Below are 139,292 nucleotides of genomic sequence, written 5' to 3' on the forward strand. Positions count from 1 at the left end.
CTGTGTTGCATATTTTGTGACTTGCATAGGACCTGCACTCGGTTCAAGTGTATGGCGGAATGGGTCATCCCTCCGAAAAGGTAGTATGGATTCAAGACGATCCCCAAATGGGTACCCAGTAAGTTCAGGCTGGCGAAGATATCCTCTGGGATTCCTTAGTGACTGAGTCCTTTTTAAGCCAAACTGATTGCCAAGGTAACTACTTGTATTGTCTTGTGGCATGGGTACAAGGGCATTTTCAACAACAAGAGGCTGAGATTGAGCAAACAAGATACGAAACTCCTCATCAAATGCGGCAACTAGTTCTCCAAGGAACAAATGGGCGATGCAGCGGTGAATCTTCTCAAAAGACCACATAAAGCTGGAGAAAGAGAGAGAAAAATATTTTCAGTGTCATCCGTGCCATATACAAGTAAGCATGCATTAAAGTTGAATTCTTATCTGCCACTGAATTCACCTATAGTTTCCACTGATCACTGCTCTGCAGTCTGTCAGAAGAAAACGGTCCATCACTTGACCTTTAAATGATTTTCCTGTGCGGCAGAAATAAGTAATGCCTGCCACTGTCCGTACCCGCATCATCTGTAACCAGTGAAATCACGATTAAGCCTACATTTCCTTAAAATTTAAACTTATTTGTTTGAGGTAAATTGAACTTACATGGATCATATCCAGATTAACTTTACAGCTTGCCACCATGTTAACAAAATGATAAGCATTTTGTTCATCCAGCAGAATATAGACAGGCACGTGACGTGCTGCAGCATCCAAAAGGTCAGAGAATATATCAATATCTGTGAATATATCCATTACAACTGCGATCACCTGTGAGAAATAAACATGAAATTAAACAATAAGAAAAAAAGTTGTGCATCACTGTTACAATTAAAACTACTCATTACTAGTCATTATGTACTTTAATTATACACTTGCTTTGTTGCACTTGTTTTAATATACAATAATACTGCTTCTAATACAAATCAAGTTTCTAAGAGAGAGATTTTTTTAAAGGACTAACTGATGGTAATTATACTGACATAAAATGAGTAGTATTTGGCTGTTCATAGTCTTAATTTAAGTGTACATTAAAAATCATATCTTAAGTAAAATATTTTTACCTTTCATATTCTTGATTCCAGCCCGATATAATTTACAGATTTGAAAACACTTACCTGATGAGCATTTTTGATAAGTCGTCGCGCCTGATCTTTAATGCTGGGCCGCTCAGGGTCAGCAGGGTTTACCAACATTGTGACCTCTGTGGGCCCCACAAAACTATGTTGCTGCAGAGGCCAGCCAAGGTCCAGTCCTGGTGCATCCAAATCAGAATGCAGTGGCCAGTAGGTGTCAGAAGACCCATCCTCATCTGTTTCTCGATATGGCAGTTCTGGTACATTTCCAGCACTCTGTGGTGATTGCACAGTGCTTTTAATATGTTCAATCTCTGATCTTGATAAAAAGTCAACTACATTAGCACTTTGTAAAAAATTGTAATAGCCTTCAACATCCTCCTCCACCAGGGCATCAATAGCCATGCGATACTCTTCTCGGTAATGTGGACGCAAGTAGTTGGGATCAAGGGGGTTGTCGCCCAGTGAAGAACTTTGTGAGCGACGGGCCATGGTGGAGAAAACTCTGAAAAACAAAATATTTCAATAAATGAGCATATTAAATCATCTAAACAGCATATGTAACATACAATTTAGGGTAACACTTTATTTAAAAGTCTGCCAATGACTTAAGGAACAATAAAACTTTAACTATGACTTTTCTCTCAATAATCTACCAATTTGCTGCCTTTTAGTAGTTCTTAAGTTTAGACATTGGGGGGGGTGTATAATATTGTCATACAAAATATGTGCTTTATAACTACTAGTAAACAGCCAATATTGGTCCCTAAACTGAAGTGTTACCAAATTTAGCTATCACGTTTTCCCCATTATTTTTTACCAATAATAATTGTTCCAGAAAGTGTTTAAATTTCAGTATAAGCATGTTGTAGAGCAAGCTATTTTATGCAAGAAGAAGAAAAAACAGCCTTTTAATACCAGGATACAATAACAAATTTAAAATAACTATTGACAAAGTTAAATGGACTACTTTTATCTTTTACAGTACAAAAGAAGTACAAGGAAGGACAAATTCTGCATCCCAATTTGCATATGTTGCATAACACAGATGTTAAATCACCAGTCATTCAACAAGTGTAATATGAAATATCATTATGGCCCCCCAAAAAACGAACTACTGCATGCTAGTATAGAGCGACCTGCTGAAAAACTAGCTGCTGGACTCACTGTGTACATATGAAATTCCTAGCTATTCTGTGATCTTCCAGACAATGACCTCTAAGCAAGGTTAGGCCCCAGTATGAAGGTTTTTGTAGGCTCACTAGGCTGTGGGCTCTTGTGTACATTTGTTTGTATTTTAGACATCACCATGGAAACAGTGTCAGCTTGTTGGCGAATGACTCATTGTGGGCAAGAGGGGAAGCGAAAAGACATCAACCGAAAGGGAAAAACTCAAGAAACATGTGACTGAGTAGAAGAAGGGAGTGTTTTGTTGATGCACTTGAGAAAGAGATTCACTGAGTTAAATATGCACGATAAAATCAGACTTTGAGCAGGCCATAAATTACTTGCTGTGGCTGATTCATAACATGTCTATTACATAATGAAAACTCCTACATGCACAAGAGATTCTTAAACTTTAACATTACAGAAATGTGTACGTTTGTGCATATATATATATATATATATATATATATATATATATATATATATATATATATATATATATATATATATTTGCACTGACTCAAGCCTAGGCTAGATTATTATCAGTTTTCTCATCTAATTTGAAACCTGCACTGTCAGCATGTTTCTATGAGAGTTGACACCCAGACCAGTATATCATGTTGGAGTGGATTCAACCAAGATTACCAGACAATGCACTGCTTCTCCGTTAATGCATCCATTTATTAAGACTCAATTCTGTTTAAGCATTTATTCTTTATTAAAAACTATTACTACAATGAATGACCAATAATTTTAATTCAAGCTTATTTGTATTGATATTGCAAATGGATGGAAAAAATGTGAAAAAACAAGAGACATATAAAATTACAGTAAGCCAGAGCAGAGAAACTTTATACCTGCGGGTCTACACTGCAAGGGCCAATAGTTATACAAATTAATTTTACTTTTAAAATAGATGTGTTTTCATACACGTCTCCACAGACATCAATTATGTACATAACATTCTTTTTAAATTGAAGAACAAGAACATTACAAGAAATTACCTATGCAGAAAATGCTTTACATTCCTGAGATAACCTTAACAATAGGCAGTGAGACTGACATAAAGCAGGTAGTCAGTGTTATGGTAGCTTACTTTTTTTTATGTCTTAATGGTTTTCAGCAAAAAAGATTTGCATAGCCAGATATAGTTTAAAATGAACCTTTAAGTCTTTGATGAATATTTGGCCCAGTGTAAATTTCTATTACATTTACAGCTGCAATCATTTTTATGTGATATTCACAAGCAGAATACAGGATAATTAAGAAAGAGTGAATTTACATAAAAGTCTTAATGACTTAATGTTTTATGTCATGTTGGTTATTTGCTGACAATTTATTGGTACTGGACGACTTTGTTGGCCTATATATTTAACATTTTCTCAATTTTTACATTAAGATTAACATTGCCATCGCCTACTATCATCACTAATATTAATATTTTGAAAATGCAAGAATGCTGTTAAATGTAATCTTTGCAAATTTTAGTCTATCCATTTGTCAGAGTGGATATAATAATGTTGTTATGCCTGAATTAAATTTTAATTTTAGCTTTTAAAATGACTGATAGTATCAGACAAAATTGAGTAGAATTTATATTACTTTTTTTCAGTTATTGGCCATAAAATGACAATAACTGCAGGTTTATTGGTATCAGACATAGTATCGGTGCTGCCTTCATCCTGACACGCTGTATAACTCTGCAACATCGCATTTTTAGCAATTCATATCCAATGCTATTGTTACGCTTATTTTTATTTCGCGCCTACACTAAAAACCATCCCAGATTTAACCAAACTCCCATTTATGCAACTGATCAATTACTAACAACACCCTCTTAGTAATTTCCAAGAGCTTCGTGTTTCAACAAGTGCAAAATTAAACTGTCTTATCAACGACTCGAGCTCAACAATATGTAGGAAATTATGAAATATGTCAGAACGCACATGTCCGTTCATGGTGTGCTTCACCTGGGCCTCACCCACAAAAAGAATCAGTGCAAGTACATAGATTTACGCAGATAGATCATTTAATATTTAGAGTTGTGCAATGTTTTAAGACCATGGAGGCACTGTGAGGAGAGGACATCCTGAACCAATCCCTAACCAAAGTCCTACTTGATAACAAAGGAACAATTCTCTGCACCCAAGACATTGAACCATCACATTTCAAAGATCAACAGTAGACTTAAACTCTAATAAAATACGTGTAATTCATAGATTTAAGCAAGTTTATGAAAAAAAAACTCAAACAGCTGTCAAAGCTTCACTCCATCTTCAAAACTATTGTTCAGACAAGTTACATAATTCTCAACTGCTTTCATGTTTACTTCAAAAGTTTCTCAAAAGGGGTGATATAGTGTTTAGGGTGTACTCGGTGCCCGATCTCTATCAGATTAAAGTGCAAACAACGTTTAAGGATAAAAACAGCTTTCAGCTCAGTTTCTTCTGCGCTGTCAACGCTTCACGCTGCGTGACTCGTCTTTTTGAAAGCTGAGACTACCGGGTTGTTCTTACCTTTACGTTTGGAGTTACTTGCAGTCACCGGTAGAAACTTTTTTTCCGTTCCGAAAAAGTCGGCTATTTTCACCCCCGTTCAGCGAAAGCGTCCGCGGTACATTCCTGGTGTCGGTGAAAACCCCACCCAAAGCTATTCAGCTCGAAGGCGAAAAGCAGCCCTGGCGAAACCTGTTCGCGCTCGGCCGAGTCCTGCCCGCCGAACGTCTCAGCCCCGTTAAGATAACACGGCAGTCGGTTCGCGACGAACAACTCTACCCTTTGAAATTCAGTTGTGAAACTCCTCCCAATCATCGCCGGCGTCACCGCTCACCTACAGGAGACGGCTGCCGCAAAACCGACAACTATTAAGCCGAACACAATACGAATAAAGCCGAATAGGGCTTTTACGGCAGGCTTTGTTGCAGTTGGTCTATTTGCATAACCGGCAAAACACGAACAAATGTTCTCGGTAGAGTTCCACGAGCGCACTTCATATCCCAGCTCACCCTGCTCTTCCTCTTTCCACAGCAGACAGACAGATGGTGGATTGTTACTCATAGGACAAAGGCGCGCCCAGGTCATGATCACACCGCTCAGTTTTTTTGTATGTCTGGTGGTACAGATGGTATAGAAGATCAATTATTCATTAATAGTTCATGATTTAGAGTAACGTGTCTCTGAAGGTCACATCAAGTTTGTTGTGCACGTGCGTAAACAACTTTACTATTGTGTTGGTTTTATCCAAGGGTTTTCCTAACAACAAATTCAAACAACAAAGTCATTGCCCACCCTATATATATTATATTATGGTTTTTGCAGATAAGAGAAACAAACAATAACAGACAGACAAACCCTTCATAACAAACACAATATGTAAAATGAAACACAAAAACAAGACAAAAAAAGGAGAATGGCGGTGTACAAGACCAGCATATCCTACCAAAAATAAATTACAATAATCACATAAATTGAAAAAAATGAAAACATCATTGGTCTTTGTAGTTCAAAAGAAAAGTAAACGCTGGTTCCCACATTTTATCAAAGTTTTCAGCATTCCCAGAGATAGAATAGAATTTTTTTTGTTTGTTTTGTTTTGGGGTTTTGTTTATTTCAGGATGAGAAGTCATTAGCATTTTATTTTATTAGTTTTACTTATACTGGAGACTTGCATACACTGTAGGTCTTAAAGTGCTACTCCTCTCCAAAGTGAAGATTTTGCCTTTAATCGCTTGCATGTTGTTCTAAAATTGTAAAAGGTTCGTTCTCGAAACTCGATTTAAGATTTTCTGGATGAAAACCAGGAGGCTTGTGACTGTCTCATTGACTGCCAAGTAAACACCACTGTCAAGGCCCTGAAAGAAAGACATCATCAAAATAGTCCGTCTTCCATCAGTGATTCAACTCCAATGTTACGAAGCAAAGAGAATACTGTTTGTATCCAAAAAAAATAAAAATAATGACCTTATTCCACAATTCATCTCCTGTGTGTCTCTCCGTGTGACCGTGGTGCCATTTTGCTGGACACAAACTGTACTTTCTTCTTTGTCATCTGTGCCACATGGATACGCTGTTTTCATTCAAATTAAAGTGTAAATGCGTGCAGAAAATGTATCCTTGTGTTGCAGCTGACACCGAAGAGCATACGCGGTTGGTTGTAAAGTTATTCTTTTTATAACTATTTTTATTATTTTTTATAGCTTTACTACACTGAGATTGAACCACTGATGGTAGATGTAATATTTTGACGACGTCTTACTTTTCTGGGCTTTGACGGAGTTCATTATTTGGCATTCAATGGGACAGTCACAAACCTCCTGTCTCAGTGAATTATTCGAAATCATATCAAAGCTATGGGCTAGGAATCATCTTTTCAGAATGTAAAGGTCACCCGTTTTCCTTGATGGATATATTTCATCAAAATGTCTTTTAGTTACGAATTTATTTTAAAATGAGACCTAAGTACAATTTATTATTCAAGCTGTCAAGACATCCCCAGAGCAATGCACTACATTGGTTATTGGTCGCTTCATTGCAATTTGTAAAAGTGAGAGCACAATACGTATACATGGTAGTATGTTGAGGGGTGGAGTAAGAGGATTCTGTCCCACCCTAGAAACGGAAAGACTTAAAAGACATCCTCATTTTGGCCGACTTTCACCTTTACTGGCGCGGGGATGTTTTCTTTCGGTTCTGTTTTCTTCGATGATTTTTTTTGCTGTTTATTTGTGTGAGGAGAACGATTTCATGTCCCCTTCTTCAGGTTCATGATCGTGAGATTGCTTCTGAACACTGTTAAGCGTGTCTGTATCTGACTGAAGTCGGGTAAGGGAGGGTGTGAGAAAGGGAGCGGCCCTCGAAGAATGTGCCAGCGCACCTGAGAGACATTCACCACGCCTAGGACACGCTCATTCCTCATATGCACATACACACCACCAGCGTACTTACTTTTTCTTCTGTCTACATAACCCTCACCACATTCACTTGAGGTCACACAAATCCCATTGCAAAAAAACTATTACTTGTTGTACCGCAAATATGGCGTATGCAAATTTCCAAGCCATCCGTTGAGCTAGTTCAGCTGTTGAAACACTTTATTCCAGCTGTTTGTCCATTTAACTATCTTCCTGGAGAGAGTGCCACTGATAGGGTATGTTATCAAATTACATAAAAACTTGTTTTTGTTTACACAAGGTGTAAAATCTTCCCCCATCTTGTTACACTTGTAGTGTTGGTCAAAAATGACCGGCCTACGTAAATTGCTTGTAAATCTCTCATAATATGCTACTAAATATTGGATTCAGTCTCTTTATCGATTGTTTTCTGTGAGTTGACACAGGATTTGTATTTCTTTTTAGAACGGATTGATTGTAAGACTGATCTTAGATTAATCAATAAAATACAATAAAATAAAATAGGGTGACCGTTGCCAAAATTATCCACAAATAATGTATTTTTTTCACTCACAAACTCGGGAGATCAGATCAATGAGGCCTATGACCAGTCATTTCCAAAAAAACAAAACCTGTGTTTACTGACAGAAAGATTAAATACACTCTTCTATACCTGTTAAAATACACTCTACACTGCTTAAAAGGTTTACAGCGATGCCATAGAACAACCATTTCTTTCTTACGTTTTTTTTATAATCTGAAGAACCACAAAGAAACTTTTGTGAACGAAAAAGCTTCTTTAGATGTTAAAGGTTCTTTTATGGATACAAAGGTTCTTCTACAGCTATGTGAAGCAACTTTATTTTTAAGAGTGCAGCATATTTTTGTTTGACCAAAATTGGATAACAGCTAAAAAAGCTAAAAATCTAAAATACAGACTTTCCGCATGATTGCGGCTTTAGAGCTGAAAGGCATTTTAGTATTAGGACATACAAAAGATCCACCTCCCAGCTAAAGGATTTTTTATGAGTAGCCAATGTTGAAAGACTGTTTGGCATCATTTTCTTTCTTTTTTTTTTTACAAACTCTGTCTTGTTTTTATAACCTCAGCAAGTTTTAGCATGCCAGCACAATCTGCATCCATCCATTTGTGAAGAGGGATCTTTAAAACGGTGCTCTGTTTTTCGAAACAAGGTGTCCTTTTGCTGCCTGGCAGAGTCCCACCCACAATTCCCCTCTCCTGCTGTAATATCACACCTGTGTATCATGTGACACAAGGCAGCTCTCTGTTGCTCTTAAACACACACAGATGCACATAAACAAACTTTCATTATTCAGAGTAGTTATGCATAATCAAAACTGAGGCTTTCACTGTTGTTGTTGTTGTTGTTGTACTCACATGTGCATTTGTAATCGCAGCCACATTTAATTATTTGGTAGGCTACATAAATAGTCAATCGCATGCATCACAGTGACATGCCGTCCGTTTAAAAGAATAAGTATGTTATGCTATTTTAATCATTGTTTTGAGTGTGTGGCACATTGCTGTTACATTACCGATAAGCTCAGGTGAGGTATGATGTGAGGTTGAAACCCGTAAAGTAGCATATTTTCACATTAAATGTCAAGTCCCTGAAGCTACAGAGCCAATTACAGTTGAACGCCTCAGCTCCTACAGTAATGATGTACACCTTGGGCTGTGTCGTGTTGAATGGTACTTTATTACCTCATCCAGCAGCCCATGTCCACCACCCAACCCAAACACAGAGACAAACAAATCAGCCCAACCCATCTGCTCTGCTATCTTCAAATGCTGTATGTGCAAATGATTCAGAAATTGTTGGACAACAAATTCAAGAGCACTAATGGTTATTACTGGACACTTGCATGTTTAAGTACAGGATAATTATATTCAAGATACATGCGATCTGATTTCACTATATCAGCCAAATGCTTTAAATACCTTTCGGTTATTTAAGCAGTAAATAAATGACTTGGTGACTAAAGAATGAAACTAATTCATGTCAGTCTAGCCAGTAGAGATTTTATGGGAATACTCTTGAAAGATCGTGCCGCTTAGTGAAAGGAAGGATAATATTTTTTGCTATTAGTCAACGCAGATTGATAAGACTAGTTTAACAGTCAAACGGATTAACAGTTAAAATGGTTTTAGAGAGACAAAATATTAATTGAAATGAACCGTTCTAGCCCTGATCGAATTGAAATTGCAAATGAATTATTTCAGTTTAGTCATGGTACAATCAAAGACTTGCCCAACCACCATCACAGCGATCTCATAAAAATATATTCTGCATAATTTAGCATGATACATCACATTAAAATCATCAAATGTTAGTATATGCCATGTTCTGACTTCTCACACTTTTGTGTTCTAAAATTGTTTCATTAAATATTGTCATTACATGAATTCGTTTTTCGTGCAATTTAAAAAATGGTTATGAATCGGCAGCATTTGATTTTCCAACTGATTTCATTTGGTTGGTCTATCAGAATTTCAGAACCTTGTTTATTTTTATTCATTTTCAATTCCAATCTTTTCAACATCATTTTAGTTAATTTCACCTTGTAAATAAGTTTGTGACCATCATTAAAAGCTCACCTGTATTTTTATATAAGAGCAGAAGTGATACTAGCTGGATTCATTTAAATTAAGAAATATTCTCTGGCAAGGTTTTAGTTATGAACATTATTCCAGCCTTTAATAACATTCTCAAAATATTAGCAAAACATTCATAGATTTATTATGGACCAAATATTTTTAAGCACTATATTTCTTGGAAATTAGTTTTAAAGCATGTATAGAACATTTAGAACAAAGTATTGTTTCCGTAATGTTTCAATTATAAAATACACGTTTACACTAACATTCATTCTCATAAACAAACAAGCAAAAAAACTTTTCCTGGTTCTTAAAAGTGTAAAATGCAAGCTGACGGGTTGAAATCACACGGCGACAGCCCTAGGCTCTGTAAACCAAAGAAGGTGTATGATACCTTGAGAAAGCTATCCAATAGCATTCCCATTCGTCTCAGTGGCAGGCACTCTGCTGACCCAGGATATCCTGCAAGTACCTGATTTGCAGTTTACCATCTTTACTCATGCCTCAATTCCAGAAGCAGTTTTCTTAATACCATGGTGAGTAGATGAATGCACAATTTTCACTAATTAACTCTGTCACCAGGAAAAACCTGCTTTCCCATAGCCATTGTTATAGTAAGATTCACTGCTCAAATACAATACCCAGCCCTGCCACCGGACATGCTTTTAATCTCCTGCTTTGTTCCTTTTACGGACATATGTAAATATCCTGCTGCAACAGTTGATTCAGACATGAGCTTTATGGTCAATGCAAAATATGCGTTAGATCTATACTAGAACAAAGCATGTTTCCTCCCTTGCTGGTCTGAGGTCATGGTGACAGTTTGGGCTTTAAGGGGTGAAACGGTTCAGTTCACTTGAGAAACTTGTGCTGTTGAGTTAAGAGCTGTATTGATGTCAGTGATACAGATCCCTGCTTTGACCTCCGACCTTGATGATGCTGTATCAGTTCTTCAAAGTGTGCAGATACCAATGGGCTTAAAATCCCTTGAAGCAAGAAAACGGTGACCGTCTCTTGGCCCCTATCCCCCCTTGCCCCAGCTCACCCAGATGTTTCCTGAGGACATGCAGCATTTTGTAAGTTTCCTGTTTGTACTTCCAGGATATGTCTATTTAGCTTTAGCTTGAAAGAACTAAATGGCCATACTGTATTTGGGCACACCAACTCATTCTTTTAATTCAAGTTTTAGAAAAAAAGTAAAGTCTTTCCAAAAGTCACCCTTCGCCTAGATTACACACTCTTGGCATTCTCTCAATCAGTTCATGAAAGCACCGTTTTTTTTTTGTTTTTTTTTTGCTGTCTGTTCCAGCTTATTCCTATAATATAATATTAATGTTGTTTTTTTGTTTGTTTTTTATTATACATAGCGTTTATATTTGTCTACAAAACTAATTTCACGAAACCTGAAGTCCAAACCTTTACTCTATTACTGTATGTACATGAACTTGCAATTTACCCTCTGGTATTTACATTAAACAGAAACAGATGGAGGAAAACAGGCCACACAGTCAGTGCTTCCGTTTGAACAGATGAGACTGTTTAGAGCTAGAGCTAAATTCCAGCAAGAAAGAAAGACAGCGCCCTCTGGTGTGGTGAAATGACACCTACATTTTGTACATTTTAAGATAAACATTTTTTTTTTATGATTTATTTACTCAAAAATAACTAAAACACTGCAGTTAGCAGCTATGAATGCTATGAATTCTATCTGAAAAACATATTAATTGAATTTTAGGCATTACATTACAGGTTGATTTTTTTCTCTCTATATTATATTCGAAGTTAAAATCGGAAGTGACGTTTCCGGGAACGTTTGTCAGCCATGTTTGTGAGTGGCTATTTTATTGCTTCATAAAATAAATAGCATTATCAGAGCTCTTTTGTGAGTCAAACTCCATTAGTAAGTTATTATAGTCATCATTTCGTTTCAGGTTTCAGTTCTGTTTTGTGCTCCAAAACTAAACTTTCGAAAATGACAACTCGAGTGCGGGGCGGAAACGCGCTGCTTCACCGCCTGGCTGGTCTGGTTCCGTGTGAAGGTGTGATTGCGCGAGATTAATGACCTAGATCGACGTGAAAACAGGTCCTGCTGCTGGAAGGGTCTGATGTTATTTTGCGCTGCAGAAATCTGACTGACACTGAGCAGGTGAGAGACGGCGTTTTTACGCCGAGCGCAGCATATCGACAAATACGTGTCGCGCGGTGATGTTCGCGAGCTATTTCATATCCAGTGGTAACCAAGACTAAACAGCTGTTAGCAACCTGTCAGTGAGTTCACCGCTGGCAATAGCAGAAAACTGCAAATACGCGGGAGCTTCAACCAGTCGTGCATGAAAACGAGCAAAATAAACAGTGTCGACGAGATGTGACATTCTGGGGGGGTTTGTAAAGGCTGTGCGCGATGCGAGCGTTTCTAACTTGCAGGTGAAATTGAATATGTGAAATTTCGCTTGGATTTAGGGCTGGCGTGCGAGTTTGGGTAGGATTCAAACAGTGAAGACGTTTAACGCAATCCTTTAAATGATTAACTGTTTGTCGACGTATTAAATCGCTCAGTTAAATGGCATTGCTAAGTCGGCATGGAAAAATAACCCTCGAAGGGTTTACCGCTAATGAATCCGTTTACCCAGCGCGTTGTACTGTATTTATGTTGGCGCAAAGACGGCCCGCGATGACAGTTTGCCAGCCCGGATCTTTACACCTGCTCGCTTCCTTGTCTTGTTCACGCAGCCGTTTCTGTCTTAAACGCGACTCGGCGCCTTTAACCGTCCTGTAACGTTTCCGTTCACTTCACGGTCGCCGTCTGTCCGTCATAACGTCAACGCCGGTGTGTTCTGGTAACTCCCTTGGCGTTACTTTGCGATGAATAAACCGCAGAAATAAAGCACGTGGGAAAAAATTCTGATGTGTTAAAGAAAAACAAAAAAAATGCTGCTTGACAGCTTTGGTCACCTTTCGCTTTCATTGAACGTGAGATAATGACTTGAAAACGTGTCACTCTGTCAACCTGCCTTTGTGTTTCGTTTGAGATTAGATGTCATACAGGTTTAAAACAATATGCCGGTGATTAAATGACAAAAATAATTTTTGAGTCATGATCTGTAACTATTAATGCCCATGCGTTCTCGTAATACCAGCCTTTATTTGCTTGTCATTTCGAGACGTTCTCATCTGAATGGTGTAGTTTGATGTAGTATGTCTTAAACAAAGTCTTTCAGAGAGGTGATCTTTCTTTCGTGCGTCTTTTTCTTACCTCTCAAACGCAGTTTCACTTCCTTATGCTGACATTCCTGACTTTGAATTTAAGTGAAGAATTATACAAAGTTGCAAAAGCCTCTAAATGATGGCAGAAATTTTCTTCTAAAATTAGCATTTATTATTTAGTGTTTATTTTTATTTTTATCCAAATTGTTTTAAATTGTAGTTTTTCTGTAAATGTGGCATTGCCATATATATATATATATATATATATATATATATATATATATATATATATATATATATATATATATATATATATATATATATATATATATAAATAATTATTTATTTATATTATTGTTATTATTTTATTTTTTTTCAGTATTGTGTCTCGCTGGGATGTCAGCCATTCAAAAATATTTATGCAAAAGTTTGAATTACATTTTAAGCAGATAGCAGGCTATTGATTTTGTTAACACAGCAGAGATAAGATTTACAGACTCGAATTTATTTAATGTGAATTGTTTGTAACAGAAATCCCTGTATTTACCCAGTGCTCTGGTGCCATGCGGCTGTGGCTTCAGGAGGTGTTTGTGTGGATGACTCTTCATCTGTTTGCTCACATTTCACGTCATCTGCCTCCCTGCATCGCCGGGCTTTCTGTGACATTTTTAAGAAAAGGTATGACAAACATTCTTTATAAGCAACTATTGTTTTTTGTTTGGCATGGGTCAGATAAATGTACGATTGTAACTCTGGTGTCTTTTCCACCCAAGGTTCTCTTGCTTAGTTGGAAGATGCCCAATGCAGAGCCAAGGATGCACTGGTGGAAATGGCCTGTCCAGTTTACCTCACTGTACCTGGGCTGTCTGTGTTTTCTCTGCTCAGTCTCTGGTAAGCCTTTTAAAATCTTAAAATTAAAAAGCATTAGTCAGCATCATTAATCCTCTTGTTGGATGTTGGACAAATAGTCGACTGTTGGGATCATTGTTAGTGTGTAGGCTATTTGTGACTTAGATGAGTAGCGGCCGTGAGTGATGGCACTGATTTGGAGGGAAGCATAATGGACACTGTGTTTCTTTTCACAAAAGGGGGAAATCGCACAACAGGCCCATAGTCCCCCCTCCCACCCCACCCCCAAAAAACAGCACGGATGGGGCTGTGTCTTGCAGTTCAAGTTTCATTTGCTAGCCCATAATAATCAACCCTCTGTTGTCATGGTTACAGTCTTTATAGACAAAACAGCGTCTATGAAGGGATTGGGGAAGGGGGTGTATGTCTAACTGGACTCTGACTTCCTGGAACTTGTCAGTGCAGAAAAGTGTAGTGTGTTAGTGACCTGTATGATAAACAGCCTTGTCTTGTGGGTGGCATGGGCAGGCATTACTTCCCATAGTATCAGGGCTTGATGCAAGAGGTTTTTGAGCTCCACAGTTGAGCTCGTGGTGGAAATCTGTCCGTTTATTAGCCATTTGTGTTATTATTTCCAATATTGTTTGTTATTTTAATCATTATCTGTTTACAATGAATATATATTTTGTTGTGTATGCTTAATTCCTCTGTTTTTTTTTAACATGTAGATTATCTTAGATCATCTAATGCTCAGTTGTATTTCTTATAACACAAAAAATATGTGACCCACAAAATCAGTCCAAGTATTGATATATTTATGGTCGGAAATTTAAACACAGTCTTTTTTTTAGTATTTTATTGATTCATGGAATAATTGAAAAATCTATAAATTTGACCCATACAGTGTATTACTACAAATAATGGCTATTGCTACAAATATATCCGTGCTACTCAATTGGTTTTGTGGTCCATGGTCACATACATATTTTTTTTTAATATCTTCTTTGACACTTATTGGTTATTGGGCATAAAATAGAAATAATTCTTAACACACAATCTAAAACCTTTACACTGCTGGCGTTTTGTCACGTTTAGAAATTGTTTCTTCTCGTACTTTGTTTTTGCCACGTATGTCCCTCCCTCAGGGTTTTCGGCCAGCATGTGCACAGTAACGGGTGGTGTACTGGGTATCCACTGGAGCAGCATCATTGGTCTGGGCTGGCAGCCACTGGCAGTGGATGGGGGAGGGCCTCGGTGCTGGGAATCCTGCTGTTTGAAGCCCTCCTGCGGTGCTGTGTGGAGTCTTGGTGGAAGTTGTGTATTGCTGGCCTGTACTCGAAAAGAGGGCTGCACCATTACATCACTTCCTCAGCCGGATAGAAAATCACTGGGGCTTCTGCAGCAGCTGAACAAGGGCATGCGCAGGAAAACTCGAAATGCTGAAGATATCAGAGTAATCAGGGAAACGGAGCATGTAAGCTTGTTTAAAGTTTTACTACAGTAAACTATTTTACTGTTTAATTATTTTTATTTAATGATTAATATTAACCCTTTAATTTATTCTAATGAAAGCAAATACTGTAATAACAAATTATTAATGTGCATTTTTTTTATACATGTATAATGTATGACTTTAAAAAATGTTTAAATTTATTTCATCAATCAACATTTTAATATCACTGCCCTAAGTCATAATTTTGCACAATACCTTCTGATTTGCAGCATGTCGCTGTGAACTAACTGGTATTTTCATCCTCCACAGGAAATAGATCAGGGATCGTCTGTGAAACCCACAGCACCACTGACCACATCCAATGGTGAGACCACACTCCAGTCCAGCAGTGGCAGTGCAGAACAGGTAGCTCTCTCAGCGTCTGAGCATAATTCAACCCTGGAAGCAGACACTGTGGATCGTTCAGCACTGAACAACAGTAATCAGTCACAGCAGTCCACGTCTGACACCCATTCAGTGGCTCCGCCCACTACACCGGCTGGTACAGCATACTTATAATTGTGTTATTGTGCTGCATGCATTTACAGCCTGTTTTGCCAGTTTTGCGAATCAAATTAAAAAGATGCAATGTTTATTTTACAAAGCAAGCTTATCTGTGATGCATTAAAACGTTGTGTAACGTTTTGTGGAACAGTGCGAGAGCTGGTCGTGTCTGCTGGCAAAAATGTGGAGGTCACTTTACCGCGCAATGAGGTGGCGCTGAATGCTTTCGTGTTGCCGGCGTCCCCTTTAGGTAACACTCTGCATTAGCCATTTCGGTTAGTTCCTCTTCCTTCAGCATTGTGTTAATTTCTCTGGTAATACCTTTAGGGGTTAACTATGACTTTGATTGGCGTTTGAAGACTCATCCAAAAGACTACAGTGGAGAAATGGAGGGAAAGCACAGCAAGATGCTTAAGCTCAGTAAGGTACAGAAAAAAATGGAGCTCTCTTTCTTTTATTGTCTGAAAGGCTTTAATATGCTAGACTTTCCTAAGGTTCTGAACAACGTTTTCCTTAGCTGACAGTGGGCCTGTATGAGTTTGAAGTGGTGGTGGATGGTGACGGAGCTCACGGAGAGGGATACGTCAATGTTACTGTCAATCCAGGTAACTGTAGTATTGATGCACCTGCTAATTGTAACGGATTCAGTTTTCAGAGCTGCTCTCTGTTTGGACGGCCCGTATATATGTCACATAAAATATGTATGAGTCCCGTGTTTCTTGCTTTCTATAGAGCCGCGGGTTAATAAGCCACCTGTTGCAGTGGTTTCTCCAAAGTACCAGGAAATTTCCCTGCCTACAAGCTCCACTGTGATTGACGGCAGTCGTGCGTATCAGATTTTTATCAAATTAAATCAGTCTTAATATGCTATCCTTACAATAGCATAAGAATAGCATTTTACATAGGAAATTATATATAATATGTGTGTGTGTGTGTATAAAAAAATTTAATAAGATTAATTTTATTATTTTTAAACGGTAAACAGACAAATTTTGTGAAATATTATTACAATAAATAGTTTTATTTAAAACAAAATTAAATGTAAATTATTCATGGCAAAGCTGAATTTTTTTTTAGCAGCCATTACTCATGATTGCATCATGAGCATACATTTTAGCAGCGTTTACATGATGCAGATTTCAAGATTTATTTTTTTTTAAATAGTTCAAAAGTACAATATTTATTTTATTGTTCCATTTGATCAATTTCATGCATCCTTGCTTTAATTGACACCTTAAAACTGTTATTTCAATGCAAATTAGAGGTCAGGTTTAACCTAGCCTAGTAAAAAATTAGGATTATTGAGGACAGTTTATTAAGTGCAACATATATATGTATGTATGTAAATGTCTTGTTTCTCAGAGAGTACTGATGATGACAAAGTGGTGTCGTGGCATTGGGAAGAAGTGAAGGGCCCACTCAGAGAGGAAAAAGCCTCGGGTGATACTGCTATTCTCACTCTCACCAACCTGGTCCCTGGTAACTACACCATTAGGTATGTTTATCCAGCTTTTCATTCACATTATCGTTTTGTTTGTAATCTCTTCTATGGGCCTCTCTGGACATATTTTACTGAAGTCTTCAGACCTCGAGAAGTAATCAGAGAGCTACTGTAAAACCTGGCAAACCAGTCTATCTGTGGACAAACTATTTAAAAAAACCGCTCAAAAATAAATAACACAACCCACAAGAGTGTTTGTAAAGTTTTGTCATGCTGTCCTCCAACAGTCTTACGGTGACTGACTCGGATGGAGCTCAGAATTCAACCCAAGCCATGTTGTTAGTCAACAAGGCCACAGACTACCGGCCTACAGCTAATGCTGGTCCCAACCAAGTGATCACTCTACCACGCAACTATATCACACTGTATGGCAACCAAAGCACTGATGACCATGAGAATCTGTCCTACGAATGGTCCCTCAGCCCTGAAAGCAAGGGCAAGGTGGTGGAGATGCAGGTATTCGAGAAACTTAATACTATTTTAAATGCCATTTATGTTTATTATGTTTGCCAACCAGTGGATTAGCGAGCACACCTTTGTTTTGTTCTGCCTAGGGTGTGAGGACGCCCATTCTGCAGCTGTCTGCCATGCAGGAGGGTGACTACACCTTTCAGCTGACCGTCACTGACTCGTCTGGCCAGCAAGACACGGCTCAGGTCACTGTCATCGTCCAGCCAGGTATCTTTTTAAAAAATTATCACTCTGATTTACATCTATTGTTTTGAAGATGCTATTTGTGCTTGAGCACACCGTATGTAAAATCCCTCCAGAAAACAACAAGCCACCTGTAGCTGATGCTGGTCCAAACAAGGAGCTGACGTTGCCTGTCGATCGTACAACACTAGATGGCAGCAAAAGCAGCGATGACCAAAAAATTGCCACGTACCACTGGACAAAGACCAAGTCAGTTACACGCGTACACTCTCCCTGCACGTATTCTTATTGTGTATATTTAGTGGCCAAGCACCGAAATTCACTTCCTATTATTGTTCTTTTTCGTCCACTCTTGATTCTGTGGCAGACGATGCTGCTAAAAAGGTTTTTGATAGACCCATCTATTCTCAAAAACTGCATATTTGAAAATCGAAAAAGGAAAAAAGCACACCAAATCATAATTGGTGCATTCACACCAAACTTGTTATAAAACCCATGCCACTGGGGCTACTTGGACAGTTTCTGTGCAGCGCCACCTAGTGGTCTGGAGAAATTGTTATATTTGCTAACTTCTAAATGTTAAATTTAATGTCTAAATCTCTTCTTCAAGTCAAACCATAACCAGTTTTCCCATATCAACCATTTTGGTTTTCCGATGTTATGCTATATTTTAAGAGTGCATTGGCATATCAATAAAAAAAACTCAGTATGTCTCTACGGCATCATGCCCTCTGATAGTCAAATGGCTTTTCCAAAAATGTTAATAACTCTTCAGTATATTAGTCTATTGTAATAAAAATTTGTCTCAGTATATTCTTTTGGGTAACATTCGTGAATGATGCATGATTTAAATTGTTAAATTGACAGTGTCAGAAAATCAGCATTATCATTGTACAGTGTGTTTGCCGCTATGACCCATGTTCAATAAAAATTAAACATGAAAAATTAAACTTTACCAGTAGTGCATACTGATGACTTTTTATTCTTCTAAAGAAACGTGCGTTGTAGCATACAAGTCATCATATAGGTGTCATCATAGAATCTACAGCGTTTCGTACCGAAGTATATTAGATTTGTGTCTCATAGTGTGCTCTGCAATGATCTTATAGGATTGCTAAAAATCATGGCGCTGACCTGTGCTCAATAGAAGGCGTAATGTAATTACTTTAACTGTAGACTCATGGTTTTATTGTTTGATGGTGTTACAGTGGCCCAGACGGGGTGAAAATTGATAATGCAGACAATGCAGTTGCTGTGGTGACCGGTTTGCAGGAGGGCGAGTACACTTTCACATTGACAGTGACCGATGAAAGGATGCTGGAGAATTCTGACACAGTCTCTGTCATTGTCAGAGAAGGTGTGTGTCCTTAATTAAATCCAGGAAGGTTTTATATGGGTGTCGGTAGGCTTTGTTAGAAGATTTGTTCATGCGGTTTGTGTGGGCGATTCTACCATCAACCTGCTCTGTGTCTGTCTGTAATAATAGAAATCTTTTTTTTTTTTCTTAATCAGAGGATGATCAGCCACCAGTTGCCAAAGTGCTGTCCAGTCCTCCGATCACTCTTCCCATCCGTACAGCGTTTCTGGATGGTTCTCGATCATCAGATGATAAGGGCAGCATCAGCTACCTCTGGACCCGTGAAGAAAGCAGCCCAGCTGCAGGGGTTAGTACTGTTCAGTGAAATTTATATTAGCTGTGCTCCATACATGCAAATGGCAGTCATGGCTCTGTTGAATACTGTTTGTTCTCTACTGTGTGGTAGTGACAAAACAAGTGAGACCAGTTCATTTGGTGTAGTTTCTGTGAGTTTGTTTCTTAAAGGAACCTTCACCTGAATGAGGAGTCATATATTAGGACCACAGTGATCGGGACCTCTCTTTTTTATTTCATTTCTCTTCCAGGATGTCCTGAATAACTCTGACCACCAGGCAGTGCTTTTTCTTGGTAATCTGGTAGAAGGGAAATACACTTTCACTCTGACTGTGACTGACAGTAAGGGAAAGACCAGTTCTGATAGAGGCACTGTAGAAGTTCGACCAGGTTAGTATGCTTGTAAAGGATAATTATATAAAATAAATGTTTTACGTTTGCGTTAACATTTTTCAATATGCTGCTAAGCCTGCGATATACAAAGTACTGGTACTTTACAGTGTTGCTTTAAATGCCTTTAAACTTTGCTTTTAGTTCATGAAGCTCTGTTTACTCATGTATTGCTGTTTGTTTTTTTATTATTATTTAAATTTTATTATTTATAGTCAAGTTCAGTCAAAAAAAAAAAAAAAAAAAGATTATTCAATCAGCAATTCAAGAACCGGTCAGAATAATGATTCATTCTACTGATTCGATTAAAAGAAGTGACCGCTCATGAGTCAAACTTAACTATTAGATACTTGACGAATATGAATATTTACTTAATTGTTTATTTAAGAAAAAAAAGTAAACTATGTGTCATTGTTTTAATGTAGTAATATATTAAAATAAAAAAGTATGATGAGTAGGTTAGAGTATGATGAGATCAGTTTTGGCTGTGCTATTACATTTTGGTAATTCACTGGCATGGCTATCAGCTGCTGAACTCTGCTACTGTGACTAGCCTTTTTATGCTAAAGGAGGCGATAATAAATGAATGAAATGTATATTAAAATGTATTTCTCTCTCATTGTTCCTCAGATGTTTACGAGCGAGACTTGGTGGAGCTGATCCTGGAAGTTGCTGTGGCTCAGGTGTCTCGCAGACAGAAGGATATGCTCATCAGACAGGTTGGCGTCCTGCTGGGTGTCCTGGACAGTGACATCACTGTGCGAGAGATTAGCGCCTTCAATGAGCATAGGTCAGTACAGCTTAACACACGTTCAGGCTTCATAAACAGTGCTAAACTTAATTCCCACTTCCACAAATCTGATTAAATTGTTTCACAGCACTAAATAGAAAATCCAGAATAATTTCTCATTTTACAATACTGATACACTGGTTCATATAAATAAATGGAACATTACTTTTAAAATAAACACGGTTTTGTTTTGGTTTTTTACATATTTTACATATGTGGCATGATATTGCTTACTTCTACAGCACTCGCTTGGTATTTCTGGTATCTGGAGGTCCTGGGCGTCCTCCATTGGCCGGCCATAGTGTTGCTATGGAACTGCGCAACAAATTTAGGAAGCAAAAAAATGAATTCCTTATCTTTAGGGCCCGGCGAGTGGACACAGTTAGTGAGTATTCATGAAATGCTTCATTAAGTCATGTTTGTAATGTAGCAGTGCCCAGCGCTGGTGTTATGTTGACTATCTGATCTTTCCCCAGTCTGCCAGCTGAACTGCTCCAGTCACGGAGAATGCGATTCCTTCACCAGACGTTGTGTGTGTCACCCGTTCTGGATGGAGAATTTATTCAACACCTATTTTTGGGATTCTGAGAGCAACTGTGGTGAGGATACACTAAACAAAATATTGTGGAGGGAACCAGCTTTAAGTTGGTTCACGCGAGGTTTGATGGTCTGTTTTTGCTGCTGTGTGTTTCTTTCAGAATGGAGTGTATTATATGTGACGATAGCATCGTTTATGATCGTGGTTGCTATTGCAACTGTAATATGGGGTATCGTTTGCTGCTGTCGAAGGTAAGGGTTGGATTGATTTGTATATTTGCTTATTTATCCGTTTTAGGGTTTTTTTAATTCAAGGCTTATTGGTTATTAAATCTGTGCGCGATGTTTTGAGCAGACGGAAAAGCAAAGTAAGAAGAAAGAGTCGCTACAAAATGCTGGAGGGGGATGATCAGGAGTCTCTGGAATTACAGTTACCAAGACCGGGTAAGAAAAAATTATTTATTTGAAGATAATTGTTTTCATTTTAGGGTTGTCAGTTGATGAACAGAGTTTTATTTAGTTACAATAAATCTGATTAATTTAAAAGGAATCAACACTTAATGATACAATAAAACAACGTACAATAAAAAGTGATGGTAAAGACTTAAGTTATTTTTTATTGCATTAATATTTTACAGTATGACTGCACTGTTGATCAAATAAATGCAGTCTTGATAAGAAACTTTTTACTGGCTTCAAACCTTTGAACAGCTGTATTAAAAAAATAGAATAATAATAAATAAAAATATAAATTTAGATGTCAAAATATTCAGTATATTTGAATCATTCTTGATAACTGGTATCAAGATATATTGTGTATTATTATATTACTGTATATAGGATACATTCTAAACTGCAAAGAAACTTCCTGCTATCCCTGTCTTGTTCCTCCAGGTCGCTTAAAGCCGGTTCCTGCTCCCACGTCTTCTGCACTCATGCACTCCGATTCTGATCTGGAAAGTGATGATGGTCAGGCAGGAATCCCCTGGTCTGACCGAGAGCGTGGAAAACTCCTGCCACCCCAAAACGGATCTCTGCGTAACGGCCAAGGTCCTCATAAACCTAAAAAACAAAGAGAGGAGCTGCTTTAGCACACAAACCAAACCAAACCTCTCGTATCGCACCAACGCACTGTTCACCCCTCATCCACTACACGTGTCATGACTTTAATTCAGGAGGGACTTGCTGGATGTCACGAATGATGACCTCTGCACCCGCAGCCCTGGGCTGAATCACAGCCCAGTCTGAGCCAAAATGAAAATGCATTTAAACCTGAATGGTGGAAAGAGACAAAACTGTAGAGCCATGCACCTCAAAAAGACAATGAGAATGTACCTGCTGTACTGCAGAGAAAGACGAGCGATATATATGTGCCAGAGGAACCTGAAATAGGTTGGGCGTTTCAAAGTAGCTCTCTGAGAAACTTTTCCCCACCAGAATGTCACATCTCACCGCAGAAAACTGAGCCTCCCTCACTGTCCCCTTTCTATGAAGCTTCCTGATATGACAGGCAGCCTGTCACATCCAAACACTGCCTGGCATGTCTATTAATTTGTATATTTTTACTCGTGGTAATAATGCAGAGAGTGAGTCCTACGGCACCCAATAATGCCATGTTGTATGACTGCATGAGAAGGCAAGATTTTGCTTCCCTCGTAAATTTTTATGGTTTGCATGTATTAAATTGAGACGCGCGCGTGTGCTACTCTGCATTCTTGCGTGGCTGAATGTCAAAGGTGGTTTTTTGGCCCCTTTGCCACTTTAAACACCAGCAAAAGTGACGTGTGCAGCATAAATAGCCATGTTTGTCTGGGGTATCATACACTGGAAAATGCATTGGATGTTGCACTGGGGCCAGTTGCTTACCCCCCCCCCTCTGGTTTTGTGAAAGAATATGACAGGAAGGGGTCTGGCTGGCTTACTCAAACTGGAATTGGCCACTAGTCAATAAGTTGTGTTTTTGTTACACTTTGTTTGGTTTGCATTAGTACTGCATTTTATTCTGTTTTTTGGTTGATGGTTCACCAGAAACCATCACTCAGTTTTAAAGTAATTTCAGCTCAGCCATTTGAGTAGAGACGCTTCAGTTAGTGTTCCCTGATGGTTTATTATGAAAGAGCTGAATGTTATCGTGTGTTTGTTGTGTGTGTGTGTGTGTGTTTTCCCCCACATGTCTTGCACATTTTGAATGCATGGGGAAAAAATGAAGGGATATTTTTTTTTTTTTTTTTTTAAACCATGCTTTTTTGTTTGCTGTTTTTAGTGAAGAATTACCCGTTTCATCCCTTGTTCTAATAACTAGAGTGAATAAAAGAAAATATATTTACAGCTGTCTTTTTTGTTGCGCACAATTTCTGCTCTGCTCTCTAATTTTCACAGAAGCCTCTCATGATTGTACACAATTTTTGTAAACCTTACCTTAAAGGGCAAGCGTTTAGGAAAGCAAGAACCGAACCACATGTTTACTGCTTTAAATGGAGCTTGAACTCATCTGAGACCAAATTAGATTAAATCTGTGTATGTTTTTAATTACTGTGATCTAAGCGGAGGAGCACACTAAAAAGGAAACAAAAAATGCAGTTGTTTACTGACCACATTTTTATTTCGATTTCTTTCATTGTTCATAGTTTAACAAAATGAGAAAAAGAGGTTACACTTTATATTGGCATTTTTTTATTGTAATATACAATGTCTGTAATTTGCATTTTAGTAAATGTAACATGCATCATAAGGGCACCATAAAATAAAGTCATTAAAAGTGCATTAAAATTTAGAAAATTAGTCTTAAAATGCCTTGTCTTAAACCACACTGACCAACCATTGAAAACTGTCCGTTTATTAGTAGCCAGTGAAAGCAAGCACTGTTTGAGCAGATCAAAATTGTGGCATTCACACTTCCTGTTTGGCCAACAACCATCTGTACTGATTCCCAGATATTTCTTACCCTTCAAAACTGGAAGTGAACAATAAGTAAAACTATCAAAATGAGCACTTTCACTATTATTACAGAATTATGTCACATTTCTATCATGGTAGACTAGGTAAATTTATTCTATGAATACTGCATCTCTACACTGATTTAACTATTATTAACTGTTATTAATAATAACACACATATATTCGTCCTCAGTCTCGGGTCTTCCTGTTCCTGCTTCTCTCTTATTCATCACTCTATCACACACTCGTCTCGTTCTCTCTCTCCTTTGTCCTTATAAGGAAGTGGAGCAGTTGGTGGAGTTTGGGCGGAAACGGCGCGCGGTGACAGCTGGGAACTTCAACGCGCTCATACAGGAAGACAACGCAGACGGGGAGCCCGTAATACACCCATTCAGCATCAAAGACGAAAGCCAGGACCACTGTAACATTTCTCAGACGGTGACGGTAAGGAGAAAAGACCGAATGCATTGTTAGATATCTGTGTTAAGCGACTTTCCGGCAAAATCTTTTCTAGACACAACGCGCCGCTGCGCAAATCATGACAACTGAACATCCCTCGCGCATAATATCGCCAAAAGCGACGAATCCTCACAGTGGCATCAGGTCTTATGAATAAAACGCGTTGTATCGTACGATTGCATATATGCAGAATTCATAACAGCAGCGTAACGCGTCGGTGGGAAAAGTTCCTGATCTTGCAGAGCTCAGCGCCCAGTGATGTGAAGTCTGACTCGATTATTCGAATCGGTTCTTTCGAGCAGTTGGTTTCAAAGAGCCGATTCGAAAATTCTGTGAATCATTTACGTCATCGCGTGTTTTAATAAAATGTTTTTTGCGTTTTTTTTTTTTTTTTCGTAAAGAATTCTGTTTCGCTTGCGTGTTCTCGTGCAGTCAGGTCCTGAACGCGTTTCCAGTACGTTTATTATTTGTAGATTTTGTCTTGTGAGTCGGCTCGAGTGATTCACTGAAAAGATCCGACTCGAAAGAATACTGAAAATCGCAAATGAAGGAAGTAGGGCGTGCAGGAAATCGGAACGATTGCTGCATTGTTTGCGTCTTCAAATTATTTTCTATGAACGGTCGCTCTGTATTGTCTGACTGAACGCGCGACAGTGTTGTCCCGGCTGGCCTAATTATTCAGTCAAATCACATCACATCAAATCTCTTGGCTTGCTTCTTGCCTCGTATCCTATTGCAATCCTATTAATGGCTTGATTGCTCGTCAAGAAAGCCAGTAGGCTATCGGTAGTGTCGAGTATGTATGCATGTATGTTTAATGAATATGGCCCATCTCACCCTGCGCTATGCCGAGAATGGATGTGATATGGCCTAGTTTTATTAGTCCTGAAGCGCAAATGACCTGTTTTTATGTCCAGAAGCGCGGCTCGCACCCTCATGCTTGACTATTTAGTGTTAGGTCTGAATGTACTGTAGTTCTTATCTTGTTATGGTTATCTTTAGGGTGTTACCTGCAGAATTTAGAGCAGGTGTTAATGCAGTGCTACTATATTGAAGCACAGAAGCTTTAAGCCGGGTTTGAACACCCACTAACGCGCTAAATAAGGATGAAATGCAGGACATCAGATGACTAGACAGTTTAGGTTCTTCATAAATTATGTCCTCCAGCATGAAAAAAATAAAGTGCAAAGAAGGTCGCACGTAATAGAAGCCACTTCTTTAAACGCATATTTTGTTTCTGTTTTGGTTTTATTTACATGATTCAGAAGTGGATTTAATAATTTGTTTGCTTAAATCTGATTTTGAGAATCTTGCTTGGTTGTTCTGTATTAGTTTTGACTAGACGCTTCAACATTTAGTCGCCAAATTGGCTGGTAAAGGTTCGTTTTAAACTGAGCAGTTCGTCTCGTTGATTCTCCTACATCTGTTGTTGGCCGTTTCTTCAGTAGTTGTTGCCTCCCTGAACTTGTTTACCTGAGGCAAGGCAATTTGACTGCTCTAATTTGAATGTAAATATTTTCTTATAAAGTGAAAAAGAAATTTGAATCTAGTTTGACTCCAGTCTGCTTGTTGTCTTTTGTCACAATTTCTACTTTTATTATATTGTAAGTTAAAATCTGGTGCTCTGTTTGCTCGTGTGTTTTTGTTTCAAGGTGAATGCGCGTCTGTGTTTTGTTTTTTTTCTGTTTTTTATATTCCTGTGTGATCAGATGTTTTGCTCATTCCAGTTGCCTGAACATTTGGAAACAACAGCCACAGCTTGTTGCCACAGTGTTGTTCACTTCCTTTTGCGTTTTCTCAATACGAGTGCAGTTTAATATATCCGACATCTGCACTGTTAATAGTTTTCTACTGTCGATTATAATGCAGTCTTGGGAAATTTGTGGTTCCTGACGGAGTCACAAATAAGTGGGATTTTTCCCTCAGGATTTGGTGCAAGCTCTCATTAAAGGCGGGTGATTACGTGCTCGTATGGATACCTGTACATTTCCCAGAACAGCCATTCAGGTGAAAGGAGGAGTGAGTCAGTGAGCCAGATTCGTGTATCAGGTTTCTGTTACGTAATGCTACCCGTTTAGTGTGTGTGTGTGTGTGTGTGTGTGCATGTGAAGGGGCAGTAAAGATGGACTTGCCCTTTTGATAATCGCCCCGGCCAACAATATCTACTTCCTCTTTGTATTTTTGGAGCATTCTCTCTCTCTCACACATTTTTTTCTTCCTGTTGCATTTTTGTGGGACAGCATGTTATGGCACGTCCCGCATTCTCTTCAGGCTCTGCACATTGCGCATAAATGTTTTGCATCTGTTGACTTTTTAATGCACGCTTCCACTGTTGCTCTTTTCATTAATTTCGCCATCAATAATAAGTCAAATCAGCGGAAGTCAGAAAACAATAACACCCTTTAAAAGTGCTATAAAATAAAAATGCACCCCGTCTATTGTTTTTCTCATTACATAAGCTAGAGTTGGCCAATTATTTGGTTTGCTTAGAGAGAGAGACAGAGAGGAAAAAACCCTTACTAACAGTCTGTCCACAAGTTCACAGTCACATCTGATTACAGTGATTTCTGTACAACCTTGTTTCTGTAATCATTGAGCTATCCCACTTTTTCTCATCAATCAGGCATGGCAGAGCTGGCGGGTCTAGTGCAGCGTCTGGAGGTGGCTGTGGGCCGTCTGGAGGCCATGTCCACTTCTGGGGGTGGAGGAGGCCCTGCTGCTGCATCTGGAGGTATTGAGACAAAACTGCAAACCAGATATATCTGACAACAATTAGCAGTGCTAGCGCAATCGTAGTTAGGAATTTGAAAAGCTAAGCTTTGCTGCGTAAACTGTCTAGCCGTAAAATTATGCAGTTTGTTGAAGATGCCTGTACTATTACTTTAATAATATTACATTGACGCGCAAGACATGAATATCATAATTATGTGTGGGCTTACTTTTGGCTACGGCCTGTAAATTACTATCTTCTTAGAACTCCTGTTTAAGGTCATGGTGAAACGCTGCTATCGGGCTATTCTTGCAGTCTGGTTAGGAGATGGCTTAATCCTGCTCTTGTTTCTGTTTTCTTCAGCGGTTTCGGTGTATGTTGAAGCCTATGACAACTTCCTCTCTGGCCCTGTGGCTCAGTACACTGCCCTCAGTCAGAAGATAGGAGGAGACGTCCAGAAGCATGTGCGTAACGCAGCGCTGACATTATAGTTCCTGAACACTGTCACGCATTGATAAAGTCTCCACTCCATGTGTCTTATCCTTTGTTTTTTTTCGTCTCGCAGGCTGAGCTGATGAAGCAGGCCTTTTCCTCTCAAAGACAGCTTCTGGTCACTGCCTCTAACTCGCAGAAACCTGCTGACGTAAGTGCACCATCTAATATTGACTCGGTACTGCAGTATCATTTCAAAATAAACGCTTTCCAAAGTGTCTTAAGCTCAGCGAGGCTACATTTTGTTAATTAATAATGTTATTTTGTTTGACAAAAATACATTAAAAACAGTAGTGTGAAAAATAACTACAATTTAAAATTATTTTTGTTTTTATATATTAAAGAAAAAAGTGATGGCGAAACTGAATCTTCATCAGTCATTGTTACAGTCTTCAGTGTCACACTACAGAAATCATTATAATACGCTGATTTGCTACTCTTACATTTCTTATCAATGTTGAAAACAGTTGTACTACCTAATATTTTAGTGGAGACGGTGACATGTTCCATATTTGAATAGAAAGTAAAAAATAGTATTATAAAGTTAATGTCTTTTGATCAAATTAATGCATCGTTGCATACGTATTTGTTTAAATAAAAAAAAGGACATTTTTTGAAAGGTAGTGTATCTTTAACTCCAATGTCATTGAATATTTTTGTAACATTTTGTCATCTCCTTTTTCTGTTCCTCTTTCTCATGTTCTCTATTGTATAAGCAGTCTGTCCTGACTTCTCTGCTGGCCCCCATGTCTAAAGTGATTCAGGAGGTGCAGGCGTTCCGGGAGAAGAACCGCTCCTCGCCTCTCTTCAACCACCTCTCTGCTGTCAGCGAGAGCGTTCCCGCCCTAGGCTGGGTGGCCATGGTAAGGAGGAGGGTGGAGACTTTGACTGTCAGAGTGTTGCAGTTTTTGTAGTTGAGTGTTTCTAAGACTAAACCAATTATGGGTAAAGTACTTTTAACCCGGTGGTTTTCAGATCGCTTCGAAAGCCACTGCTTGAACTAATCGATCTCCTCGTTCTCAAGTGTGAGAAGTAGTTAAAGTCCTATAGTTAAATAATATCTGGGTTAAACTGACATGTTGTTGTTTTTTTTTATGAATTTATACGTGGGATTGAAGTCTCAGACTACAGTACAAAAATGTTATGATGTAAAATAATATCTATGTGCTCTGTTTCTAGGTCACAGATTGAGCTTATGATGAGAAATAGCTATGTATTTAACATTATTAATAAAATTATTAACCTCGGGCTGAATGGATGGACGGACGGTGATTTTAAATCACCAGTCCTTATGATAATTGAAGCAACAATGTTTTTTTTGTTTTTTTTCCCATTAGGCCAACAACTTTGTGTAAATGTTCCTAAAACCTCATCAGATTTCTTAACCCCACAGCATATGAACAAGAAACTAAAGTCATAATCAGTGCATATTTGGATTGTTTATTCATTTCTTTCAGTAAACATGTGACCTTGGACAACTAGTCATGAGGATCAGTTGTTTTGTTTCGACATGAGATTTATGCTATATTTATTACATAATCTAAAAGCTGAATAAATAAGCTTTCCACTGATGTATGGATTGTTAGGACATTATGTGGCAAAGATTCAACTATCTGAAATCACCTTTTAAATTTGTCAAAATTTAAGTTCTTAGCAATGCATACTAATCAAAATTAGGTTTGTATATATTTAAGGTAGGAAATGTAAAAAATATTTTTATGGAACATGATCTTTACTCAACATCCTAATGGAATAAAAGAACTATCAATAATTTTGACCACTACAATGTAACTTTGGCTATTGTTACTAATATACCTGTGCTACTAAAGACTGGTTTTGTGGTGCAAGGTTATACGTTATCTTTTTCTTTGTAAATTAGGCACCAAAGCCAGGCCCCTATGTGAAGGAGATGCAGGATGCTGCCATGTTTTACACAAACCGTGTGCTCAAGGACTACAAGGAAAAGTACGTGTCTGTCTGCGCTGTAAAGCAGCTTGTCTATGTGGCAGCAAAATGGCATATCAGTCATTTTCCCATCTGCCTTATTGTCTTATTTCTAGAGATAAGATGCATGTGGATTGGGTCAATGCCTATGTGTCCATTTGGACCGAGCTGCAGGCCTACATCAAGCAGCACCACACGACTGGGCTGAGCTGGAGCAAGTCTGTAAGTCACATTCTTGTGTTTGGTTTGTCCCACATGCTTCTGATTTTCCCAAATATTTAAGAATTTTGGTTTCACAGGGTCCAGTTGCTTCAGCCTCTGGAGGTGCCCCGAGAGGAGGAGCACCTGCCCCACCTCCTCCAGGTCCTCCTCCACCCCCCATGGACTTTGGCAAATCATCAGGTGGAGATGCTGGAGACACCAATCGCAATGCTCTCTTTGCCTCCATCAACAAGGGAGCTGATATTACTAAAGGTATTAAATGCATCCGTAACTGGATGCAGTATTAAAAATGGACGTGATTTGTAAAAAAAAGTATTCAAAATGTTACACCCTTATTGCTTTTCAACTGATTGAAGGTTCATTGCTAAAACGTTAAACAGTCCTTTTGACTAATTGGAAATGATGCAGAGTATTCAACTGATGCAATGTTACAGGAGCTTCGGTTGTGTGTGTTTACATTTTTAAAGGTCATTGCAGCCTTCATGATTAAATAAAGGGAGCACTTATTTCCTAAATGATCTTGTGGCCTTGACTTGTGCATCTCCATTAGACCGTGTCCCATTTGAAATAAATGTATCGTTGTTGTTAAATAACCATTTTAACTGATATTTTAGCTTATTTGTGATACTATTATTGATTATTTATTTTTTGAATATTGAACCTGTTTTTTTTTTTTTTTTTTAAGTTTACTTAATTTGTAGTTTTTTTTGGTAGTCTTTGTCATCTCTACCCATACAAACGCAGCAAAAAAAGGAACAAAGTCAACATAAAATGTATAAGTGATCAATAGAAACACAGTCAAATGTCTCTTGTTTGCCCATCTTATCAGCTGTTGTTTGATGCAGAAGTTTGGACTAAAAGGGAGAAAAATAGAAAAAAATTACAAAAAAAAAAAAAAGAAATAACCGTAATTAGAATAGTATTATTAATAGTAATAGGTTAATAATAAAAAAGAATAATAAATACTAATGGGTGTATGCCCCTTTGTGTTTCCTGGCACATGAAATTATTCAAGACTTGCTTTTAATAGTCTTTTTTTTTTTTTCTCTCTTTTAAGGACTAAAGCATGTGTCTGATGACCAGAAGACACACAAGAATCCTGCGCTCAAAACTCAAACCGGTCCTTTGCCTTCCGGGCCCAAACCCTTCACTGCTCGGCCCACAGCAACAGCCAGCCCGGCCCGTACTCTGCCCCCAGTTCTGGAGCTAGACGGCAAGAAATGGAAAGTGGTGAGTGAGTCAGTGTGCCTCTTATAGTCTGTGTATGCAGCTGAAAATATTTTTGGAAATGCCATTCTAAAAAGTATTTTCCATCTTTATCTTGCCTGTGTTTACTTTAAACATGCCAGTAGAAAAGATACTAAGCAAAGATTTGCTGTTTTAGTATTGAAATAAATACAGATGGGAATTTTTGTGAAGACATGACACCGTTTAGCCAGTTTACTTAATCTCTCTTGGGCTTTTTCCCCTACAGGAAAATCAGGAAGGCGCCCAAGGGCTTGTGATCAGTGACACAGAACTGAAGCAGGTGGTTTATGCCTTCAAGTGCAACAACAGCACTTTACAGGTGAAGGGGAAGATCAACTCCATTACTTTAGGTATGTATGCACTACCATCCTCCAGTCTTCTTCACTGTGATTTTTTTTTTTATATGCAAAGTTTAGATGTAAGTTTTTGTCTTTTCAGATAACTGTAAGAAATTGGGTTTGGTCTTTGATGATGTTGTGGGCATTATTGAGGTGATCAACTGCAAAGATGTTAAGGTCCAGGTGTGTATATGTTTTGTACTTCCATAGATACTTTAAATGTATTTATTATAGAATAAATTCTATGTAAATGCACTTAAAATGTTTTTGTATTCGTTAAGTAAACATTGTGACTGCATATGTGTGTTTAAAAAAACATTCTGCTTCTGAATTTTAAAATCATAACGTATAAAATTTAAAAAGTTTTTTTTTTTTTTTTTTTTTTTTTTCTTTAAACGGTGGAATCACACTGTTTTCTTAAAAATGAAAGTCCTTTTTATTTAATGATCTTAAACTCCCAGATATCTTGATATTTCCCATTTTTCTTTCTTATTACTTTGTTCATCTGTGTCTTGTGAGTCATTGTTCTTCTGTTGATTTCCAGGTTATGGGCAAGGTGCCAACCATCTCTATCAACAAGACAGATGGCTGCCATGTGTACCTGAGCAAGGACTCCCTGTCATGTGAAATCATCAGCGCTAAGAGCTCCGAGATGAACGTGCTGGTGCCCAATAAGGACGGAGAATATGTAAGTAATGGAGCTGATTCGTCTACGATTATACAGATTATAAGAATAGGACTAATTGCTTTTCTATTTCTGTTTTATTCCAGACTGAGATCCCAGTCCCAGAACAATTCAAAACCGTATGGGACGGTAGCAAGCTGGTCACCACAGCAACCGAAATTGCCGGATAAGGGATCATCCTGCGCTGGACCACCCCCATTGCAGTGTCCTTCCTGACTGACCAACGAGCTTAAACTACAAAGTAGAATGGAACGCCAACCAGGTCCACTCTCCTATCAGCCAATCACAGCGGCAATCATATCTTCCTTCAGCTAATGACATGACTGCTTGCTCACCACAAGCACTTGCTCAGTCAGCGGCAGGGCTCCATTCTCTTCTATTCCATTGGTTTGAAACGTTAGCACTTGAAATCGGTTGCCAACAGTTGAGGTGTTTTCATATGTTTTGTTTATGTTGTTATCTTGCAGCCATACTAAGCAAAATAATATGTGAATGGCCAACACAAGGAAGTCATTTTAATCAGATTTTGTATTTTTGGTGTCAGTTAGAATCAGTTTTTTTTTTTTTTTTTTCTCCATTTGCATTTTCTGGTCAGGGGGCAGGTGGTGGTGAGGGGTGGGGGTTCATTACGTTTTCTGTTTGACATATGCAATTCAGATCTGAAGCACATAAATGTCCCTCTACAGACCACCAATGCAGACATTTACTGTAACTTTTTTTTTTTTCTAGGGATAATTAGAACGAGGATTTGTGTCAAATCTTAGAGGACCAATTGGCACCTTGCAGGATTGTTATATTTTCAATCATGACACTGAAACGATGTTTTAAAAAAAAACAACAACAAAAAACAGTAGTTTCTTTAGGAATTCTCATTTCCCTCTTTATTTCATATTGTATTCCAGAGCACATGCACATTCCTTGTAACATAAATAAATGAACATTCCATGGTTCATGACGGAAAAGTGTGGAAAGCGTTTTGATGTCTTGAGTGTTCTTGGCACAAACTGGAGAGAAGGCAGAGAAGGACACAGCGTAGTGTTGTGACGCTCAAGGTACTGTCCGTGTCTGATATCTGATGTACAGATACTGGATTTACATGACATGTGTCCACCTCTTGCTCTCATCATGCTTTATCTAGTTTAGGCTTTAATTCCAACCTCTTAATCTTTACTTTCCATAACATTGAGGCCATGAGTATGGGATTTCTTTTGTATCATTTGTCCTTTTTTTTTTTTTTTTTTTTTTTTTTTGCCGATAATTAGTACTGGAGAACAAACATCATTAAAATGGTTTCAATAAATAACATCACTTTTTTTCCTGAGTCTTTGTGCTTTATTTCATAAAATTAACATACATTTGTTGTAGGAGTCCAGCGTTTTCCATTTTATTTTTTGGAAAGGTGATGTGGAGCAGAACGTTATAAAAAAGACATACAAACTATTAAACGGTTGTGTATTTTATTTATTTGTAGTTTATTTTCTAAACTTTGCTAATGTTAATAAGAGTTGTTTAATTGTTAATGTTAACAAGCATAACATTAGTTTTAGCATTCACTAATGCATTACTAAAATTACATCAAATAAGATTAATAAATGTTGTAGAAGTATTGTTCTGTCTGTTTAACTAATATTAATAAACATTAAAGTGTTTTCTTAAAAAAAAAAAAAAAAAAAAAAAAAAAAAGTTTAATGATGCATTTCATTTTTTTAAAAAAAAGACATTAAAGATGTGCTATCTTATCCAAACATGTTTAAAAGACTTTTTTTTTTTTTTTTTTTTAATCTGAGACCAAAAACTTAAAAAAATAGTTTTAAGCAGCAAAGTATTTCCTGCTATAAGAAACTTCTATGGCAACAGTTTGCAAATATTTGCTTGGCAAAGTATGTTAAAGTTTGATGCATTTTATTATTTGTCTCTAAAGAATTGGTGTAACAGTGCAGTTTTTATGATTCAGAAATAAATACCACATAGGCCACAAGATTTGTACGATTCAAAGTTTTATTCTCTAACAAAAATGAAATGACAATTAGAACTAATTAAAATCTGGAGTGTAACAAAGATGTTCTGATTAAATCAATCAAATAAAAATCAAGATCAGTGCAATAAAACAAGCGAGACTGGCTTCACTTTTGTAAGACTCAAAGGCAAAAGTTAGAAGCGTGCTAAAGTCAGCACACATTGTGTGTGTGTGTGTGTGTGTGTGTGTGTGTAAACTCTCTCATAAAGGGAATAAGCCGGTTACTATATTTAACGTAGGTAGGGAAGTAAATTGCCATTAAACCATTCTCGGGTGAACTGCAGGTGATCTCCATCAGTGGCGAGGAACACAAGCTTCCCTGCAGAATTCATCTCTGCCAAACCCAGACGATCCTGACCAAACAAAATAAAAAGGTAGATGCATTTCTTATATAGCTTCTATATAAAAACTAATTTGGTAAAAGTATAATCAAGTCCATATCAAAAACATCAGTACATTGAAATAGTACTTTAAGTACATTATGTATTTAAGATAAGTAATTAAAAAGAAGATAATAAAGAAGCTTCAGTTTACCTCTGTATAAATTGCACTTTCCTGCAGTGTTTCCAGCTCTTTAGCTTGACCAGGTTTATAGAAGCCAAACCACTGATAAAGACAATTCAATCAGTAATAGTTCAGTCCTCTAATTCAATAAAAGAGAGACTGATGTACCTCGGAGTCCACGGGATCTACCATAGTGTCCTGCAGGAACTTAACCATGACAAACTTATTCAGAGACATCAGATTTTTCTTGTAGGTCTCATTCACCACCTGTCAGAAATAACTTACATTTACAGCACAAGCACAAATATATATTCCTTCGACATTAATATCTCCCTTATCCTGTGACTTACCCGCTCTTGGTTGATATCAGCAAGAAACAGGCTGTGCTTTTTATACAAGTCATCACTGAGTGGATCGTGCCAGTACTGCGCCTGCACCAAGCTAAAAATCAAATGACAATCAACTGGCTTAACTAGTGAACTAGTGAACTTGTTTAAGCATAAAATGGCCCGTTGAGAAGCCAGCCGTGCACGCACTGTTTTTGAACTGCATCAGTGTAGGCTCCCGAGTTTAACATCTTGCGAATCCAGTCACAGATATGAGAGCTTTCTCCAGGGCACCGTGGGAGACCGAATACTCCTGTGAGGAAAAAAAAAAAAAAAAAAAAAAAAAAAAAAGAGGAAGAGAGAATCACACACACACACAAAAAAAAATTTAAACGTGGTCGCTCAAGATTTAGTTTAGCATAAAAACTACTATTTTATTAATATTATATTTTCACTAAAATATTATTAAAGTATTATTTTGAAGTTTGTATCTAATTTTGCATGCTGCAATGTGACTGCTAGATGTTCTAACCTACTTCAAATAATTAAAATTTTACCCAGCAATTCAAAATAGCTGCATTTCCTGAAGCAACACAACTTGTAAAATCAAAACAGAGCTGTTGTGCCACGGTGCAAACCACTTGTTTTTAGCAAGCAAATCAACCAAAGGGTGAGCGGAGCGCATCGGTCGCATTACCTTGATGCTGCCCACCGACTGAGATGAGGTTCTTCATTGGGGATCTGGACAGCGCTGTGCAACCGCCCGGCTTACGAAACATTAAACAAGATGGAAAGGTAAAACTACATGGATAAGGCTTCTGGGAATCCCCTGCATGGACTGGTCTGAATAAATAACCACTCACAGAAACTGCGACCCCTGGGAGAAGCCCATCGCGTTATAGCCTCCCTTCAGCTTAAGGTCCTGAGACAGCTGATCACACACCAAAGACACCTGCTTGTTAACATCCATGAAGAAGCCATTTTCAGTGTCCTGTGAAAAACAAAAAGGAAACCAAATCAGACCTTTTTATTTAAAACAACAAGAAGAATGAGAAAAATGGAGGATGTGTGCTTTACCTCTATTACGGTCTTGCCTATCATCAGGGAAATCACATATATCCCTGGAACTTCCTCTTCAATCATCTTCTTCATCGCACCCATGCTCAGTGGATTGCAACAACTGTCTCCTGCAAAAAAGAGGAGCAAATAACAGTGATAATTAGCGATCATCTAATTATGTTTATGGTACACCCAGTAGCTTCTGTTAATCTGGTAAACATAATGTTAGAGATAATAAGCAGTTTTAATCATCAGTTGTGTACTGCAGGAGATCATGACAGCCCCTACTGACGAAATGTTAGATTAAATTAAAAAAAAAAAAAAAAAAAAGTAGGAGCCATTTTAATGTATGGAATTGAGGAGTAATTTGGAGTACAAACAAATGACATGTCAAACAATTATACATCAAAAAGATTTGTAAAGAATTGTAAAGATTAAATACACGGTATATCCTACGATTCAAATGTCAACTGTGTTTATTTCAAACAGAAGGTAGGTTATAATTTTAGGTAACATTATAAATGTCTTTACTATCAATTTTGACAAATTTAATGCATCTTTGCTAAATAAAAGTGTATTTGAAGAAAAAAAGCAGGCTTCTGATGGGTAGTGTGTGTGTGTGTGTGTGTGTGTGTGTGTGTGTGTGTGTGTGTGTGTGTGTGTGTGTGTGTGTGAAATATGAAAAATTAAAAGTTCATGTATGCAAAACCCACTGTGTACGCAAAAGCTTTATTGCCATTATTTAATAACTCAGGCCTGTTATTTATTTGATCAAGTGCGGATGTGATGTAGCGTCTCACCCATTCCGTGCCATATCACTAGAGGGACCGTGGCGTTATTTCCCCACGAAGAGCCGCAAAACAACAACAGACACCCAGACACTGCGACGAGGCGAAGAGCGGCGGATGAACCCATGCTTCAGTCCGAGCCTGAAGATGTGAGCACATTTACACGTACACTTTATTAACAGAAAGCACTTACAGGAAAGGAAAGCGCCGAAATAAGGAAGTGAAGAAGTGAAGTTATCGCCCACAAATAACTGAGTGGGTTTCTGCGACACGCACTTTTAAAATGTCAAGAGCATCTCCTCACGGTGCGCAAACAGACAAAATCAAGAAGATGAACTTCCGTTTCGTCGCAACTTAACGATCAGTGGCCTTCGAAATCCTTTCCCTTTGCAACATTTGCGGTTATACAACTGGAAGACTTAATATTGCCAAGTCGTGAACGTGTTCATAAATGCTTAAATACACAGATATTTTCAGTTAACGTTACAGCCCTTGTGTACTTACTGTGATAACTTTCTGTCCATTCAATCACATGATACAAGAAAACACCGCTCTCGACAAACAAATGCGTTTACGTCTGCAGATTTTAGACTTATGTGTCATAGCATTAAACCCGACGTAGGCCTATATAGGTTCAGTCGGTCCAGAGCGTTTAGATCGCGGCGCTTTCCAGAGCAGGAAGTCTCGAGAGGTCATGTGACCAAAGGGCTACAGATCAGGCAAAACAAGAACTATGGTTTTCCTGAACGGTAACGTTAGTTCATCCGCGATGTTCTCGGCGTGTTAAACATTTAGCACTTATAGAAGTAATTAAAACGGTTTGTGTAGCTATGGAGGGGTCGAAAACGTTTTTTCTCTAAAGCGAGAAAAGTCCAGTTGAATGAGTCTTGCATGTGTTTATGCTAATGGTAAGAATGAATAAAATGTTTCATATTTCAAAATTCGTAATTGTTTAAATAGCATTATTCGTGTAATAACATTGAAACAAATTAAAATACAACCCCCTGTGTAACTTTTTTCACATTGAATTGTTTTTTTCCCTTTTTTTACGTTTCGTTTTACATGCAGAGTCTAGTGAAGACAATAAAGGGAGCAAAAAAAGTAGCTCTTGAATGAATTGCATCTTTATTTCCTCCAGGATTCAGGTGAGACAAAGAATCCGTATCACTGATGCTCCTGATATAAAGATGCTGGATGTTGTGGCAGATGTCAGATGATCTGTTCTGTTAACCTTTGTGCTAGTCAATGGTCATATGTTATGTTTAGGTACCGTCATGTGCTGCACTAGAGATAATGGGAATTTAAAACCCTGTGTGATGTGGTATTTTACATTGTCATGTGCTTGGACTCTTCCAGCTGCAAGGTGCTACAAGAGCTTTGGGCTTCCCAGTATATCAAGTCGACCTCTGAGCGAGTGAGTGAGCGTCACAAATGTTTGTTTGTTTTTTACCAAAAACCATATAAATAAGAATTATTCAAAACATATTACAGCTTTCCAATGAGGAGCTTTCTGATTTATACCGAAGAATGTGGAGTAGGCAAAAATGGCAATATGGCAAAAAAAATTCAGTAAAAGCTTAAAAAAAAACGACACGTTTGCATAAAGAATGATGAAAGGGAACTTGGTGTTTGATGAAAGGGAACTTGGTGCATGATGGATGGTCCAAACAGAAGAGGAAGACTAACAGAAAATGGACTGATGATATCAAGCACTGACGTGGAGAACTAGACAGCAGTTTATAAACTGACTAAATACAGCATAGACCTGCATTTGTTGATTAGTTGTCGATGATTCTGACAAAACACAAACGAGCTGAATTGCATTTTCTGAAGCGTCTTGTTTGTGTTTCAGGATTTGAGGATGTCATACTTAAACTAACTCAAGCTCCGCCCAAAACCTCCATCTCTGCAATCATGGCTCTAAAAGACGGTTACTCCATTAACTCGACCGCAGACGACCAGGACGGTGACACTGCGCCTCTTCTAGAGAAGGAAGTGGAAAGAGTCACAGGTCGGTCTGCAGTTTGATCCTCTTGCAGTCTGCATGAAAGTCGGTGGCTTGTTTTCTGAACTAAATAGGTCTTGTCACACACATGCTACCATTTTTTGGTAGTTTGGGGTTTGTTTGTTTTTGTTTTGTAGTTTAATATAAGTCGGCTGCCCCTCCTCTTTATTGTCACACATCACCCTACCATTTTCACCAGGCTCCGGCGGACGGAGTGGGTGTGTCGAGAGGAGGGGCGTGGTATTGGCCAGGTTGGGCGTGTGACGAGGCACACCTTTAGCCTTGTCACCGCCGCCGTTTGTGCGCCTCTCCTCGAGACCGGTCTCTATCCTCGTGGGTCCAGGAAGGGTCGCGATGGACCTCACCCGCCGTCCGTGAACACAGAGCTCATCATCTGCCGCCGATACGAACATTCCTCGCGCCCGGACCAGAAAAAGGGGTTGCCGGACTCCGCCCCCTATGGACCCTTCCCCTGGAACACGGCCTCAACCTTCACTTTGTAAACAGATCCCCTTTTATTTGGACACTGTTTCCCATGGACACTTTATTTTTTATTATTATTATTTTGTTAATAATAAAAAGCCTCTCCGAGGCCTGACGCCACGCCCACTGTGTCTGTCGTTGGCTCCTCCCGTCACAATATGTTAAACTCTAATTTATATACATCTATACGAACATTCCTTTGTTGTTTTATCAATATTGTAAACAGTCATGCTGTTTCATTTTTTTGTGGAAACGTGACACTTTTTTAATGAGCCCTCACTAAATAAAGAGTATTAACTTTTAAAAAAATATATATTAATAATCTAGTGCACCTTTAACTTTTGAAGTGTAGTTTGCTAAGTGACTGTAACCTTTTTTTAATGTATGTAGTTGGTTAAAATTTCAGAATGTGTTTGTATGTGTGACAGTGCCTCCCAAATGCTGCTCCGTGCGATGCAATCTGGCTGCTATGATGTTCTTTGGCTTTGCTGTGGTCTATGGTCTTCGTGTAAATCTCAGTGTTGCTATGGTTGCTATGGTTAATGGAACCAATGATCAGTCGTCATCCTATAGCAATATATCAAACGAGTGTCCAGTACCCACCCATACACTTGACAACAACAGCCAAAGTTCAGAACAGCCAGATGGGGTAAGAATAAACCGCATGCAGCATTTCATGCACCGAACCTGGTGGATATGTCATGCATTTTCATAACTTCGAGTAAAAAATGGCTTTTGTTGTATCTCTCTCCATTTCATTTTCTTTTCCTAGATTCCAAGATACCCGTGGAATCCCGAGACGCAAGGAATGCTGCTCGGTGCTTTCTTTTTTGGATACCTGTTTACTCAGATTCCGGGAGGTTACCTGTCAGGTCGCTTTGGGGGAAGCCTGTTCCTCGGTGGTGGTGTGCTTGGGACTGCCGTCCTCACTCTCCTCACTCCGCTGTCAGCACAACTTGGAGCCAAGTGGTTGTTTGCCTTGCGTGCGCTGGAGGGATTTGGGGAGGTTAGGGGAGTTTATGATAGCCAAAAAAGCTCCACAGTGATTCTCAAATAGAGAATTTTTGCATTTGAGTCTGTATCTTTTTTTTGTTTGTCTCCAGGGTGTGACTTTTCCTGCCATGATGGCTATGTGGGCCCGCTGGGCTCCTCCACTGGAGAGGGCTCGTCTGATGACGTTTTCAGGCGCTGGCTCTAGCTTTGGTGCCTTTGTGGCTCTTCCTCTCACTGGCTTCATCTGCCATAGTCTGGGGTGGCCAGCGGTCTTCTACTCCTGTGGTGAGGGAAAATTACATTCATCTTATGGGTGCATTTATATACATAATAGTATAATTATGCATATATTCAGAACTTGATCAAAAGTGAAAAAGACATTTATATTACATAAATGTTGTTCTTTTGAACTTTCCGTTCATCAAAGGATTTTGAAAAATGTATGACTATTTCAAGAAACATATGAAACAGCACTAATTTTCAATATTTGATAATAATAAGAAAGGTTGGAATGATTCCCGGAGAATTATATGGCACAGAAAACTGGAGTAATTGCTTCTGAAAATCATATATATATATATATATATATATATATATATATATATATATATATATATATATATATATATATATATATATATATATATATATGAAACTAACAAAGTTTTTCAATTATATTTCACCTATTGTAAGAATAATTCACAGAATTACTGTTTTACAGTATTACTTGATTAAATAAACGCAGCCTTATTGAGCATAAGAGAGCTTAAAAAAACTTCTTATTGACCCCAAAATTTCAAACATGATATATAACCAAGTACACTGGTATAGCATCTAGTCAAAGGTAAATTGTTTTATATATGTGACCCTGGACCTCCACACTAGTCATAATGGTCATTGTTTTTAAATTTTAATTTAAGAATCATCTGAAAGCTGAAGAAAAGGTTTTTTTTTAAATTGATGTATGGTTTGTTAGTTGTATCTCGGCCAAATATTGTCATATTCTATTTAAAACATCTAAAATCTGAGGAATTTTACAAAATATCTTAATGTAACATGATATTTACTTAATATCCTAATGATTTTTGGAATTAAAAAAAAATCACCCCTACAATGTATTGTTAGCTATTGCTACAGATATACTTTTGCTGCTTAAGACTGATTTAGTGGTCCAGGGTCACATATGATATATGAAAATACTTAACAGTCCTTACTCTTGTCATCATATTTAATGTAATATAATAGCATCATATTATACATTAAAGTGTTTTTACCACCAGGTGGTGTCGGGTGCCTCTGGGCAGTGTTTTGGTTTATCTTGGTGTCAGATGAACCCCAAACTCACCCAAGAATTAGTGACAGAGAGAAATATTACATAATTAACTCAATAGGTTCACAGGTATGAATTAGTTTTATATTTGAATTTTTGATGGTGCATACAGTCTCATTCTTTATTCATCAAGTATTCATTAAAAATAAATGAATAACCATATGTGAATATGTATTAAATATGTTATTGAATTTAAAAGGATTCCTCAAATGACATGTATTTCCAGCATGCCTTCCTTTCTGTAATTAATCTGAGATCGGCAGGCATTAATTTGAATTTTCTCTGTTTTTAGGGGACGGCACATGGTTGGTCAGTGCCTGTATTATCTATGCTGTTATCTGTGCCTCTTTGGGCCATAATCATCCCACAGATGTGCTCCAACTGGTCTTATTACACTCTCCTCACCTCACTTCCTACCTACATGGACACTGTTCTCCACTTTGATTTGCGACAGGTGAGGTGGTTTAAATCAGCCCGGTTTAAATCCTGGGTCTCATCGTATTTTCTTTTGTTTTGTCGATCAGAATTCGTTCCTCTCTGCTCTGCCGTATCTGGCTGGCTGGCTGGTCTCAGTGGGCTCAGGTGTGCTGGCAGACCACCTCCTGGAGAGGGAGCTCCTGAGTGTCACAGCTGTCCGAAAAATCTTTACCTTTATTGGTACGAAAAATTAAATATCTTTATAAATAACAAATATGTGTGATGACAGAGTGCATTTACAAAGTGTGGAAATAAAATGGCTACATTAGTGTTCTTCTTTTTTAAACACTTATGCTGATCAAGGCGGCATTTATTTGGTCAGGAAAAAAACGTAAATGTTTGTAATGTTGTGATGGACTGAAAAGAACACTCTACGTTTTTTTTGGGAAATAGACTCATTCTCCAACTCCCCCAGAGTTAATAATTTGAGTTTTACCATTTATTTTTTAATCCATTAGGTTGATCTCCGGGTCTGGAGAAAGTACTTTTAGCATAGATCATTGAATCCAATTAGACCAGGAGCATCACGTTCAAAAATGACCAAAGAGTTCACATGAGACCTCATTTATTTGAAATGCAAAGCTTTTGCTTTATAAATTAACATTATGAATGTCTTTAATCTCACACTCAATTAAATACATCCTGGTTAGATAAAATAATGTATTAATATTTTTAGTCTTACTTTCAGACTTTTAAAAGACGTTGTACCATGGTTTAAAAGAAAAAAATTGGCTTCAAGATTGACAATAAGAATGTATTGCAGAACAAAGTATTACAGTTAAATTGTGTTTTTGTTAATATTTTTATGCATTGTGTCCCATAGGTCTGTTTCTACCTGCTGTTTTCCTGCTTGCAGTAGGCTTCACGGGTTGCAGTGGTGTGCTGGCTGTGACTTTTCTCACGTTGTCCAGTGCATTTGGGGGTTTCAGTGCTGCTGGTGTCTACATTAACCAGATTGACATTGCTCCACGGTACAAAAGCAAGACTGGTTTATGCCACAATTAGTCCTCTGCTCAAATAGGCCCTATAGAGCTGTTCATTACATCACTCTGTGTGCTATACTTCTTTTTAGATTTCGCTTTAGGATTTCTTATTAAAATAAAGGTTAAAAATGACAATCGCCAACTGAGTTATAGGACTACAAACTGAACAGATCTGAGCTAAAAAGTATATATTGTCCACCAGTCTCACGAAGTTATCTCTACAAGCTTGACTTTTATTACAATAGTTCTATCTTCTTTTCTTCCAGATATGCGGGTACGCTTCTAGGAATCACAAACACTTTTGGGACCATCCCTGGTGTTCTTGCACCAATTGTAGTGGGTTACTTAACCAAAGATGTAAGCCGTGTCCTTTACTTTGTGTAACACTGCAGAAGTTATATTCAAATTATATATATTCTTATGTTTTTCCCTTCCTTTTGTTTTCCGATCAGCACTCGGTTACAGGATGGAAACATGTTTTCTGGTTGTCTGCTGGGGTGAGCGCCTTTGGAGCCATCTTTTATGTGATCTTTGGCACTGGAAAGATTCAGAGCTGGGCAAGGACAGAAGAGGAATCAGACACGGATACACACAATTAAACATTCCACTTGACCAATTCAAAGGGAAATGAGGACTCTGCCTTTGAGTTTTATTTCGTACTCAAAACATGCTACCGGTCAGAAGTTGGGACAAACTTACTTTTTTTCATGGTTTAAAAAATGATAAACATAAAATATGCCTACTTTATACTTCTTTTTTTTAATTAAGTGGATCAGATAGTGACATTTTTAGCTCACTACATAATTCACATATGTGTTACTTTTGATTACTATTATTATTAAAAAAAAAAGGTAGCATGTCCAAACCTTTGACTCTGATCGCAATAACAATACTTCTCTCAGGGTTTTACAAGGGGAAATCTGTGCCTTGTAGTTTTTCTGGCAATATTTATTTCTGAAAATTTCAGAATTAATCATAAGCCAAGGGAATGGACAACTGAGAGTAATTCCATTTCCTAGTCTCATGCAATCTAAATCTCATTCAAGTAAAAAAAAAAAATACTCTAGCCTTTATGCTAACTTTCAATCAAGTGTAATTTTTATTACAGTGGCGAAACAACAGATTTAGGGGTTTTGTCTCATTTGAATTACATGTGAAAATACTTGTTAATAAGCACTTTGCGTTAATAATGATGCATTAATAATGAAAACACCTTGGTACCAGTGCTGTTCGGGTCATTTTAAATGTGTTACAGCAGTAGCTGTACTCCATTAATTGTGTCATTTCAGCACTCAGTCACTTCGGTTGTTACAGATTTATTGTTGTCTATGGTTGTCTATTCATATTTACTGAAAATTGCCAGACATGGTACATTATTATTTTGAAACTTAATGTAAACTTAATGTTTATTTGAAACACTCAAAGAGTCGTATGTTAATTAAGACACAATGGCCATTGGCCAGCACTTTTTTTTTAACTGGCATGAATGCTGACAATTCCCAGTATTACTATTACCATTTTATTTAATTTTTTTATTTTAATAATGTCTCATTGATTTATGATGTTAATCATGCTTAAATTTAAATAAAATTACATTTTTACAGTGCAGTCACATTCCAGCTGCCTTTCAGCACTTGTGGGTTCTTTAATATGGATGAACAGATTATTAATCAAACGTGTGCGATTACAGAGTAGATAATTCCATCATTCAAGGTATTACAGTCATCTTGTGGCATTTTGGGAAATCTATTTCTCAAAACAACAGCCAGCAGATGGCGCATCACATGGTTAATAAATGACTGAATTATTAGAATTCCTCTCAAATTGATAGTATTGCTTGTTCACGTGTTATATATCTTAAATTTGTGTACTAACTGAAACAGCCAAGGGCCACCAGATATATGAACAATGTTACTGCCTGTGTCAGATAACCCACGACGTTCAACTTGCCTCAGCGCTGTCGAGAAAACGACCCGGATGTACTTGACTGAATGCGGCAAGCTGTCACGTGCTTATTTACATGTGAGTCAGTGATGTAAGCGTGAAGATTGTCGTGTAACCTTACAGGGCGTTTTAACCTTTTGTGTCAATAATGTATTGCTACCTATCGATTTCTACCAATAGGACAGCGAATGTTTGATTATTTTAGGTTGGTTTCCGTAATCGTTCTTATCATGACATTGTAAATGTACCCTTTCCATATCTTGTGTGTGTGTGTGTGTGTGTATAATGAGCGATCTTTAGTCCAGTCCGGCATACCATGAGGGCAAAAATAAGACTGGTGGAGTAATAAAATAACCTTTCTTGTGTTACAGTTTTACTAGCTGTTCAAAGGAGCAATGCATTTGCTCTATGAACTTGCCCTGTCATATCCAGTTATATTGTTTAATAATACTGTACATTGTCTATACATATATATATACATATATAATATGTGTGTTTATGTATTGACTATAAGCACCATGTTTTTCAGCAGTTGTGACCTGAATAGGACTTGCTTCCTTTCATTCATGGACCTTTGCATATGCACCAAAGGTCTGAGACAGACCCATGGGGTTCTCACACATGCAGATGTTAGTATCCCTGACCCCCACCCATTTGCATTACACCTTAAAAATGCATAACACGTGGAGGGGATTTGCAAGTGTAAGTTTGTTGACTTGAGGGCGAGGTGGAGGATTTCTACATTTCAATTTAACTGTTTTTGTTGTTATTAAAGAGCCAGTTATTTTAGGTTTAAAAGATGTGTATTTTAAGTGTTTTCATTTTAGAAGTAGAGTACAATTATTTAATTGAATGTCAAATCATGTAGCCAAGCTCAGAACCGATTTAAAACAAATTAGCAATTTTGAAGATGCACAACATTGCTATAATTAAAATGTTTTTTCCTTTACATTTCCATCTATTAATTTAGCGCACGAGCATTCAAAATATCAGCATTGTTGCAAGTTTCAAAAGTAAACATTAATACAAAGCTGTCTTGCAATGAGGCCTGCTCTGTGTTTGAGCCTTGAGGGAAAAGTTCAGGCCTTTCCTTCTGTATTGCATGACTCAACAGTGAACTCATGCCAGGCATTGACGTTGATTCGTGGCACACATTCCCCATGCCCTCCCCCACACTTGTTGAGTGCCTGAGATAGAAACCAAATGGCAGTTTATCTGGACAAATAGATATTAAGCCTGTTAGCATTGCACCGCTACATGAACCTGGTAAACAGGCCAGACCAGATCAAGAGTCACCACAGTATACAAAAAACAAATGGTTCGAAGCAGGGCAGGATATGCTGAGGTGTGTTTGTATGTTGGGGTGGGACTTTAGACAGCTGTGCTGTGAATAGTAATCTTCTTTGGTGCGTGCGTGCGTGTGTGTGTGTGTGAAGAAAAATAAAAAGGTGGGAATCACTGCAGTTCACATAGCACAATCATGCCAGTTTTTTTCTCAAATGCTGTGGCATCTCTTTTTGATATCAGTCATATGACTTCTTGCTTACTGCATAATTCTATTTCCTTGATTTTCTAGTATTACTGTTAAAGAAGACCTTGATAATGATTAAGGAGACTTTTCAAAGGAGTTGTTTGATTGTTTGCTTGGTCTGTAGGTTTTTGTTGACTTAATCAGGGTTGTTCGGTCTTTTTTGTTTAGATTATCCCAATAAAAAAGTAAGATACTGTTTTTAAAGTACATTTATTTTATGCTAAGTGTAGTTCAAATCTATTAACATTTACTAACATAAAAATATAAAAATTATAATTAAACTTTACTTGACAAACTACTTGTGTTTAAAAGTGTTTTAAAGTCACTGTTGATGAAGATAGTATCAGACTTTTAATGCTAAATATTTAAAGTTCACCTGAAGTGTGTGTGTGTATATATGAATAAATGCATTATATGCTTAGCATGAAATAAATGTATTTCAAATACATTTACATACATTTATTTGTCACAAATGTAGTTGATAGCCAACCTTCAAGTTGATAGCCAACTTTTTTAATTTTATATTTCTTATTTCAAAATTATATACAGCTATTGCAATGTCTGGTATACAAAGCAGTACAGAAATAATTTTTTTACATTAATAGAAATGTTTTGAGAACATCATATTTTTATTATTATAATGTGCAGTGCTTGTTTTTGACACGCTGTGGACAAAAATTATAATAAATTCCATTGTTTTTCTGTTTGTAGTATAACTGGTGCATTGTGTCATATTAATATTAATGTGCATAATTTGTCTTTTGTCATTTTATGTTTATAGACTATGTAAACCATTGCTTCCATGAAACACATCTACTACGGACAATGACAGTCTACTGTTAAATTAATTATCTCTGAGTATATTATATTTAAATAGCCAGTCAAGCCATACCACTGATCTCTGTTTAATCATTATTCATAAAGGAGATCGTGAAATGAGTTTTGTGTAACCAGTGGTAGAAATACCTCTATTCTGTTATATGCATGATTTGTTATTATTTAAATATTTTTTGTTATGTCTGTAGTGTCCCCATTTTGCTTTAATGACTGGAGCAATGCTGATCCGCATGAACTCCACAAGTTTGTGTAAAACTGGATGATCATTTTAACCAGCGTGATTGTTGAACAAGCCGGAGAGCGAACTGTGCTTCGGTGGAAGCAAAAACATCAGACTATCTGTAAAAGTAATTTGTATGGTCAGTGTCCGTGCTGGGTCATTTAAAAACCATAAAACCTACTTTATAACCATTTTTAATAATAATAATAAACACATTTTAATGAGGTCCCTGACTTTTAGACCCCACTGCGTGCTGCTCTGATTGTCACAGTATATGTCGTCTGGCTGTGTCTGCGCTGAAAATAGCAGCTGTCGACTGAGCATCTGTTACCTAGAGGAAGAGAGAGTTGATCGGAGGTTCAGGGGGAGATGCCAGCTCTTTCAAATAAGTATATGAGGAATGTAAGGCATTGGAGATGGCATTGAAAGCCATTGAAGGCACTGAGAGGAATTAAAGATTCCCAACACTCCAAAAACAAAGAACTCTGAATGCATAAAAACTAATGGAAATTACGAAAGTTTCACTGCCTCCCATGGGCTTATGTTTCAAAATAGGATTGTTTGAATGTCAATGTTCAGCAAATAGTCCTATCTGATTTCATTTGAATCTGAATAGATGGGCGGAGAAGATGCATCAGAGACAACAGACCTGAGTGTCCTTATCAACCTTGTGCTGGTAGTAAATTGCTGACTGATTTACATACAGACTGGGCTGATCACACCATCTCCGGGGGGTTGTTTCGTTAAAGAAAATTCAGATTTCTTCACGTTCTTCTACAACTGTTGTGACTAAAAGCATGTGAACAAGACGCCAATATCGTGAGAATAAGCACAAAGATGAGAAAGAAATGAGAAAATCGAGATGAGCAAATATTTTAGGCTCCCTGTGCATAAAATGAAACGTCTGAGCTACCAAAACCAGAGAATGAAATGTGAACTGGTCTAAAAAAGTAAATGTGATGAAGTGATTCAATTTAAACTCAATTCAATAATGCACTTTAAGGTTCACGGTGATGATTGGCGCCACTCATCATAAGGAGAGCAAAAAAATGTAAAGGTGTGATGAGAATCTTGTGACCATCTAATATTACACATTTCTAGAATACTAACGTTAACGTAAAGAAGTTTTACTTATTTGTGCCATTTAGTAGATTTGTCGGCTGGTTGTGTGCGGTGCGCATTCAGACACTCGTCGCAACCTTTTTCAGATATTTGTAAAAAACACTATTTCATGCATTCAAACCAGATGCTCAGCGAAACAAAGTAGTGACGCAGTTCGTCGAGGCGGGGAGAATTTCGCTCGATTGTGTGTGATTTGCGGGTCGATCAGGGAGGGAGAGGAAGCGGGGGGTTGCAGCCCAGTCGGTCCTCCTCCCGTGTATAAATTCTCCAACCAAACCGTTTTTCTTCCTCTTTCTGTTACCTGGCAAAGGGGAGCAGCGGCTGAGAAGTGATCTCTCAATCTTGGTGAGTACTTTCTCTGTTGGTTAGGCCTTGGTTTTACGCTTATTAGCATATTTTTGATAACTTTTAAACAATTTTAAAGGGTTTTTTTCGGATTCACCTTTTTTCTTCTTTTTCCGGCGTTGTCTCGTTAGTCTTTGTGCTCATCACTTATGCTTTCAACTGTGGTTTTGTCGCTGACTGTGTTTTTTAAGGGGCTTTCTTATCTAGTAGTGTGTGTGTATTAGGGGAGATGGGGTAGTTTAATTTTTTTCGTTCTTTCCGTGTGCGTCCATCTCTCAAAGAATGGGAACCGAGAGAAGAACAAAGGCACCAAGTCGCAGGCCTGTTAAAAGGCTTCCACGCATACTCGCATCCAACAACTGTTATCACGGACTGTAGAGCCAGATGTCCGCATCCTTATGGATTCCTTTCAGACATTTTGGATTTTTTCATGTAACTTAACACCTCGCTACGCTAAAGAAACACGTGTCGCAGTCGCCTTATGGTGAACTAGGCCGGTTCAAACTCGGGGCCATTTATCGCTTGTTACGAAATCACCGCTCAAAAGTTTTAATGCTGAAAAGTCTGTTTCACTCGTGTCTCTTTTTAACTCCACTCCCTTTTTTTAAATGCAGAAACTAATCAATCATGGGAAAGGAAAAGACCCACATTAACATCGTGGTTATTGGCCACGTCGACTCCGGAAAGTCCACCACCACCGGACATTTGATCTACAAATGCGGTGGAATCGACAAGAGAACCATCGAGAAGTTCGAGAAGGAAGCTGCTGAGGTGAGCGTTTAAACGCTTGTATTTGCTGTTTTGTGAATTTGTGTGAATTGGTTGTGGTACAATTTGGAGTAACGAGCCAAAATGGCGGCGGTAACACGCGTTCCTGGGCTCAAGCCGGCTGGGTGTGGGAGTGGGCGGAGTTTAAGCGGTACTTCACTATGACGTTGCAGACTCCGTAATGGCGCCCAGTAGGCCTCGCAACATGTGCGCTGGTCTCATTCAATCTTTAAACCGGTTCCGTTTCCAGTTTAACACTTCAAAACTACATGTGACTTCTAATTTTAAGTGAATTATGTAAAACCAAATTATGAATTTCTTTTTTTTTTTTTTTTTTTTGTTACCCCTTATGTTTAGATGGGCAAGGGCTCCTTCAAGTACGCCTGGGTGCTGGACAAACTGAAGGCCGAGCGCGAGCGTGGTATCACCATTGACATTGCTCTCTGGAAATTCGAGACAAGCAAGTACTATGTCACCATCATTGATGCCCCTGGACACAGAGACTTCATCAAGAACATGATCACTGGTACTTCTCAGGTATGATTACTCCACCCACACAACCGCTTTTGTGACTAATGTAGTAGGGTGAGGTTTAACTTCATGGCTGCTTTTTTTTTTTTCCCTCCCAGGCTGACTGTGCCGTGCTGATTGTTGCTGGTGGTGTTGGTGAGTTTGAGGCTGGTATCTCGAAGAACGGACAGACCCGTGAGCATGCCCTCCTGGCTTTCACCCTGGGAGTGAAACAACTTATTGTTGGAGTCAACAAGATGGACTCCACTGAGCCCCCCTACAGCCAGGCTCGTTTTGAGGAAATCACCAAGGAAGTCAGCGCCTACATCAAGAAGATCGGCTACAACCCCGCCAGTGTTGCCTTCGTCCCCATTTCTGGATGGCACGGTGACAACATGCTGGAGCCCAGCACAAATGTAAGTTTGTGGAGAAGTCTATTGTTTGTGGAATGCCTCTTAGTATACTTTCATACCACAGAGATTGACAGTTGTGGGTTTTGTTTTTGAAAACAGATGGGCTGGTTCAAGGGATGGAAGATAGAGCGCAAGGAGGGTAATGCTAATGGTGTTACTCTTCTTGATGCCCTGGATGCCATTTTGCCTCCCAGCCGTCCCACCGACAAGCCCCTCCGTCTGCCACTTCAGGATGTCTACAAAATTGGAGGTTGGTATAACGCAAGCCATTTTAAGTTAGTCAAACACGAATTGGGTTTTAACAATTTTAACTTCTCAGGTATTGGAACTGTACCCGTGGGTCGTGTGGAGACTGGTGTCCTCAAGCCTGGTATGGTTGTGACCTTTGCTCCTGCCAACGTGACCACTGAGGTCAAGTCTGTTGAGATGCACCACGAGTCTCTCTCTGAGGCCACTCCTGGTGACAACGTTGGCTTCAACGTTAAGAATGTGTCCGTCAAGGACATCCGCCGTGGTAACGTGGCTGGAGACAGCAAGAACGACCCCCCTCAGGAGGCTGGCAGTTTCAATGCTCAGGTTAATCTCTTTTCCAATCATCTTGGTTGGTCATTTTGAGTTTCAGGGCTATTAGAAATTTAATTTGGGTTTTGTCTTTAGGTCATCATCCTGAACCACCCTGGCCAGATCTCTCAGGGCTATGCCCCAGTGCTGGACTGCCACACTGCTCACATTGCCTGCAAGTTTGCCGAGCTCAAGGAGAAGATCGACCGTCGTTCTGGCAAGAAGCTTGAGGACAACCCCAAGGCTCTCAAATCTGGAGATGCTGCCATTGTTGAGATGATCCCTGGCAAGCCTATGTGTGTGGAGAGCTTCTCTACCTACCCCCCTCTTGGTACGTTCGTGGCTTTTTTTTTTTTTTTTTTAACTTTACCCATCACCCCCCCACCCCAAATGTAGCTTTGTACTAATGTATTGCCATCCACAGGTCGCTTTGCTGTGCGTGACATGAGGCAGACCGTTGCTGTTGGTGTCATCAAGAGCGTTGAGAAGAAAGTTGGTGGTAGCGGCAAGGTCACAAAGTCTGCACAGAAGGCTGCCAAGACCAAGTGAATTTCCCTTCATCACGGTGTTCCAAAGGTTGTGGAATGTTCTTCCCAACCTCCTGGAATTTCTCTAAACCTGGGCACTCTACTTAAGGACTGGCTTATGCTGATTAAAACCCATCGGAAAAGTTTTCGCAGGAAAGGAAACCAACTTGGATTTAAGTGTGGCTCCATTTATTGACTGATAGTGCCTCTTTCAGTTAAATTTGTGTTTAAAGGTTTAGAACTGCACCTGTTGCCACAGTAAAATTTGGAAAGAAGCTGCTGAATAAGAAACTAATAAAGGTATTAAAAATTGAAGTTGCGCTGTCTTGTCATCAATGGGGGAACTGGGTGGGATCTGGGAGTAAGCGACTGCAGAATGATTTGTCATGGTCCTTGCAGCTGTTTAACACGTGTTGCAGCCGGGTTTCTTGTATAGTGTGCCCACTTTACTGATGTCTTCTCCTCCAATCGCAAGTAGTGAGTGCACAGTAAAGCTACCAATGGTACCCCTCATCGGAGCAGTATCTATGTGGTCTAGGTGTTTTATATCCCACCCCTGTCTGAACCCGTATAAATTTAGACGGGCAGTGTGACTCGTTCCTTTCTCTCCAGTCTGCTCAGGGCTGTCTGTATTGCTTGTAGTCGGGTAAGTTTATTACTGCCTTATTTTATTCAATCTTAATCCTACTGTTGCTAGGCTGTTAAGGGGAAAAAGCCCTTTTAAAATCACAAGGCTAATTTTGATTTCACAATAGTTGGATTCAGTCCAGAATTTTACCTCCAGGTTTCTTTTGATTTCTCTACTACCCCCCCTAGTTCACTTGACGCATGCAGAGATACTAACTTGTTGGCAAAGCTGAGGAGAACATGGCTGTTCCTGTCATTCCAGTCCTTCAACATGGAGGACACGAAGTGAATAGAGGGAGGGGTGGGTGTTGCCAGATCTTGTAAAAACCTTGTTTTAAAAAAATATTAAATTGGAAAGGAACAATTTAACGTAAATACGGGTTTTATAGTTCAGCACCAGAAAGGTAATGCATTATGGAGATAATATTAGTACGTCAGGGTTTCAACAGCTGCGACTGAATCCGTTTTCGGTGTAATCCAAGCTCTTGAAGCACCCCCCAAAATTAGCAACCGTATCAATCCTCGACTTTATAATCTCGTAATATATAAATGATAGCAGACTGACGTGGCAACACCGGCGCTGCGCGTTGATGCAGAGATTACCCCGCGCCCCTTATCTAGTTCAGCGCCCGAGCGAGCGAGCTTGACCGCTTAATGCCGCGTTGTGAATTTCCTTGAATGTCTTGACCGCTAGACCCCGGATAATGTTTATGCATGCTAAACTAAACCCCGCAATGTCTTTCCACAGTAAATTTACAACATGGGTAAGGAAAAGACTCATATTAACATCGTGGTTATCGGCCATGTCGATTCTGGCAAGTCCACCACCACCGGACATCTCATCTACAAATGTGGAGGCATCGATAAGAGAACCATCGAGAAGTTCGAGAAAGAAGCCGCTGAGGTACGTCATCACAGCCGGGTGACTTCCGATGACTAATGTCTCTCGATGACCAGTCTGTTCTGGGCGTGTCTTTCTAAACGCCGTGTGTTGTGAGCGACATCTACAGTTTAGTTTCACTAGGCTCAATCGATTCAAAATGTCCTGACTGAGCATATATGCTTGCTTCTTTTCGATACAGTTGATCGAATATAGAGAATTATGATGATTAAAACAGTCCCATTATTAAATCGATTATAAGTTTGAGAAGATATTAGAGGGAAATAGCTTGTAGAAGACTATCTATCTGTTGCAATTTATTTTACAGTAGGCTGTGTGTACTTACATGTACAAAAAAGTTATGTAATAAGGTAACTACATGAGGTTTAGGGTTGATACCTAGGTATTACCTAGTTAGTTATTGTAATTAATACAATAAGTACATATTATGTACAGGCGGAACCAGACTGTAAAATAAAATTATCTATCTATCTATCTATCTATCTATCTAGCTATCAATTATTTATGTATTGTTCTTATGTCCAATTGGTCTCACAAACATCTCCAGCATAAATTAATTTTTTTTTTGCTTAAAGATGGGCAAGGGCTCCTTCAAGTACGCCTGGGTGCTGGACAAACTGAAGGCCGAGCGTGAGCGTGGTATCACCATTGACATTTCTCTCTGGAAATTCGAGACCAGCAAGTACTACGTCACAATCATTGATGCCCCTGGACACAGAGACTTCATCAAGAACATGATCACTGGTACTTCTCAGGTAGGTCATTTGTAATGTCAGTCACAGATTGCTGTGTGTAATGATTTTGTTGATGCATGTTGTGATTTTATTCATTCCTCCTCCCAGGCTGACTGTGCCGTGCTGATTGTCGCTGCCGGTGTTGGTGAGTTTGAGGCTGGTATCTCCAAGAACGGACAGACCCGTGAGCATGCCCTGCTTGCCTACACCCTGGGGGTCAAACAGCTTATCGTTGGAGTCAACAAGATGGACTCCACCGAGCCCCCCTACAGCCAGAAGCGTTATGAGGAGATCACCAAGGAAGTCAGCGCCTACATCAAGAAGATCGGCTACAACCCCGCCACTGTTGCCTTCGTCCCCATTTCTGGATGGCACGGCGACAACATGCTGGAGCCCAGCACAAACGTAAGCACCTGCTGCTTTTTCCTGGGTTGGAAGGATTTTGTTAGGGTTTGCGATCACTGCAAGTGTTTATGCTTTTTGTTTTACATTTTCCTTATGGTTAATAGATGAGCTGGTTCAAGGGATGGAAGATTGAGAGGAAGGAAGGTGCTGCCAGCGGTGTTACTCTTCTTGAGGCCCTGGACTCCATCCTGCCACCCAGTCGCCCCACCGACAAGCCCCTCCGCCTGCCTTTGCAAGATGTGTATAAGATTGGAGGTGAGCAACCAGGGTTATTCTAGAATTTTTGTTGCATTTGCACTTTTTGTTTTTTAGTTCGTTTTTTTTAGTTTTGCTCTATGTTATTGCATCAGTTTTTGTATTTCAGGCTGCCATAGTGAACAGTCCAAAAAAAAAACTTCCAAGAGGTGTCTTAATCTAAAGAGACTTTAAAATAAGACAAGCAAGCTTCGTAAGCTGTACTAATCAAAAATCAAGATATTTCTTTCTTCATTTGGTCCCTCAATAACTGTGTTGTCTTTGAAAAAACTGGGAACAAAATCTTAAAAATCCATGGGCATATTTTAAAATCCTTATCCACTAACTCACATTTTCATGTTTAATGCAGACAGTTTACAAAGGTAGGTTTAAAGAAATAACTGTCAAATATTACAGTGTATTTGTATGTTTGATTTTAGTTTCATTTCACTGAATGGAAGTGTTTGCTTTTAGTTTTAGTTTTCATTAAAAATAACAACACAGCCTCATTTTCTCTAAAGAGAAACCAGCATCATTCTCTGTGTGTTTCCTTCAGGTATTGGAACTGTGCCTGTTGGACGTGTTGAGACCGGAACTCTGAAGGCTGGTATGGTTGTGACCTTTGCTCCTGCCAACGTGACCACTGAGGTCAAGTCTGTTGAGATGCACCACGAGTCTCTTGCAGAGGCTCTCCCTGGTGACAACGTTGGCTTCAACGTTAAGAACGTGTCCGTCAAGGACATCCGCCGTGGTAACGTGGCTGGAGACAGCAAGAACGACCCCCCTCAGGAGGCTGGCAACTTCACAGCTCAGGTTTGATATAAATATAAATGATATTTGATATAAATGATCTGCGTAATCTTCGCCTTCATGTCAGGTGCTTTATCGTGTACACCTCTTTCTCGCAGGTCATCATCCTGAACCACCCTGGCCAGATCTCTCAGGGCTATGCCCCAGTGCTGGACTGTCACACTGCTCACATTGCCTGCAAGTTTTCTGAGCTCAAGGAGAAGATCGACCGTCGTTCTGGCAAGAAGCTTGAGGACAACCCCAAGGCTCTCAAATCTGGAGATGCTGCAATTATTCTTATGGTCCCTGGCAAACCTATGTGTGTGGAGAGCTTCTCTCAGTACCCACCACTGGGTAAGTGTCATAATTTATGTTGCCTTGAACATTAATCAAATGTTCTGCTTTAATTTGAACTCCTTACTATCATTCTACTACTTTCCAGGTCGCTTTGCTGTGCGTGACATGAGGCAGACCGTCGCTGTTGGTGTCATCAAGGCCGTTGACAAGAAAACCTCCACTGGTGGCAAGGTGACCAAGTCTGCTCAAAAGGCTGCCAAAACCAAATGAATCATCCCGACAGATACCCAGCAAGCCTCATCGATATCCTACACTGCAATGTCTCAGAACCTGAGCACGGTTTTAAAGGACTGGCTTATGCTGATCAAAACCCACCGTAAAAGCTTCCGAAGGAAAGGAAGAAACTATGTATTTCTGAACACTTAGGAGACGAATATAAAAATAAACAATGATCATTCATTAGTTTGTGTAATTACTCTTTCTTGTCAAAGTCAAAGCATTATGAATGGGTTTTATTGTTAGTGCATTCATAAATAAATTTCTGAACGAATCTTCTAGTGTTACAGTCAAAAATTACAGTTTACTAAAACAAACACTAATAGTAATAAAGCTGAAATAAAATAAAATACAAATATTGCTGAAAACTAGCTGAACTACTAAAATTACTAAAACTAAAATAAATCAAAGCAAAAGAATAAAAATGACAATTAAAAATGAAAGCTTATTCAAAATGTTAAATACACTTTTTTTCAAAAGGTACGTGTTTCACAGGGATGTCATGAAGAACCTTTTTTGGTTCCCCAAACTTTTCAGTGAACAGTTTTTTTAACCATTTTTTTTAGTGTGAAGACCATTTCTATAGTAAAAGATCCTTTTACCACTGTAAAGAATCTTTAAAAAAATGAGAAGGTGGTACTAAACAGGTGTGCATGGCACATTCAGAATCATGACATGATACGTCATGAATATGAAGGAGATTTCTGGCACACCCCTTCAGGTAAAGTGCAATCTGAAAAGGTTCCATGGATGATAAAGGTTCTTTATGGAACCATTGATGCCATTATTTAGTATATAACAGTATATAAATAATTCTAAAATAGCACTGTCATGTACACATACTGCACTAAAAGGTATTGTTTTATGATATTGTTTATATCGTTAAAAAAACATTTTTTCATTCTATTGTTTAGTGCGATTCAGCCAGCTGTTTTTAATTTAACAGTCTGTTGTATAATTTAAAGTATCAAAAAAAAAAAAAAAAAAAGAACTTAATCGCCATTTCATTTGACAAAAGACATATGCATGACAGCCATTCAAACGTATTTAAATAGTTTCATCAATAAAAAATAAACTAATGGTGAACCATAAACTCTATGGTCAGCACATTACAAAAGTCTAAGGCCTTTGAACATTAAGACATTAGTTTCAGTCGATAAAGCACATCTGTACACACTTCACCCGAGAGATATCTGCTGTCAAACAAGGATCTAGCATGTAAACATCAAAGATCTGTTCCTTAAGTTTCAGTTTTACCTCACCGAAACAAAGTCACACCCTGAACTTTTTACTGTAAAGGGAAAGATCATCTGATGTGGCAGGGAGGAGCTTACAGTCAATATACACTTGTGCTGTATTTCTGCGTCAATAGTGCTTTCTCTAGACCAGGAAGTGGGTAAGTCTGGATGCATACGTATCATTAAATATTAGTGCTGTACCATTTTTCTGTTCAAAATGCATATATAAATACATCAAAACATCCCGCATGTTTTCATCAGTTTAGAATTTCTTTTATTTTCTATTCCCTTTGTAAGCTTTGGCGTTCCATTTACGTTTATATCGTTAAATGAAAGCAATAAAATGGTATAAAGCTCTCAGGTGTTGCACAATTGTCTGTAAAACAAAACATGTCAGCAAGTGTTGAAAGCGAATAGTTGCTCAATTACTCTGGATATGTTTAAGATAAGTAAATCCTGGTGCATTTCCATACATAGTTCATTTGCATTTATACTACATTCAAATTCTAGGCTGGACTGAGCTTCACGGCAGAGGATCTGAAGAGCACTGTATATCTGACCTTCGGTTTTTCACAGCACTATTATGGAAAGTCAGAGGAGATCATGTAATGTGGAGGATCTTTACTAGGTTGCTCTTTGAGTTATTGTTTGTATCTATGTATACTTGCATTAATTTACTTTTTTCTGTTATCATCAAGTTGGAGATGATACTTCCATTTCGCCTGAGTTGGACCGCTTGATCAGACAGAGAGGTCGAGATCTACGGCTGCGTAAGCTTGACCAGCAGAATGCTGTGAAGATAGTCAACCATCTGATCGACAGCCTGCTGGAATTTCTGAAGAATAATGATGATCAGCCCTTCTTCAGGGACATCTCAGTTCTCACCAGTGGAAGCTATTACGAGATGGTGAAGGTAAAAATGTAAAAAAAATCAGCAAGTAGTGTCAGATTAACAGAGTTGCTCAAGTTTGTATCAGATATTGTCTGTTTTCAATATACACTATTGTTTAAAAGTTTGGAGATTTATATTAAATTGAGGAGAAGTGACAGTAAAGGCAATTATAAAGTTACAAATTATTCAAAAGTGATCAAATGATTTTAAAATGTTTAACTATTTCAAATAAACACTGTTCTGTTAAACTTTGTTGAAGAACCTTGGAAAAAATCATGGTTTCCACGAAAAAAGCTTATTAGATTAATTTTTGAAGGCACTGAAGACTTATTTAAAAATCTCAACACAATCTTAACAAAATAATCTTCCACATCTTAAAGAACAAAGATTGACTAAAATTATTGATGAATGCTTGGAATAATGGAATGACAAACTTTAATTTTATCACCAACAGATCAACAAACCCAATGAATTTGACATTATGCTGAAACTGAAAGTCCCAAGGCTTGTACTATCAGAACTGGATGAATATCAAGGACTGTTTTATAAGATAATGCTGTCCAAAGCCACACGAACCGAAATCCAGCACTTTCTTCTAGAAGATGACCGGACCATCTCAGCAACCAAAATCAAAGCAGAAATGTACCGCTTGGTCCGCAAATTCATAAGCAACCATTTTAAAGGTGTGTTTTACTGATCTGTCTCTCAACACCATGTACACCATGTTCAGATTTTTATACACTACAAAAACTTGGTGTAGCATTTGTATGTTTTTGAAAGTTTCTCATGCAAACCAAGGCTGCACACATTTGATGCAAAATATAGTAAAAGCGGATTGAGATTTTTTTTAGCAGTCATTACTTTAGTGTCACATGGTCTCTCAAAAATCATTGATTTACTGCTCTAGAAAACAAACAACAAAAAAACAACTCTTTTTGGTGAAATGTAGTGTATAAGGTGTATAACGTCTACATGTAAGTGTATGATTTTAACAGGTTGTGCCACCCGTTCACAGGTGAAGGTTGGGTGATACGCAGAAGTCTGGTTAATTCACCAGCGGTGACCCTTGAATTTAAGGCAAAAGAGAAAGACGATTATGTGATGTCTGTGGACATCGTACCTGCTCTTGAGGTGCCACAAGGTTGGCCACAAGCAGCACGGGCAGGCCCTAATATAAAAAATTGGCTTGGAAAAAAAAATTGTCGCCAGTTAGTGAGTAAGCCTGTGTATTTTGTCCCAAAGAGACCCAAAGGAAGAAACCTCAAAGATGATGCCAAAGGTTCGCTGGCACAAAACATATTCAGTCATTACAAAAACATTTCTTTCTTTTCTTTAGCGTAAAGAATTTATATATTTGAAATACTTGTTTTCAGAGAGCTGGCGGATATCCTTCTCTCACATTGAAAAAGAGATGATCCAGTATCACGGCAATAAGAAGACGTGTTGTGAAAGTTATTCCAATAAGTGTTGTCGGTATGGACAAATGCTCTTTTTCACAGCTATTATAGATTAATGTCATGATGTCCTTAAGGTTTCCTTTTCTTTCTTACAGGAAACTTTGTTTGCGGCTTCTGAAGTGTCTGATTGAGGGACTGAAGCAGCAGTATCCCAAGGAGCTTGAGTCTCTGTGTTCCTATCATGGAAAAACAGCCTTCTTCCACGTCCTTTCAGACAGAGTGCAAGATTCCCTTTGGTCTCCAGGCCAGCTGTCCGTCTCCTTCATGAAGGTCTTTCGATACTTTGAGCGATGCGCAATGAATGGTTCACTACCTCACTTCTTCGTCCGTGAACATAATCTTTTCTCCCCACCTGCATTTCCCAAGCGAGCTATTGTATTTCTGGCCAATGTTCTGACGGAGCAAAGAGAATTGGGGCTTCCTGCCTTGAAGGCGCCAAGTCCTACATCTGCTCTCGTTCCTGCTGTGATTCACCCAATCAGTGGCACGGACAGTATTGTTGCCTCTGAACGTTTTTTTAAGCACATATATGTATGCTTATTAGTTATTATCGTGTGTGTAGGAATCGGATGTTTATTTAAAAAATGAATAACGATTTATTTATTTATTTTTTGAAACCTCTCCGGATGTGGAGAGGTGTTTAATGTGCATAAATGAACTATATGTAAAGTCTGGTTTTATAAATGCATTTTATTTTGTGTCAGAATATAGTGCCATATTTCATTTGGCAGGAATGAAAACAAGGGATAAGTAGAATGACTCTTCATACTGATTGTTCAGCTCAATAAAGCTCAACAAACAAGATATCATATCAATACAGTGTGTTTCAAGACTGTTGGCCTATTCCTTGCAACCTTCTTCTAGTTCAGTATTTTATATAAATAAAACAAGGATTTTCTTGAGTAAGTTTTACAAGAAAATGCTATTTTTTTACAGCCTACATCAAAATTGTATGTTTAATTCAATGTTACTTGTCATTTCTGGTAAATGTTTATAGAAACTTTTGAGTGAACGTTTCTAACTTTTTGAGGAAATCCTAATGGATTTAATAAAAGTGAAACTGATTAAATTGGAAATTGGCTATTTATACATTTTTATTAAACTATTCCCTAATAAAAGCCATGTCATCATTCAATCATTGACCAAATGGTTTGGCTACATAATCCTGTTTAATATTTCCTTATATTATGGAGAACGAATTTCCTATTTTGAGTCGAGTGAAAGGCTAATTTTATCTTCATTCCTATTAATGAAAAATATTTTCCCTTTTACCAACTTATATTCCCTCATATTACAAAAGTATAAGTTTCTCGTACATCACATCTTCTCTTAGACTTCGATTTTGGAGTCGTTAAATATTACCGGAAGTTCGTTCCGCAACGCAAAGCATGCTGGTATGTGTAGTTCTGTGGACTCAAAATGCAGCATAAATGCTCTGCGCCGGAAGTATATCGTCCTCTTCTTAGTGATCAAACATGGCGGTGAGTACGAGAGAAATTGTGATCATGAAGGAGTATCGTTAAAATCAACAAACATCAGCTTGTCTGCATGCAATATTCACGTGAAGCACACGGGTATCAGCCTCTGCCGCTGTGAAATAAAGAATTAGGGCAGTATTTGTGGTAAGAATGAGTCGATGCGGCGGATATTGTCGTTAGCTTCAGAGTGTGCCGTAGAGCCGAGACGGCACGTCATTGACTAGCTTAAAGTTACTTGTGTGCTTCCAAAACTCCCTGTGTCCTATTTCTGTGGAAACGACAGGGTCCGGATGAATAACCGACAGCTCCGTTGTATATAAAGTGAAATATTGGTAATTCGTTGTATTGTCATACTAGTAGCTTTTCAAATGGTGGTTATGTCCGGGCATGTTCTTGTCGTCATGGGTCCGGCAATGTAGCAGAAGCTATTGGTTCACTATAGTTTGTCTCTTATGTAGTGCATACGTTTTTAAAAGTTGTTTTTTATGTGTTACATCTTTAGTATGAGATTGTGGCAGCTGGTATGGTTTGTAAAGAAACAGTTTTAATGGCAGTGAATTAATGGGCTGCATGTCACTTTTTACAGGACCAGGGTGAGAAGAAGGAGAACCCCATGAGGGAGCTGCGCATCCGCAAGCTGTGCCTGAACATCTGTGTGGGTGAGAGCGGTGACAGACTGACCCGTGCTGCTAAGGTGCTGGAGCAGCTGACAGGCCAGACTCCTGTCTTCTCCAAGGGTAGGTAGACTTGCAGTCTCTTGCTAGTGGTTGTAAATCATTACAACCCGTTATATCTTATGTATGTGGATTTATGTTCATTGCTATTTGTGAAGTTGTGCTGTGCATTAAGAGCAAATGTCTCCCACCAGCCCGCTACACTGTGCGATCCTTCGGTATCCGTAGAAATGAAAAGATTGCAGTCCACTGCACTGTCCGTGGAGCCAAGGCTGAGGAAATCTTGGAGAAGGGACTGAAGGTGAGGAATGTCGTTTATGGAAATGTACTGCTTGGTGTTTGGTCTGCTTGATTCTCATTCTGTGTATTGGTTTCTTTTAAGTGTTTGTGTATGACGCAGTGTTTAAGCACTTATTTATTTTTGTGCAGGTGCGTGAGTACGAGTTGAGAAAGAACAACTTCTCAGACACAGGAAACTTTGGCTTTGGTATCCAGGAACACATTGATTTGGGCATCAAGTACGACCCAAGCATTGGAATCTACGGCTTGGACTTTTATGTGGTGAGTTGCATTTTGATACAAAGTCACATTTGTGCATAAACTTATTACAGCTGTAGAACACTGTTACTTATTACTGTTGTATAGGGAGTTATGTTATTTTGTCAGTATACTTGAATATCCATTTAAAAGCAAATTGAGGTGGTGTGTGTGTGTGTGTATATATATATATATATATATATATATATATATATATATACACACACACACATATTATATATGCTTTCTTAAGCGATTTAAAGCAGTAAGTCTCTAAGCGGTGTTGTATAATGATTTTAGAACTGACAGCACAGAACAGAGTGCTAAAAACAGTAACAATTGTAACTTATTGATATTTCATCACCAAGTAAGACTTTTCACATTTCCAGGTTTCTCAGTCAAACTTCAAGTCAAGTTAAACTTCTATAGCTGTGATTTGGAGACTACATGAAATATTTAGCATTGTCATTTGCTCACATTTATTGGTAATTTTGATGAAGCTAATATAATGCAAAGTATAAATGTATTATAAATTATATTGTTGTACATAATATAAATGTAGTTATGTTTAAATATAAAGATTTTGTGGTGCTGGTGAGTGTTAAAACATGACATGGCAAGCTGTGAAAATGGTTCATATAGTTCTTCACCCTTGTGTGGCAGAATGGTTCTGGAGCAACATACAGATATTGTTGTATTATGGTTGTAACAGGTTTACAGTTGACCATATTTTATGGTGGCTTCAAAAGCAGCTTGCACAATGCTAAATTGTAGAATCATCCTTTTATTCTAACATATATTTTACTAATGTGTCAGTTGTGGTGCAGATGAAAGCAATCACATCTTTTAACCATGAAATTACAGGTTAACTATGATTTCTGTTTACTGTAGGTTCTTGGCAGACCTGGTTTCAGCATTGCTGACAAAAAAAGGAAGCAGGGCCGCATCGGCTTCAAGCACCGTATCCGCAAAGAGGAGGCAATGCGCTGGTTCCAACAGAAGGTGTTTAAATATATCTAATTTTGAAAAGTCTCATTTAAGCAAATGTATGAAAATTATCTATATTCCTGAATTTGCTTACGCTTTTTTTTTTTTTTTTTTCAGTATGATGGCATCATCCTCCCTGGCAAGTAAAGGACCACCGTTTTTCCCAATTTGTAACAAACAAATAAAAGAAAAGCCCAAATGTGATGCTGTCCATGTGTCTTTATTTGTAAAGTACAACACTTGTTACCCACTTCACATAGTTTGTATTAATGTGGCATGTGATGGTTGCCATTTCATATACTTCATTGACCTTTTGTTAAACTATTTCGTAAGTCATTTTAAAACTGAAATAACGACTGTATTTTAGCTGGTACATTTTAGAAAGTTATTTTTGCCGGCTTTGGTGTCCTTGGGTGTCACTTTTTAAAATCTGGACCTTTTATGTGATAAATTATTTTTGAAGTGTGTCAAATTAAAGGCATTTTTTAACAGTTGAGGGCTGCATCGTGATGCCGTGAATATTGCAAAAAGACACAGGTTAGTTTGTTTTGTTTGTTTTATTCAGTGAAATTCCAGATATTTAGTACCAGGTATATTCCAGGCTCTCTTAATTTGCTAGATGTTATGCATTCATTTCCATTTTGTTACAGCTGACTTTTTTTTTTAACTATTATAGTTGTCTTGATCTCTACATACGAAATTAAAGACCCTTAAATGTAACTAAAATGGCTTCTTTTATTTTCCAATTCAAAGCTAGACTATGAATCATGTTTGTTAATGTTATATTAAGCACATTCTTTGGTGGATAGTATCAATGGATTGGTGCTTAATTGTGTGTCCGAGGGACGGACCTGTTTGCATGTATCACTGAACAACTTTTGCAGGTATTGGGTTTGGTTATTAAGACAAGGAACTGAAAACCTGATTTAAAAAAAACAATAAATAATGTGAGAAATAAATAAACTGATATTAATTCAGTACTACTAAATAAAAATTGTGATAATCCCATTGTAGTATTCTCAGTAGAACTGTATGGCTCAATTTCTAAAACTCGTTCACAGAAACTCATAAGCAGATACCTCACTAAATTCCTTGCACTGCATAGGCTCTTGTGAAATGTACCTTTCACATTCTTTGTAAGTGGGCCCTAGGTAGTACCTTTTCTTTGAACTCTATACCTAATGCATCTTTGGGGTTTTAAGAACTAAACTTAAAAATCAAAGACTTTTGTGCTTTTCCCTTCATGTTCATTACATTCTACTCTAAATTTCCATTTCACCTATATGTCTCTCTCTCTCTCTCTCTCTCTCGCTCTCTCTCTCTTGCAGTCTTCTATACTCATCAATCTCTTTTCACCCTCTTTCTTTCTTGTTCTTTGTCTTTCCCTAGCTTTTCATTTTCATGCAGTGATATGCGGTGTCACACTACTCTGATCTTCATGGGAAGGTGTGTTCCGGTGTCTGCGGGATGTGTGCCGTGGTGGTAAGGGAAGGGCACAACAGGACACTCCTACTATTGGTTCTGGCAGGTCTTCCACTGTTGACCAGCTGTCAGTGCCTGGGTCATAGCGTTGGACTGCTGACTTGTAGCGTTTCTCTGCTTCATTCCATCCACCTAGCAGGTACAGGTGATTTCCCAGTGGAGACATACCAGCTGTGCTCACTCCCAGGGGCAGGGTAGCAGCTCTGGTCCACTCCTTGCTCTCAGGGTTGAACACCTCCATGGTCATCACATCAATGCGGACTCCCCCGGGACCAAGCTGGCTACCTCCTACTACGTACACCTTTCCACCTGCTGTTGCAGAGCAGTGCCAGCCACGAGGTGTTTCTAATTCTCCCTGCTCGCTCAAAGTGTCGCTGTCAATGCTATAACGAATGACAGAGCGAGAGTAAGCGCAGTTAACATACCCACCAGTGACCAGGATGTCTCCTGATGGAAGAACGGCACTGGCGTGGCAGCATCGTGGCATATCCATTGGCGTACGAAGCTGCCAAGTGTTGGTAGAGGGCTGGTAGCTCTCAATAGTGGCCAATAGGCCATCAGTGTTGCGGCCACCAATGGCATATAGCCGCCCACTAGTGGCCACCAAACTGAAATGGGTACGTCGTTGGCGCATACTGGTAAGATGTAGCCAAGTGTTGAAGCGAGGATCATATCTGAGGATCAGAAGGTAATGTGGTCAAATCTGTGTATTAGATTTTAGACTAAGGGTATCCAAACCTGTTCCTAGAGGGCTACCTTCTTGCAGAGTGACAAAGAACGTTCTTAGTAATACTAAACCTTTTAATTAGCTAGTTCAGTTGTGTTTAATCAGGTTTCTAATTATAGAAAGGTGGGAAGCCAGAAGCAAGATTGGACCCCAGTTTTAGTCTGTTTGACAGAGTCTACTGATGACTAAATTATTTTTCATAGCATACCTGCTAAGCGTGCCAACAGCATGTTTAGCCTGGTTTCTGGCATCATTCTGATCTTCTCCTCCTGCCACATACAAGAATCCATCCATCACAGCCACACACTGGTTGAAACTCTTGGCTGGCAGCTGAGTAAGATGACGCCATGTAGCCGTCCCCTCTCGTGGATCTCTCCAAAGCACCTTTGGACAGTAAAACAAGTGAGCAATAAAAGGAAATAAAAAATTATTTGTGTGTGTTGTAGCAGGACAGATGCAAACTCTGCTGAAAGGTGCTCTTCCAGGAGTAGAACTGGAAACCAATGATATCAAGAATTTTACATGTAATGGACTTTGTCCAAAGGTTTGTACCTCTCGACTTAGGGCACGCTCCGTTAGTGAAGGACGACCTCCAATGGTTAGAAGAGCATTCTGGCTTCCGCGGACCTTTGTGCGGCGTGATTGCAGTGTGTTCTGCTGGTAGGGCAGCAAATGGTAGTTCATGGCATCCACCAGAAGACGGTGACACTGAGGATCTAGCATCATACGTGCCACTGGCTGGATCTCACTAACCAGCTCACTGGCAGGGATGGTCTCAAAGCGCACATGAGTCAGCAGTTCTGCAGCATGTTCTTGCCTCTTTGGGTCAAAGTCTATCCACTTCATTGCAATCTAGGTTCCAAGAAAATTTTAAATGAGTGGCTCAAGTTTAGTATCTAATTCAGTCTACTTTATAAATAGTGTACATATTTATATCTTTCTCACGACGATATCTCTTTTTACAGTATGTGCTGTGTTTGCAGACATATTTAGCTTTAGGGCCATGGTATAAATAGGACTTCCTAAGCTTTTGTGATACCCCTATTTCTTCTGCAATTTTATCCATCTTTCCTTACACTGACCTGAAAGGTGGTGACCTCTGAAGGAAGAGAAAGGCTGTCATCTTGCAGGAAAGATGTGATCTGCTCCAGGGTGAGTTGGTTGAATTGGGTAGTCTCAGAAAACTGGGTAAAATTCTCCAGAATGTAGCGCCGGGCAGCCTCTCGGACAGGCGTTAGGCTATATGCAGCACCGATGTTCCACACATACACACAAGTGTGGACATTCAGTTCGGACATCAGGAAGTCCATGCACATCTGGAGAAGATGAGGGATTTGCAGGGTGCTGGCTGCAGACACGGTGCAGCCAATGGTGTACAGGGACATGTGTACACGGCCCAGGTAAGCAAACGTAATCACGTTGGCAAGTCCTGAGGATAAAAATAATTCATACATTCGTACATGTTATGGTGTTTTAAGTGGTGGTTTATGTATGGTTTTATGCATATATGAGCTAGTTTATATCTTTTAAGACTTACCGAGAGGTGAGAGAGTAGGGAGTTCCAGTCGTTTGAGTCCAGGGTCCTTTGCCAGGACTTCTCGAAGATACTGGCTCACTGAGGAAATTACTAGTTTGTGGACATCAAATGCCTTGGTTTTGCAGGCCATTTCCATATCAGTGAGGAATCGTTCCTGTCTCATCCGGCTCAGCTCCTCCAGCAGAGCAGATCCATGCAAGGGGCGGGTGAGCTCACTGCCCAGGCCAAAACCTCTCTCCCCAGGTCGAATCACAGGGGGTGGCAGGGGCACCCCATTGAGCCGGTTCAGCTGCTCAACATTAAGAGGAAGCTCCAACTTCTTAACACTGGGCTCAGGGACAACTACTTCATTCTCAACGGTTGTTTGTTCAGGAATGGACTTCTTAGGGCGTGGTGACTTTTTCTTGGGAGCCATTGAGATGTGTAGGCTGGTTAGGTGATAGCTTTTTATCAGTCAGGTCAACAGATTCTGTGTTGACAGTCACAATAACCCAATAGCAACAAAAAATCTTTGTTTACTGACAGACTGATTTTTAAGGTGTGACACTTTTACTGTATCACAAGAGTACTGATTAACCAAGATGCTATATGGACAGACAGACACACTACACTTGCAAACTAACAATGGAGGAGGGCGATTGATCCGTGCCAGTGCACACCACCTGAAAAAAAACACAATTAACATATAGTAAGTATAAGTTCAATAAATATCATATGCTTTAGAATATTATGGTCAACATGAATGAGTTTACACTTGATCTCATCTTACTCTGTTACAGTGGGAGGATATAAGACTGATTGACAAGTGCATGTGGTCTCGTAGGGGAGTTTCCAAAAAGGATAGCCACTGACCACGGTTATAATTTATTATAAGCAGGCTGAGTAGCTTACAAGTAACATGCAAATTTTTGCATTCCAAATTGAAAGAAAATTATAAAGTATATTCCATAATCTCTCTGTTGATATAAGTGCCTGAAAACCTTGTAATATATATAAAATGTTTTTTATTTATTTATTTTTTTTAACATTTCATAGATTTATGGCATATAGCAGGGCATGTTTCAAGACATTATATGCAGTTTTGTTACTAATTGTTCTAAAGTATGTAATGTACATTTGCATTGGCATCTGACTCGTATTATAGAATTCAGCACGTCTTAGAGAATGTGTGTTTATTCTTATATCAGTAATCCCCACCCATTTGGCAGTTATTATAGTTAAATATACATGCACACTACCAGACTCAAATATTTAGCCACATAGTTTATTATAGATCACAGCAAATACATGAGCAGAATTATGACTTTTGCCCAGGTTGTTTGTAATCACAGAAAGTTTGTATTGTTTCAGAAAGAAGATTGTTCTGTTATGCGTGCAAAACCAGAACAAAGCAGAGCCCTCATAGACAAACAAATAAACAAGTATGATTGGACTGTGATAGACAGGTGCGCTTACATCTCTTCTAAAAATATTCTAAGGCCACATAGGAAGAATGACAGGGGCTGTGCTGCTTAAATTACCCTCACACTGTCATCATTCCCTTCCTGCCCCCTCTATCACCCCCATCTCACCTTAAAATCTGTGCCACAACACAAATGTTTATCAGTGTTCTCAATATTCAGATGCAGTTGTTCTCAATCAAGCGCAAATGGATGAATGACTCAGTCGTGCAAAGTGAACCCGCCCATTTACCATGACAACCTTTTTCACCAGGGACATAGATACACAAAGGGCTTCTGCTTGAGTGTAATCAACAGGTGTTCAAAATATGAAGGGTCTCATTTAAAAAGGAAAAATAATAACAGCATCAAAAAGCAATTATTAAGTGATTTAAATATACATGTTGGACAATGCAATGCTTTAGAAAGCAAAGATTTATGACAACAAAAGGTAATAATGTTTTTAGCTTATATAATGTGTTTTTTTTATAAAATGGGCAACATTTTGTTTTGCTTAGGCTAAAATGTTACAAAACTCAACCTTTTTGTTGTACACTATTTTAGTATATTGTACAAATTTTTCAGTGCTCATTTCAATCTTCACAGTTGTTTTTTCCCAGTCATAATATTTTTGTTCCTAGTTTGTCCCTAATATGGCAAGACTTACCACATATAAATGAATATAAAAAATACATATATGTATATTAGAATGATAAAATAGAGCATTTGATGCATTATTTTGCTTTCTTGATGACACCTTAGATATATGCTGCCTGCCACGCTTTTGTGACATTTACTATCATTTGTATCAGAGCTGTAGTTTTCTGCAGATGTTTAAATGATTTCAGGAGTGTTGCAACATATTGTCAGCCATAAAGCACTAACACGACCGTCACCTCTTATATTACACCCTGGCAGCTGCTGGCCCTGTATGAGCTATGACATGCACACACAAAACCACAGCACATTTACTTCTATTTACAGCACAGAGAGGAAAAATGCTTGGGGGAAAAAAAATCAATAACTGTATAATTTGTATATAGGTTTTGCAGTAGTTGCAGTAATGATCATACAACCATATGACCCAGATGGATCTGATGTTCCTTTCAGGTTAACTGAAAAGCGATAGGTTCATGTTCTTCTATCTGATGCTCTAAAGACACAACACTCAGTATGAAAAGGTAAGCAGTGGGACAAGGAAATTTCTTTACTTTAAAAAAAGGGAAAGATAATAAGAAAGGATGAGAGGGTAAGATGAGACGGGAAAGAAGCAGCTGTTACACACGTCATTCCTAAAAGCTGAAGGCCTGGCTGGCTGTCTTCAGTCTAAAATGCTGTAGTGTCGTGGAAAATCCGACTGAGTATTTGTGTACCAACCTCCAACAAGCTCCTCGCTCTGCTTGTTATTTATAGAGAGTGAGAAACAACCCTCATGTCAGTCTCTGTTTCTGACTCTGACAGGGGTCTGTTTAAATTTAGACCACCCCACTACAGCGGGATGCCTTTGATAAGAAATTCTGTGAGTCTGTGTTTGGATTGTGAGACGTCAGGGATGCGTATCCAAAGTGATGTTTAGTTTTCAGTGAACTCGCATTAAATGGAAACATGTCTATATGAAGTAAGCATGGCTTATGATTCAGGCTTGAGGTAAATCCATGTTCTAAATTACATGGAGAAGCTGAATCCCATTCATGCATTAGAAGTGTAAGCAATGCTCCGTTGCGTTTAAAAAGTTCACACATCAGTGTCTAATTTAATGTTAATGTATTATTATGTCCTTATGCGTTCATCAAAAGAAAGAGAAGCAGAGTCTAAATGTTTTACCTCTACTTTATATCTCTCTTCCGCTCCTCTTTGTTCTTCCTGGTTCTTCTTTCATTCGCTTTCTTTTAGTTCTTGAATCCACACTGTTTTCTTTCTCCTCTTGATAGTCTGTCTCTCTCACTGTTTGTCTGTCTGTCAGTCAGAAATCTGTTGGCGGCAGGAGTTAGTGGAAAAGATGAACCAACCACAGCTCTGCAACGCAATCCCACCAGTCCTCGACCCCACCTACACAACCGTCTCCATATACAGCCATACACCCTTCCCCAAAAAAACACTGTCCATATCCAGCTTCTCCTCCTAACACCAATCTGATAGGACACACAGAGGGAGCGCTATTCTTACAGCCAAGGCCTATAACTGCCCCAGACATTATCCAAGACAGTGTGCTGCATTCTTGGTAGTATAGTACAGTATGTATATATATATGTGTGTGTGTGTGTGTGTGTGTGTGTGTGTGTGTGTGTGTGTGTGTGTGTGCGTGTGTGTTTTACTTGTCTAAAAATGTACATGAGTACTATATATATATATATATATATATATATATATATATATATATATATATATATATATATATATATATATATATATATTATTTTGGTGAGTGCTTGTATTTGAATAACGTAATAATGTAATAAAATAATGGAATAATTCCAAATCAGTTTTAGACACGCTATAAGCAAATTAAAGCTTGCAAGTAAAAAACCTTAGCACTTCATTTGGCCTTCCTAGACAGGACGTTTTTTAAATAAGCACAAATAAATGCATGAATACATAATGACCTCACCAAGTGATTAAGATGACTTTATAACAGCAGTATGACGTTCTTCCGGAATCTCCATTTGGAGTGACGGAAGTTCGCAGCAGTGTGAAACAACAGCAGGCCCCCTCTACTGCTGTTGTGGCTTCCGGGCAACATGTACCAGCTGTAAACATGGCGGAGGAGATATTGGAAGCAGTCGAGAAGTTGCAGTTAAGGCTCGCAGAGAATCAAGAGCCTCGCAAGGTAAGAAACCTTTTCGGCGAGACGAAGCGAATGCTCTTCGTCGGCCCTTTTCGCACGGTATGTGACTGTGTTACGCGCACTTCGGCGAGTGTCTAGCCCGAGGTACGATTAACATTGCTATCCTGAAATCCCACGTCTAACAATTACAAGAGCAGCAGACCGTGAAACGGATGATTTGTTTACATCGATCAGTCTGGACGGAGCTCTCTCTTCGGATGTGCCTCGATACGACAGCAAAAACAGCATCGAGGCATTTTCCCAGAAGCTTGCGCTCGGTTGTTTGAAATGTCAACCGCAGCGATTTAATACGGTAGCAGTGACAGATGAAGACAGGCCTTGTGTAATGCAGCAGAATTTCTGTTTCTTCCTGTGGGTCACGATTCATTCTCATTCTCAATAGTGAATAGTTATTACGCTAAGATCGTGTCTCGAAAACTAGCGATCCGCCTATGTTGAGTGCATTAGTGGGCAGAATGCTTAATTTCATGCCTCCAGAATGTTGTCTAGGTAGAAAGCTCAGACGATGTTTGAGATACTGCCCAACTTTCTGGTCAATGCAACCCCCCATGTTCCCCGTAGGCCACGACGACACTTTGAAAGTGCAATTAAATGTTTGTTTTGCCAATTCTGGCATCAAGGTTTAAGTCTACTGCTTAAACAACTAATAACTTTGTTACTTGGCATTAGTCCTATTTATAATGTTGTCTTTGTGTAAACAAGAAGTGGCTAGTAGTACCATGTTACTTGGACATTGCACCACAGTATTTTTTTTTTTGACCTACAATGCCAGTTTCTTCTTGAAATACGTAAACATTATGGTGCATGATGTACTAATACCAGTTTTTTGCCTAAATTGTTTACATACATATAGTAATGCATCTATTTCGTATCCATGTGAGTATAATTTGTGTCATTGTACATTTTATCTTTTTTTTGTGGTTAGTTTTATAAAATGACACGATTGGCGTTTTATTATAACGTGCATTAACTGACATTTTATGATAATGTGTGTAAAATACATAGTAAAGCATCTTAAGTGATAAGAGTGGTGTAGCTTATGACGAAAGTTTGCAGTTTTCCACTTAATTTGATCACAAAAATCACAAAATGTTATTTCCAATATTGTGGTAATGGCCAGTGGTGAGTGTTAATGGAAAATTTAACACTCTACAAATCCTTTTTTTTTTCCACTTTTCACCTTCTGTCTAGCTGCTGAAAACTCTCAAAAGGCTGGGGGAGCTTCCTATAACAGTAGACATCCTGGTGGTAAGAGTAAAATATTACTTGTGCTCTAGAGTATTACTCTTGAGTTGGTCTTACAGTTATTATTAATGCAATTGGTTCTGTAGCTTTAAATATGTTTATGTTTTCTTTGATTCTTGCAGGAAACAGGCATTGGAAAGGCAGTGAATTCTCTGCGCAAGCATGAATTTGCTGGGGAGGCAGCAAAGAACCTTGTGGCCAAGTGGAAAAAGCTTGTGCCAGAGAGATCTGCAGACAGGTCTGCTTTTTGGTGATATATTACGCATTCGTATCATTGCAATTAACATTTTAAAGTAATAAGAATAATTTCATTTTCATCAAAGGGATAGAAAAAAGCCTTACATCTCATAATAAAGATTCTTGACAAGGCAGCTTAAGGAAGAACTGAAACAGCTGTTCTTTAGAAATTTTTTGCTGTCATGGTCCAAAATTAACCTTTTGCCACAACTGCCAGTAGCAGGTGAATTAAGAAAAAGGTTTGCGGCTTAAATGTTTCATATTGGTCATTAAATTATATATTGTGCTTTTGCAATTTTTGCTACTTATATATTCATATATATATATTTATATATTTATTTGTCAGAGCATTTGGGTTGGGGGTTTAAATTTTTAACCCACTATTCTTTTATTTGACTATAAAGGTGACTGTAATCCAATTACACAATGTGCCAATTAATTATTAAAATAATCTTAAAATAACAAAGATAAATTCATTAACATGCACATCATGTGCCGATTAATTTAAGATGAAGTTTTTATTAAAGATAAGAGTTATCATTGTGTTTGTCCCTGACGGTCCAGGAATAAAAGTTTCCTACACGTTTGGTCTTTTTAGCACACAAAGTTAATCAGTTTAGGTTCAATTCTAATCTGACTCCATTTTATTATAACCTCAAACTTCAGTTGAAATGCCAATTGAATGTTTGGTCATTTCTAATTATTAATTCTTATAACATTTGATGATTCTAGTTAACTCTTTTACTTTATATTTACTCGTTGATTAGGAATCTTTTTCATTCAGGGTGTCTTATGCCAGCCGATATATACATGTGTACCCCACTGTCACAAACCCTCAAGTCTGATCCTTAGTCAGAGGTTATGACTAACTATTTAATAGACTGCTTCGTGCTTGTCTTTGTTTAAATAGTAGTTGTTTAATACTTTGTTTAATTTAGTCCCCTACAGCCACCTATCTAATAACTTGGATAAAGCCTAAACAAAATTCTGAGGTTATGGCTAGCATCATAAAATATTTTCATAATGTCTTATCTAGCCCCTTATAGGTCGTCTAGCTATATAACAATAACCAGAGGTCATGACTAGTACTGCGGAATATGCCTGAACCATGCTAATACCTGAGTAGTGTTTAGTTTTTTGTCAACCATAGTTAATGTAACTGGACAATAACTTAAAGTCAAGCAGTTAGTCAGAAATCTATAGTCTCACCTGATGTGTCCTATACTCCATCTATCCTGAGATTTGGTATATACTAACCCTGCATCCATGTTTGCAGTAAAATACGGCTTTGCTTAATGGGTGTCTCAATGATACCTATATGTTTGCATTGTCAGGAGATCAAAGTACCTGAGTTGTTTTTTTTTTTTTTTTGAATACCCCCCCACCTACATTTAGAGAGGATCAAGCCTTTTTGGGGGCGGTCAGAATGTTATTTGCTCCCTGGATTTGCTTCTTTTTGATGCCAAATATTAATGTGTAAACCATGATACATTTAGTTTTTTTGGATTATTTAAAAACTGGAAAGTTCAAAACAACAGCATTTATTTGAAATAGATTTCAATAGATTGCTAAATAAAAGTAATTATATATATTTTTTTAAATCTTACTGACCCCAAACCTTTAAACAGTTATCAGTACCAACGGATACCAGTGCAAATGAGTTTAACCCAGGTTTGATGTTTGGTGGGTAATAATTTTGGAACCCTGGTCACGGTGGTGTTGACTTCTGAGATAAGAGATGAATAAGTATATGTTATGTTTCATGTTTATCTAAGGCCAAGTGTAAAGGAAGGGCGTTCCCGCATTAATGAGTCTGGAGGGCACAAACGAGTCCGGGAGCGGTCTCCAGATGAGCCTCCTGTTATGGAGGAGGAGCAACATGAAGAGATGGGATACCAACACGGCTACTCTCCCTCCCCTCCACAGCATTACAGCTCACAGTACAGGCACAGTAGTGGAAGGGAGTATCAGTCAGATGAATATGAAAGCCCCCCTGAAGAGGAGCCAGAGCCCAGTCCCCCACGCAATGACATTAGACACAGCAAGCCGCACAAAGAGCCAGTCAGAGAGCTCAGTTCCCAAGACATTCGGGAGCAAGAGAGACGGAAGAATCGTCCCACGGGTGTCGGAAGCAGTGAGGAGAGGTCGCATAGAGCTGACAGAGAGCAACAGGGTGGAACGAGCCACAAATCCAAACACAATCGACATTTAAGCCCACACGAAAGCAAAAGGGAAAAGAAAGGAGGAAGTGATGGTAAGTTTGCTTGTTGTTGTTGTGGTTGACATGACATTATCCTTAAAGAAGTCTCCTATACTTACTATGTCTGTATTTACTTGATTAAAAATGTTGTTGAGTTTATTATCATATTATATAGTCATATTGTGAATGTATATTGTTACAATTAAAGATTAGAATTATAAATATTTTATCGCTTGAAATAAAAAAAGTTATTTCTGTGATGCAAAGCTGAATCTTTTCACTTGACCCTTCAGAAACCATTCTAATATACTGGTTTGCTGCTCTAGAAGCATTTTTAACTATGATCAAACAGTTGTGCTGGATTAATATTAATAATACTGTTACTTTCGATCAATTTTATACACTTAAAACTGAGTTGTTTAAGGTTTTGCTTGGATTGCCTTTGCCTTTAAGGAAAATCAAGGGAGAGGAGGGAAGTTCCAGAGCCAGTGGATGAAGATGAGGAGCCATATGAGGCTCCAACTATGTCTTTCGAATCTTTTCTCACGTACGATGCTCCTACCCCAAGCAAAAAGAAGAAAAAGCAGTCCTCGCGACCCCCTCAGCCTCCTGCCTTGATTCCTTCTGCTTCCTCTAAGTCTGGCAAAGCCAATGGGACCAGTAGTAAACACTCAAAGCCATCCTCTTCCTCAATGACTACACCTGTTCCAGAGAAACGCCGGAAGGTAAGGCTGAACTTGTTTCTTAGACTAGGTGATGGGAAACCAGATTTTGTCCATGTGTCGAAGGACTTCTATTCATTATTTCTCCAGGTAGTGGATGTGGTTCCCACACTGCCTGATATCCCTCTGCCAGCCATCCAGCCTAACTACAGACCACTGCCCTCCATTGATCTTACACCACTGTCCCCTCAGAGACGCAAAGGCATGTTTTTTTATTTTTATTTTTTATTTTTATAACCTTATCAGATCTAAAATAGTGCTGTCAAATTATTAATTGAGATTAATTGCAACCAAAAGTTGTTGTTTACATACTATATGTGTGCATACGTATTTTGTATATGTAAATACACACACATACAGTATGTATTTATAATAATATATTTAAAAAATGTATATGATATAAAATTTATATGTATATGTACACACGCATATATTATGTAGGCAAAAACTGTCATTTTGAATGCGATTAATGATTTGACAGCACTAATTTAAAAACAATATATATTTGTATAAATCCCGATTATTTTATTTTTTTTCTGCATCTTTCTCCTCCAGTCCCACTGTCATATGAGGAAGAGGATGGTGGCTACGCAGGACGAAGACTCAACTCTAAAATGGTGGTGTACTCTGGGTCCAAGACTTCGTATTTGCCGAAAATGATGTCTCTGTATGAACAGTGCATCAGAGTCCTACAGAACAATATAGATTGTAAGTTATCTCATTCTCTGCTAATATTTTATAACAGTAATTGTTGATTTTAAACATTTTAGCATAGTGTTTAGCCCTAACGTGCTGTTGCTGGGTCAGTTAAACCCTAAATAATCAAGTCGCAGTCTGATGTGTGTGCGAAATGTGGTGACACCATTTTTAAATCACATCTGTAAAGGATGCCGTGATGTTTCAGGCGGACTGAAATGACAACCACCAACCGACCAGAAATTAATCTGCTTTTTACTGGTATTTCTTGCGTTCTCTTAGCAATTGATGAAGTTGGTGGAGTGCCATTCGAGATTCTGGAACCGGTTCTGGAGAGATGCACTCCTGAGCAGCTTTACCGGATTGAGCAGTGTAATCCAGTATGTGTGTCAAACACAGTCACGTGCAGATTATTTATTTCACAGTTGTAATCTAATCTCTGATCTGGTTCTCCTACTAAACTTCTATTCAGTTTTGAAATCATGTACACTATTGTTCAAACGTGTGGGTCAGTAAGATTTAAGAAACGGATACTTTGATTTAGCAAAGATGCATTCAGTTGATCAACAGTAACTGTAAAGACTTTGTAATGTGACAAATAATGCTACAAATGTCACATTTCTTATGTACTTTTTTTCCATCAAAGAATGCAGAAAAAAATCTGTTTTTCATCATTGATAAGAAATCTTTCTTGAGCAGTAAATCAACATAGTGGAATGATTTTTGAAGGATCACGGAACATTGAAGACTGGATTTATTGGTTCAGCTTTGAAATCGCAGCAAAAAAATAATTTTAATAGATTAAAATAGCCAAAACAAAACATAAAAAAATGTTATAGACCCCAAACATTTGAATGTTAGTTTACATTTTTATTCATAAGTATTATTTTAAGAATAAGCCTGCATTTAAAGTTTTCCAGTGTATAATTTTATCCGGTTATAAACTGTTTTGGGGCTGATCTTTAATTTCAAGTCTCTCTACTCAGTATTTCACAGAAGAGTCAGATGATCTGTGGATGAAACATTGCCAGCGGGATTTTAAACATGAACCTCGACAAGAGTACGAGTCCTGGAGGGAGCTGTACCTCCGGCTCCACGAAGAAAGGGAAGAGCGTCTGCGCAAGCTCACAGAGAACATCACCTCTGCCCATGCAAACAAACCTAAAGGTACACACAGACGGCGATCAGTGCTCTTAGATCAAACCTATTGCATAGATGTTCGCATAGAAAATGCTAACAGTGAGTGCGATTAGAACTTCAAGTGAGCATTTAGTAAACCGTTCACAATAATAACACTCTAATTTGTTTACTTTTAACAGGGCGACAGGTTAAAATGGCATTTGTCAACTCTGTCGCTAAGCCTCCTCGAGATGTTCGCCGTAGACAGGAGAAGTTTGGCACTAAAAATGGTTCTACCAGCACAAGCGCTGCTCCTCCGTCTGCCAAGTCAGTGAATGCTGCATTAGTCATGTAGATGAATATGACATTTCTGCTGACAATCCAAACAAAAAAAAAAAAAGGATTTTTTTTTTTTTTTTTGTAACTCCATTTAAATATTATGCTTTTTCTTCATATACAGGATCAGACCAGCAACAAATTACAGTGCTTATAGCAAATCCAGTGATGGTGGTCAGTCTTCTTTTAGCAGTCCCCCTGAGTCCTCCTCACGCCCGTCTGCTCCCAGCAGTGCTGGTGCTCACAGTGCCAGAGACAAACCGCAGGTCAAAAGTGAGTCTAAGACGAAATTATGTTAAATCTTTCAGTTGACATTTATTTTACATATATATTTATGTATTGTATATTCACTGTTACTTTTATTAAGATCGTGTACAATATTTGACATGAGCAAGTTAAGTGTTTTTTTATTTTTATTTTAACACTTTTTTTTTTTTGTTTTGTTTTGTTTCAGAAGTTGCTCCAATGATGGCTAAGACTATCAAGGCATTCAAGAACAGATTTTCCCGGCGGTAAAGGGAAAAATGTTTTTGATTGTGTGTGATAGAAGAGAGAACAACTGGAAATGGAAACTTTTTTTTTTTTTTTTTTTTGCTGTAATGCTTCATAGGAAATGTGCAATGCCCTCTCACCTCTTATCTTTTTATGCTTTTTAATATTACGAATACAGCTCACCGGATGCAATCACAGAAAATATCTGCATCAACAACCATCCACACACAATTATGTCATGGCATGTTGTAAGCTTTTTACAAACAAGGAAAACAAGTGGTACACTACAGTTTACCATGTGACCCCAGAACCCAGATTCTCTGTTGTATGTTTATTTAATTGCTTACAATAATCATTGCATTTTCATGGGACTAAGTAAATGATTTTATTGTAGAGTGAGAGGGAGAAAGAGATGAGATGTAAAAAGTTCAAGGACTGTACACTTCCACACCATCGTATTTATTTTAAATCTTGGACCTGGGAGTCCTGGACCTTGCCTTGAATGAAAGATCAAGTCGTTTTAATAGATTTTATGAAGTGTTCTATGGACATTTTTAATAAAATCCATGTGTTGCTCTCACCATGTTCTTATTTATTTATGTATACATTTATGGAAGTTTTGCATCTTGCTAAGTTTGATCAGTAATTATGTTTTAACTTTCAACTTCATTCTTTCCTATCACCTAAAATGAAAATATTGTTTTTGTTTTTTACTCATGTTGTCACAACTTGTATGACTTCCTTTTCGTCAGTGAACCACTAAAGACGTTAAAAGATCATTAGGCCAAAGCATCTAACCTTTCAGTTAAACCTAAAAAAGGTTTAAAACAACATTATACCGAGTATGTAATGCAATATTGCTTTAACTGCAACGGCACGGTTGATTTTATTTCCTCTTTATTTACTATGACGCGAAATGACCAATCAGACGTTAAAACGTCACAAGAACGCGACTCCAAACTCTACTCCTCATTGGTTCCCCTGTTTTTTTGTGGTCCAATCACGTCCCACGTTTAGTATTTGCGTGTTGTCTACTTTCCCACTTCTGCCACCTGTGTAACTGTACGGTTTTAGCTTATGTCACAGGAGTCGCTGCCGGGGCTGTCGTACGTATCTCTCGGGTGAGCTTAGTTGTAGGTGTTTCGGTACTTTTTCGGTTCACGCCATGTCTGGACACGGCCACGGCCACGGCCACGGCGGCGGACACGGCCACGGCTGTTGTGAATGCGATCACGAGCCCGCAGAGCGAGGGGTGGAATATGAGCTCTACAGACGCATCGATATCGAGAAGCTTCAGTGTTTGAATGAGAGCCGAGACGGAGACGGTAAACTGGTGTTCAAGCCTTGGGATCAACGCGCTGACAGGGAAAAGGTACCAATTAACACGGCTTAGTTATGCAGGAGGTTGAACTATCCTGTAGAATAGAGTCAGACTGCGAATTATCCGTATTTACTGAACTTGCATGTTTAATTGCGTATGTGTATTTCATTTTGCTTTATGTGAACTCTTCTGGTAGAAGTAGAAGTCAACGGCTGTGGTTTGAGACATTAAATAAACTGACTGGTTAATAAACTCAGATTGCTGTTATGCTTTAATGTCTCATGTTGTTTTTATTTTCAGTTTGTCGAAAGCGATGCTGACGAAGAGCTTCTGTTCAATATACCGTAAGATTTGTTGCAAGCAGAATCCATTTCGGTTTCGTGTGTGTGTGTGTATATATATATATACTATTTATTATTACATGAATATAGGTATTTATATAATGATAATGATAATATTATTATTACTTGTTATTATTTATTTTTTTAACAATTGCCTAAATGCAAAGTTCTTTACAGACAGAAATATATTCAATTGGTGCATATGGCTAAATGGTTAAATCTGCAGGTTTACAGGTAGCGTGAAGCTGAAAGGGATCATTATTTCTGGAGAAGATGATGAGTCACACCCAGCTGAAATGAGACTGTGAGTTTGCACTCACTGCAAAAAAAAAAGACAAATTAATAAAAATGAATAATCAATGAATAAGCATTGCAACTGGGACTCTGCTTGCTGAAAAATGGTAACATGCAACTGCTAAACTATTAAACAGAGTAAAAGGACAAATATTAGACAATTTAAAGTTGTGTCTATTCTTGTACATTTGTTTAAAGTATTAAAAAAATAAAGTAACAATGTTTTATGCAAATTATTTTATAAAAGATTAAAAGGAATAGTTCACACAAAAATGAATATTAGTTAAAAATGTACTTGCCATCCAAGACGTAAGTGAGTTTGTTTCTTCATCAATTTTAATACATTTAGCATTGCATCATTTGCTCACCAATGAATGATCTGCAATAAATGGGTGCCTTCAGAATGAGGGGCCAAATAAGTAATAAATAGTTTAATAGAAACATCACATTTTTTATTAGCTGTTTAATCAAAAACTCTCAGAATCATATCTCACTTTAGCTCCTATATCAAAAACTCCCCCGTATCTTGGATGGCCTGAGGGATAACTTTTTGGGTGAACTATGCTCTTGCATTTATTTAAATATTTGCATCCCAGCTGAAAAGAGAATTTCAGAATTTGCTTTTACTGTATATTTGTGTATATGCCAAAACCAAAATCTTTTGCAGCATCTCAAATTAATAATTCAGTCCATGAATGAGTATTGCAACTGGGTACTTTCTGAGCAGGTACAAGAACATCCCCCAAATGTCATTCGATGATACAAGCAGAGAGCCAGAGCAAGCGTTTCGTCTAAACAGGGATCCGCTCGCTGAGCTTGAGTATCCAACCAAGTAAGCAGTTTTAAATATGCTAAAATGTACACGAGCACATTAATAGTCCATCCTGCATGTTGTAAATAAATAAATCTATGTTGACCATGCGCATATATTTTATATAGGATTGCCAGGTTCTCCAACGTGCAGCACTTATCAATCCACATATCTCGAAACTTTGGGGCAGAATCCACTCGTGTGTATTACATTGGTCTGCGGGGAGAGTACACCAGAGGTCAGTACTGAATAAAACATATCTTGCTATAACAACGAAGACACTTTCATCATAACTGATGGAAGATGTGCCATATTAAGACAGTATTATGCTGGTGTTGCTGGATCTATTAATATTCGTTTTGCTTCGGAGAAAGAATTAAAAAGAAATCCAGAAGCATCTGCGTTTTTTTTTTTACAGACTCCTTCATCTAGCATCTTTTTCTCTCTCTTTCAGGCTCATAGGCATGAAGTCACAATCTGCAACTACGAAGCAGCAGCCAACCCAGCAGATCACAAAGTGGAGACCATTACACCCCAAACACAGTTCATATCATGACAAATGGGGGAGAGGGAATCTCACGTGTGCTGTGTGAAACTATAAAAGTGTGCATGAGTTTTGATAACGGTGAGACGAAGTGAGAGGGCCTATGCGTTCTTTGACGTATTCGACAGTGATTTCTTCACCAGGGTTTGTTCAGCTGCAATTCTGCTAATGTGCCAATAAACCTTAGGCTATATAAGCGTAATCACTTAATATATGCTTATGTCAAATAAAACGTGTGTGCTTCAACAAACAGAACACATGAGCTGTGCAAGAAGTCTGTTCCTTAAAAATCATCTCTGAAGAATGCCATCAAGTGGAAATTTTCTTGTTTTTCTATTTTTCCCGATTTCTCATACATCCATTTAATATCGTTTTGCATTATTGCCTTGGGTAAAAAAATATATAACATTAAAAACCACGAAATGTGTTTTGAGTCCTCAAAGCAAATAACATTGGTGGATTAATTTGGCATTTCATATCACACATTTTACAACAATTTATTCTGCTTTATATACATTTAATTTACATGTTTTATTATTAATTATTTGTTATTATGTTATTAAATATGAGTTAATTGAGCATCCATCACCACGAATCCATCGCTCTTCTCTGCAGCTTAACATTTTCTTGTTGGTGTAATACCACAGCTCAAGTCAGAAAACGCTTAGGTGTTTTGTATAACTAATGGTAAAGTCGGGCCAGATTTGAAAGAAAGCGCTGCTATTGAGTGAAATAGTACAAGTGTTGCGGTCTGTGTGTGTTTAATAGACGAAAAATAAAGTGCCAAAAATAGTTCTCTAACATTTTATTATGATTGTACAAAATGCACAATTCAGAAAACGTACATTTTGCATCGCGTCGCAGCCTTTCGCTTCCCTGCAGATTACTACTTAAAAACGTTTCATTGAGCAACATTTAAGCTCACGCGGTTGAACAAGTGCGGTGACATCACAGCGCAGTGACTCCGCCCCTCTCCGGCAGAAGGAGCGGAAGTTCCGTTGTGACCTGGGATAGCAAGCGGTGAGTCAATAAATTTGTAGCAGTGGGCCGCTGTTTATATCTGCTTTTTTCTTGCCCGAACCCTAAATTTTAATCTACTCCCTGACCTTGGCTTTATCGCTTGCTTCAAAGGCGCGAGCTTGTCGCCGAGTAGCGTAATTGTGAGGTTATTCGCGGGGGTAGAGAGCCAGATAGCCCCATCTATGAGGCTGTGGATTCATTGTGACAATCATACAGAGGAAACGGGATTAACCTGCCTAACTGCGATCATGTCGCTCGAGATTTAATGAAACGACCGGGCGGCTTTATTTATGCACGTACCCTGTTTTTGATTTCGGCAGGTTGGGAGAAAAATTGAGCTGTGCTTCGACCATTTCTCTATTGTTTTCGCTGCCCATCCCTTTCGTCCCGTTCTTTTTGAATATATATGATCGTGGTATTCATAGCGGGGTTCGTGTGAAGGATTATCGCACTGACGCATTAGAGATTATCAATACTGTCACAGTCGTGGTGTAATCAAACGCGTACTAGTGCATATGCAGAGCGTGCACTTTCGTTGAAAAAGTCCTTTTTCGTGGTATTCGGTGGAGAATGCAGATTATTTGGTAGAAGTATTTGATAACATGTGCGGTGCTAATATCCAGAATGGCAGACTGACCCATAAAACCTAGACTGGCACATGGAGTTGACATTCAAGTGTTGTAACTCTTCAGGCTTAAACTTGTGATACGGTCACCCAGGCCTCTCAGAGACGAATAAAACCATCAAACTGTAGTGTTTTGCCTCGTGCGGCTGTCAAGATTCAATTTCTTTGTGCTGTCATGTGATTCCAGGGAAATGGAGACCCGTGGTTTTCATTTTAGGCTGCATTAGAAACAGTTTTCTGAGAACTCGAATTAAGCAGAAGTCTGCAAGTACACACTTGTGATCCTCACAGCCACCAGTAGAAAATGAACCTCTGCCTGTGTGATTAACATAAGCGGCGGTGCTTATCCAGCAGGTGAAATCACCCTGCAATTTCTACATTTACCTTTCAAGGTGCTTTTCCTTTTTCGCGTCTAGAGGCTCTGCAGGTGCAATAGAGCACTTTTTAGCTTTAGATGGGCATGAATTGCTAGTTGAAATGACTTTAGTAAGTGACGCTGGTAATTAAACCAACTTTTGTTAATCATTCTGCAGCCTGCTGAACGTTTCTTTCTAAAATCGTCTGGTTCGTATCTTTAATATCCAACACTTATTGCCTGGGCCTTTTTATTTTGCATAAACATTTTGCGCTGATTGCATTTAAACATTTGGTCTTTTTGTATTTTCCTAAAAGCACTCCTCACATTGTATGTGTGGCAACAACATGTCTGTACCCCTGCTCTCTGAAGCCGTGACAGTGCCTGGGACGGAGAAGGAAACGGCTGTGGTGAGCGACCGGTCGAATCATTAACTACGTGCAAGTTATTCATTAGCATTACACAGACGAGGCTTCGAATAAACCAAATGAGTTATTTTAAGTTTCCTTAAATGGTTCACCTAAAGGTAGAAAGTGATTTAAACACTTGTATGCTGCGAGTAAATAAAACTTTGGCTAGTTTTCAAAACGCAAATTAAGATAGATTTAATGTGACCTGAGAGGTTTCTGTGCCTTTTGTTGAAAGTCCAGGTAACCAAGAGATTCAAACATTTAAAAAGGTCCTTAAGGCATCTCAAATGAATTGTATAACATATTGGATGAAAATCAATAAGGTTTGTTGTAGCGCATGACATGCATGAGAATCTGTTTATCATGTAATGTGCTCTATGTGTATTTATATGTGAATAAATGCCTTAATTACATTTGTTCATCACATGAAGGAATTGTGTCTCTTTACAAAACTTGGATTAAATAGTTTTATTAATATGGATTTAACTCCTGTGACCTTAGATCTTTTTGTTTTGATTACCTACACTTAAAGGTACCTAGACACCTCTCAGATTTCATTAAAAATATCTTAGTTTGTCTCTGGAAGATAAACAAGTCTTTGAGGTTTGGAACGGCACGAGTGACTAAATGAAAGCCAACATGTAGCCTATACTGTTTAAATCTTATACTAGGCTTCCTGCCACCACCTTTACTGGAAGAAAAGACTGAACAGATTCATAGAAAGCTCAAGTTTGCTGTTGAGATAGTATCTTCTTCGTATAAAACCACAAAGTCAGCATTGGACAGGAAATCTTTAAAGGCAGAGATTTGCAGAGATAAGTTTCACATCGTATTTTGTAAACTTTGCAGGTCATCTTCCTTCATGGCTTGGGCGACACAGGGTAAGTTCTGTTTATTACCTGCCTCTTGCAGGGTCTTTTAATACCCCCTGGCCTGGTGTAGAAATAACCCTGTGGTGTTACTTATTATAGACACGGTTGGGCTGATGCCATGACGTCTATTCGACTGCCATACATCAAATACATCTGCCCACACGCGTAAGTGAAAACCTGTGAAATATTTGTTTGATGTGTTGATTGTTATGCAGTAAAAAAAAATGTTAGTATCACTTGATTAACTTTGTAATTTATTGACCTTGCTTGTTGACGCTAGACCCCGAATTCCTGTAACGCTCAACATGAAGATGACTATGCCCTCATGGTAAGTTTACTCTGCTTCAGATAACGTTAAAATCTAGTACATTTACATAAAATTTATTCTCAGGGCTTAAATTACATTATACGTCACACCCTTTTGAAAGTTTAGGATCTGTGTTTCTTTAAGAATAAATATTAGAAATAATATTAAATTGATAAGAGTGATAAAAACAAGAGAGGCTTGTTCATCAACAGGAGATTAAAAACTAAAGGGGGCATGACAAACACAGTTTCACCCAATCTCATGTTAATCTCGAGTAGAACTGCATCCTTCATGCATCCTTCTCAAAGCAGTATTTAGATTTATCGTATTTCTAAAAGACAGATACAGCTTTAGGATTCTCCTGGAGGTGTGCCGTGTAGGCGGAGCTAAAGAGTGACGAGAACTTGTGCCAAGTGCCAACAAAAACAGACATTTGATGCAGTTCTGAATCAAAACCAGGATGTTTTATAGATACCTTTCATGCGAGCCGAATGAAGTGTCTACTAATGTCTATGCCTGTGCTGGTGCGTGCTTCTGCCCATATAAGGAATTCATCGTCATCTACGTCGAGTCAAAAATACTTGCCAATACTTGCCATATGTCCAAGTTGTTGTGAGATTTTTTGAATTAAAAGAACTTTTATTCAGTAGCATTATTGATTAAAAGTGAGAGTAAAGAAAGTTCTTTTTTTATGTTATTCTTTTGAAAAAATATAATATTATAATAATAAAAAATATAACTATATAATACAATTTGGGAAATTGTATTAAATGCTAAATAAAATAATTTTCAGTATTGGACTTTGGGATTTCTCCCTTAATTCTTGTATGTTTTTCTTTTCAGGTTTGATCTGATGGGCCTAAGCCCAGAATCACCAGAGGATGAAGCAGGGATCAAGAGAGCAACAGAGAGCAGTAAGCAAAATTAGTATTTTGACATGCATGCACATTAGGAATCTAATGTTCTAATGTTGAAGTTGTTAATGTTAATGTTGAAGTTTCCTGAATACAACTGTCCCATCCCTAGCAAGCATCCAAAATTTGGCCTCATGCCAGAGAGCATTGTTATACGTTGAAATTTCTGTGGCATTAAGTATTGACTACTACTTTATTTATTTTTTTTCTCCCAATAGTAAAGGCCATCATCGATCACGAGATAAAGAATGGTATACCATCCAATCGTATCATTCTTGGTGGCTTCTCTCAGGTATGTGATCCATTCTGAATGTTTGTACTCTCGCTCAAATGGCTGACATTGTGGATGCTTTCTCAGTTCCTCTTTTGTTGTCTGTGCTCTTCAGGGTGGAGCTCTCTCTCTCTACACCGCTCTGACCTCTCAGCAGCAGCTAGCAGGTGTCGTCGGTCTTAGTTGTTGGCTTCCACTTCACAAGACTTTCCCACAGGTACAAAACGTCCGCAGTGGCTTTGTGTGAGAATAAATATGTGTATATATGAAAATGGGTGTGTCTGTAAATATGGATCTGCTATTTTAATCCATTAGGCTGCAAGTGGGAGTGGAAACAAGAACACTCCCATTCTGCAGTGTCACGGCGAGATGGATCCCATGATCCCGGTGCAGTTTGGGGCCATGACGGCAGAGAAGCTCAAGACCATTGTTTCTCCACAGAATGTCACCTTCCGCACCTACCCGGGTCTCATGCATAGCTCCTGTCCTCAGGTGAGACACCTGTTACGCTCGCAGAAAGCTTAATTTAACGTGCGTTATCACGTTAAAATTCAGTATGCAGGCTTTCAAAAAAACAACAGCAGCAAATATGACTTTATCTTCAGTACAATGGTTACAGTAAAACTTCATTATTTGTTCATGATAGTACTGACGCCTGTATTACTCTCTGATTGGCTTTACAGGAGATGTCTGCTGTGAAGGAATTCATTGAAAAGCAGTTGCCCCGAGTCTGACCTCATCCTAGCTCACTGTGACCCTTAGACACTGACCTCTCACCTCCGACCTGCCATTCTCCCACAGGAAACAGCCATGATCCCCCTACAACGCGAAACGACACACATGAGCATGCACATTCAGTTGTACATACTGTGAACATGCAACACGTGCATACATTTGTCATCTCACACCTTTCTTTGTAATCTCAAACAGTGGACATTCATTAAAAAGGCGATTATTATAAGTGGCATCCGTACATACAGTAATATTCCATGAAAGTCTTTTTGGCTTTTCTTTAAGGGAGACTCATTAACTTTCATTATACATTCCTGTACGTGTTACATCTTGAACCATTATCCACTGTCTCCCTCCCCTGCTCTTCTGTCTTTTTCCCCTCAATAAGCAAGGCGGCAAAGGTAACATTTTGCTAGAAAGCTGTGTAACAGAACTCGGGAGAGTTCAGATGCTGCAGATCTGTGGCGGTGGAGGAAGTTAGTGAGAGCCCGGTTGCCGTCTGGAGTGAGTCGCGTCGCGCTGCTCTGCATGCTAGTCCCACGGTGCATGCCTGTGGTGGGGCTTCATTTGGGATGCTGCAAATCATACTTGTGCTGAAATATCTTTTTGTTCTCTTTTTGTTTTTTTTAATAGAAAAAGGCAAGCGAAAATGGCTCAAATAAACTGCGCAGATGAATCATTCAAATCTTCCAGTATGCTTTGTTCTCTTAAAACATTTACACAGAGTAATTTCGTGCTCTCAATTTGTGCCGATCCGGCACCAGTGCTTTAAATCTATATGCAAAATAGTGATTTTTTTAATTTATTTTAATTTTAAATGACACAATATACAATAAACTTTTTAGAATAAATACATAACCAGCTTAAGATTAGAGTATTTTATTGTATAATAATCAACGATATGCTAAGCTCTTGACATCACTTATTAAGAACAATAGGAGTGAATCACTCCAGACGGCTGATAATATTTTCCAGTTGCTTTAAATAGCTTCCTCAATCCTCCCTAATTCCCCGTTCACCTCATATCCACATCATCCTTCGCTCACGTGACCAAACACATTCAAGTGTTCTGGGGTCTCAGATTGCATATGTATATACCTTTCAGGTTCCATATTATTGCATAAAAGTATTGTTTACTGACACAACCTATTAATAAAAGATGGAAGGTCACAGTTACGCAGCAGCGGGGCGGATTAAGCCTGCTGATATTAAAGAAGTAACCTTGATTAGCTATTAAAAAGGAAAGTGAATTTGCAAACATGGTCGCTATAGTCATTTCTCTCACAGTTTGCTTGTAAACATTTGAATTTGGATTAAAATGGTTTCTGTGTGATGATATCTAAAAAAGTTGTTTGCGAAGTAGTGAATGTTGCTTTTTTAATCTAAATAGATGTTCTTCGATATATTATTTCAGTGTTATTTTAATCTTACTGAGTCCATTTGACTTCCATGTTTTCATAACTCTTACGACCCTCTCTTTTATAATTGGCATTATTCCTTATTATTAGTTAGAATAATTTCAGATATGCCCTGTGGCTTGAATGTTTATTGTATGAATTATGGGCATGCCAGGCACAAGTCGGTCAGCGGAAACTGGCAATATCTTTGGGTTTAACAGTGAACTTATCAGTTAATGTCCACCTGAGTTGTGTTTTGTTGTTGGTTTTTGTTTTGTCATTTGTGCTCGTTTAAAAAAAAAATCCGTCATGTTCTTTTGTCGTCTTTTTATTTAAAGTGTGCTGAGGGACAATTGGTTCTTCAGAAACTTTACCGAAACACCTGTATGTGAAATAAATGATGCAAATCACAGCAAAGCGTTCTTGCGTTTCATTGATAATGCTAGTTGAATTATTTGCAAGTGATGTAGATCTTCAATTGATAAAGACATTCCCAGCGTTAAGGCTTTGCTTGCTTTTTTCAGGAGGCAAGCGTACAGACCAATGAGTAACAGATTTAACACAGAAAATGAGTGGGCCTATATTTTATCTTTCAGCAATAAGCAACTTCTCATTTTATATAAAGGTCGTCCAAAGAGGTCAAAACGTGCACAAACCCTAAAGGAACTAATCTGGCTGGAGCAGAACTGCTGTCGTCAACCGATGGCCTGTTTTGACTGCAGCTTGAAATAGTAGTGAAATCAAAGAGTGATCAAAATATGCCCTAATTAAAAAATGTAGGCCTATAAAAACTGCCTGTAATTTAAAGGTAAAGGCCCTGTCCTTCATCAGAACCTTTTGACAGCTGTATAACATCGATTCAATGCCATCTCTCTCAAAATCAAAATACTGATTCAGCTCATATTTAATCATTTTCTACACGCCGCTCAATAAACTGATTTAAAGTCGGATTTTATTCCTTTAGGTGGCGCAAAAGCGTTACTTTTTTTTTTTTTTTTTTTAAATAATGAGATCGCGTTTGTGACCAAAATGTTCTTTGCTAGTTCTTTGAGTTATCCATGAATTAATCTACACAGAGTCGCGACATAAATAAAAATTCAGACTTCAGTTTCACGTAAACAAATATACAAACGTCTGTCACATAACATTGAAAATAAAGAAAATACTAAAGAAAGTGATATTTCATAAATTAAACAGGTTGCATACAGAAAGAAATGAAATAGTACAAATAACGCAGGATAAATTCCGAACTAATTTAAATTTTTTCAACGATTTATGTTTTTAAAGGTTAGGCCTATTTATTTTCATTTATTAGCCTACTTTTCAGTTATTTGTTTATGTATTTCAGGTTTGTATCGCAGATTTGTACTCCCGTAATTGTTTCTTTTTGTAATGCACTAAAACTGTATTATTTATAACTCTACTGATACGACTCTTGTAAGTGGATACGACGCTTTCAAAAGTGCAAGGCTCTGAGCTGACCTTCGACTGTTCCTCAAACTTCTCGGTAGGGGGCAGTAAGCGGCTCTTAGCCTCGGTCCTTCATCTACCGTTAACACCGCGAAGGAGACGCAGATTATTGTCCTATGAAATGAGAGCATGACCAGCAAACACAGGCACGAGCACCACCCCTATGATTATACAGTTCTTTATTATTTCTTTTTACATAATCTCTGACATGATCGAAGGTCTGCCGTCCGATAGCAATGTTGGTCTGAGCTTCGGCAAGCTGCTTGTTCCGGTCATTTGATGTGCCAACGCTTAACGGATACGTCCAAATCAGTGATGAGGTACGTGTGTGAATGTTTGCGTGTTGATCGCTCGTGTCAGCACGCCTTGGTGTCGAAATCTCCGCTTCACCAGCTTAGGAGCGTGGAAAAATAAAGCTCTGCTTTATCAAACATGTGTTTGTTGGGTAGATGGCTCGAGTGCGAGGGGTCCGGCAGTCATAGACCGGTGTTATCGATGAACTGAACTGAACTGATGGTGCTTATTAGGTATCAACACATCCTTCAAAATCCTCTACAAGCAGAGGTACAAAGCTTTTGGTGAACAATCTGCCCCGTTTTATTCTTCGAGGGTTGTTGGAAATGTTTCAGCTGCCAAAGAGAAGCCACTGAAAGCAAATAAACAAGTCCCAGAACTGGTGTGCAGCGGTCATCTCCATGGATTGCATGAAGTAACCAGCAAGAAATCTCTAGACATCGTATGTAATGTGTTTCATGTGTTTAGCTTGTGGCCGTGTCGACTTTTTGTGCATTTGTAAAGGGGTAGTTCACTCAAAGAGAAGATTATGTCATCGTTTACTCGCCCTCATGCTCTTGCAAACCCGCATGACTTTCTTTCTTCTGAAGAACACAAAAGGAGATGTTGTGCAGCATGTTAGCTTTGTCATCATTCGCTTTGTTTAAGATGCAGTGGGTCACACTTAACTACTGCTATCAACATTAAATACCTACTAGACTATGTATTTCGTATGTAACCACACGTTGTTATGGAAAATCCCTACAAGTTTGAGGTATAGAGTGCTTTTGGGAATAAGATGAAGGGTTACAGTTTTGGGATTACAGTTAAGGGTACAATTAAGTGTAAGTACAAATGTACATTTAATGAGAGCTACGTTGAATGTAATAACCGTGAACCGACATGTATGTACGTTATAATAAGTATAGAAAGTAGTTAATGTCACCTGATATAAAGCGTAACTTTGCAGTGAAGGTGACTTCTAGGTTGTCTTCTATAAATAATTGTAAAGGTTTGGTACTGTCACTTTAAATGTCAGGTTACCGCATGCTGTTCTTGTCTGCCATGGCAATTAATTAGCCTGGAGTTTCAGACATTGTTAAAAGTGAAAATGGCAGTTGAGGATCATCTTTTAACACAAAGCCTGTATTGTTTGAAAGTAGCCCACTGCCTGTAAAATAAATGCAAATGGAGTTTTTCCATTAATGGACACACAGTACGTTTAATGATTGAGCTCCAGTGTGGGGGAAGCTTGTGGAACAGAAACGTTTCCCTCTCTTTGTGTGCCTGCCAAGTGCTGCTCTTAATTCATCTGTTCTGCATTCTCAGACGTCCCACCTGAAAATGAGCCGTTCGACCACAAGCCCAAAGTGCATTTATAAAGATCCTTCCGAGTTCTAAAATGTGCTTTGTTTCTGATGTAACTCCACAGACATTTTTGTTGAATGCGAGTGAGATGTGAAATGATGTGGAAAAGAACAACAGAGCAGACAGAATGACCTAAAAATCCGGGTCGAACGCCCGGCTCCCACTCACTCATGCCCGATCGGTGCACCTGCTGCCGCCCTCTACTCTCCCACAACCCTCTCAAGCAGATTTATTAGAGCATGACATGATGCATACTGGATTGTTTTGCTGATGAAACATTATAGATCCCTTAGGTCATGTAACCTTTTTAAAAAGGTTTCTTTTTTTTACTATAGTCTTTTTTTTTTATCAAAAGAAGCACAGCAATTTTATCTGATGATTTAAAAAAAGGGTAGTGATAAGATCAGATAAGGACACCTGTGTAAGATTGTTATTTGCACAATGTGGTCATATGCAAATTAGCTTTATGGGAAGCAGACTGGTTTTCTTACGTTAGGGATTTTTATAGGATAGTTATGTGAGTCTTAGCTTTAGTTCGTTTATTTTTCACACAATAGCACGAAAGCTGTGTATGAGTTATATATTAAAATCTAAACTGTATAACTTTTTACTGTTCCATGTGTTACAAAGCAGAGCGCATCTGTGTTACTTTTCCACTGTTTTATGTCAACATATGCTAGATGGACGTGTTTGATTGTTTTGATCACGCTTGGCATCTTTTTTTTTTTATTGCCTCGCGCATGATACAGCTTTCCAAAAAGCTCAAGTGCTCAAATCAAAAGTTACGTTTTTAATAAATGCTCCTCAAGACTTACGCGCTATCCTAAGTCTCGTTGCATTATTTCAGTTGCCCCAATTAAACCATTTGTTGGTTGATTTCACAGAAATGTGTAAACACTTTGGCAATATCAAAGTGCAGACCGAGCAGTCGATTACATTGATCAACTGTGTCAACTGTCGAGAAGCGTTTAGACTTTTTATAGATTAAGTTCAGAGTCCAGAAAGAGTATTGATGGATGTAAACTGTCTTGTTTTTGCGCCAGATATGTAGCATTTTCATTTTTAAAAAGGTCACGGTAATTTTACGCTTCAGATTTAAGCCTAACACTATTTTTGAGTCCAGCTTTGAGATGAAGGTAATGGACTAGTGATGGGTGTAGAGATTATGTATCACATTAGGAGCAAAACCTGATTGTCCGGTGTCAGATTTTTTTTTAATAGAGATTGGAATATGGTGCTGTTGGTTTTCCACATTGATTTTACATTCTGTGACGTAACGGTGAATAACAGTTTCCAGACAATGTGATCGTGTTGATGTGTTTACAGGACTTGCGGTATGCGGCCCGTTCATTCTCACGCTGGCTGAACGTTGAAAACTTGATGTGGGCCGCTCTGCGGCTCCCACTACAGCTCCTGCCATGGGGAATACCGCCACTAAGTTTCGTAAAGCACTTATCAGTGGAGACGAAGTCCTGGCTTGCCAGCTTTATGAGAGCAACCCCCAATTTAAAGAAGCTCTGGAGCCCAACGCATCTTATGGGGAGCCCTATCAACACAACACACCCCTGCACTACGCCTCACGCCATGCCATGTCACGCCTCATCAGGTAAGACCCTGTGAATGATTGGGCGCCCAGATACAAGCATTAGCCTCTACTGCTCGACTTGTGCTTGTTCACCTTAAGTTTCAGTGCCAGAGTGAACTACTATAATTGAAAATTACATGTTGTGATGTTTAGTATTGCTTTTTAAAGAAATTAGTCATTTTATTCAGCAGGGATAATACATTTATTAAAAGTGGCTGAACAAATATATCAGTTTTGCAGAATGTTTTGATGAGACGTTTTACCAAAAAAAAGAAAATGATCTTGACAACAAACTTTTGAAAAGTACTGTATGTGTTACGGCCAAACATATGAACAAGTAAAACACTTTTATTGAAGTAATTGTAAAACTCAAATAGCACAACAACATTTGTAGAAGTTTGTTGCTTCAGGGTAAACAAAAAAAAACACTCAATAACCTTCCCATATTGGCCCCGAACAGACAGGACCTAAAGCAAACATGCATGGAATGGGAAGCTTATGTGGAGCCTGAGGTGTTTTTGTTCGATGCAAGGTTATTTTTGCATGGTTGTTGAATTCCATTACTTGGTATTTGAGTCAGTACCACTTGGAGTCATGAAGCCAACTCTGACTTTGTGTAGTTAATGCACCCCTCTGAGAAAATGGTTGGTAATTACCAGCTAGGACAGCTAGCTAAGAATCTTTGTACCTCCTCTTTCCTTTTCACTTTCCTCTTTTCATTTTACAGCTCATTGGAGCACACTACTAGTAACCTGAATGACTTCACAGTCAGATTGCTTCTCAAATTTATTGAAAAATGCAGAATATAAGTTAAAAGTTAAGCATATCTACCCATGACCGTGATTTCTAGAACACATTGCAACTGGAAAAAGCATCTGATCTGCATTTAAAGTGATTTACATGTAAAGTATTTTGCTTTGTTGTTTTTGTGCAGATATACAGATTATACCACACCTGTAAGCTTGATCAGAAGCGTTTGGACAACACAGACTATTGATTCCAAGCAGACTTTACCTCAAAGATGCATAAAATCAGCCAGTTAAATAACAGTATGCAATGTCAAAATGCTATTTTACATGTGTCCTCCTAGTTAAAAGTGTTGACTAAACTACAAACATCCTAGAACCTCCACCCAAGCTGTAATGGACAGTTTGAAGTGGTTATGTACTTAAAAGTTAATACCAGAGTTCTGTGTTTTGTAACTGGACTTCTGATTCACTTTGAGGAAAAACAGCCTGTCGGTCTAGACTACACCCAGAATTTTTGTGGCCAAATGCCACATATTCTGGCATCTGGCCTAATGTTTGTGTACTCTTTGTGTGGTCTTGTTTTTATAATGATCGCACTTTAATTAGCTAGCATACAGCAGAACAAAGCACAAGATGTCTTTCACCTGTTTGTTTAAACATTATCCTTGGATGTTGGTGTCATTCCACCCCAAATGCTTGGCTTTGCATTTCATGATGTGGTTACAGCATGTTCTATTGTTACATCTCAATAGATTTAACAGTTGCGTAGTTAACAGGTGTCCGTGTCAATTTCATGGTAGTTCAACCAGTCTTTCTGGCCTCTCAGGTGCAGTTTCAGTTGGAGAGCAGGGTTAGGGGATTGCTGGGAGTTAGAGCTGTTGTTTTCAGTTGCATCAACTAATAAACTCAGATTGCCAGATTCACATCACAGACTTCCCAGAACAGCTCGCTGAGTCATTTCCACTAAAAGGCATTAAAGCCTGCTGAATGCAATCGCTAAATTCATTCTTAAAGCTTACAAGGTTGTACATTTCTCAGAGTCCATTCTATGGTGTATTTCAAACCTGTTATCAATCATTTTGAAGCTCCCTCGATTAAATCGCCTTATTATCACCAGGGAGGGAGAGACAGACGGCTCCTGCTGTTCTGAACAGTGTCATCATGACATTTTCATCGTATTGTTAAAATCCTAATACATTCTTGTATGTTATGAAAGTTTGAGATGGTAGCTGCTGCCACTAGCTCTACTTTATTGCTTAAAGCAATATCTCTAAGAAGAAGACGAAGGTCATTTTTAAATACTAACTGTGGTGTTTTATAGAGGCTTATAAAATCAATATATAAGACACTTCTGGTCTTGGGTGCTGATTGGGCAATACAGCATGGTGGAATCCACGAAGTGTTAAGTCAAACTCCTATTTATTGCTTGGCACCCTTAAGGCTCTAAGCATGCAGAATCAACCAGTGTTGATAACAGGATGTCATTATATTCCACTCATTGTTCAACATCGAAATAAATTTCCTGTGAATGTGTATCTGATTCCTTTGCTATTATAGGTAAATGAATAGAAGAATAACAGTGAAGTAAATGGTTGTTCTTCCAGTCGGATTTGTGCTACAAACCAGTGTGTTTATGAATATGGATTAAAGGTGACATATCACAAAATCTGACTTTTCCAGGTTTTAATGTTTTTAAACAGATTTAGTGTTTCTGCTTCCACGCAAAATAGCCATTTTCATAATGATAAATGATCCGTGGGGTATTTTAAGCTGAAACTTCACAGACACATTCTGGGGTCACTGGAGACTTGTATTACATTTTGTAAAAAGGGGGAAAATGTGTCTTCTTTAAACAAAAATTATACATAGCTATAATAATAAATTAAAATTGACAAATACCTGTTTGCACTATCAAGCCCTTTTCGGACAGATAAAATAACTTGAAGCCTCACACATGTTATAAATATATGATCCTTAAACCCTATAATGTTATATAATGGTCATCTAATTTAAGGAGATACTATGTTTGTTTACAGCTTTTTGTGTAGCCTGTATGCTTTATTGATGCCTGATTTTTAAATGATTTGTTGTTTTCAGTGAACAAGATGAAGCTGTATTAAGATCAGTCTAAATAATTCAAGAATCAAGTCTGAATCAAAAACTATACTTTTTTCAATAGCATTTACTGTTTGTTTTGCTGTTGTAATTTGTATGTAATTCTGATTTAAAGTCAAATTCCTTTTCTGCAGGGCTTTCCTTTTCTCCAAAGATGGCAACCCCAACAAATGCAACGTTCACAATGAGACTGCGTTGCACCTGCTGTGCATGGGCCCGCAGATCCTGCTGAGTGAGGGGGCGCTGCAGCCGCGGATCAGCCGCCCCCAGGAGGATGAACAGAAGCGGGCTGAGTGCCTCCAGATGATCCTTCAGTGGACCGGAGCCAAGCTGGACCAGGGCGAGTATGAGAGAGCCAATGTCAATGCCTCCGACAACAAAAAGGGCACCTGCCTGCACTACGCTGCGGCGGCTGGCATGAAGAACTGTGTTGAGGTAACAAGATTTGTTTTTGGTTTTTTTGTGTGTCTTTTTTTTTCTTATGTAATTCACGCATTGAGTATGTATTTTTTGTATTTTCAGTTTCAACCTCAGTTCAGATTCAGCTCTGTTAAACTGTTTAGTATGTGGCCAAACTTTATGACCATGCGAGGATACTTTTCTGGTTTCACTGTAGCACTCTAGGATTGATTACTCCGTGAAACCTCCAGTCTTGTGTTTTACAGTTATTGGTGAAGAACAGTGCAGATTTGTTTGTGGAGAATGAGGACAGAGAGACGCCATGTGACTGTGCGGAGAAACAGCATCACAAGGAGCTGGCGCTCAGTCTGGAGTCTCAGATGGTTTTTTCTCAGGATGCTGGAGCTCAGGAGATAGAAGCAGAATATGCCGCCCTTGACCGACGAGAGGTATGGCTATGTTAAAAACTCTTTTCTGAATATAGAGGTCTTAGTGATTTTTTTTAAATATGTATATATGTGTGTGTGTGTGTGTGTGTGTGTGTGTGTGTGTGTGTATAAACATACTGTGTGTGTGTGTGTGTGTGTGTGTATATATGTATATATTATATATATAACATTTTACACTTGGTTACATGTATATTTATATTAATATAATTTATATATTAATATATAAAATTATAAATTTTATATTTTTATAACTTCTTCATATAAATAACATTTTTCTCTTTAATACAAGTACTGTGTATTTATTAAGTAAACTAAAACTTTTATTTTGGATTCGATTAATCGCGGTTAATTCCTTGACAGCACTTACATACAACGTACAATTGCATAAACATACAATGTGTGACAGAGTCCTTTTTTATCATACTCAAATGTGTAGGTTCAGTCATTTCAAATGTTAAGAAATTCTAATTTTTAAATTCTAATTTCACACTGCGTCTTTTGCACCTAAACCTTTTTTTTTTTCCAAGAAAGAAATTAAAATTTCGAATCAGCAGGGATGCATTAAATTGCTCTGAAGGGACAGGGAATGGATTTATAAAGTTCCAAAAGATTTTCATTTGATGTCACATATGTTAAGCGATTTCCAACACAAAATATAATATAGGCAGAAGTTAGCCTACAAATGGATAATCTAGCGGTGACTGTGTGTGAGAATACACTGTTATTTCATTAGTCATAGTTGTCTGCTGAGGCAGTGAGCTCAAGATAAATCATAACTTGGTGCTGTACATTCAAAGGATAGGGCACCATTTGAAAGAGGATAGACCCCATTGCCAACAGCAGACTCATGATTGCTTCGTTTTACTTCTCCAGACAGGCAGAGCGATACAGAAGTTTAAAAGGAAAAGCTTTATTTGTTCTCTTTCCATCACTTCTCCTCTTACACCCTCTTTCCTTTACACGTTTCAACTTTATCTCTCTAAGCCTGCCATTCTCTCTTCTTGTTCTCTCCAGCCATATGAGGGATTGAAACTGCAAGACTTGCGTCGATTGAAAGACATGTTGATCGTGGAGACGGCCGATATGCTGCAGGCTCCTCTCTTCACGGCCGAGGCCCTGCTACGAGCTCACGGTATGAATTTACTGCAGCAAACAACTACACTCAGTGATATAATAATTGGCATCACAAGTAAATCCCGATGTAGTCATATAAAATCTTTTAGATTTTTTTGAGCACCAATAAAACATTCTCTCACTTGAAAGCCTTACTGTACTTTGGATTACGTGCTATATGTATAAATATCGTCTGATTCCTCTACCATAGCTTTGCTGCAGTACGTATTTGTAAAACATTAGAGACGAAAAGGTAATATATTGCAGAAGGCTGTCTCTGTGCCAGCTGATCCATTTGATCAATTAAAAAAAATATGCCAAATTTGGCCAATATCCAAGACCCTTCATTCCTCAAGATATTACAAGCAAAAGAGGTTGGCTCGTCTTCATTACTGGGCAAACCAGTGCATTCCATGCTTAATCTTTACTGAAGTATTTGGCACCGATTTCATATTCAACATTCAAAAAGACGGAATGTGGTTTCAGTATTTTTTTTTTTTTTTTTTTTTTTTTTTTTTTTTTGAGAAGTGAAATTGTAAATAAATTGTATATTGCGGAATTCTCTTAAAATATCATATCGCTGGCAGATGTCCTAAACGGGCGATACGCCTGTACACTCATTTTCCAAGACGGATTCATTGTTGTCAAATGTTGAGAAAGACTGCATTAGAGGAACATATTAATGTCAGTATGCTTAAACCTCCTTTGTGCTGAGCAGACTGGGACAGGGAAAAACTTCTAGAAGATTGGATGTCTAATGCGGAGGACTGCTGCCAGCGCTCAGGTGTTCAGATGCCAACTCCCCCACCGAGTGGCTACAATGCCTGGGACACTCTGCCTTCTCCTAGAACCCCGAGAACAACTCGCTCCTCTGTCACCTCCCCTGATGAGATCAGCCTGTCTCCTACTGATGGCCTTGCACTGGTGAGATTAATTGGCTCAAGTGAGCTTATGATCCACGTTCTTTATCATTCAGTGTACAATTGCTGAAAAGAATATTGACATGGTCTGTTCAATGTTTCTTATCCCCATGTAGTGTGGGATTTGCATGTGCAACATATCTGTGTTTGAGGACCCTGTGGATATGTCGTGTGGGCACGAGTTTTGCAGGGCATGCTGGGAGGGGTAAGGAATGGAATATAACTTTTGTTTAATGCACAAGATCGTATCATATCAGATATTTTTTTTAATAATGCATCCCTTACAGGTTACTACTTACACTACCAGGTTTGCCATCAGTGAGATTAAAAAATAAGATACGTTTGACAGAAATGCATTAAATGGATGAATGGTGACAGTAAAGTCACTATATGTCTCGCCATGGCACAATACATCTCAGTTTTCACAAAAACATTTTGCACCACAACTGTTTTCAGAAATGTTTCTTGAGTGCAAAATCAGCATGAGAGTGATTTGTGAAGGACCATGTGACACTCAAGACAAAGGAATAATTACATTTTAAATGATTAAAATAAAAAAACAATATTTATATCAATAATATATATTAAATAAATGTGGCCTCTGTAAGCATAATAAATTTCGAAAACAATCTAAAATATTTTAGAAGCAAAACTGTTAAACATTAGTGTATGTTCTGGAAATATTTTATAATGGAATAGCTATCAAATATATTGTTTTTATACTCATAATCACTGACTATTTCAGATATGTATTTTACCATTTCCTGTATGTTTATGGCATTTGCAGGTCCTCATGTGATGAGTAGTTGTTTCCCTCAAAGAAAATCTTTTGATGTTTTTTGACATTTCCAAAATTCTGTGGATAAAATGAATAGGAAAATCCATCTCAGCTACAAAAACAAACAAAAACAGTATATTGCAGATTGTTTATGATCCACTTGGTCTTTGAACACTGTTTGTCTGGATGTCAGGTTTTTGAATTTGAAGATCCAAGAAGGGGAAGCACATAACATCTTTTGCCCTGCTTACGACTGCTTCCAGCTGGTTCCTGTGGAGGTCATTGAAAGCGTAGTCTCCAGAGAGATGGATAAGCGCTACCTGCAGTTTGACATTAAGGTACAATTGCAGCTCACAAAGCACCAGAAAGCATTTCAAAGCTGCCATTTTATTTTTCTTATCATAGTCTGACGGTGGCTTTGGATCAAAATGCTGACAGCATCCTGCTGTTGGTTGAGTTTATGCCAGTGTTTGTTCGAGGGGAAAAAAAAGCTTTTTGTAAACACACATGCTCAAAAGTCAAATGTTTGATTGTTGAGTAAATATCACGTCAATTTGATTTGGATGATTTATAGATTAAAATCGATTTGGAATATCGGGTCGTTTACGTCATCCAAAAAAATGAGGAAGTTTAAACGCGTTTCTTTTCCATCACCAGGCTTTTGTGGACAATAACCCTGCCATTCGCTGGTGCCCCGTAGCCAGATGTGAAAGAGCCGTTCGACTGACTAGACCAGGCCCTGGAGCCTCTGACCCTCTGAGCTTCCCCTTGCTCAAAGCCCCTGCTGTAGACTGTGGCAAAGGCCATCTCTTCTGCTGGTATTTTAACCAGCTATTTCCTTTATTTGTGTGTGTGTGTGTGTGTGTGTGTGTGTGTGTGTGTGTGTGTGTACATTATAGACTAAATAGTAAATAAAAGCAGTCCAATATAATGCTGTACTTTTCCCCATTTCCCCATGTGTTAATGTCAATGAGAGCTTATTGGGCTAGTGCATACAAAAGCACTTTTATAAAAATATTAAATATAATATGTGACCCTGGATCACCAAACAAGTCTTAAGTCGCTGGGATATATTTGTAGCAGTAGCCTAAAAGACATTATATGAGTAAAGATTATGATAATTTTTTGCCAGAAATTATTAAGGTCATGTTCCATGAAGATTCTGTAAAATTCTGATTCTAAATATATTAAACCTTATTTTTTTGCTAAAAGCTGAATTTGAACAACTTTAAAGGCAATTTTTCTTTGCACCCTCAGATTCCAAGTTTTCAAATGGTTGTATCTCAGCCAAATATTGTCTGATCCTAACAAACCATACATCAGTGGAAAACTTATTTATTTAGCCTTTAGATTTTTTTTAGGTTTTGTGGTCCAGGGTCACATACATTTATTTTTATATGGGATCATTTTTAAGGAGATAATCTGACACAATCATGTTCAAAACAGGTTTCATGAGATCACCTAATGTTTATCCTGAAAAGTGCAGTGTTCATGTTTATCTCTCTGTGTTTTTTCTCAGGGAATGTCTTGGTGATGCCCATGAACCTTGTGACTGTGAGACGTGGAAGATGTGGCTGCAGAAAGTGTCTGAAATGAAGCCTGAAGAATGTAAAGCGCTCCAGACTTTTCAGTCTGCACCTTTACTAAATATATGCATCTTCACTTGTACCTGTATTTAATGGATGTTAATTATTGAAAATGTGCTGCTGTAGGTTTTAATATTGAGCTCCTCTCTGTCTCTGAACAGTGGCTGGTGTGAGTGAAGCCTATGAAGATGCTGCCAACTGCCTGTGGCTACTTACCAACTCTAAACCTTGTGCCAACTGCAAGTCCCCCATCCAGAAAAATGAAGGCTGTAATCACATGCAGTGCGCGAAGGTCAGTACAGAATGGCGTATGTAGACAAAAACGACACAGTCATTCGAATGTCAGCCCGCTAAATTGTGACTGTCTGATGATTATCAGCTGATACATTGTGGACTAATGAGGTCAAATGTTCGAAAATGTATTCTATGAATGAATGAATGCCTTCTATTGTCATTAGACACGTGTACAAATTAAATTAGGATAGCTTCCCCCCAGCATAATTTACATTATTGTGTAGTGCACATTTAACACAGTAACTTTAACCATTTTATTTACTTACACAATGAAGAGTTATTTAAGACTAAATTTCAACGAAGAGAGTTGAGAACTCTATATTGCACTCTTTCCCCAAAGGGGAGGGGAACATTGCTTTAAAGAAGGACTGATATTCAAGTGAAGAATGTATGAGGTCAGCGCATGTTAGAGTTCATAATGGTTATGGCTCTAGGAAAGAAACTGTCCTTAAATCTCTTGGTCCTCGTTTTAAAGCACTGGTGGCATGAGCCGAAACTAGCGGAGACAAGTCCTTTAGTATATTTTATTTTATCAGTAAGAAGAAACTGGTAATTACATATGTATGGCACATTTATTAAGGACAATATTTAGCTCTAGAAACATTTTAATCCTATGTGGACATTTTGTTTTTAATTATAAAAAAAAACAAAACAAAGCATGCCATCCAAATAATGTTAAAAACATCAATTTAATTGAACGCAAACAAAGTTTTATAAATATTTTATAGATTCATATATATGTTTATTAATAGATTGTGCTTGGAGTTTTGTAATATTTAGTACAGCATTAAGATAATGATGTATAGCTTTTTTTTGTATCAGTTTTTAAATTAATACAATTTCTTAATGCTGATTAATGTTGATTTTAAACCCAATATTACCAGCTCTCTTATTTATAAGAAATAATGTTATTATAAGAAATATCAGCAATGTTTGAAAACTGCTTGTTCAATCAAATTAAAGGGCTGCAATATAATTAGTATTCAACCAAGAAAATATATTCAAAAATATTTTATTTTTTGAGCACTTTAATTCTAAGCTCCACAAAGTGAAAAGATTCAAGTGATGCTTTTTTTTTTGAGATGCTGTTTGACTAAATATACCTTACTCCTGTAATTAATGGCATTTACATACCATTTTTTTGTATAATGTACAATATAATGTAAAGCCGCCATTATAAAATGTCTTACAGACTTCATATGAGTGTGTTTGCATGAGTTTGACCCAGATGCACGATGCATGTGTGATGCAAAGCGGCCCTTTGACGTCAGAGGCAGGTGTTTGAACAAAGCCAGTGTGAAGGCCATAGTCTCACTGTTATTTTCTTAATGAAGGCTTAACTGAGGCTTTGAGTGACAGGTGCGGGGCAGGGGGGAGCTATTCACACCACCAGCACGTGGTGGAAAGGCAACGTCACACGATCACACAAACAAATGCTGAATGCTCACTCGTGGTCGTACACTCTTTTCGTTGATTAGTAACACGCTTGCTGATTGGTATTTCTTGCTAGTTTATGTTACGTTTATGTTACGTTTGGGTTTCATTTGTATAATTCAAAACAATTTCTAAAACGGCTTTCTAGTGCTGTTTTGCTCCGATTTCTCATTTGGGTCTCTTTGCAGTGCAAGTATGATTTCTGCTGGATTTGTCTTGAGGAATGGAAGAAACACAGCTCCTCTACCGGAGGATACTATCGCTGCACGCGCTACGAGGTCATCCAACAGGTGGAGGAACAGTCCAAGGAGATGACTGTGGAGGTACTAACTAATGAGTTCATCAACAGGGCAGCCGTGCATGGTTTTTCTTTGGATCGTCTGTGATTTGTTTGTGCATTGCTTTTGAATGGTACCAGCGAAGAAAAGGCTCGGCATTTCACATTTACTTTCCACGCTCATATTTCTCATGTGTAAAACAAGTTCTGCCCTTTTGTTCAGAGTTTGTGGTGTTATGAGCTTGAATTCCCACCAGGAAGTTACTCTTTCTTTTACTCTGTCCTCGCAGGCAGAAAAAAAGCACAAGAGTTTTCAGGAACTTGACCGTTTTATGCATTATTACACTCGATACAAGAATCATGAACACAGTTACCAGGTAGGATTAATTATATAATGAATGTCTTAAAAACGTTGCAGTTGAGTGATTGCCTTGCTATTTGTTCACGGTCATTCATCAAAAAAATGCTTCTTTTAAATTAGTTAGAAGAACGACTCCTGAAAACAGCCAAAGAAAAGATGGAGCAACTAAGCAAAGCTTTCATTGGAAGTGAGTGGAACAAAATTGAAATACTACTATCCGCTTTAGTTTGAAGTGTGATACAGTACGTAGGCGCATTTCAAATAATATAAATATGTAACAATGTCAATACATCTGTTTTTTCAAGGGGAAGGAGCCCCACCTGACACCACCTTCATTGAAGATGGTGTGCACGAACTTCTCAAGACCCGACGCATCCTTAAGTGCTCTTATCCGTATAGTTTCTTCTTGGAGCCCAAAAGCACAAAGAAAGAAATATTTGAACTTATGCAGGTAATGAGAACGATATCTAGTCACAAGAGAACACAAGTTTCCTTTCAACATTTTCTTGCTGATGTGCTCTTCACCTTTCTCCAACATACACAGACTGATTTAGAGATGGTCACTGAAGACCTTGCTCAGAAGGTGAACAGGCCTTACCTCCGCACCCCTCGCCATAAGATCATCAGTGCCACGTATCTGGTGCAGCAGAAGAGACGGGAGTTCTTGGCCTCTGTGGCTCGAGGTGTCGCCCCAAATGATTCTCCCGAGGCTCCCCGCCGCAGGTAAATCCTTCTGCTGCTATTTACACCATTTTTATCATTTTTGCTAGTGTACTAGTACAACAGAATAGTAAACATTTTCAATATACAGTATACGCAAATAACATATAGGAACAAAAACATGAATTTCAGTGTTTTTAAAAGTATCATAGTATTACCATCTAATACCATACACTGTACTACTGTAGTACTTTTCCTACCATGGTAATATCATGAAGGATACAAATTTTATTTTGAAAATAGAAAAAGGTTTCCCTGCAGTTTTCTGTTGAAATGCAGTAATTATGAAATCAAGACATCTTTTAATATTAATATTTTCTATATAAGCATATTATTATCATTAAATAGTGTTTGCGTTATAGTAAAGGATTTTTTTGTTGTTCAATTTCTTTTTATAACTCATTGTAGCTCGCTGAAGAACACTATTATACTATATAATGTATTATACTAACAGAAATAAAACCCTACAGCCACTGTACTTTTTTTTTTTCTTTTGCAGTTTTGCTGGTGGGACTTGGGATTGGGAGTATCTAGGATTTGCCTCTCCTGAGGTATTACTTTTATTAATGCTCCTGTCCTTGTTTTTTTAATTTTTTTTTTTCTGTTTCAACTAACCTCTGCTTTTGCAAAGCTCACACAGCCGGCCAGAGTTGTAGCTCACTAGACTTTTAATGCCCTCTGACTCTCTGAGATGTCCTTGTAATAATGTAGGAGAGCTGTGTGTTGTTGTAAAGTACTAGCAGTCACTGAATCTCATTCTGTGTCCAAAGATGGTGAGGAATCACCCAGTACGGGGATCAAATGCACAGCGTGAGGGCAATTTCAATGCAGGAGGCCAGCCGCAGGTACTGCTGAAGTCAAAATAACGAAACAGTCTTTAGTTAACAATTCGTAGTTCACCAAATTTGGTGCAGCATCAGTTTTATAGTCATTCATACGTCCAGTATGACATAATATATATGATGCTGTCAGAATAAATGTAATCTGGTGTTTAACTGTTAAGGCTGGTCATCTCCTGGAATATTCCAGATAAAGGACTATGCCGTTACTCAGCCTAAATGCTTAAATAATCCATAATTCCTGTCCTGTGGTCAACTTCACCGTTCTTGAAATGTGGACACTGTTGTAGATTGCTTTGTCATGCACTCAGTTTGCCTTTGCAGATGGTCTGCATTCAGTTTTCTAACAATTGTAAAATTGTAATATTAGCATTTTAATATATGTGTGATTTTGTATATATATACACAGTGTGTCTCTCACACACACACAGTGGCCTCAAAAAGGATTTGGACACTCAATCATTCTTAAGTATGAACTCTATTGCAAGGGATAATTGGATATTAAACTAAGAGGCATCTGCAAAGAAAGACTTTTAAAAAATAATTCAGGTTTTCAGTTTTGAAGAATAACCATTGATGTTGATCATTGTATTAACCATGAACATGTACTACGGCATGTTAACTAAAGTGTTACAACCAGAAAATATCCACTTACAGTAGTTTTTTTTTTTTTTTTTTTTTTTTTTTTTTTTTTTTGAGTGTTTTGCTGGAAGTGTTTTTAAATAAAACCATGGTTAGACATTGTTATATAATAATATGAAATACATTTTTAAGTATGATTTCAGTGTCCAAATATGTTGTAGGCTCTGTGTTTTATTTGAATCTAAATTAGTAGTAATAATAATTTTCTACTTCTATACACTACTTGTAATATTGAAGTCAGTCAGTATTCTTGTTAGAGCCTGTATATTTTTAAAGGATCGATCCATTAATTAATTGCTGCTCTTTGACAACAAATGATGTATTTTTGTAATGAAACTGCGCTCGATGGTTACTGCAGGAATACTCAGACTTCCAGTACAGACGGAGACACAGGCAGAGGCGTAGAGGAGACTTTCTCAGACTGCACAGCCTCCGCAGTAACACCCCTGAACCACATGACTCCAATGACAACAGTTTAGGTAAAGCTTCTGACTGAGATAGTGACCCCCACAAGAAGTTAGGATAGAAATTTGTGTCAGTGTCACAGAGTTTGAAATTACTGTATGTCCAATTTATGTCTACAGAAACGCATGAAGGAGGCAACACACAAAGGCATGGGATGTCCACGGTGAATATACTGTTTATATATATAAAGATTTTCTAACCTGATTAATAATAAATATACACACATATTGGATGTAAATATAAACTTTTTGTTTAATTTTTTTCAAATGACATCAATTTTAGTCAACTAAATTGCAAGATTTTATATAAATATTGTTATAAATATTTTATACATTTTTCATGAACCAGAAAACATTTTATATGCTATTATATGTCATTTAAACATGGAACTACATTTAAATACACTGCTGTTGAAAATTTTGGGGTTGGTAGGATGTTTTTGGGAAGAAGTCTCTCAGTGCTCAGCAGTGCTGCATTTATTTGACCAAAAGCACTGTAAAACAGTATTATGAAATTTTCCATTTGAATATATTTCAAAAATGTTTTATTCCTGTGATGGGAAAGTTGAATTTTCAGCAGCCGTAATTTGTGCTGCCTAATATTTTTGCAGTTCTGTGATGCATTTCCTTCAGAATTATTTGATAAATTAAAGGTCTTGGTCACTTTTTACTGACCCCGCGCATATGAATAGCTGTGGAGCTTAAAAATGACTCAAAAAGCATATATTGAGAATTTGAACCCTTTTTATCCCTCAGGCACTTGGGTCTCTGGATGAAGATGACCCCAATATTTTGTTGGCTATTCAGCTGTCCCTACAGGAGTCCGGGCTGGCCTTGGACCCCGAGCCTCAGGATGTGCTCAGTAACGATGCCTCTGTAGGTGCCAGTGGTTCCTCTCTGCCCTCTAGACTGGATTCTGCGCCCCATTCTGCGGATCCCCCCCGAGCTTCCATGAGCAGCTCTGAGCTTCTGGAGCTGGGAGACAGCCTAATGAGACTGGGCAACATTACCAGCCACTATACACCCTTTAACATGAGTTCCTACCCTGATGCCTTGGGTAACGCCTTCACCCCTAGTGACCCTGACTGCCTGGACCCTTCCACCAACGCCAACCTGCTTGGCAACATTATGGCCTGGTTCCATGATATGAATCCACAGAGCATTGCACTGATTCCCTCAGCCACCTCAGATGCCAGTTCCGAGCCACCCGTTTTTGGAGAAGGACAATCTGCCAAAGCCCAGGACGATAAGAATGAGGTGGGGAGTCCTGAGGAGGATTCCCTGTCGCTAATGAAAGAGAGCGCAGAAGTGTTGGCATCGCAGCTTTTGGAGCTAGAATGTGTGGATGATGCACAACCTCCTAAAGCGGAGCCAGACTTGGAGGGTTCAGGTGGCAGCGTAGATCTCACTAGTGCAGTTTGTCCAGAGAGCAGTACTGAACGGGATGAGCAAGTAACCCACCTCTCTTTAGAGTGGGAGGAAGAAATGCACCTAGTCTGAGGAAAAAGTCTAATTATGTTTACCAATTGAGTGCCAAAACACTAAATAAAAGCAGAATTGCTTGTTTAGAAATGGAGAAGAGTGATTTGGTGCATTGTGGGTAGACGGGACTTGTCTTGGTTGTGTGTTGCAACGCGTCTGGTGGAAGAAAAAAAAAATATTCAAGCTAATGAAAGCTGATGAGAGAAGAGTGAGTCTCATTCACTAACCGTATTTGTGTGTGTATGAATGTTTTGCACAGAAATCATAATTCTTTAATATCTTAGCACTTTTTTGTTTTTTTTCTACATTTTAGCATAACATTTAGAACCAACTAGAACTGTATGTATGTAAAAATCAGTCCTGGTGGCCTTAGAAACATGAAATGGTGTAAGCCGAAAAGTTGGAAATTTGAACAGTTGAGGGACCCAAAAGTGTTTTAGCGTAAAAAAAATTGATGTATTTTAGATCTGGCATTGGCTTTGCATAAAAATGTATTTTTAGGCCCAAATAAAAGTCTTTATTTTGTGTTTAAAAGCCATTTATATGGAGATGGTTAGGGCACTAATTATGCTAATTGCTCATTTTAGGGACTTTTATGTAGAATAATCTGGATCTATTAACATTATAAGATAGTAAGAGCAAATATACATGCGTACCTTTTGAGAAGAATAGGGCAAGAATTTTGTGTAAGAACCATTTCTGTGCACATAAGAACACGGTTATAAGTGAATGTTGCAAAGTGTTAAACTCACAATGACATGGAAGTAGCGACAGGTATTTTATTCTATATGTGTATAGATCTGAGGGAAATGGATATTTGGAAAAAAAAAAAATGTTAGGTGGCGACTTGGTTGTATCCATTGTTGTGTTGATTGCAGTCGATTGTAACAAAGAGGTGGGATTTATGCGTGCTGAACGGTTGGAGACATGAACCTACACCATCGAGAGAAGTCTGTCATTTTCACTGGAAGATCCACTTCATTTAACAGTTACAAGGTTTTCGTTTTGCTGAAGCAAACGCCACTTTGGCCATCTCTACAAGTCTTGCTGTGGGTGCCATGAGAGAAAGCTTCATCTGTATTAGATTGGAAAGTCATTCTTTCTTAAGTTCAAATGAACGGAAATTAAATGGATGAATTTTGGACGTAGTTGTATCTTTCTGAGAAGAAAATGGAATGTTTACGTGCAGAAGAAATATGAAAGCATCCATCCAATGTTTCTTGGCTCTTACAGTTACACTGAATGAGTGTGAAGCCATCGTTAAGACCTGAACTTTTGCCCTGTTTTGTTTTTAGTTCTACAGCTCTCTGATGCTCTGTTCTCTTATTTAAAAAAAAAAACACTAATGTTGTTTTTATTTCATCTAATCAAGTCACATTAATACAAGTGCAGATTGCACAGTGCACATTTCATGTTAAAAATTAGTGTTTTGAAATCTTCAAACCGTTTATTCTTCAACTATTGTCATATTGTCCTGCAGAAGACCTTGTTCGCTTCCAAAAGGTTACCCTTCATGTAAACTTACACTCCTGAAAATGTGAGGGCATTTATTACCTTATCTATTGTGACTACTACACACAATACCTCTGATTATCCTGTGTTGTGTATTTAATTTGGGCTCATGAATAACGCATATATATGCATAAAGGCACTTCACAGGTCTTCTTAAGCAATAGTGAGATAACAACAGTGCTTTTAATTTTTGTTTGTGTGCCGAACTATGTATATGTTCTATACATAGAAAGTCATTCATTTTAACAACAAAAACCTGTATCAAAATTGCATTATGTCTCTTATTTTATGCACGGCTTATAAGGCCAAATTAATCATCTGTTTACCAATTATCAAACATTTGCAGAAGGCCTCATCACATCCCTCACCGACGAAACATACTGTGCAGTAATCAAGAGGCTTTTCAAGGATAAGGTTTCCAGGTTAAATACAATTTAAGATTTGTAGACGGCATCTGTGGCATTCTATTGGTTGCCACATTATCCTTTTAGTTTGTACAACAAAAGCAATGTATTTAAAACATAATTCATACACCGTTCCTGGATCTTAAAGTGTATTTGAACCAGACTATTTCTATTACTGATACATGATTGTTGGAAGGTCATAGATTTGGAGAAATTTAGTTTTCATTTGTTTTCTTTAATTTACTGTGCTCATCAGTGTGCCTTTTTTGTACTTTCTTATTTATATACATGTTGCCTAATTATGTTAGTGTTTGCTGTGTCAATCAAATACAATCAACTTTACATATTCATGAACTGATAAAAAAATTTAATTTCTTTTTTCAGACAGAATAGTTTTTGGCTCGTGTTGACAGCAGCCTCGTGTTTGTATTATACTGAACAGGTTGCCATGTTCTGACTGTCTTTTAATGACATTACTGTTAGAAAGGTCTGTGGCCCTAGAGAGGTGTCTTTTATTGACATTATGAAATGAGGGATAAATGTAGATTTGGTGGTTATAGTTTTGTGTATTTAGTTTTGTTTTTCTCCCCAAACAAAGTTTTGCATTGGAAGTGATGGCCAGTGTTTTCTGTTTTATTTCATATTTTTTTTTTTTTTTTTTTACAAATTTGACATTGTGTGTAGTAACAACCATTTTTACATCCATTTATGGTGGTGGTATTTCTTTCTTTCTTTTTTTTTGTTTTATTTTGGGAAACATAACCGTTAACATTTGCATCGTCATTTGCACTTTCATAGACTATACTTGATACATTCCCAGTTTGTATGATGTGTAGCCAATAAACAGAAAGTATTGGTAAAGGTTTGCTTGGATTAAAAGTTTAAAGTGCAGTCCTGTTTTGTTGTGGTTCATGAAAAACTAATGCATCAAACATACTTTGACATTAAACAGTGAAATCCAGTTCAATCTTTTTCCGGATTTGTTGATTTATTTTGAGTTGAAATATATTATATATATATATATATATATATATATATATATATATATATATATATATATATATATATATATATATATATATATATATTTTTTTTTTTAAAAGGTTAGCCTTTTTCCTAAACTTGCTTTCTAATGTCGATTTGTGTAACTTCTTATTTTGAGTATCGTTAAAAACACACCCTGTATCGTCTGTAGACGATGTCGCTTTCTTTTCAGTGTTTTGGCCTGAGTTTTTAACGACATTTGAAAGAAATATGGTCGATTAAAATTGAACGCTTGCACTACATCAGGGGTGTCCTGCACTCGGTCCTGGAGGGCGGTGTCCTGCAGAGTTTAGATTCAACCCTGCTAAAACACATATACTATGCATGAAGTACTGAAGTACTTGATTAGCTGGATCAGGTGTGTTTAATTAGGGTTGCATCTAAACTCTGCAGGACACCGCCCCCCAGGACCGAGTGCAGGACACCCTGGTCTACATCAACGCTGTCAAGCCTTTAAAACCATATACGTACAAAACTTGCTAATCTTGTTGTCCTTTTATTTTCCGGTCCAAACAGGAAATCCACAGACGGCTCCCGCACGATTACGTATATGCAAATAGTTGATTGTTAAAGTATATTGCCATCGACTAAACCTGCAGATCTGAGGTAAGTGCATCACGTCCAGTCATATATCCTCATTTGAAGCTTGTTTTTATATATAGAATTAGTTTTTAACCTCTGCTCAAACACATATTTTTTTTTGCTAAAAGGATGTAATACCTGGAGTTTGTCTGTCACTCCCCATCAGAGTTTTCAAATCAAGAAGTTGTCTTTTCACCGCAGTACCAGTTCGTTCAGAAAAAGCTCTATTTTGACTCATAAGGACACCTTGCTGTTAAAAGAAACTGTCGGGTGAAATTAACCACTTAATTACGGCACATTCAAACTCAAGTTTTTATTTTATTAACAGGAATTTTCAGTACAATTTTAAAAACATAAATCTCACGCTTGGATTACAACGGAATGAACATGACACGTTTTCTACAGTAACATTTCTAACATTTTAACAGTTGAACAGAAAAAGTAAATAGAAACTGATTTTGCAACAATTTGACCCGACCAGTTGATTTCTGATCTTCTAGCTCTGTGAGGAATCTGTGGTCTTGAGCTCAGGTTGCCTGTTCACTGCCTTTCAGTATCTTGCTCTTGTTGAGATGAGGAGAGTCTGTGCTGGTGTCCAAAAGATGTGCCTGACACAGAATCCAACCATTGTTTTAATTTTAGCTGAAGTTACGCACAGTATTTCTGCCTATTTTTTATTGATTAAAGAATAATTTGTTCAGTTGAACATTTCTGGAACTCACATTGCTTAAATTGATGATAGTGGAGATTATGTCTCCAGTGGCCATCTCATTATTGACCAGGTTTACCGAGGGGTTTGTTTCCTTGCGCTGCGTAGTGTCCTGATCCTTCGGCTTAATCTTCTCCTCTATAAGCCTGCAAGACATTGAAGATGAGGATCAATTTGACTGAATACGTCCGTGTCCACAAATGTACCTGGAAAGTAAAGTAGGTTTTCAGTTTTGTTTCGTTTTTTCTACCCACTTTTCTAGCTCTCGCTTAATGGTGAAGTATTCATCCATGTTTTTTTTCAGCGCTGACACGACGAGGACTAAATTTTCGTAGTTCTCTACAGTGAGGTTCTTTGGATAGCCCCTCCTCAATGACTTTTGATGCTTAATCTTGTTTATTTTCTTAAGCACCTCGTCCACATGGATCATGTCCTCAGCTTCCAGTTTGGCATTGAGTGTCGAGTCCTGTTTTAGAAACATTCAACTTTAAAACATAAAAATAAAATCAAGGAATAAATTTTACTCTATTAAACAGACATTTAAAAGTTCAGTGTCTAAATTTTTATTTATTTTTTATTTTTTTTCTGAAAGGCAAAAATGCCAAAAATACGACTGGCTTAAAAACGTAAGTTAGATGTAACAATAAATTAAAACAAATTTATTTATGTTTTGTGTTTGAATTTATTATTTGTTACCAGTTATTAATGTTAACCAAAACCATAAAACATTCAATTCAATCATTTCAGCTAGTTGCTGAGAACAATTTTCTCATTTTTGTTTTGGTTCACAAACTAAAATGACTAAAACCGATAATCTAAAAACTAAGCACAAAACGAATGACATAGATTTAAAAGTAAATAATTCAGTCAAAAACAAAACAAAACAACCAAATGAAGTGAAATCTTGTACTTCATTTTTAACATTTGTGACAAAATGTCTTAAAATGTGCCAATTTTTAATTTGATTCGACATTGTTGATTGATTGTTTTTTTTTCTTATTAATATAGATATAATTGATATAATAGATTATATTTATACTAATGAAATGGAGAGTGGTTCTTCCCTGTGCAAAGATTCCAAAATTGTCCAAAAATATTTTGTCCTGAATTGGTCTTTAATGGCCCAAGTCAAAAGAGGCCACCTATTTCTGGTCCTTACCTCGAAGAAAGAATCAGCTGTTGGACTCTCTGGTTCAGCCTGCTGCTTCTGTACTTCAGCGATATTGCCTTGTATCCAAGAATCAAACACTGAAAGCAGTAGGCCGCTAAGTAAGATGAATGTCGAGAAGTACAGCAAGGCCCAAAACGTGTTTCCCATTTCATCTCTGGAAAACATAAGTAATGTAACTGTGAATTCATTCTAGACAGAAAAAAGCTGGAGAAAGTGAGTATTGTGATGAATGAGTAAGTGTAAAAGCAGTAAGTGGTACTCTTGTATTTTCTTATAGATATCCATCCATGAGTCTTGGGTTATGCAGACAAACAAAGTGTAAAATGTTGAAGACAGATTCCCAAAGGCTGATGGATGACTAGTACTGAACAGTTCGACCCCAGCAAGAGCAAAAGCCTAAGAAACAATTCAAATAAATACAATTAAAAAACTGAGCAACAAAAACAACAAAGTTATAAAGTGTAAATATGTATACGTACCAGAAAGAAAACGCGCTAATAAAAAGATCGTTTTCATCTCTATGAAGGTCTTCACAGTTGCTTTCAGTGTCATTTGCATTTGTTGCGTGGAACAAAGACAAAGGATCGGGCGAATCAAACGCAGACATCTAAAAAGAGCAAATGAACCGGTGAGTATGCATAATTATTCTATATTCTATGTGTCATGTTATAAAAATGTTATAAAATTGTCCATACATATCCTGTATATCCTGCTCTTTTTTGTACATAACGATCTGTTAATTGTTTACACATACTCACTGTAAATTCCCCTTCTCATCTGTAATTTAATTTGTACATATTTATCACATATTTATCTTTGTAATTTATATTTGTACCTATATCCTGCACTTGCTGCTTATTGCACTCCTGGTTAGACCTAAACTGCATTTCGTTACCTTGTACTTGTACATGTGTAATGACAATAAAGTTGAATCTAATCTAATAACATGTGCTCTTAGTAACGGTAGTAGTCAGTTCAGCTGGTTAGTAGCTGTTTTTTGTTCTCTTAAGTATGGAAATAAAACATACTTTGTTAAAAAATTGAACTTAAAAATTCCACACCTGAAAATGGAAAGTGCGTCGGGATCAGAGGTGACCCTTTGTCCCACAAACAGAGTCAGGGTGATCAGAAGGTTTGTGATGTTCCCCAGCTCTGGAGAGATTTTAACACTGTAAGATTTTAGTCACTGCAAATGTATTGGTTTTTTTTTTTTTTTTTTGAAAGCAACACCATGAAGTTGTGTTTTGATATGATGGGGTGTTAAGAGTGCCACAAAGTAACAGCTTAAAGAAAATACTACAATGCACATTTCACAAGTACATAAAAAAATAAAGCCCACACTGAAGCAATTACTTTCATGTTACTTTTTCCTTTTTGTAAATAACTTACAGTATTCCTTCTTAAAAAAAGAAGAGAGAATGAGAAAAAGGTAAAAATACCCTCCAGAACATCTTGAAGCCATTACACCACCTGACCAGAGTTTCCAGTGCAAAGACTATCAGAAAAATCTGTTCACATAAATATAGCACAAATCCATGTTTCTAAAAAAGGAAAGAAATGTCATTATAAGGTTTACTGAAATCATACACAGTGTAAGTTGTGAAGATGCAAGCCAATGCACACATAAAGGCACCTCTGCCATCTCACCTGTGAAATGAATGTGATTGTTTGGAGGACTGCAATTATGGAGTCGCTTACAACACAGCTTATTATCAGGAAACGGAGGACCTTCAAATAGTTTTTCTATATATCCAAACAGAAAGCCTTCTATCACTGTCATTTCACTACCTGCTTTCATCTAGTGCAGTGGTTTTCAACCTGTGGGCCGCGGCCCCCCAGTGGGCCGCAACGGTATTGCAGGGGGCCGCCAGTTATTATCAATAGAAATAATAATATTGCTAATGTACGTAAAAATGTGTAGTAATAATTAAATATCATAATTAATTAAATAAAAAAAAATAATAATAAACTGTTACTATGCGTTCACTATTCCAGGTCGTTGATTGGTTTAAAAACAACCCGCCGATTTAGGCTATGTAACATATTTTTGCTGCATACATTTAAATTTTTTTTTTTATTTTTTTGCAGTGGGCCGCGGAAACATATGTGTTTGGTTGTGTGGGCTGTGAGTTAAAAAAGGTTGGGAACCACTGATCTAGTGAACTACCTACTGGTCAGCCCTGCTAAAAACCCCACCACAAAATAACAATAGAATGTTTTGTTTTCCACTACAAATACCATTACAAACCCAGGCTAACGTTACAGTTAGTGTTTTACAGACAAAAGTGAATATAAAAAATGTAGAAAAAGCTTTAAAATGACCCTTTGTCCCTCAATATCGATATTTTTTTTCCGCTGAAACTCCAGCCATCCAGTCTTCGTCGACGCTCGCCGTGCCTGACGTGATTAGCAAAGCAAATATCAAAATAGCATTTCATTACTGTATAATCTGACTGAGATAAAGTAAGATTAACATCAAAATTTGTAAAAACTGTTCACTGTCTGTTACTGTACCGGGTCGGGATGTACCCTGTTGTCCATTTTGTCGGCTGCTGACAGAAAGTGACAAATTATATGAAACGTCCGTTTTCTTTTAAAAAAGATTCAGAACGTCATACTTGAATCGATTGGGGTTTTAAAGGAATCGGTTGAATGAACGAGTGACTAATTCATAAAGACAGTCGTATGGAACAAACGCAGAACAAACCTGTTATCTTTATGTATAAATATATAAATTAATACATCAGTCAGTATATTTGGCTCAAATTCAGGCTAGGTCTAGTACATTGAGTAGAATGTAATGTAATACATTCAAACTAATATTTGACACATTTAAAACAACATCAATTTTACAGTATAAAATGGGTAAAAAGGGGCTTGGCGGTGAAGGAAGGGAAGATCTGTTTGTAAAAGTGTTACTAAACAAGTAATATGTAACGATCCTCACTTAGAAAGCATATATTTCGTGGTGCAGTGTATTATTATTAGTTTAAATAAAGGTCGTAAAATTAGTATGTATGAATGTATCAGAGTGATCATCTGCTGTCCTGCTTAGTTATTGATGGAGAAACAAAGAGAAAACAAACAATGTCACATTTTGTCGCTTGTAGTTTCTTCTTCACTCAGCATTTATTATGTGGTTTATCTTAAAAGGTTACAATTGTTACAGAATAAAACAGATCACCTTCCTATTTCTTGACATGCATTTCAAGACATCGCCAGAGGGCGCTATAATCTAAGGCCTTTTTTTATGTATTGAAACGCACTGCAGATTTTGTTTTGTGTAGCATAATGAAATGCAGCAACATTTTAAAAACATACCATAGTGCATTTAGATGCCACAAAACTGCAATATGTACATTTGTTTTCAAATGTTTAGGCCTAAATGTTGAGTTCAATTTGAAACATTACCGTCATTGTGCTTTGAAACGAATCTCTCTTGACTGGAGAAATGAAAGCTGAACATGTAGAACATAAGAATATGGTCCAAAGATTGAACTCTCATGCTCATTTTACCAGGCTGTCCAATGAATAAAGTGCGCTAAAACTGAAGGAGGTGGACTTCATCAAAGGGAGGGTGAATCCTACGAGTTGAGCTTCCTCCACAGCGAGTGAGAGAGCGTGAAGAAAATCTTTACGAAGACTAGACTTTCCCAAAGTCTTTCCTCTCAGTCTCCGACTAGAACATGGACAGGCTTCGGTGGAAACATGCACATCCAGCACCACTTCATTTATGGCACAGAAGATGTCACATTTGTTCCTGAAGTGACGGCTCGTTAGTTCTGCCCTTAAATGAAATCAACATGGGAAAAGTGCAATCGAAAGCCGGTAAGACACTAAAACGTATCAAGCGACTTTATTCTCACTCTTGTTTGTTTATTTATGTTTTAATAGCGCGTAAACGGAGAGAAAATCCAGAGGGTAAGGCGATGCATGTATAACGTTTATTATCCATACAGATATTACGTATGAAAAGGCTATTAAATGGGCGTTTGTGTTGTATTAGGAGATGTTTTCATGGAGGCTGAGTGTATTGGTGAAGTGGACAGAAACAAACAGGTAAGGTGACCATTTTTAATGTGCATGTTTAAGGGTTAAATCTTAAAGTTTTAATTGTTTAGTGAGTGCAACGTTTCTTGATAAAACCTAACTTTTATTAAACCATTATGAAACATTGCTAGATATTACATACATTATTTCTTAACATAGTAAACAGGCATTTATAGTCATTGCATACTGTCTTTTTATTGTAATATAGATGAAATGGACTACTAATCTGTTTAATATTATGCAGTGTGCGTTTTGCTTATTAAAATGTTCCCGTGAAAGCCCTTCATTTGTACGTTACATGAGCTTCTACGTTACATTTATTTTGGTTGTTATGACCTAATGTCTGGTGCTAAACTCCAAATACCAATAGTTTTTGTTTTTTAGTTTTTTACATGATAGACTGCAAGTTGCATTATTGTCTTTATTGTATTGGCTAACGTTGCAGTTAGTGTTTTTTACACACAACAGCGAATATATATATATATATATAAAAAATGTACATGTTTTAGTACAGAAAAAGCTTTAAAATGACCTTTTGTCCCCCAATATCGGTATTTTTGCGCTGAAACTCCAGCCACTCCAGTCTTCGCCGACGCCTTCGCCGTGCCCGGCGTGGTTAGCAAAGCAAATATCAAACTAGCATTTCATTACTGTAAGAATACTAATCCTGAGATAAAGTAAGATTAACATCAATATTTGTAAAAACTGTTCACTGTCTGTTACCGTGCCGGTCGGGATGTCCATTTTGGCGATTGCTGACAGAAAGTGACAAATAAGCGAAACGTCCGTTTGAAATGGTTTTCTTTGAAAAAGATTCAGAACGTCATACTTGAATTGATCGGGGTTTTAAAGGAATCGGTTGAATGAGCAGTGACTAATTCATAAAGACAGTCGTATGGAACTGTAAGGGTCCCCCTTTTCCTGCGGAGCGGAATCCAGAGGCCCTGGTCGAAGGTCAATGCGTGTTCGGCCTTTTCTTTGCGTCTCTTTAAAAATCACCGATATTTAGAAATCTTTTGCATTTCCAATTGTAGTACTGACCTTATACATGATTTTACCTGACTCCAATCTTTCGTGATTTTAGTTATATATATATTTATTTAAATGTAACTGCTGATCCCTCTAGTTGTGATAAAATTTAGATCCTTAATTAACTACAATACTTCCTAGTTTCGACTTATCGTTCGTTAGGAGTCTGGGTCGCTTAGAGACCTTGTTTGGCCAGAACAGACTCACGACACATCTGGGCTAGTCCAGGTCTTAGTCAGAGGCTACCCGTGGATCGCTTACCTTAATGCAGCCATTTCCTCAATAGACTCAAAAAGAGTAATTTTTGTATCACGTTCCCTAAGTAATAGCATGTGTTGGAACCTTTTTTAGCTTCTTTTTAAGAAGAGACCAGGAGATCCTTGGTAAAGCAGGAGTTCGTTTTTATTTCGTTGCTGTAGTCATCTGCTAGTTTGAAGTTTATATGTTTCAAGGGGAGGAGTACACAGAGGTGGAGACCAATAAAACAAAAGTATGCAAATGCGATCAGGAACTTAGCCCAGAACAGGAACTTTCCCGATCCTTGATCTATTTAGCATCCAAGTGTCATTCAAATGCATAGGTGAAACAAAAGGCACAGTTGTACCTTAGGATTAGCATTCACACTTGACTTAGGACACCTACCAGATGTTCAAGAACTGAAAGACAAAAGATAACTGTCTCAGGGCTTGGGCTTCCTGCTCTTAGAATGTAAATCACAATACACATTCAGCATATACTGTTATATTGGAGTCTGTGTTTAACCTTTTGTCAATTTGTAATACAACACATGCTAAGCCAGTTTGGTGGCCAGAAGTCAAGATCTCAAAAGCGTGCCCCGGCTCCATCCACTGATCGTGGATCTGACTCACCCTAGCACGCCAACAATGCGGAAAACCTCAGAAGTCACTAACCTACTAGAAAAGTTATTTCAGACAATATTATAAGTGAACCGAGATTGACGCGTTTATTTTGCCAGGCAAGAATAGTTTCCAAATTGGTATAATTCATAAACATTTGCACAACTGTTCAGCAGTACAAAAATAACATGAAACAAACTAAAGCAAACTTAAAAGGTCATTATACCTGGTCTTTAGAAAAGTACATAGTATGGTGTATGAGGACACACTCCACGCTACGGGCCGATCTGGCTACAGAATCGCCGCCTTGTTGTGTTTTGTCACTTTCCTTATATACTCAGACCAGACAAAGAGATCCCAAATTTAGTTGTAAAAACCTTTCGGTGTTTAGGCTCCCGTGCTCCAGGGTCACACCTGGCTGGAACACGTTCAGAGACCCAAAAGGAGGGCACACCTCCTTCTCAACAGAACTCAGTTCTACCAAGTTTTAATCTTTCCCATAATATAAGTGATTACTGTGAAATTGAGACCAATTTACCAATCGCACTGAGACCTTTCAAATGAGACCGATAGATGAAAGTGAAGAACAATAGGTTCACAAGACACATGATATATATATAATGCCTTATTCCTAATTAAACCAATTAGGGTGTTGTTTACTCTCTTTTTTTGTTCCTTTGGATATCCCTTCTTAGAATAGTCTTATTGCACTTACAGGTTTTGATTCAGCTCCTTACAGAACAAAGCGCAGGCGATGGGAGTGAAATAAATACGCTTTAAACAAATAGTGACTCGAGGAAATAGATCATAGTAATATTTTCCCCCCACTGGACTGTACCATTAATGCAGGTGTTTTCAAGCTGTCATCTTTATGTATAAATATATAATTTAATACATCAGTCAGTATATTTGAATTCAGGCTAGGCCTACTATATTGAGTAGAATGTAATGTAATGAAACAAAATCTTTTCAAACTAATATTTGACACATTTAAAATAACATGTTCAATTTTACAGTATAAAATAGGATTATAAAACGGTATGAAAAGGGGCTCAGCTCTAATGGCGGTGAAGGAAGAAAGGAGGATCTGCTTGTAAAAGTGTTACTAAAAAGTAATATGTAACAATCCTCATTTAGAAAGCATATATTTCGTGGTGCAGTATATTATTATTAGTTTAAATAAAGGTCGTAAAATTAGTATGTATGAATGTATCAGAGTGATCATCTGCTGTCCTGCTTAGTTATTGATGGAGAAACAAAGAGAAAACAAACAATATCACGTTTTGTCGCTTGCAGTTTCTTCTTCACTCAGCATTTCTCATGTGGTTTATCTAAAAGGTTACAATTTGATAATGGCTAATACCACAAAGAAGGATTTTAGGATGGATAGTAGGGCTATGCACATTGTGTCGCAGGCTTAGCGTTTTGTTGCTGGAATATTTGGTGTTTTCTGTTACTATTTGTGTATTAACGTTTGCCTGTTGCTCTGTTTCCTGTTTGTCGTTAAAGTGGTCTTTCAGCTAGTGCCCTCTAAAACTAACCAAAACCAGTCTAACTGTAACATTTAATATGTAACATCAATAAATAATGTAATTATTATAATTTTTTTTACATTTAGAGCGAAATGCTTTACAGAGCTGTTATCCGTTTACATGTTTAATTTCTGTCCAATCTGGCCTCTTAAAACTAATCAGGGTTTTTAAGCTTGGGGAGCTTGTTAGTATTTGTACTGTATAAGTATTTGTCAGTGTCTGTACAGTACTAGTGTTGATGTGTTTACTGCTTCTCCTGAGAAGATGCTTGTGTAGTTCCAAATTCTCAGAGTTCCGCTCACTGTTGTGACATCATAATGAAGCGTCTGTTCTGGCCGCTGTAAACCGCTGTTCTGAATAATTTTCTTCTGTTGGTGTGTTAGGAGTGAAAAGAGCGAAAGCTACTTTCGTGACTTTGTGCAACTATTGACGACAAATACTGAATTTGCTTTCAGCAGTCATTGTCCACAATGGCACTGTTGAGGAGTGTATTCAGACAACTTTTTGAGCGTTTTGCTCACTTCTTGCGCAGGAGGAGACGCCTTTGAGGGCACAGCAGCAGCCCAGCGCAAGACCTGGCGGCCCTAGAGAAACCTCCAGAGGCATCTGCGACAAAAACGGGTGAGAGCGAGGCCTTCAACATCACTGCCGGAAACCAGAAGCGCAGGAGGAGACGCCGCCAGGTAAGTTACCTGAGATACCAGCTTGCACTGAAAAACAAAAAAAGGTTTGGAATCAATTTTCACTTAGACATTACTAGTAAATTTCACAATTGTTTATAAAGAAACCTCAACACGCAGAATTAGGCAAGGCAAGTTTATTTATATAGCACATTTCATACACAATGGTAATTCAAAGTGCTTTATTAATTAAATGTAACATTCTGAAAAAGAAACAGTGCTGAAATAGTACTGTCTGTAACGTAATACAATAATCTTTATTCACAAACTTGAAACATAATATTTTTACAGTATGGAGAGAAAGAGAAGGAAAGGCAGGTGAAGAGAAAGGTGAAGAAGGAGAGAGGGATGAATGCAGTAGGAAAAAATAAAGACGAGGCTGACGAAGAAAGAGAGACACTTAACCCTGAAAAGAGAAAGGATAGAGGACATGCGCTGCAGGAAAAAAGAGAGATGGAGAGTCTAGAAATTGTGATGGAGGAGGAAGCGAGCATAGAGAGGTTGGAGAAAAAGAAAAGGAAGAAAAAACTGAAGGAGCAAAAGACTACTGAGCCAACTCCACGTCTTGTGGAGGCGAAACCTCTGCTCATTCTAGTCACTCCTCCAGTGAGAGCTTCCTTACTGAAGCCAATAGAAGGAAAACTTCCAGTGCTTTCAGGAGTCTGTGAAGACCTTCTTCCACCCGCTGCTCCCTTCAAGCCCCTGCCTCCAGTGACTAAACTGCCCGCGTGTCCTCAAAATCCAGTTCCTGCACCAGAGGAAGTGTCTCTGCTATGGCCTCCTCTTCAGGTGGATCCTCCCGAGCCGCCGGCAGTTCCTCCACATCCCACTCCAGCACCTGAAGAAGTGTTTTCCCTCCGGCGCTCCCACCTGAGTCCTTCCAAACAACTGGTGGTGCCTCCGAGCCCGCTCCTAAACATGAAGAAGTTGTTGATCTGCAACATTCTTCATCTCAGGTTTATCCTTCCAGTCCCGTGGGACCTCAGCCGCCCACTTCTTCTCAGTTTGAGCCGCCTCCGCAACTCACGCTCATTGACATAGAGGATGACATAGAGTCAGAGTTCGCGGACTACTGAGGGAACTATCAGGCCTGGAACTTACCCAAGTCTGAAAGCCCCGATCGATGGAGGCTGAAATCAGACCGAGGAAGACGATTGCTTGGTTGGAGAGTGACAGCGAAGTTGCTAGAGGAAGCGGTAGAGGTCCAGGGATGTGAGGAAAAGAAAGATAACCCTGATGAAATGGGAGACTCCAGTTCCATGGAAGGGCATCTGGATGGCGCCGCACAGAACAAAAAGAGTTGGAGACCCAGCACAATGCGAAGGTCCAGGAAGTGCCACAGAGCCGAAGAAAAGTGTCCCGTTTTCTGTTCGCCTGGGCAGAAAAGAAGACCAAGGAAAGGGAGGAGAAGAAAATATTGAAAGAGAAGGAGCAAAGAGAGAAAGAGTTGCTGCTTGAACGCTACAGAAATGATCCAAAACTGAAGCACTTGTTGTTTAATAAGCACAACCGCCACTACTGCTCCGGATGAAGAGCACGGTCCCTTCCCGAAACATCCTCCTTACCTTTAACCTGCAGCACAATTCTGTGTACAAATAAAATAAAAATGCAAACTAAAAGCTGATGGACCCATGCAAGTTTCCTGACTACTAAAACATAAAAGCATGTGTTTAATGTTCAAATGTGTAAGATGAGAACACGTTTTATATTTTCATACACGCACAGGAATGAAAGATTCATCTCAGATCACAATATTAGATTTGAGAAAGGTATATTACAGGAAATTAAGTGCGTCATGAAAGCACATCACCTGCCACTTCCTCTCTTAGAATACATGTACTTTATGTAGTCATTTAGCAGATGCTTTTATCCAAACCAACAAAAGAGCAATAAAATTTCAAGGATACATATCATGCTATTGTTGTTCTTGAACAACTTGCATTTACTTTATGCATTTAAAATTCATAGTGTTTAAAATGTACATGCACACTGTTGCCACTGTGGTTTTAAGCTGGTCTTCCAGCTAGTGCCAAACCCCTGTAAAAAGAACATCTAGAAAGGGCAAACGAGCAAAGAAAAGTGGCACTTGTCTGGCACGACCATGATCCTTCCCACATTGGACCTAACTATAAATTACCTGGACCCGTCCCCTATAGATGCTTTTTCTGGAGTTGTCAGAGCAGTTTTTTTTTTCAAGCACAGAGTAAAAGTAGCATCTAATTTGAATATTTATTCAGCTGTTATTGCTGTTAGTTTACTTTGTTTTTCAGATCTGCAAATCCTACTCGCTTCTCATGAGCGCTCTTCTAGAGTTGGCCCATAGTGACGAGAGAATGGGAGGAATAAAACAGATCACCTTCCTATTTCTTGACATGCATTTCAAGACATCGCCAGAGGGCGCTATAATCTAAGGCTTTTTTTATGTATTGAAACGCACTGCAGATTTTGTTTTGTGTAGCATAATGAAATGCAGCAACATTTTAAAAACATACCATAGTGCATTTAGATGCCACAAAACTGCAATATGTACATTTGTTTTCAAATGTTTAGGCCTAAATGTTGAGTTCAATTTGAAACATTACCGTCATTGTGCTTTGAAACGAATCTCTCTTGACTGGAGAAATGAAAGCTGAACATGTAGAACATAAGAATATGGTCCAAAGATTGAACTCTCATGCTCATTTTACCAGGCTGTCCAATGAATAAAGTGCGCTAAAACTGAAGGAGGTGGACTTCATCAAAGGAGGGTGAATCCTCTGAGTTGAGCTTCCTCCACAGCGAGTGAGAGAGCGTGAAGAAAATCTTCACGAAGACTAGACTTTCCCAAAGTCTTTCCTCTCAGTCTCCGACTAGAACATGGACAGGCTTCGGTGGAAACATGCACATCCAGCACCACTTCATTTATGGCACAGAAGATGTCACATTTGTTCCTGAAGTGACGGCTCGTTAGTTCTGTCCTTAAATGAAATCAACATGGGAAAAGTGCAATCGAAAGCCGGTAAGACACTAAAACGTATCAAGCGACTTTATTCTCACTCTTGTTTGTTTATTTATGTTTTAATAGCGCGTAAGCGGAGAGAAAATCCAGAGGTAAGGCGATGCATGTATAACGTTTATTATCCATACAGATATTACGTATGAAAAGGCTATTAAATGGGCGTTTGTGTTGTATTAGGAGATGTTTTCATGGAGGCTGAGTGTATTGGTGAAGTGGACAGAAACAAACAGGTAAGGTGACCATTTTTAATGTGCATGTTTAAGGGTTAAATCTTAAAGTTTTAATTGTTTAGTGAGTGCAACGTTTCTTGATAAAACCTAACTTTTATTAAACCATTATGAAACATTGCTAGATATTACATACATTATTTCTTAACATAGTAAACAGGCATTTATAGTCATTGCATACTGTCTTTTTATTGTAATATAGATGAAATGGACTACTAATCTGTTTAATATTATGCAGTGTGCGTTTTGCTTATTAAAATGTTCCCGTGAAAGCCCTTCATTTTTATGCGTTACATGAGCTTCTACGTTACATTTATTTTGATTGTTATGACCTAATGTCTGGTGCTAAACTCCAAATACCAATAGTTTTTGTTTTTAGTTTTTACATGATAGACTGCAAGTTGCATTATTGTCTTTATTGTATTGGCTAACGTTGCAGTTAGTGTTTTACAGACAACAGCGAATATATATATATATATATATATATAAAATGTACATGTTTTAGTACAGAAAAAGCTTTAAAATGACCTTTTGTCCCCCCAATATCGGTATTTTTGCGCTGAAACTCCAGCCACTCCAGTCTTCGCCGCTTCGCCGTGTGCCCGGCGTGGTTAGCAAAGCAAATATCAAACTAGCATTTCATTACTGTAAGAATACTAATCCTGAGATAAAGTAAGATTAACATCAATATTTGTAAAACTGTTCACTGTCTGTTACCGTGCGGGTCGGGATGTCCATTTTGGCGATTGCTGACAGAAAGTGACAAATAAACGAAAGCGTCCGTTTGAAATGGTTTCTTTGAAAAAGATTCAGAGCGTCATACTTGAATTGATCGGGGTTTTAAAGGAATCGGTTGAATGAACGAGTGACTAATTCATAAAGACAGTCGTATGGAACTGTAAGGGTCCCCTTTTCCTGCGGAGCGGAATCCAGAGGCCCTGGTCGAGAAGGTCAATGCGTGTTCGGCCTTTTCTTTTTGCGTCTCTTTAAAAATCACCGATATTTAGAAATCTTTTGCATTTCCAATTGTAGTACTGACCTTATACATGATTTTACCTGACTCCAATCTTTCGTGATTTTAGTTATATATATATTTATTTAAATGTAACTGCTGATCCCTCTAGTTGTGATAAAATTTAGATCCTTAATTAACTACAATACTTCCTAGTTTCGACTTATCGTTCGTTAGGAGTCTGGGTCGCTTAGAGACCTTGTTTGGCCAGAACAGACTCACGACACATCTGGGCTAGTCCAGGTCTTAGTCAGAGGCTACCCCGTGGATCGCTTACCTTAATGCAGCCATTTCCTCAATAGACTCAAAAAGAGTAATTTTTTGTATGCGTTCCCTAAGTAATAGCATGTGTTGGAACCTTTTTTTAGCTTCTTTTTAAGAAGAGACCAGGAGATCCTTGGTAAAGCAGGAGTTCGTTTTTTATTTCGTTGCTGTAGTCATCTGCTAGTTTGAAGTTTATATGTTTCAAGGGGGAGGAGTACACAGAGGTGGAGACCAATAAAACAAAAGTATGCAAATGCGATCAGGAACTTAGCCCAGAACAGGAACTTTCCCGATCCTTGATCTATTTAGCATCCAAGTGTCATTCAAATGCATAGGTGAAACAAAAGATACAGTTGTACCTTAGGATTAGCATTCACACTTGACTTAGGACACCTACCAGATGTTCAAGAACTGAAAGACAAAAGATAACTGTCTCAGGGCTTGGGCTTCCTGCTCTTAGAATGTAAATCACAATACACATTCAGCATATACTGTTATATTGGAGTCTGTGTTTAACCTTTTGTCAATTTGTAATACAACACATGCTAAGCCAGTTTGGTGGCCAGAAGTCAACATCTCAAAAAGCGTGCCCCCCGGCTCCATCCACTGATCGTGGATCTGACTCACCCTAGCACGCCAACAATGCGGAAAACCTCAGAAGTCACTAACCTACTAGAAAAGTTATTTCAGACAATATTATAAGTGAACCGAGATTGACGCGTTTATTTTGCCAGGCAAGAATAGTTTCCAAATTGGTATAATTCATAAACATTTGCACAACTGTTCAGCAGTACAAAAATAACGCTTGAAACAAACTAAAGCAAACTTAAAAGGTCATTATACCTGGTCTTTAGAAAAGTACATAGTATGGTGTATGAGGACACACCTCACGCTACGGGCCGATCTGGCTACAGAATCGCCGCCTTGTTGTGTTTTGTCACTTTCCTTATATACTCAGACCAGACAAAGAGATCCCAAATTTAGTTGTAAAACCTTTCGGTGTTTAGGCTCCCGTGCTCCAGGGTCACACCTGGCTGGAACACGTTCAGAGACCCAAAAGGAGGGCACACCTCCTTCTCAACAGAACTCAGTTCTACCAAGTTTTAATCTTTCCCATAATATAAGTGATTACTGTGAAATTGAGACCAATTTACCAATCGCACTGAGACCTTTCAAATGAGACCGATAGATGAAAGTGAAGAACAATAGGTTCACAAGACACATGATATATATATATAATGCCTTATTCCTAATTAAACCAATTAGGTGTTGTTTACTCTCTTTTTTGTTCCTTTGGATATCCCTTCTTAGAATAGTCTTATTGCACTTACAGGTTTTGATTCAGCTCCTTACAGAACAAGCATGAGCGATGGGAGTGAAATAAATACGCTTTAAACAAATAGTGACTCGAGGAAATAGATCATAGTAATATTTCCCCCACTGGACTGTACCATTAATGCAGGTGTTTTCAAGCTGTCATCTTTATGTATAAATATATAATTTAATACATCAGTCAGTATATTTGAATTCAGGCTAGGCCTACTATATTGAAGTAGAATGTAATGTAATGAAACAAAATCTTTTCAAACTAATATTTGACACATTTAAAATAACATGTTCAATTTTACAGTATAAAATAGGATTATAAAACGGTATGAAAAGGGGGCTCAGCTCTAATGGCGGTGAAGGAAGAAGGAGGATCTGCTTGTAAAAGTGTTACTAAAAAGTAATATGTAACAATCCTCATTTAGAAAGCATATATTTCGTGGTGCAGTATATTATTATTAGTTTAAATAAAGGTCGTAAAATTAGTATGTATGAATGTATCAGAGTGATCATCTGCTGTCCTGCTTAGTTATTGATGGAGAAACAAAGAAAACAAACAATATCACGTTTTGTCGCTTGCAGTTTCTTCTTCACACTCAGCATTTCTCATGTGGTTTATCTTAAAAGGTTACAATTTGATAATGGCTAATACCACAAAGAAGGATTTTAGGATGGATAGTAGGGCTATGCACATTGTGTCGCATGAGCTTAGCGTTTTGTTGCTGGAATATTTGGTGTTTTCTGTTACTATTTGTGTATTAACGTTTGCCTGTTGCTCTGTTTCCTGTTTGTCGTTAAAGTGGTCTTTCAGCTAGTGCCCTCTAAAACTAACCAAAACCAGTCTAACTGTAACATTTAATATGTAACATCAATAAATAATGTAATTATTATAATTTTTTTACATTTAGATGAAATGCTTTACAGAGCTGTTATCCGTTTACATGTTTAATTTCTGTCCAATCTGGCCTCTTAAAACTAATCAGGGTTTTTAAGCTTGGGGAGCTTGTTAGTATTTGTACTGTATAAGTATTTGTCAGTGTCTGTACAGTACTAGTGTTGATGTGTTTACTGCTTCTCCTGAGAAGATGCTTGTGTAGTTCCAAATTCTCAGAGTTCCGCTCACTGTTGTGACATCATAATGAAGCGTCTGTTCTGGCCGCTGTAAACCGCTGTTCTGAATAATTTTCTTCTGTTGGTGTGTTAGGAGTGAAAAGAGCGAAAGCTACTTTCGTGACTTTGTGCAACTATTGACGACAAATACTGAATTTGCTTTCAGCAGTCATTGTCCACAATGGCACTGTTGAGGAGTGTATTCAGACAACTTTTTGAGCGTTTTGCTCACTTCTTGCGCAGGAGGGAGACGCCTTTGAGGGCACAGCAGCGCCCAGCGCAAGACCTGGCGGCCCTAGAGAAACCTCCAGAGGCATCTGCGACACAAACGGGTGAGCGAGGCCTTCAACATCACTGCCGGAAACCAGAAGCGCAGGAGGAGACGCCGCCAGGTAAGTTACCTGAGATACCAGCTTGCACTGAAAAACAAAAAAAGGTTTGGAATCAATTTTCACTTAGACATTACTAGTAAATTTCACAATTGTTTATAAAGAAACCTCAACACGCAGAATTAGGCAAGGCAAGTTTATTTATATAGCACATTTCATACACAATGGTAATTCAAAGTGCTTTATTAATTAAATGTAACATTCTGAAAAAGAAACGGTGCTGAAATAGTACTGTCTGTAATACAATAATCTTTATTCACAAACTTGAAACATAATATTTTTACAGTATGGAGAGAAAGAGAAGGAAAGGCAGGTGAAGAGAAAGGTGAAGAAGGAGAGAGGGATGAATGCAGTAGGAAAAAATAAAGACGAGGCTGACGAAGAAAGAGAGACACTTAACCCTGAAAAGAGAAAGGATAGAGGACATGCGCTGCAGAAAAAGAGAGATGGAGAGTCTAGAAATTGTGATGGAGGAGGAAGCGAGCATAGAGAGGTTGGAGAAAAAAGAAAAGGAAGAAAAAACTGAAGGAGCAAAAGACTACTGAGCCAACTCCGTCTTGTGGAGGCGAAACCTCTGCTCATTCTAGTCACTCCTCCAGTGAGAGCTTCCTTACTGAAGCCAATAGAAGGAAAACTTCCAGTGCTTTCAGGAGTCTGTGAAGACCTTCTTCCACCCGCTGCTCCCTTCAAGCCCCTGCCTCCAGTGACTAAACTGCCCGCGTGTCCTCAAAATCCAGTTCCTGCACCAGAGGAAGTGTCTCTGCTATGGCCTCCTCTTCAGGTGGATCCTCCCGAGCCGCCGGCAGTTCCTCCACATCCCACTCCAGCACCTGAAGAAGTGTTTTCCCTCCGACGCTCCCACCTGAGTCCTTCCAAACAACTGGTGGTGCCTCCGAGCCCCGCTCCTAAACATGAAGAAGTTGTTGATCTGCAACATTCTTCATCTCAGGTTTATCCTTCCAGTCCCGTGGGACCTCAGCCGCCACTTCTTCTCAGTTTGAGCCGCCTCCGCAACTCACGCTCATTGACATAGAGGATGACATAGAGTCAGAGTTCGCGGACTACACAGGGAACTATCAGGCCTGGAACTTACCCAAGTCTGAAAGCCCCCGATCGATGGAGGCTGAAATCAGACCGAGGAAGACGATTGCTTGGTTGGAGAGTGACAGCGAGTTGCTAGAGGAAGCGGTAGAGGTCCAGGGATGTGAGGAAAAGAAAGATAACCCTGATGAAATGGGAGACTCCAGTTCCATGGAAGGGCATCTGGATGGCGCCGCACAGAACAAAAAGAGTTGGAGACCCAGCACAATGCGAAGGTCAGGAAGTGCCACAGAGCCGAAGAAAAGTGTCCCGTTTTCTGTTCGCCTGGGCAGAAAAGAAGACCAAGGAAAGGGAGGAGAAGAAAATATTGAAAGAGAAGGAGCAAAGAGAGAAAGAGTTGCTGCTTGACGCTACAGAAATGATCCAAAACTGAAGCACTTGTTGTTTAATAAGCACAACCGCCACTACTGCTCCGGATGAAGAGCACGGTCCCTTCCCGAAACATCCTCCTCACCTTTAACCTGCAGCACAATTCTGTGTACAAATAAAATAAAAATGCAAACTAAAAGCTGATGGACCCATGCAAGTTTCCTGACTACTAAAACATAAAAGCATGTGTTTAATGTTCAAATGTGTAAGATGAGAACACGTTTTATATTTTCATACACGCACAGGAATGAAAGATTCATCTCAGATCACAATATTAGATTTGAGAAAGGTATATTACAGGAAATTAAGTGCGTCATGAAAGCACATCACCTGCCACTTCCTCTCTTAGAATACATGTACTTTATGTAGTCATTTAGCAGATGCTTTTATCCAAACCAACAAAGAGCAATAAAATTTCAAGGATACATATCATGCTATTGTTGTTCTTGAACAACTTGCATTTACTTTATGCATTTAAAATTCATAGTGTTTAAAATGTACATGCACACTGTTGCCACTGTGGTTTTAAGCTGGTCTTCCAGCTAGTGCCAAACCCCTGTAAAAAGAACATCTAGAAAGGGCAAGCAGAGCAAAAGAAAAGTGGCACTTGTCTGGCACGACCATGATCCTTCCCACATTGGACCTAACTATAAATTACCTGGACCCGTCCCTATAGATGCTTTTTCTGGAGTTGTCAGAGCAGTTTTTTTTTTTTTTTTCAAGCACAGAGTAAAAGTAGCATCTAATTTGAATATTTATTCAGCTGTTATTGCTGTTAGTTTACTTTGTTTTCAGATCTGCAAATCCTACTCGCTTCTCATGGCGCTCTTCTAGAGTTGGCCCATAGTGACGAGAGAGAGAATGGGAGAATAAAACAGATCACCTTCCTATTTCTTGACATGCATTTCAAGACATCGCCAGAGGGCGCTATAATCTAAGGCCTTTTTTTATGTATTGAAACGCACTGCAGATTTTGTTTTGTGTAGCATAATGAAATGCAGCAACATTTTAAAAACATACCATAGTGCATTTAGATGCCACAAAACTGCAATATGTACATTTGTTTTCAAATGTTTAGGCCTAAATGTTGAGTTCAATTTGAAACATTACCGTCATTGTGCTTTGAAACGAATCTCTCTTGACTGGAGAAATGAAAGCTGAACATGTAGAACATAAGAATATGGTCCAAGGATTGATCTCTCATGCTCATTTTACCAGGCTGTCCAATGAATAAAGTGCGCTAAAACTGAAGGAGGTGGACTTCATCAAAGGGAGGGTGAATCCTACGAGTTGAGCTTCCTCCACAGCGAGTGAGAGAGCGTGAAGAAAATCTTTACGAAGACTAGACTTTCCCAAAGTCTTTCCTCTCAGTCTCCGACTAGAACATGGACAGGCTTCGGGAAACATGCACATCCAGCACCACTTCATTTATGGCACAGAAGATGTCACATTTGTTCCTGAAGTGACGGCTCGTTAGTTCTGTCCTTAAATGAAATCAACATGGGAAAAGTGCAATCGAAAGCCGGTAAGACACTAAAAGCGTATCAAGCGACTTTATTCTCACTCTTGTTTGTTTATTTATGTTTTAATAGCGCGTACGGAGAGAAAATCCAGAGGTAAAGCGATGCATGTATAACGTTTATTATCCATACAGATATTACGTATGAAAAGGCTATTAAATGGGCGTTTGTGTTGTATTAGGAGATGTTTTCATGGAGGCTGAGTGTATTGGTGAAGTGGACAGAAACAAACAGGTAAGGTGACCATTTTTAATGTGCATGTTTAAGGGTTAAATCTTAAAGTTTTAATTGTTTAGTGAGTGCAACGTTTCTTGATAAAACCTAACTTTTATTAAACCATTATGAAACATTGCTAGATATTACATACATTATTTCTTAACATAGTAAACAGGCATTTATAGTCATTGCATACTGTCTTTTATTGTAATATAGATGAAATGGACTACTAATCTGTTTAATATTATGCAGTGTCGTTTTTGTTTATTAAAATGTTCCCGTGAAAGCCCTTCATTTTATGCGTTACATGAGCTTCTACGTTACATTTATTTTGATTGTTATGACCTAATGTCTGGTGCTAAACTCCAAATACCAATAGTTTTTGTTTTTAGTTTTTTACATGATAGACTGCAAGTTGCATTATTGTCTTTATTGTATTGGCTAACGTTGCAGTTAGTGTTTTACAGACAACAGCGAATATATATATATATATAAAAATGTACATGTTTTAGTACAGAAAAAGCTTTAAAATGACCTTTTGTCCCCCCAATATCCCGGTATTTTTGCGCTGAAACTCCAGCCACTCCAGTCTTCGCGACGCGCTCGCCGTGCCCAGCGTGGTTAGCAAAGCAAATATCAAACTAGCATTTCATTACTGTAAGAATACTAATCCTGAGATAAAGTAAGATTAACATCAATATTTGTAAAACTGTTCACTGTCTGTTACCGTGCGGGTCGGGATGTCCATTTTGGCGATTGCTGACAGAAAGTGACAAATAAACTAAACGTCCGTTTGAAATGGTTTTCTTTGAAAAAGATTCAGAACGCCATACTTGAATTGATCGGGGTTTTAAAGGAATCGGTTGAATGAGCAGTGACTAATTCATAAAGACAGTCGATATGGAACTGTAAGGGTCCCCTTTTCCCTGCGGAACGGAATCCAGAGGCCCTGGTGAAGGTCAATGCGTGTTCGGCCTTTTCTTTGCGTCTCTTTAAAAATCACCGATATTTAGAAATCTTTGCATTTCAATTGTAGTACTGACCTTATACATGATTTTACCTGACTCCAATCTTTCGTGATTTTAGTTATATATATATATTTATTTAAATGTAACTGCTAGTCCCTCTAGTTGTGATAAAATTTAGATCCTTAATTAACTACAATACTTCCTAGTTTGACTTATCGTTCGTTAGGAGTCTGGGTCGCTTAGAGACCTTGTTTGGCCAGAACAGACTCCACGACACATCTGGGCTAGTCCAGGTCTTAGTCAGAGGCTACCCCGTGGATCGCTTACCTTAATGCAGCCATTTCCTCAATAGACTCAAAAAGAGTAATTTTTTGTATGCGTTCCCTAAGTAATAGCATGTGTTGGAAACTTTTTTTAGCTTCTTTTAAGAAGAGACCAGGAGATCCTTGGTAAAGCAGGAGTTCGTTTTTATTTCGTTGCTGTAGTCATCTGCTAGTTTGAAGTTTATATGTTTCAAAGGGGAGGAGTACACAGAGGTGGAGACCAATAAAACAAAAGTATGCAAATGCGATCAGGAACTTAGCCCAGAACAGAACTTTCCCGATCCTTGATCTATTTAGCATCAAGTGTCATTCAAATGCATAGGTGAAACAAAAGGCACAGTTGTACCTTAGGATTAGCATTCACACTTGACTTAGGACACCTACCAGATGTTCAAGAACTGAAAGACAAAAGATAACTGTCTCTGGGGCTTGGGCTTCCTGCTCTTAGAATGTAAATCACAATACACATTCAGCATATACTGTTATATTGGAGTCTGTGTTTAACCTTTTGTCAATTTGTAATACAACACATGCTAAGCCAGTTTGGTGGCCAGAAGTCAACATCTCAAAAGCGTGCCCCCGGCTCCATCCACTGATCGTGGATCTGACTCACCTAGCACGCCAACAATGCGGAAAACCTCAGAAGTCACTAACCTACTAGAAAAGTTATTTCAGACAATATTATAAGTGAACCGAGATTGGCGTTTATTTTGCCAGGAAAGAATAGTTTCCAAATTGGTATAATTCATAAACATTTTGCACAACTGTTCAGCAGTACAAAAATAACGCTGAAACAAACTAAAAGCAAACTTAAAAGGTCATTATACCTGGTCTTTAGAAAAGTACATAGTATGGTGTATGAGGACACACCTCACGCTCTGGGCCGATCTGGCTACAGAATCGTTGAACGCCTTGTTGTGTTTTGTCACTTTCCTTATATACTCAGACCAGACAAAGAGATCCCAAATTTAGTTGTAAAAACCTTTCGGTGTTTAGGCTCCCGTGCTCCAGGGTCACACCTGGCTGGAACACGTTCAGAGACCCAAAAGGAGGGCACACCTCCTTCTCAGCAGAACTCAGTTCTACCAAGTTTTAATCTTTCCCATAATATAAGTGATTACTGTGAAATTGAGACCAATTTACCAATCGCACTGAGACCTTTCAAATGAGACCGATAGATGAAAGTGAAGAACAATAGGTTCACAAGACACATGATATATATATATAATGCCTTATTCCTAATTAAACCAATTAGGGTGTTGTTTACTCTCTTTTTTTGTTCCTTTGGATATCCCTTAGAATAGTCTTATTGCACTTACAGGTTTTGATTCAGCTCCTTACAGAACAAGCGCAGGCGATGGGAGTGAAATAAATCACGCTTTAAACAAATAGTGACTCGAGGAAATAGATCATAGTAATAATTTTCCCCACTGGGACTGTACCATTAATGCAGGTGTTTTCAAGCTGTCATCTTTATGTATAAATATATAATTTAATACATCAGTCAGTATATTTGAATTCAGGCTAGGCCTACTATATTGAGTAGAATGTAATGTAATGAAACAAAATCTTTTCAAACTAATATTTGACACATTTAAAATAACATGTTCAATTTTACAGTATAAAATAGGATTATAAAACGGTATGAAAAAGGGCTCAAAGCTCTAATGGATGTGAAGGAAGAAGGAGGATCTGCTTGTAAAAGTGTTACTAAAAGTAATATGTAACAATCCTCATTTAGAAAGCATATATTTCGTGGTGCAGTATATTATTATTAGTTTAAATAAAGGTCGTAAAATTAGTATGTATGAATGTATCAGAGTGATCATCTGCTGTCCTGCTTAGTTATTGATGGAGAAACAAAGAGAAACAAACAATATCACGCTTTGTCGCTTGGTTTCTTCTTCACTCAGCATTTCTCATGTGGTTTATCTTAAAAGGTTACAATTTGATAATGGCTAATACCACAAAGAAGGATTTTAGGATGGATAGTAGGGCTATGTACATTGTGTCGCAGGCTTAGCGTTTTGTTGCTGGAATATTTGGTGTTTTCTGTTACTATTTGTGTATTAACGCTTGCCTGTTGCTCTGTTTCCCGTTTGTCGTTAAAGTGGTCTTTCAGCTAGTGCCCTCTAAAACTAACCAAAACCAGTCTAACTGTAACATTTAATATGTAACATCAATAAATAATGTAATTATTATACTTTTTTTTACATTTAGAGCGAAATGCTTTACAGAGCTGTTATCTGTTTACATGTTTAATTTCTGTCCAATCTGGCCCTCTTAAAACTAATCAGGGTTTTTAAGCTTGGGGAGCTTGTTAGTATTTGTACTGTATAAGCATTTGTCAGTGTCTGTACAGTACTAGTGTTGATGTTTACTACTGCTTCTCCTGAGAAGATGCTTGTGTAGTTCCAAATTCTCAGAGTTCCGCTCACTGTTGTGACATCATAATGAAGCGTCTGTTCTGGCCGCTGTAAACCGCTGTTCTGAATAATTTTCTTCTGTTGGTGTGTTAGGAGGAAGAAAGAGCGAAAGCTACTTTCGTGACTTTGTGCAACTATTGACGACAAATACTGAATTTGCTTTCAGTGCATCATTGTCCACAATGGCACTGTTGAGGAGTGTATTCAGACAACTTTTGAGCGCTTTTGCTCACTTCTTGCGCAGGAGGAGACGCCTTTGGGAGCAAGCAGCAGCGCGCCCAGCGCAAGACCTGGCGGCCCTAGAGAAACCTCCAGAGGCATCTACGACACAAACGGGTGAGAGCGAGGCCTTCAACATCACTGCCGGAAACCAGAAGCGCAGGAGGAGACGCCACAGGGTAAGTTACCTGAGATACCAGCTTGCACTGAAAAACAAAAAGGTTTGGAATCAATTTTCACTTAGACATTACTAGTAAATTTCACAATTGTTTATAAAGAAACCTCAACACACCCAGAATTAGGCAAGGCAAGTTTATTTATATAGCACATTTCCATACACAATGGTAATTCAAAGTGCTTTATTAATTAAATGTAACATTCTGAAAAAGAAACAGTGCTGAAAATAGTACTGTCTGTAACGTAATACAATAATCTTTATTCACAAACTTGAAACATAATATTTTTACAGTATGGAGAGAGAGAAGGAAAGGCAGGTGAAAGAGAAAGGTGAAGAAGGAGAGAGGGATGAATGCAGTAGGAAAAAAAAAAGACGAGGCTGACGAAGAAGAAGAGAGACACTTAACCCTGAAAAGAGAAAGGATAGAGGACATGCGCTGCAGAAAAAAGAGATGGAGAGTCTAGAAATTGTGATGGAGGAGAAAGAAGGAGCATAGAGAGGTTGAGAGAAAAAGAAAAGGGAAGAAAAACTGAAGGAGCAAAAGACTACTGAGCCAACTCCACGTCTTGAGGCGCGAAACCTCTGCTCATTCTAGTCACTCCTCCAGTGAGAGCTTCTCACTGAAGCCAATAGAAGGAAAACTTCCAGTGCTTTCAGGAGTCTGTGAAGACCTTCTTCCACCCGCTGCTCCCTTCAAGCCCCCTGCCTCCAGTGACTAAACTGCCGCGTGTCCTCAAAATCCAGTTCCTGCAGCAGAGGAGTGTCTCTGCTATGGCCTCCTCTTCAGGTGGATCCTCCCGAAAGCGAGCCGGCAGTTCCTCCACATCCCACTCCAGCACCTGAAGAAGTGTTTTTCCCTCCGCACGCTCCCACCTGAGTCCTTCAAACAACTGGTGGTGAGCTCCGGCCTCGCCTTCCTAAACATGCAGTGAAGTTGTTGATCTGCAACATTCTTCATCTCAGGTTTATCCTTTCCAGTCCCGTGGGACCTCAGCCGCCTACTTCTCAGTTTGAGCCGCCTGCATGACTCCGCGCTCATTGACATAGAGGATGACATAGAGTCAGAGTTCATGACTACACAGGGAACTATCAGGCCTGGGAATTTCATCCAAGTCTGAAAGCCCCGATCGATGGAGGCTGAAATCAGACCGAGGAAGATGCCCATTGCTTGGTTGGAGAGTGACAGCGAGTTGCTAGAGGAAGCGGTAGAGGTCAGGGATGTGGAGGAAAAGAAAGATAACCCTGATGAAATGGGAGACTCAGTTCCATGGAGAGGGGATCTGGATGGCGCCCGCACAGAACAAAAAGAGTTGGAGACCCAGCAATGCGAAGGTCCAGGAAGTGCCACAGAGCCGAGAGAAAAGTGTCCCGTTTTCTGTCGGGCCTGGGCAGAAAAGAAGACTCAAGGAAAGGGAGGAGAAGAAAATATTGAAAGAGAAGGAGCAAAGAGAGAAAGAGTTGCTGCTTGAACGCTTACAGAAATGATCCCAAAACTGAAGCACTTGTTGTTTAATAAGCACAACCGCCACTACTGCTCGGATGAAGGCCACGGTCCTTTCCTGAAACATCCTCCTCACCTTTAACCTGCAGCACAATTCTGTGTACAAATAAAATAAAAATGCAAACTAAAGCTGATGGACCCATGCAAGTTTCCTGACTACTAAAATAAAAATAGCATGTGTTTAATGTTCAAATGTGTAAGATGAGAACACGTTTTATATTTTCCATACACAGGAATGAAAGATTCATCTCAGATCACAATATTAGATTTGAGAAAGGTATATTACAGGAAATTAAGTGCGTCATGAAAGCACATCACCTGCCACTTCCTCTCTTAGAATACATGTACTTTATGTAGTCATTTAGCAGATGCTTTTATCCAAACCAACAAAAGAGCAATAAAATTTCAAGGATACATATCATGCTGTGTTGTTCTTGAACAACTTGCATTTACTTTATGCATTTAAAATTCATAGTGTTTAAATGTACACATGCACACTGTTGCCACTGTGGTTTTAAGCTGGTCTTCCAGCTAGTGCCAAACCCTGTAAAAAGAACATCTAGAAAGGGCAAGCGAGCAAAAAGAAGAGTGGCACTTGTCTGCACGACCATGATCCTTCCACATTGGACCTAACTATAAATTATTACCTGGACCCGTCCCCTATAGATGCTTTTTCTGGAGTTATGTCAGAGCAGTTTTTTTTTTTTTTCAAGCACAGAGTAAAAGTAGCATCTAATTTGAATATTTATTCAGCTGTTATTGCTGTTAGTTTACTTTTGTTTTCAGATCTGCAAATCCTATTCGCTTCTCATGAGCGCTCTTCTAGAGTTGGCCCATAGTGACGAGAGAGAATGGGAGGAATAAAACAGATCACCTTCCTATTTCTTGACATGCATTTCAAGACATCGCCAGAGGGCGCTATAATCTAAGGCTTTTTTTTTATGTATTGAAACGCACTGCAGATTTTTTGTTTGTGTAGCATAATGAAATGCAGCAACATTTTAAAAAACATACCATAGTGCATTTAGATGCCACAAAACTGCAATATGTACATTTGTTTTCAAATGTTTAGGCCTAAATGCTGAGTTCAATTTGAAACATTACCGTCATTGTGCTTTTGAAACGGATCCTCTCTTGACTGGAGAAATGAAAGCTGAACATGTAGAACATAAGGAAATATGGTCCAAGGATTGATCTCTCATGCTCATTTTACCAGGCTGTCCAATGAATAAAGTGCGCCTAAAACTGAAGGAGGTGGACTTCATCAAAGCGCGGAGGGTGAATC

At 38.3% G+C, this 139,292-nt stretch overlaps 14 protein-coding genes across 20 annotated transcripts in view; 11 read left to right on the forward strand and 3 right to left on the reverse strand.

Annotated features, from left to right (window-relative positions):
* Positions 1-5,314, reverse strand: part of fam83hb (family with sequence similarity 83 member Hb) — a 10,355-nt gene extending 5,041 nt beyond the window's left edge. The window contains exons 1-5 of the mRNA XM_043217807.1: positions 4,814-5,314; positions 1,173-1,635; positions 661-825; positions 458-582; positions 1-361 (exon numbers count right to left, since the gene is read on the reverse strand). The exon at positions 1-361 is cut by the window's left edge and continues 2,430 nt beyond it. Of these exons, the coding sequence (XP_043073742.1) occupies positions 1-361; positions 458-582; positions 661-825; positions 1,173-1,622 (1,101 nt within the window). The 5' untranslated portion in view covers positions 1,623-1,635; positions 4,814-5,314. The remainder of the gene's footprint in view (positions 362-457; positions 583-660; positions 826-1,172; positions 1,636-4,813) is intronic.
* A 6,420-nt stretch (positions 5,315-11,734) lies between these two features.
* Positions 11,735-23,536, forward strand: kiaa0319l (KIAA0319-like ortholog). Of its 2 annotated transcripts, none has more exons than XM_043218321.1 (22): positions 11,735-11,951; positions 13,541-13,687; positions 13,783-13,900; positions 15,004-15,332; positions 15,621-15,852; positions 16,006-16,104; positions 16,182-16,279; positions 16,372-16,459; positions 16,587-16,679; positions 17,217-17,349; positions 17,583-17,811; positions 17,910-18,033; positions 18,126-18,258; positions 19,218-19,366; positions 19,522-19,673; positions 19,912-20,050; positions 20,681-20,840; positions 21,083-21,225; positions 21,317-21,439; positions 21,539-21,629; positions 21,733-21,821; positions 22,272-23,536. In XM_043218321.1, the coding sequence occupies exons 3-22, from the start codon at positions 13,804-13,806 to the stop codon at positions 22,466-22,468; spliced, it is 2,898 nt and encodes a 965-aa protein (XP_043074256.1). In that variant the 5' UTR covers positions 11,735-11,951; positions 13,541-13,687; positions 13,783-13,803; the 3' UTR covers positions 22,469-23,536. The 2 variants fall into 2 exon arrangements, with proteins under 2 accessions (XP_043074256.1, XP_043074255.1); XM_043218320.1 differs by having other exon boundaries at positions 13,561-13,687.
* Positions 23,537-24,601: 1,065 nt separating this feature from the next.
* Positions 24,602-33,725, forward strand: cap1 (CAP, adenylate cyclase-associated protein 1 (yeast)). Its single transcript, XM_043218325.1, has 13 exons — positions 24,602-24,758; positions 27,397-27,504; positions 27,847-27,947; positions 28,049-28,126; positions 28,695-28,838; positions 29,855-29,940; positions 30,036-30,141; positions 30,219-30,393; positions 31,199-31,371; positions 31,616-31,739; positions 31,828-31,910; positions 32,272-32,415; positions 32,499-33,725. Exons 2-13 carry the CDS (start codon positions 27,399-27,401, stop codon positions 32,580-32,582), a joined length of 1,404 nt encoding a protein of 467 aa, XP_043074260.1. The 5' UTR covers positions 24,602-24,758; positions 27,397-27,398; the 3' UTR covers positions 32,583-33,725.
* A 667-nt stretch (positions 33,726-34,392) lies between these two features.
* ppt1 (palmitoyl-protein thioesterase 1 (ceroid-lipofuscinosis, neuronal 1, infantile)) lies at positions 34,393-37,247 on the reverse strand. The gene is given in 10 exon segments (XM_043218326.1): positions 34,393-34,782; positions 34,964-35,035; positions 35,102-35,200; positions 35,284-35,374; positions 35,470-35,572; positions 35,957-35,998; positions 36,001-36,026; positions 36,123-36,250; positions 36,337-36,446; positions 37,119-37,247. Coding segments are annotated over 10 exon segments (909 nt in total). The 5' UTR covers positions 37,234-37,247; the 3' UTR covers positions 34,393-34,659.
* Positions 37,133-44,985, forward strand: si:ch1073-513e17.1 (sialin). Of its 3 annotated transcripts, none has more exons than XM_043218323.1 (13): positions 37,133-37,255; positions 38,175-38,251; positions 38,463-38,520; positions 38,959-39,117; positions 40,023-40,243; positions 40,367-40,600; positions 40,698-40,872; positions 41,868-41,986; positions 42,210-42,371; positions 42,442-42,574; positions 43,218-43,365; positions 43,644-43,734; positions 43,830-44,985. In XM_043218323.1, exons 4-13 carry the CDS (start codon positions 39,021-39,023, stop codon positions 43,974-43,976), a joined length of 1,527 nt encoding a protein of 508 aa, XP_043074258.1. In that variant the 5' UTR covers positions 37,133-37,255; positions 38,175-38,251; positions 38,463-38,520; positions 38,959-39,020; the 3' UTR covers positions 43,977-44,985. The 3 variants fall into 3 exon arrangements, with proteins under 3 accessions (XP_043074258.1, XP_043074259.1, XP_043074257.1); XM_043218322.1 differs by lacking the exon at positions 37,133-37,255 and adding an exon at positions 37,833-38,014; XM_043218324.1 differs by lacking the exon at positions 38,175-38,251 and having other exon boundaries at positions 37,143-37,255.
* Positions 44,986-49,219: 4,234 nt separating this feature from the next.
* On the forward strand, positions 49,220-52,470 carry LOC122323413 (elongation factor 1-alpha). Its single transcript, XM_043217227.1, has 8 exons — positions 49,220-49,376; positions 49,991-50,147; positions 50,502-50,681; positions 50,774-51,070; positions 51,167-51,317; positions 51,387-51,643; positions 51,725-51,959; positions 52,053-52,470. The coding sequence occupies exons 2-8, from the start codon at positions 50,004-50,006 to the stop codon at positions 52,175-52,177; spliced, it is 1,389 nt and encodes a 462-aa protein (XP_043073162.1). The 5' UTR covers positions 49,220-49,376; positions 49,991-50,003; the 3' UTR covers positions 52,178-52,470.
* A 210-nt stretch (positions 52,471-52,680) lies between these two features.
* Positions 52,681-56,604, forward strand: LOC122323414 (elongation factor 1-alpha-like). The gene is made up of 8 exons (XM_043217228.1): positions 52,681-52,801; positions 53,531-53,686; positions 54,259-54,438; positions 54,526-54,822; positions 54,927-55,077; positions 55,613-55,869; positions 55,965-56,199; positions 56,288-56,604. Exons 2-8 carry the CDS (start codon positions 53,543-53,545, stop codon positions 56,410-56,412), a joined length of 1,389 nt encoding a protein of 462 aa, XP_043073163.1. The 5' UTR covers positions 52,681-52,801; positions 53,531-53,542; the 3' UTR covers positions 56,413-56,604.
* Positions 56,605-57,718: 1,114 nt separating this feature from the next.
* LOC122323294 (cyclic GMP-AMP synthase) lies at positions 57,719-60,818 on the forward strand. Its single transcript, XM_043217022.1, has 7 exons — positions 57,719-57,814; positions 58,167-58,261; positions 58,355-58,569; positions 59,003-59,231; positions 59,564-59,827; positions 59,922-60,021; positions 60,101-60,818. Exons 2-7 carry the CDS (start codon positions 58,240-58,242, stop codon positions 60,591-60,593), a joined length of 1,323 nt encoding a protein of 440 aa, XP_043072957.1. The 5' UTR covers positions 57,719-57,814; positions 58,167-58,239; the 3' UTR covers positions 60,594-60,818.
* Positions 60,819-61,446: 628 nt separating this feature from the next.
* rpl11 (ribosomal protein L11) lies at positions 61,447-63,885 on the forward strand. Its single transcript, XM_043218081.1, has 6 exons — positions 61,447-61,486; positions 62,070-62,220; positions 62,352-62,458; positions 62,587-62,718; positions 63,586-63,696; positions 63,799-63,885. The coding sequence occupies exons 1-6, from the start codon at positions 61,481-61,483 to the stop codon at positions 63,826-63,828; spliced, it is 537 nt and encodes a 178-aa protein (XP_043074016.1). The 5' UTR covers positions 61,447-61,480; the 3' UTR covers positions 63,829-63,885.
* A 338-nt stretch (positions 63,886-64,223) lies between these two features.
* On the reverse strand, positions 64,224-70,844 carry klhl43 (kelch-like family member 43). The gene is made up of 6 exons (XM_043218074.1): positions 70,691-70,844; positions 67,428-68,089; positions 66,973-67,319; positions 66,443-66,742; positions 66,099-66,274; positions 64,224-65,837 (listed from the first exon to the last, which is right to left on the reverse strand). Exons 2-6 carry the CDS (start codon positions 67,840-67,842, stop codon positions 65,081-65,083), a joined length of 1,995 nt encoding a protein of 664 aa, XP_043074009.1. The 5' UTR covers positions 67,843-68,089; positions 70,691-70,844; the 3' UTR covers positions 64,224-65,080.
* Positions 70,845-71,530: 686 nt separating this feature from the next.
* On the forward strand, positions 71,531-79,338 carry eloa (elongin A). Its single transcript, XM_043218075.1, has 12 exons — positions 71,531-71,693; positions 72,903-72,959; positions 73,079-73,194; positions 74,969-75,447; positions 75,847-76,118; positions 76,206-76,317; positions 76,671-76,823; positions 77,094-77,191; positions 77,798-77,978; positions 78,131-78,257; positions 78,391-78,539; positions 78,721-79,338. Exons 1-12 carry the CDS (start codon positions 71,622-71,624, stop codon positions 78,780-78,782), a joined length of 1,878 nt encoding a protein of 625 aa, XP_043074010.1. The 5' UTR covers positions 71,531-71,621; the 3' UTR covers positions 78,783-79,338.
* A 414-nt stretch (positions 79,339-79,752) lies between these two features.
* Positions 79,753-82,324, forward strand: pithd1 (PITH (C-terminal proteasome-interacting domain of thioredoxin-like) domain containing 1). 2 transcript variants are annotated; one of them, XM_043218079.1, is made up of 6 exons: positions 79,753-80,130; positions 80,380-80,423; positions 80,647-80,724; positions 81,442-81,546; positions 81,654-81,767; positions 81,958-82,324. In XM_043218079.1, the coding sequence occupies exons 1-6, from the start codon at positions 79,924-79,926 to the stop codon at positions 82,079-82,081; spliced, it is 672 nt and encodes a 223-aa protein (XP_043074014.1). In that variant the 5' UTR covers positions 79,753-79,923; the 3' UTR covers positions 82,082-82,324. The 2 variants fall into 2 exon arrangements, with proteins under 2 accessions (XP_043074014.1, XP_043074013.1); XM_043218078.1 differs by having other exon boundaries at positions 79,757-80,130; positions 81,654-81,763; positions 81,980-82,324.
* A 673-nt stretch (positions 82,325-82,997) lies between these two features.
* Positions 82,998-89,384, forward strand: lypla2 (lysophospholipase 2). 2 transcript variants are annotated; one of them, XM_043218077.1, is made up of 11 exons: positions 83,075-83,089; positions 84,248-84,278; positions 84,387-84,479; positions 85,329-85,360; positions 85,451-85,516; positions 85,632-85,679; positions 86,502-86,572; positions 86,791-86,864; positions 86,959-87,060; positions 87,159-87,335; positions 87,527-89,384. In XM_043218077.1, exons 3-11 carry the CDS (start codon positions 84,402-84,404, stop codon positions 87,575-87,577), a joined length of 699 nt encoding a protein of 232 aa, XP_043074012.1. In that variant the 5' UTR covers positions 83,075-83,089; positions 84,248-84,278; positions 84,387-84,401; the 3' UTR covers positions 87,578-89,384. The 2 variants fall into 2 exon arrangements, with proteins under 2 accessions (XP_043074011.1, XP_043074012.1); XM_043218076.1 differs by lacking the exon at positions 84,248-84,278 and having other exon boundaries at positions 82,998-83,089.
* A 1,158-nt stretch (positions 89,385-90,542) lies between these two features.
* Positions 90,543-109,240, forward strand: ankib1a (ankyrin repeat and IBR domain containing 1a). Of its 2 annotated transcripts, XM_043218154.1 has the most exons (21): positions 90,543-90,762; positions 93,410-93,689; positions 96,667-96,967; positions 97,198-97,380; positions 98,395-98,512; positions 99,212-99,417; positions 99,530-99,618; positions 100,385-100,529; positions 100,849-101,009; positions 101,711-101,799; positions 101,939-102,069; positions 103,694-103,828; positions 104,073-104,159; positions 104,264-104,330; positions 104,449-104,594; positions 104,688-104,866; positions 105,363-105,414; positions 105,634-105,708; positions 106,703-106,823; positions 106,929-106,972; positions 107,565-109,240. In XM_043218154.1, exons 2-21 carry the CDS (start codon positions 93,502-93,504, stop codon positions 108,306-108,308), a joined length of 3,261 nt encoding a protein of 1,086 aa, XP_043074089.1. In that variant the 5' UTR covers positions 90,543-90,762; positions 93,410-93,501; the 3' UTR covers positions 108,309-109,240. The 2 variants fall into 2 exon arrangements, with proteins under 2 accessions (XP_043074089.1, XP_043074090.1); XM_043218155.1 differs by lacking the exon at positions 105,634-105,708.
* The last annotated feature ends 30,052 nt before the right edge of the window (positions 109,241-139,292 follow it).

This window comes from Puntigrus tetrazona, chromosome 19, assembly GCF_018831695.1.
Source record: "Puntigrus tetrazona isolate hp1 chromosome 19, ASM1883169v1, whole genome shotgun sequence".
NCBI classification, from domain to species: Eukaryota; Metazoa; Chordata; class Actinopteri; order Cypriniformes; family Cyprinidae; genus Puntigrus; species Puntigrus tetrazona.

What these genes read in the sequence shown, in the direction of transcription:
- lypla2 (XM_043218076.1), top strand. Translation starts at nt 84,402, where the DNA reads ATGTGTGGCAACAACATGTCTGTACCCCTGCTCTCTGAAGCCGTGACA. An exon ending in AAGATGACTATGCCCTCATG is followed by an intron (nt 85,680 to 86,501) that starts GTAAGTTTACTC and finishes TTTTCTTTTCAG; the next exon opens with GTTTGATCTGATGGGCCTAA. An exon ending in TTCACAAGACTTTCCCACAG is followed by an intron (nt 87,061 to 87,158) that starts GTACAAAACGTC and finishes TTAATCCATTAG; the next exon opens with GCTGCAAGTGGGAGTGGAAA.
- eloa (XM_043218075.1), top strand. Translation starts at nt 71,622, where the DNA reads ATGGCGGAGGAGATATTGGAAGCAGTCGAGAAGTTGCAGTTAAGGCTC. An exon ending in AGAATCAAGAGCCTCGCAAG is followed by an intron (nt 71,694 to 72,902) that starts GTAAGAAACCTT and finishes CCTTCTGTCTAG; the next exon opens with CTGCTGAAAACTCTCAAAAG. An exon ending in GCTGCTCCTCCGTCTGCCAA is followed by an intron (nt 78,258 to 78,390) that starts GTCAGTGAATGC and finishes CTTCATATACAG; the next exon opens with GATCAGACCAGCAACAAATT.
- cap1 (XM_043218325.1), top strand. Translation starts at nt 27,399, where the DNA reads ATGGCAGAGCTGGCGGGTCTAGTGCAGCGTCTGGAGGTGGCTGTGGGC. An exon ending in CTCAAGGACTACAAGGAAAA is followed by an intron (nt 29,941 to 30,035) that starts GTACGTGTCTGT and finishes TCTTATTTCTAG; the next exon opens with AGATAAGATGCATGTGGATT. An exon ending in GGGAGCTGATATTACTAAAG is followed by an intron (nt 30,394 to 31,198) that starts GTATTAAATGCA and finishes CTCTCTTTTAAG; the next exon opens with GACTAAAGCATGTGTCTGAT.
- pithd1 (XM_043218079.1), top strand. Translation starts at nt 79,924, where the DNA reads ATGTCTGGACACGGCCACGGCCACGGCCACGGCGGCGGACACGGCCAC. An exon ending in GAGCTTGAGTATCCAACCAA is followed by an intron (nt 81,547 to 81,653) that starts GTAAGCAGTTTT and finishes TATTTTATATAG; the next exon opens with GATTGCCAGGTTCTCCAACG. An exon ending in GGAGAGTACACCAGAGGTCA is followed by an intron (nt 81,768 to 81,957) that starts GTACTGAATAAA and finishes TCCTTCATCTAG; the next exon opens with CATCTTTTTCTCTCTCTTTC.
- LOC122323414 (XM_043217228.1), top strand. Translation starts at nt 53,543, where the DNA reads ATGGGTAAGGAAAAGACTCATATTAACATCGTGGTTATCGGCCATGTC. An exon ending in AGATGTGTATAAGATTGGAG is followed by an intron (nt 55,078 to 55,612) that starts GTGAGCAACCAG and finishes TGTTTCCTTCAG; the next exon opens with GTATTGGAACTGTGCCTGTT. An exon ending in CTCTCAGTACCCACCACTGG is followed by an intron (nt 56,200 to 56,287) that starts GTAAGTGTCATA and finishes ACTACTTTCCAG; the next exon opens with GTCGCTTTGCTGTGCGTGAC.
- si:ch1073-513e17.1 (XM_043218323.1), top strand. Translation starts at nt 39,021, where the DNA reads ATGGCTCTAAAAGACGGTTACTCCATTAACTCGACCGCAGACGACCAG. An exon ending in GGAAGTGGAAAGAGTCACAG is followed by an intron (nt 39,118 to 40,022) that starts GTCGGTCTGCAG and finishes TATGTGTGACAG; the next exon opens with TGCCTCCCAAATGCTGCTCC. An exon ending in TGGGTTACTTAACCAAAGAT is followed by an intron (nt 43,735 to 43,829) that starts GTAAGCCGTGTC and finishes TTTTCCGATCAG; the next exon opens with CACTCGGTTACAGGATGGAA.
- ankib1a (XM_043218154.1), top strand. Translation starts at nt 93,502, where the DNA reads ATGGGGAATACCGCCACTAAGTTTCGTAAAGCACTTATCAGTGGAGAC. An exon ending in GGCCCTGCTACGAGCTCACG is followed by an intron (nt 98,513 to 99,211) that starts GTATGAATTTAC and finishes TGTGCTGAGCAG; the next exon opens with ACTGGGACAGGGAAAAACTT. An exon ending in ATCATGAACACAGTTACCAG is followed by an intron (nt 104,160 to 104,263) that starts GTAGGATTAATT and finishes CTTTTAAATTAG; the next exon opens with TTAGAAGAACGACTCCTGAA.
- LOC122323294 (XM_043217022.1), top strand. Translation starts at nt 58,240, where the DNA reads ATGGAAAGTCAGAGGAGATCAT. An exon ending in GGAAAGTCAGAGGAGATCAT is followed by an intron (nt 58,262 to 58,354) that starts GTAATGTGGAGG and finishes GTTATCATCAAG; the next exon opens with TTGGAGATGATACTTCCATT. An exon ending in TATTCCAATAAGTGTTGTCG is followed by an intron (nt 60,022 to 60,100) that starts GTATGGACAAAT and finishes TCTTTCTTACAG; the next exon opens with GAAACTTTGTTTGCGGCTTC.
- rpl11 (XM_043218081.1), top strand. An exon ending in ACGGCTTGGACTTTTATGTG is followed by an intron (nt 62,719 to 63,585) that starts GTGAGTTGCATT and finishes TGTTTACTGTAG; the next exon opens with GTTCTTGGCAGACCTGGTTT. An exon ending in TGCGCTGGTTCCAACAGAAG is followed by an intron (nt 63,697 to 63,798) that starts GTGTTTAAATAT and finishes TTTTTTTTTCAG; the next exon opens with TATGATGGCATCATCCTCCC.
- LOC122323413 (XM_043217227.1), top strand. Translation starts at nt 50,004, where the DNA reads ATGGGAAAGGAAAAGACCCACATTAACATCGTGGTTATTGGCCACGTC. An exon ending in TGATCACTGGTACTTCTCAG is followed by an intron (nt 50,682 to 50,773) that starts GTATGATTACTC and finishes TTTCCCTCCCAG; the next exon opens with GCTGACTGTGCCGTGCTGAT. An exon ending in CTCTACCTACCCCCCTCTTG is followed by an intron (nt 51,960 to 52,052) that starts GTACGTTCGTGG and finishes TGCCATCCACAG; the next exon opens with GTCGCTTTGCTGTGCGTGAC.
- klhl43 (XM_043218074.1), bottom strand. Translation starts at nt 67,842, where the DNA reads ATGGCTCCCAAGAAAAAGTCACCACGCCCTAAGAAGTCCATTCCTGAA. An exon ending in CCCTACTCTCTCACCTCTCG is followed by an intron (nt 67,320 to 67,427) that starts GTAAGTCTTAAA and finishes TTTTATCCTCAG; the next exon opens with GACTTGCCAACGTGATTACG. An exon ending in AGCGTGCCCTAAGTCGAGAG is followed by an intron (nt 66,275 to 66,442) that starts GTACAAACCTTT and finishes TACTGTCCAAAG; the next exon opens with GTGCTTTGGAGAGATCCACG.
- kiaa0319l (XM_043218321.1), top strand. Translation starts at nt 13,804, where the DNA reads ATGCCCAATGCAGAGCCAAGGATGCACTGGTGGAAATGGCCTGTCCAG. An exon ending in GCAAGGTGGTGGAGATGCAG is followed by an intron (nt 17,812 to 17,909) that starts GTATTCGAGAAA and finishes TGTTCTGCCTAG; the next exon opens with GGTGTGAGGACGCCCATTCT. An exon ending in TACCACTGGACAAAGACCAA is followed by an intron (nt 18,259 to 19,217) that starts GTCAGTTACACG and finishes ATGGTGTTACAG; the next exon opens with TGGCCCAGACGGGGTGAAAA.